General features: G+C 34.6%; 1 protein-coding gene across 1 annotated transcript; it reads right to left on the bottom strand.

Annotated features, from left to right (window-relative positions):
* Positions 1-11,465: 11,465 nt before the first annotated feature.
* On the bottom strand, positions 11,466-12,404 carry LOC149192951 (uncharacterized). Its single transcript, XM_089406508.1, has one exon. It carries the CDS (start codon positions 12,196-12,198, stop codon positions 11,890-11,892), a length of 309 nt encoding a protein of 102 aa, XP_089262634.1. The 5' UTR covers positions 12,199-12,404; the 3' UTR covers positions 11,466-11,889.
* Positions 12,405-144,179: the final 131,775 nt, after the last annotated feature.

A 144,179-nucleotide genomic window follows, 5' to 3' on the forward strand; every position in this document is an offset into this window, starting at 1 on the left:
TGGACTCAAGAACTGAAGAATAACTGAAGTGGGAGAGGACACTAGTGAGCTTCATGCCAGCCTCAAGCTGACTCATCCTTTCCCCAAAACTCCTATATATAGAGCTCTCTCATGAGGTCTAGGGAGGCTGGAATCTTGTGAATGTAAGGAAGTGCTGTTGGTTTGAGTATAGAACTATTGGGTGATTTGCTTTGAAGGAGGTGAAGAGGAGATTTCTTTCTGCTGGGAGGTGATGCTGGATTGGGCCTTTTATGGTTGTATCACTTCCTGAACTTTACTTCTTCCATTAATAAAGCATTTGAGGTTCTTCTATATGCATGTGTCTCAATGGTGTATTGTTATGCTTGTGTATTTGATTTATTCTAATCCTTGAATCAATTATTAATGTATGCTTCTTGTAGTTTCCCTCTCTTGCCATTTTGCAGGATCTTGGTGTAGCTGGGCCAGTGAAAGAGCAAGGAGCTGGGAGCAAGCAGCAAAGAGAGAAGATTGGATCAATCATTAGCGAAAGACATCGGTTAGTGGATCTCTTTCTCCCCTCTTTTACATCTCATAAAGAAGTAATCTCAAATAGCTTTGCTTTGATTGTTGCTGAGGTACTATCACCCTTAGAGTGGGATAGGGTCATTCCGTATTGGATACTTTTCCCAACAACACCATGTATCATTTTCCAATAATGAACGATATTCTTCATTCATAGCTATGTCCCAATCTATATGGACTAAAGTTTTTGCAAAGGTGTCAGGATCATAATTCATTGAAGCTTGAGCCAATAAAGAAGAGGCTATATTGAACTGAGAATGTGTATGATGTTGATCTGTAGGATCACTTGCAAGAGCACCTGTTGCATCCCGAGTAGCATGGACCCATTTTGGAAGCTGAGGAGATGAAGGAGGATCCCGAGAAGGTGGGGGAGGATTGTCATCCTAGCTATCATCATCTAAAGAAGGAATATTTTCAAAAGTAGAAGGGATAGAGAAAGGTGGCACATTCGCCAAACTAGGCTCGTAGGACAATATATTTTCAGCAAACTTTACATCTCTTCTAATGATAACATTTTTGGATTTAGGTTGAAGAAATCTATATCCTTTGACATCTTCATAAGGATTTATGTTTCTCATCTAGAATATGGCCCCATGCTTCACTTCCAAAAACACAAAAGTGACTTACATCTGGTTTAATTGAGCTCCATGCTTCTTCTGGAGTGATATTCTTTCAAACCTTAGTAGGAGTGTGATTTACTATGTAATTTGCACAGTTAATTGCTTCTACCCAAAAATTAAGACTAAGTCCTTTAGATTGAAGCATATAATTAGCCATTTCCTTTAAGGTGTGATTCTTCCTTTCAGCTACATCATTTTCTTGTGGAGTATATGGAATAGTATGTTGTAATTGAATTCCATGCTCGCTGCAAAAGTTGATGAATTTGTTGTTAACATATTCTCCTCCATTATCATATCTTAGCTTAAGAATTTGATGTCCATATTGTTTCTCAACAAAGGCCTTAAAGGCCAATAACATGTTAAAGACTTCACTCTTGAGTTTTAAGAAGTATACCCAAATGTATCTGGAGAAATCATCAATCAAAGTTAAGGAATACTTGTAGCCAAAGAATGAAACAACTCGAAGTGGACCACATAAATCATTATGCACAAGTTGTAAAGGGGTTGAGGCATGCCAAGAGGCACGTTTTTCAAAACTATCCCGATGATATTTTCCGAGTACACATCCGGAACAAACACCATCTCTGCAAGATACCATAGGAAGACCTTTCATCATATTTTCTTTACATAGATTTTGAAGGGAGTGATAGTTTAAGTGACCAAATTGCTCATGCCAAAGTTTTCTCACTTCATCATTATGAGCAACAAATACCGAGGGAAGAGTTGATGACCCAAATTTGTTAAATTTATAAAACTTTGTAGAATCATCAACAATTTCAGTAGCTAAAATTTGTCTAGGGTCTCTTAGGTCCTTAATTACAACATCATGAGGTGAAAATTCAACGGTTTTACCTTCACCTGAATGAGTTATCTGATATATAGATAGAAGGTTGCAGGATAAGGTAGGAACACATAATACATCATTAAATTGACCATTTTCTAGATGAATAGTTCCAATCCCTACAATGCTAAGAGATCTATCATCACCAACATATATATTTTTGGTGTTACAATCATTTAAAGAAGAAAATATGGTTTTGTTTTTTCCATGTGATAAGAAGCTCTAGAATCAATGAGCTACTCATGAGAATGAGAAGAAGAAGATAAATTTAGTGCATAACCAGACCAAGATGTTTGACAACCACGTGCAAAAAGTGTTATTCCTGAAGATGATTTTGAAGTTGAAGAGTGCTCCAAATGGATGTTATGCCTCTTCATTTCTGCTTCCAAGGCTTCCATCTTCTTAAAGCATTTGGATTCTAAGTGGTCATCACGATTACAAAAGTTGCAATGTCTATGAGTCTTATTCCCTTTGTTTTTAGTTTCCTTATCATTTTGTTGAGTTGATTTTTCATTGTGATACTGAAATTGCTTAGGACCCTTGTTTGGTTTAGAACCATTATTTTTAGGATGTTGCTTCTTAGGATTCTTTGAACTTGGTTGTTGTTTGGCTACTAAGGCTTTCTTAGAAGAGTTTCCAGTATTAAGAAGACCAAGATGTAAGATTTTTTCTTTCTCTCTTATTAAAGAATCACAAAAGGCATCAAAAGAGGGGGACTAAGCTTGTCCTTGAAAAATAAAGGCTTCTCTAGTGGAATGGAAGGTAGAAACACACACAGAGTAGGTTGATCCTAACTTAGTAATAATGGAAGAGATAAGGCTACCATCTTATTTCTTAACCTTAACACCTTCCAAGAGAAGTCTAAGGGTCTTCAACTTAGATAAAAAAATCTTTAATTGAAGAAAAATTATTGGAGTCCAACATAAGCAACTCATTTTCGAGTTAATGGGCTCTAATTTCATTTTTAATTACAAAAGAATTTCTAAGTTTTTTCATTGCTTCATCGGGGGTATTAATTTCTGCGATATGGAATCTAAGGTCTAGAGAAATAGACATCCCTATCAACCCATGTGCTCGATCTTGTTTATTTTCCCATTTGGCTTGTTTATCTTCATCTTGAGGTTTAGACTCTTGGCCTAAGGCTATTCTATAAAGACCTTTACTTTTAAATAAATCCACCATGTAGGATAGCCATTGGAAGTAGTTAGTGCTATCGAGAATAACTAGGCATGGACTTTCCATTTTAAAAGAAACGGAAGTTGTATATGGCGAAACTACATGTTCAAATGAAAATATCTCAAAAAATTAGGCTGATTAAAAAAAACGGTTTGCGGATGAAGAAGTTATGGCTTTTTGAAGAAACGTTGTTGAAGATGTCAACGAACCATGTGAATGTTTGAAAGTTGATAATAATGTTATATTTAAAAATAAAATAAAAATCTCCCCCTTTCCAAACTTAATCTAATTAGCTCCCTTTAAAAAAAAAAATTATTTTATGTGACCCACTTTTATAAATAAGTGAAAGTCACTTTTACAATGGTACTTTATGAACTATCCACTAAATTGTAACTTAAATAAAAGATAAATTGACTTTAGAATTATGAGTAAGTCACTTTTTATAATGGGTGAGAACACTTTTACATAAAGTAACTTTAAAACATAAGTTACATGTGCCTTTTGAAAAAGTAACTCAACAAAAAAAGGACCTGAACCTAAGACCTCTATTCTCCTAAAATAACTTTAGACCAAGTGATTTAGTTTAAAAGGTTAGTAATTGTTGGAAAGGAGGAAGGATTTCTTTTTTTTTTTCACTGAAGCTTTGGGGTGCGTGCTTTTTTGAAAAACCCATTTTTGCCTACAAAAATAAAATAAAAAACAACCAAATCAGACTAATAAGAAAAATTATCAAAGTCTTAAGGTTTATAGTTAGATTTGGCTGGAAACTATATATTTTCTTCAATGCTTCTGATTTTTCAAGATCACACTAAGGCACAACTAAAAAGAGCATACACATGAGAAAAATCATTTCTTCCTATTTCTGGTTTGCCCAGATCGTATAGAGTCACGAGGCAAAGAGCATACGCAAAAATGAAAGGTATAGATCCGGTAATAATTTTTTTTATAAAGGACTATAAACCAAAATAAACAGAGAGAGAAATAAATATAATTGCAAATAAAGACCGTATACCTCCAGATCTTAAAAATGATGTAGCTAAGGCTACCGGAAACCTTTTCGCGTGAAACGAAAGAGGTTCCTCACTAGAATAGATGCTCCTAACACAATAGAGCATTCCTCTCAACCCGAAATCTGTCAGAAATAGTAGATCTAAGAAAAACAAGTTGGATGCAATTGTATTGGCTTCGAATTTGGATTACCAACAGATGCGACCCACGAATAGCTCTGATACCGTGTATTCTTGACGTGGTTAAAACTCTCAAAGAGGAAATAGTCCACAGCCTGAGCCAACGCGGCCACTTCAGGCAATTTATTAATGTAAAAGAAAGAAAATTTACATAAGCTTCTCTCATGAATGATCACCTAACAAATGACCCTCCATGCTCTTTAAATAGAGATCATGGACCAATCAGGTGTTAAGCCACGGATCAAGTGTCGGTAATATCGAGGAGAGAATGAATCGTCGGATCACTTCATGTCTAGAACATATCATGATCATCGGATTGTAAGTTACAAAAAGTACATACTAAAGAAACACACTTTACCTAACTATACACTAGACCAAGTTATACTTAATTATTTCCTATGTGTCGGAATATCCTAACATCCCCCCTTAAGAACAACTTGGGATAGGATTGAAGGATGTACAAAGATGACACAATAGGAGAAGGAAGGAGGCATTATAGCCTATATAAGAGGCACATGCAATAGGTCACATAATTATAGAATTGAGGGTTGAAGTGAAATATCTTAGCTAGAAATTTCTAGGTTTTATTGTGTTTTATTTTTCCTCAATGGGGTCTTATTTTCCCTATTGGGAAATCCTTTATATTATGAAGAATTTATTAATGAAACTATAGATTTGGAAGGAAACTTTTATTTGTGTGTTTGTGTATGAAATTGGTTGTTTTTCTTCCACTAAATTAATTTTATTTTCCAATTAAAAATTGCAATGTTGCTTTTCATTTAGTAAGCTAAAAAATTAAATAAATTCAACAAGGAAAATTACATGGAAATAATTTTTCATTTACTGGGATTATAAAATCAACATTATGAAGTGATGGTGGTGAAATTGGAATTATTGAAGGCCTATGATAAGACAATTTGGCTCTACTTGAGATTGATGTTAACATTCCTAGGATTTAGAATTACTTTTTCAAAATGGACATGAACTATGTAACAAATATCTATTTTTTAGTTTTGATTAATGGATAAAAATGCTCCTTTTTTCAAGCCTAATAGGTGATTGAAGTAGGACTAAACTATATCTCCTTTGATTTTTCTAATAATGATTAAGGAGTTGAAGAGGGATTTGTTAGAGCCTAATAGATTAGGCTCCTTGAGGGTAGAAAAGTGCGGATATCATTGTGTTTGTATCAAGTTTTATTTGCAGATGATATTTAAGTAGTACACGATAGTTCAAAAAGGGATCAATGATGTTAAATGATATTTTGGAATTATATTATACTACAATAGTAATTACTAGTAATATTGGAAAGTCAATTTATTCATTCACAAGGATAAATGAGGATGATGTTTGTTTACATATTAGTAGGTTGATATTCAAAAGGGTTGAAATATTTATGTTTCTACAAAAAGCTAAATAACCATCACTTACAAACTGGGAATATTTGATTATTAAAGTGGAGAGGTGGCTTAACGCATTGTACAATATATGGTTATAAAGAAGTGGTATAGTACCCATGCATGAGTCTATGATAGAATCAATTCCTATATATTGGATGCCTCTTGACATCATCTAGAAATACGTCCTTGAAAAGACCATAAAACTCAATTCTCACTTTTTTGTGGTTAGGGGAGAAGGAAATGATACACATTATTATATTCAAATGGAAAAGTGCTACTCTTCTAAAAATATAGGTGGTTGGGGTTTAAACCATAGCCATTTTTTGTGAAGGCCTTAGAAATGTGTGTTGAGGCTCGTATTAGAGAAACGTTTATGGTGTAATGTGGTTTCCAAAACTACATTAAACTTGATATTATTAAGGACTTAATAAGAATGCCCACAAGTAAAATTCACTATGTTTCAGTTATCTATAAAGTTGTGGTATTAAATTTTCCATTATTTAGTAGCTGATTAGGGTGGAAGACTAAAAAGGAAACAAACTTAGATTTGGTGAAGACACTTGGATTGGCTATAGTGTAAATTATAATCTCTGAGAAAATTGAGTACATATTTTGTGTGAGAAGGATTATTTAAACTATGTTAGCTAACTAATATAGACCTTAATTTGTCCCAGATCCAGGTGTCAAACAAGGTCAATCCACTTGTCGACGCCTGGTGTAATTAGCCACTCCACCTATGAGTGCTTGGTGTAATTAGTCACTCCACCTATAATTCCATCTTACCTACGCTACCTCCCATGTTATCACTTGTCCATAAATTCTGTCCTATTCCTTGTCTTCATATGCTCAAAACCATTGGGCTCCTCCTACATGATTTGATGCTCGTCATGGGTGTTAAATGGCACCTCCCTTCCCACTTTTTTGTCTTCCTGCTCCAATTTTCTCCCTGCACTTTCCCCTGTCTGGTTCTCATAAGCTCTATGACCCCTACTAATCTCCATGACCTCCATCTGCCTACAATGCTCCTTGAACGTGACCATGTGCAGTGTGGTGATCATGGTTTTGGGATGGGGACGACCTCCTGTTGCACTAGATGAAAATGGTGAATTGGATTTCTTTCAAATCCACATCCCTTATTCAACGTCAGTTCATTGAGATGGAAACAAAGAAGGTGAGTTGTGAGGACCATGTTACATCCAGTCTTTGGGCTCTTCGTAACCTCCACACCCGTCACATCCTTACCGAGAAACATGACCATGCCTCCATTGCTAGATGGATTACCGATGGCAATGATTACTCTAGTCACCTCTATTCCTCCCTCTGTCGCCTCTCCTACGACCTTGGAGTCACCTTCCCCCCAAACATCCCATCCTCTTCCTCTCCCAACCCCTTTGCCTCTCTTTTAGTCCCTCCCAACTCCTCTTCACCCTCCACCATTTATGTTGTTGGGCACATTTCTCCTACTCGAGACTCGAAGGAAACCTTTGTTCATCTAATGGATGTGTAGTATTCGGGAGAGAAGTCCTCTCTCCCCCACCCTAGTCCTTACAACTGTTATAATCTTAAAGAGAAGTCATATGTCGAGGTTGTAGGTCCCTCCATAGACGAGTACAAGCATCTGTCAAAATTCAACGCTCATTCTCGCAGGCACGTCATCAACACAACGTGACTAGGTTCTATCTACTAATGGTTTTGCAGTTTTGATGTTTTGTGGCCAATTCTATCAACTTTTTTATCAAATTGATACTATCAAAATAACAATAATGACTCATCTTCAATGGCCCTACTTTGTCCAATGGTGTTGGACTTGTCTCGCTACAAGGATTTCATTGGCTCAGTTTTCTAGGCTACTCATCTGGTTTCTCCATCTTGGGGTAGATGCTTAGCCCTCTGCAGCCTTTTCTGGTGCCTCTAGGTAATGTCTCTCTATGCTTATCTGACTATACTCTATATAAGCTTTTTTTGTTAATATAATGTAAAAAAAATTGCCAAAAAAATATAGACCTTACTTTGGTCTTGATGAAAGAATGAAAATCTCCATATTTACTTAGGGTTTATTAGTTAAAATGCTAGGGAGTCGGAGGCTTAAGTTGTAAATACTCAATTAAGCCATGTAAGAATAAAGGATGAACAGGACGAAATAGTTCAATTGAATAATTCATCTTTAAACAGCTAATTGGTGATGGAAAGTGATAAAAAAAAAATTAAATACCCCTTAAATAATAACATATCTGGAACCTAATAAGAAATATTAACTTCATATATACATTAGAAAATAACCTACCAAGCACCAAATAGATGTACTTTACCCAAAAAAAAACAAGAACAAGACCAAACAAAACAAAACAAAAGGGACAAAAATCAACTAATTAATGTTATTGAATGTGTTTATTCTATTGGGAAAAAGTTAATCGTATAATAGGTATTAAGGATGTTTGGAGGGGTCAATCTATTGAGCAAAGGCTCAGATTATGCCGTGGAAATAGAGAGCACTATGTACATCAATCGAAAGAAATACAATTTTGATTGAAGAAAATGATATTTTAACTATATAATAAAAATTAAGAAAAAAAAAAAAAAAAATATCCGTGAAACTATTAACTACTAAAGTTGTAGTTGTTGTAATGACGACATGTGACTTTTTAAATGATGCCTCTTAAAAAACACTTTTCGGTAAGCGTGTTAATCTAGATATTTTGTCTTCACATGCGACTTACACGATCAATTTTGGTAGGTTGGGGTAGGGAATAAATAAATTTATTAAATTAATGGAATTAAACTTGATGCAGAAGAAGGTGAAACAATGTTTCGGATATTTGGTGACTCTCGTTTCGTTATTAATGGAATAATAAGTATAAAAAAAAAACAACAAAACACTTAAAGGTAACAGTTAAGATTTTAAATGTTTATTTAATAATATTAAAATATTTATAAAAAAATGAATATCTCTTTTTTTTATTAAGTTTAAAAGTTTATTTTACAGTTTAAGATGATGTGTAACTCTATTAGTCATCAAAATTGAAATTTTATTAATGCTGATTTAAATAAAAATTTAAAAAGATTTAAAAATAAAAATAAATAAATAAACTATACAAAATATTTAAATAATATAAGTTCATAAAAAAATTTGCATTTGAAAAAATTGTATCCTTTTCGGTTCATGTTAGATTAGTATTTAAGATAAATCTATATTGATTAGTTATCGAATAATAACTTACAATTATCTTTATTCATACAAAATTGGATCTCTCTCAACTCATATTAGATAAATCTCTCTCAACTCATATTAAATCCATATTTAAAAAAATCTAAATTATTTTAAAATAATTTGCAATTAACTTTGTTCATACGACTTTGTTCATACAACCTTATAAAAAAAATAGTGAATCTCCTCCAAATATGACAATCCTTCCTTTTGTTAGGCTTAAATGAATTGTGCTAGACTTATGGTTGTATTGGAACAATTAAAATTAAATACTATAATATGAGGGTTTGAAACAATTTATTCCTTTTGTATATAGTTATGAGATCATTCGATCCTATGCATTATACCTTTTTGAAATGTAATAGGAGAGAGGGAAGTTTGATAGTTTCAGATATGGAATGTATAAGTAAAGACTATATAATGTATCGAAGCACATGGGAATTTATTAGTATGGATATGTAGGTTGATAAGTGTCAAACTTATAAAAAAAAATTCATTGTGTACTCAATGTTGAAAGACATAACCAATTAATTCTGTTCACTCTAAACAAAACTATGATTTTATTTTTTTAACTAACGAGAATATATGTATGTCAAAAGAGTCTTGATAATTGGCCACGTTGTTTCCAAAATGTTACATATAATATAACCTGCTTAATAAATCTCATTCACATTTTTAAGTATTTTCAAATTTAGAGAAATATTGAAAAAAATATATATATTTTTTAATATATTAAAATATAATTTAAAAAATTATTTTATTAATGTAATAAAATTTTATTATATAAACTAAAATATAAATGTAATATAATTTTTATAAAATTAAATAAAAATAAAATTTTAATATTATTTGAAATTTTTTAATTATATACCTAAAGCATTATAATATTTTGAAAAAATTAAAAAATATATATATATATATATTATATATATTTTCATATAATAAATAATTAAATAATATATGAATGAAATGTTTTATAATTAAATAACTTATTTACTAGATTATTAGTAACTATGCTTTCTAAATTATATTTAATTATAAAAATTACAATGATATTTTTATGCTTTTATATAATCAAAATTAACATAAATGCATATTTAATAAACAAAAATTAAATGTGAATTTGATATGAAAATTACTTAAAATTAAAATGTCATTTTGATGTAAAAATTATTTAGAATTAGAATAAAAATTTTTATTTTTATTTTTATTTTTAGTCCATTACAAAAGTTATATTGATTTTTATTCACATTATATAATTGATATAATCACATTAATAAATATGGTTGATATATGTTAATTAGTGTCATTTTCTTCCTTTCAATTAATATTGATAATATCGTTTAGTATTTTCATTCTATGTCATTTGTTATTTGATAATTTAAGTTGTATTAGGTAAATGTGAAAAAATTAAAAATGGATTTAAAGAAAAACACTATAATATATCAAATCTTTCACTTGTAATGATATGACAAAATTGCTTTAAAAGAAAAATAAATTTACCAATCTCAAAAAATAATTATAAAAATAATTAACAAACTTAAAAAATGAAATTATTTTTAAAAATCATGATTTTATTGGTAGGAATTTGTTTTAACATGAAAACCCAAAAAGGCAATGGTTTCAAAAGAAAAGAGGTAATATCAAACACTTACTTATTTCCTGTTAAACAGAAACAGAGTACTAAAATAAGTTGCTTACTCTCTAAACAGATTTACACTATTATTGAAAGATGCATTTATACTTCCTCGGTATCATTTTCCTCCTTTCAATTGCTGATATCATTTAGTATTTTCCATTGGATGTCATCTATTATGTATAATTTACATTGTATTAGATAAATGTGAAAAATTAAATGTAAATTTAAAAAAAATACTAAAACATTTTAAATCTTCTTCCCCTTCTTGTCAGAAGACAAAAATTGATATAAAGAAAAATTAATTTACCCATTAAAAAAAATGTATAAAAATAATTAACAAACCAAAAAAGGAAAATTATTTAGAAAAACCACAAGAAAAATTTGTGGTGGTTTTTAATAGTAGGAATTTGTTTTAACATCAAACCCAAAAAAGTAATGGTTTCAAAAGAAAGGAGATGATATTAGACACTTATTTAGTGTAAAACAAAAAGAGTAAAAGAGTAAGACTATTTTTAGTAGTAGGAATTTGTTTTCAAACCTAAAAAAGTAATGCTTTCAAAAGAAAGGAGATGATATTAGATATTTATTTAGTGTAAAACAAAAGCAGAACGACTACTTGCAAATCGATTAAAATTAATGTAAATTACTCGCTCCTTAAATAAATTTACACTAATAGAGAGATGCATTTATACTTTTCCACATTTATACTCAAAATTGTAGATTTACACTCATATAGAGAGATGCATTTATACTGTCCACATTTATACTCAATATCTCATGAGTTTCTATTAAATATGCAGTCTATAAATGGAATGAATCACAGAAGAAGTGCAATGTTCAGGAAAAGCCCTGCGTTGAAGTGAGTATCTACAGCTTTACTGCATCATTTTACTAATTAAAAACAAATGGTCTGGAAACTATAATGGCATGTACAGTAGTGAGCATACCCATGAAAATGCATTATAGTTGGCCGCCTTACTTTTAAGATCATACATCCATCCATTATATAGCATGAGAAACTGGTAAGCTTCTCCTTATGCACCATGACGATATGGAACTGAGAGCTACTGAAACTCTTTATAGTGACCTAATGCTACCACCTAGAGGAGTCATTAAAATTAAACCTAGAGGCCTATTTCATTTTTCTTCACAAGTAGGCCACCTGCTTAATGATAATGAATCAAATTGAGATTTGCACCTGTAGGGTTTGAAAGATGTTGTGCCAGTGGCAGATCCAAGATTTAATCACTGGGGGCAACCATATTATTGGATTCTAAATTACCATCCATAGCGAATTTCCGTGTATTTGGTCTTGAGCCACTTGAAGCTGTTTCGCACAGAGCTCTTCATCTTTCCTTCAACGGCCAGCACCTTGTAGCTCGCCACGCGCTTCTTTCTTTTCATGTCAGCCTCGGTTTGGCCGCCGAACGCGTTAACCTTTACCTTGGGGCCGTTGAAGTTATACGCGTTGCTGGCCAGATCCCCTCTCGCGCCTTCCTCCTGTTGCTGCGGATTGCTGCAACTCCCATGCGATCCGCCGGACGTCGATGAGTTCTCGGGAAAAGACGCGTCGGAATGTTTTTCCATCAGATCAGTTGAAGGCGCAGCTGATAACCTAACGCCAGAAATCAGATCGAGAACCCGCCGGAATTTCTTCCCTGATGAATTCCACAGGCTAGATCAGATCACGAGATGAATAAAAACCAGGCAAGTGCTGGATTAAAGGCGCTGGATTAAATAAGAAAGCGATGCACTCAGTTCTCGGGCCACCATGGCTGAGAGATTATCCACAGTATTATTGTGAAGTGACCCGTCACCACGAAATATTCCTTCCTCACATGGGTCTCTCCCAATCTGGCCGTTTAATTATTTCCAATCTCGGCTTTGGGAAAGGCTGTAATTTACAGGTGTAATTTTGAAGAGTGGGGTGCATGATTGTCACAACAGAACAAAATATATTTAAAACGTCGGAGTCATAGCCATATGCCAACCACCAGAGCGATGTACTGGATGGGATCTAGAAAAAGAAGAGGTGGCCACCATGTCTGAGATTGTATTCACAAGATCTAAATCCAACTTCATTTCAGCATAGATCGTTGCAGGGATGTGGGGTCCTGTTTAGAGGACAGAGTGGTCAATTTGCTTCAAGAATCATTAAGAGGTATGAGGTGATGTTAGGAAAAGACAAAGTGGTGAGTCTGTTTCACAAACTATTAAGGTAATCTGTAACAAAATCTAACACAAAATACAAAGAGGTAACATGGAATAGAATAGAAACATAAAACAAAATGCATAGTATTTCAAATCCAAAAATCAAACAAACAAAATATAAAGATATTTCAAATCCAAAAATAAAACATAAAATACAAATAAGGGTTGGTAAAATATTTCAAGTACAGTGACATGTAATAGGATTTAATTTAAACATTATTTACAAAATATAATAATGAAATATAAATTTTAAGAATCATTTTTACAATTTTTTTTAAACAGGTCAAAATACAATTTAAAATATTAAACACAAAATACAAAATACATTTCGTAAAATATTCCAAATACAACTTGGTGTAATAAAATTTAATTTAAATATTATTTACAAAATATAAAATTTTAAAAATGATATCAGTTTAAGTATTTGATGATTTTTTATTTTTTTAAGTAATTATTATAGAAATTTATTAATTATATTATGATTTTATATAATTTAAATGGCATTTTTAATGTATAAATAAATTTAATTCCTTCAAAATTTTAACGAAATCTACAATTTCAACTAGTACAATTTCAATTATTGATGTATATTTCATAAAATTTTAGATAAAATTGATAATAAAAAAAACATAATCAAAATAGGTAATATACAACAAAATAAATAAAAATGGTCTAAAAGCATGAGAAAAAAAAGTGATATACAATATAATTTATACACAAAATACAAAAGTAATATGAAACAAGATTAGACATAAAATAAAGTTTGTGTAATAAAATTTAATTTAAAGATTATTTATTAAAATTGATACCAAAATCGCATGACTTTAAGATTCATCTTCCTAATTTCTTCTTAAATAATGTATTAAGATGACTCATGTAAACATTTTATATTTTTTAATCTTTTCCAATAGTTATTTTTGAAATTTGACAATTTATTATTGGTGAAATGATAATTTTATATTTAAGTTATGGTCCATTTTTTCGAACCATCTAATGTGGTTCATGTAAACATTCTATATTTTTTTTTATCTTTTCCAATAGTTAGTCTTGAAATTTGACAACTTATTATTGGTGAGATGATAATTTTATATTTAATTTATGGTCGATGTTTCAAACCATCTAATGTGGTTCATCCTGGGTGAACATAGGAACCACCGATGCATCCCTACAACGTTTCAGAAAAGTAAGATCTGATTTTTTCTTTGAAAAATGTAGACGAGTTTGTTCAAAGAAAAAATCAGATCTTACTTTTCTAAAACGTTGTAGGGATGCATCTGCGGTTCCTGTGTTAGCCCCGGATGAATCAAATTAGATGGTTCAAAACATTGACCACAACTTAATGATGTGATTAATCCAAAAGACAATCTCTTAATCAATATGGATCACAAAAGTCTAAGATCAAGCATTAATTGTTGATAAGGTTTGTCAGTCTGAATGAACTCGTTTACAAGTTTCAAAGAAAAAATCAAATCTTACTTTTCTTAAATATTGTAGGGATGCATTTGTGGTTCCTGTGTTCGCCCGGGATGAACCACATTAGATGGTTTGAAATGTTGACCATAACTTAATGATGTGATTAATCTGAAAGATAGTCTCTTAATCAATATGGATCAAAAAAGTCTAAGATCAAGCATTATAGCCCTACATTGAAGGGAAATGGCTGATAAGGCTCATCAGTTTCAACGAACTCATCTATAGGTATCAAAGAAAAAATCATATCTTAATTTTCTGATACGTTGTAGGGATGCATTGGTGGTTCCTGTGTTCGCCTAGGATGAACCACATTAGATGGTTCGAAACGTTGACCATAACTTATTGATGTGATTAATCTGAAAGACAATCTTTTAATCAATATGGATCACAAAAGTCTAAGATCAAACATTATAGCCCTACACGAAAGGGAAATGGTTGATAAGGTTTGTCAGTTTGAACGAACTCACCTACAGGTTTCAAAGAAAAAATCATATCTTACCTTTCTGAAACATTGTAGGGATGCATCTGTGGTTCTTGTGTTCACCCAGGATGAACCACATTAGATGGTTCAAAATAATTAATGATGTAATTAATGTGAAAGACAATCTCTTAATCATTATGATAACAAAAGTCTAAGATCAAGCAATTTCATATTTGTTTAAATAGAATTTTTAAATACATAAATAAATTCAACACCCTTAAAAACCCAGATATTAAAATTATGCATTGTTGGTAACTAAAATCTCTAATTCAAACTATCTTTCTAATATTCTCTAATATTCTGGATATAATTTAGATAAATTAATTAAAAAATATGAAAAAAATAATAATATGCAACCATATCTAAACACCAAATACACCAATAATATAGAAAAAATTGGTGTAGTAAAATTTATTTCAAAAAATATTTACAAAATATAATACCAAAATTAAATGACTTTAAAATTCATTTTCTATCATTTTTACCTAAATAATGTATTAGATAGAGCTTGAAAATTTTATGTTTTCTTTTTCTTTTTCCAATCAACCTCAATAAAATTTGATAATTTAATTATTAATATAATCACAAATTTATATTATTTAAGTAACATTTTTAAATATATAAATATGTTCAGTATGAAAAAAGCGATATATTCAATTTCAAAAGAGTTTCATTTGCTTCATGGCGAAGCTCCCAATACATCAATAATATCAGTAATAGTAACAGGTGCAGAGCTATAGTCAAACAATCATACATATAGCCATCCATATGACATGTCCATATACATAGTCCAGGATATATACAATTTTGAAGATAACAGAAGAGTCTAAAGATTCAGAACTTCATGCAAGGGCTGGAAATAGGCAAAATATGTATGAAATGCAGAAATAACGTAGATAGTACTAGTAGACACAAATAGACAAAGTAGGTCCATCTAATAATCAAAAAAGAAATAAATCGGGTTTATCGTGGCAATGGCAGCACCCCGACATCCATGCTAGTGTCCCCCATCTTCACTTCAATATGTAAACCATCCAGGTTGTCCAGTAAGCCTTTCTTGGAAAGATCGTCTGCAGCATGATTGAACTCTCTGCCAATATGTTGAATCGAAGAGAGATTTTGTGAATTCCAGAGAGATGAAATTTGTTGTAACTAACCTTGTAGTGTGGACTTGGTTATTGTTGCCTGGCCACGGACAAAATCAATGATGATCTTGGAATCTCCGTATATGTGGATAGTAGGAATATTCAGGAAATTAGTGAACCAGAGTGGGCCCCATAATGCCATGGCTTCTGCCTTTGTATTTGTACCGATAGCCACACCCCAGTGAACTCGAAAAGCCTACCCAGGTGAATATAGGATTAAGAAGCCACATCTGCATCTGCTGCTTTGTGATGCACCGTAAAAAAACCTAGCAGGTTATATAATTCCCCAGCATGTTTGTTTTTATTTTTATTTTTTAGTGCCCATGCCAATCTGTAGTCTAGTAGAGAGTGTGATTCTGATTCTCTCCATCAACAAAGCAATGTTTTCTCTGAAATTATTGAAGATAATGTTATTTCTCCACCTCCAGATCTCCCAAAATAAAATAGGAGAAATGTAGTGCCAGGTGACATTTTGCTGACTCTGCCATTTAAGGTAGTCAGAAATGCAAGTGAAATGTGAGAGTTGGAAACTAAAAATGGAAGCAAGATTATGCCATATTTTAGAAGCAATAGGGTACATTATGAACAGTTGTAAATTATCTTCTTCTGCCCTCCTGCAAAGCACACATATCCCAGGACCCAACCAATTTCTTTTATGGAGGTTTGCCCGCGTCAAACTTTTATTTCTTCAGACTAACCAGAGGAAAATGGTGATTTAGAAGGAATGTTAGAATTCCAGAATTTAAAAAACCAGCATACCTCAGGTTGCATGGTGTCCTGACAGTAGAGAAAGTGATATGTATCTGCCACCATTATGTTAGTGCCCTTTATTTTGCCCCTCCATACAATCGAATCTCTTTCTGCATCTCTACATATTCTGGCTAGTTGTAGTTGTGTGCGAAGCTTTTCCCATTCCTTAGTGTTCAATCCAATAAGTCCCAGCTCTTCAGATCGTTTCCATATGGGGTATCTGTTATGCCAAGTCAAAATGACTTGTTGCTAGAAGTAAATGCCATTATTGTTTTGTCCATGTAAGAGGGAAACCATGATCATGTCGAGATCATCAAGACCCAAGATGTGATCATGTCCAATAGCAATGTGGTGACCAAAACCCAATTTCCAAGAGAGGAGTGGTAGAAAATAGTGGTGAACTTTTGTAAAACTGCGCCAAATAGCAGAGTGAGTGTTATAGCCAATACACCCTCTACACAGCCAAAGCACGAAGTCGATATCCTTCAAATACTTATACTTGATGATTAAACTCTAGGTGCCTTCATCAAATATCCCTCTCCATAAAGATTTGAGCAGAAGAGCATAGCTAAATCTCTTCAAATTCAAAATGCCCCATCCATCCACACGCTTTGGCATGGAGATGTGATCCAATTTGGTAAGATGAAATTTATTCTTCTTTCGCATACTGAACCAGATGAAGCTAATTATGATTCTATTTAGCTTTTTGATGGTGGTGATAGGTAGATGGAATAAGTGCGCCCAATATACACCCATCTGAGTAATCACAACCTGTGTTAAAGTGAAGCAACCTCCCATGGAAAGGCATCTAAATTCCCAGCCCAAAATTTTTTAATAGAATCTGTCAACAAGCCACTACCAGTCTTGGATCTTGTAATTACATGGCTTAATGTGGAAATCGAGGTATTTCATACCTCCAGTTAAGTGTTCAGAAGCAACACCAATCAACCTTCTAATATAGTCAATAATATCCATATCACATTGATCATGTACAATAGAGGATTTACTTTGATTGAATATAAGACCAGATGCATTCCCAAACTTTGTGAAAATATGGAAAAGGTGTAACCAAGCAAACCTGTTGAGGATCCCCATGATGAGCACGTCGTCGACCATAAAACTGTGAGGAGATATGTATATTTCTGCCAATGTGAATTGGGTGAAAATGGCCCTCGACAACAACATTTGTAATGTGTAGGCTCAATCCATCCATAGCCAGAATAGATAAGAGAGGTGATAGAGAGAAACCCTGTCGAAGACCCCTCCCAACCTTGAAGTAGGTCATCGGGTATCCATTTATAATCACAGCAAATTGAACATTGGATACAGAGGCCATAATCCACTCAGCAACACATGATTGTATATCCACTTTGTGGAGAACCAACCACAAATAACCCCAATCCAGACAATCAATAGCTTTTTTAAGGTCCACTTTCATGATAGCAACACTTAATATCTTTGTGTGGATAGAATATAGACATTCCTCTAACAATTTGGTTTTCTAAAATAAAGGCAAATATATAAATATGTATTTAATACAAAATTCAAGAATATTAAAATTATATAATTTTGATAACTAAAATCTATAACTTCAATCGATCTTTTTAAAATTTTGGTTAATTCGAAACAAAACGAATAATAACATGCTAAGGAAAAATTAAAAGCATAAACTAAGAAATTAATAATTAAAATATCAATTTTAATCCAATGAAATTAAATTTAGAATATATTTATATCAATACCAATAAATTTGAATTTATAATTATTAATTATAATAAAAAAATCCATTTTATTAACCAGTTGTCGCATTGTCCATCAAAGCAGCTTCTTGCTAAGTGATGTATTACTGAATTAGGTATTATCTCAATATTATGCTGGGAGTGATAAGCAATTTGGAGACTGTTCACCATTTGGAATTTTCAGTCTGTTTGACACATGAAGATCCAAACTCACCGCCATTTGGATTTTGTCCTGGGCCTCCTCCGCTCTTAAGAATAAATAAATAATGTATATGATTAGATACTTAAAGAATTAGTTAAGAAGTTGTGAGGAATATTATGGCCAAACTTTTAAATTATTGTTTTTGTCTTCCTTAAGGTGAACAATGGTTTGTGCACCTCACATTCTTATGTCGGACCTTCGATAATATTTGAGGGAACACATTGTTATATTTCTTTTGGGAGGGGGCATTGTACAACTTTCCAAACATTAAAGTAGTAATAATTATTTGAAAAATACAAAAATATATTTTGGATGGAAATGTACTATGGAATCGAGTCCGGGGAAGTTATCGTTAACTTAATAATATTAAATAATTCATTTAAATTTATATTAATTTTATATATTAAACAATTAATTTTTAAATATTAATTATAATTAATATATATTTTCAAAGTTTTATCTTTTATTTTACTAAACCAAAATTAAATTGTATCTAAAATGTTCATGCCTGATCAATTTCAAGAGAGAGAGAAATCTTCGATGGATAGCCACATAACTAACATTTAAAATTATTTGAAACCTTCTTCAAAATAAAACGTATAATAAATGATGATTTGTGTTGACCAAACTAGTCGTGTGTATATATATATATATAATTAATTAAATGTAATTTTAAAATGTTATATCTTTTGGTATATAAGATTTAATTAATAAATTATGTGTAATATAGTTGTTGGTATATAAGATTTAATTAGTAAATTTTTGTATAATATATTAAGTTTTTTAATTTTAATTTATAAAAGTTATAATAAATTTATAGAGAAGATATGGAGAGTTAATTATCTTTAATATTGTTAGATATTTTACTGATTTTATGTTGTTAATGGTTTGAATACTTTTGGATAAATTACACTAATTTATATTAACCAAGTTATTAAGTATTATGTCCATAATTTTAGAGAGATATTTTATATTTATATATATATATATATATCTTGTTCAAATGTTTTAACTATGGAGCCTATGTGTTGTCGGGGCAAGGCTATCGCACCTAGAGGTTAAAGTGGTGGCAGTCATAATCTATTTCGTCATGCAAGTACAAGCCCAACCTAGTTTCCCATATAGCTTGAGTGAGCCTAACGGTTAAGAGCATGTGCTTCCTCCTAAGAGCTCATAGATTCAAAACCAAAGGGGTAGAGTATGTATACATTTGTAGACTTAACTGTCAAATCATTTCGTGAAGGTGGGCCCTTTGTCCCACAAACAATGGGGTCTCATACACCAATTTGGTGTCTAGCTTGGCGGTGACTTTAAAGTTGGATATATATATATATATATATATATATATAAGAACGAAAACTTCATATCTTTTATATCAAATTAAAAATTAAGTCTAATACCATTTAAAATGATTATATATATATATATATATATATATATATATATGAATCCATTAGTGGAAGCATTTACGTATGTAGACTTCTTTGAGCATATACAACATTTAAAAACATAAACACATAATAAAATGTAGTAGTTAGATACAACATTAAAATAGTAAACAATCATAATGATTATAACACTTTATCTTTATAAATGATTACACCAGTAGATATGGATGTCAAACATTTCACCCAATCACAAGCATTGTTGCACCAATTCTTTGTACAACATGTCATCCTTGAGTTGGGGCTATGAGTCCACAAGCATGAACAAAGCCTGTGATTGACTATAGTCCCCACAAATAGTCAAATACTCAATCATTTCACAACGATACAATTCTTATAGTAATTTCAACTACCCATATCTCTTTTTGGTCAGTATGCATAAACCAATGGATGATATTTCCTTCTTTGCGTTGTAACACCACTAACAATATCCATCCCCTTTAGGGCTCTAGCTAAAACTAGCTAGGAATTTATCACCAAGGGGCTCTAGTCTTGATAAGAACCTTTACATAGGTGTATGGGGAATTTCTTAACAAAATAACCATAACCAACATAACAGTGGTACTATCAGCCTAAATCCCAACTTTAGAAGCTAGTTCTTATACATAATATGACTACCTACTATTTCCCAGCAAAAGCGATTTTCTTCCTCTTCTCCCTAGCTAGAAAATATACTCTAATCTTCCACTTGAATTCCATTTTTCTTATTCTTTCATACATGTTGGACTCTCTCAATTCTCCAAGTTTTTTATACCAGGCACATACTTCAATAACTAGGTGAGATGACTCATTCACCCACCTCTCACATGCATTCAATGACAAATTCTCATCATAAGTGTATGTGGCCCATGCTTCTATGAGTGGATGAAGTGACTTCTCCACCAACATCTTACATGCATTCAATAGCCTATGTTTCCATAACTAAGTGAAATGACTTCCCCATCAACCTCTTACATGCATTTGATGATTAATTTTAAAAAGTCAAAAAAAGATTATATAGTAAATGATAAAATAATTTAGGAAATATGACATGTGGAATCTCCTTTATCATTTTGGGCCCTTTCTTGATAAATCATAACCCCACTGCTATATTCTTATGCATTTATGGTTGATTATATATTTCATTTTTATTAATTTTAATGAACAGTGTTTACATATTATATCACTTATCTTCTATCAATCATTCTTATATATAAATATTTATTAATAATTTAAATATCAAAATTAAAGTATTATAATTTATTATTTCTCAATAAAATAAATTTATATTATTTTATATAAAAAAATATTTTATTCTTTACATAAATATTATATATCAATAATTTTTTTTATAAGTTTATGATAATTTCAAATAAGTTCACATTATAAATTCCAAAAGAAAAAGGGAGAAAATGAAAACTAATTGGAAAATCCACCTCGGTTGACGAACACTATAAGTTTTGGAAAATCTCAAATAAATTCACGTCGTACATTTTTATAATCTCAAATGAATTCACGTTGTACATTTTTAAAGAAATTCCAAACGAATATTAAAAAAAAAAGCAACTCATTCGAAAATCAACACTCCCAGCGAAAGTCATCACTTGTATATAACCTTTTGGGACATCCATTGCCCGTTTGGATAAGCTATCCATACTTTAGTTGAATCCCCTAAATCTAGTATAATTTTCTAATAAAATGTTTTATTTTCATGATATGGTTTCTTCCTCTTAAGTTTTTCAAAGGATTTTCTCGACTATCTCTACATTGAGGACACTTTTTAAAGCGAAAAATGGATATAAATAACTTTCAAGCATATTTCTTTTGTTATTTCCCAAATACACATCTAAGGATATTCAATTGCCCTCATACAAGTACAGAATTCTTTTTGCACTAATTATGCTTTGAAATTTTATAAAGAAACCTCTAGGCTCTTTTGAAGCTTTATAAAAGAAACCATATAAATATGTTTTGTTAATGACTATAATTTAATGTATATTTTAGATATTATAAAAAGTTTAGAGCGGAGCGGAAATTTTAATTTTGAAATGTTTTGATATTATAAATATTTTTTTTCTTATTTTTTTTTATCATAGTGAATCAGTGATTTGTTGGAGTAATATGGGAAAAGTCTAAGATCAAACTTAAGAGTTGTGATTATAACAACAAAAGTATATCTATAACTTTTAAGCCAAATATATTAAGAAAAAATGTTTTCATATTATTATTATTTTTTTTATTTTTTTTTTTTATCATGGTGAATCAATAATTTGTTGGAGCAATATGGGAAAGGCCTTGCCACTATAACACCAAAAGTATATTCAACAACTTGTAAACCAAATATACCAAGAAAATATGATTTAGCAAGAGCCAAGACTCCATGAAAGTGGGGGAGCCTACTCCTTAAGCCTTATCACAACGGGTCAAAGATGTCCCTTAAGGGAATTGAAACTAGGTGCAGAGGATATCATTCTATTGTGCCAACCACACAACCGTCCCACGAAGAGACATGAATATTAATAGTAATAAATAATCTAATTTTAAAGTCATAACCAAGTTATACACTAAATTGTGTATGATATCCTTTTATTTGTGGGACAAAGGATTAGCATCCACCCATCGAGATCAAATTGGCGTATGAGACTCTCTTGTTTTTGGGACAAAATATCCACCTTCATGGAACAATTTTACAACTAAAATCTACATAGTTGTACATACTATAGGTCGGGCTTTGGATTTGAAACTATGACCTTTTAGGAGGAAACACATTATGGGCAAAGGCTCTAATCCATTGGATTTGCCACAATACAATATTGGACCATACATTGTTGAGCAATAGAAAAAGTGCCATCCATGGAGGTAAATCTAACATAGGTAAATCGACTGTTTTGTGTCCTTCAATCTAGGGTAGTGATTTGCATATTCAATGGTTTTTGGCCCAAATCTGATGCTTTACATTAGTGGGTTTTCACAATCTGGACCGAAAAGTTCGACAAATACCTTTGCTCTAAATGTTTCTTTATTGTTCAGTACGATACCTAGGAAGATGTGGAGAGAGCATTGGAAAGAGGGCCCTAGTTTTGGGGAATTGTAGGGCTCTTCATTACCCCTTGGTTCCAATATTTCAAATTGGTCCCTGATGCCAAAGGTCTTGCTAAAGCTATAGCACCCTCAGTATGTAATGTGGTGTACAAGCATTTAAAATCCTTCAATACAGAAAAATTTATAACAAGCTAGGAAAGGGCCTCTACTCCATCATCTCTTGTCATGTTATTATGGAAATGCAAAATCTTGAGTTTTTCAACAGAAGGAAGAAGCTCACAAATAGCTCTAGCAACATCCCCAAAGATATCATTATTCCTGAAATACAATTCTTCCAAGACTTTTTGAAATTTTAGGAGAGACCCAAAAGCCCGAACACACTTCTCATGTAACGCGTTGTCAGAGAGATTTAGGGATCTCAACTCATGCCCTTGCAAAATATATGAAAATATTGGCATAACCTCAAGAGACTTAGCCTCATACCTTCCCGCAATAAAATCTGCAAGATCTACATCTTTTAGATGTTTCTGAACCCCCATCAAGGTTCTCTCTGCAACACAAGCAACACCAAGACCAAAGTTGTGGTTATTGAATCATATTTTTGTATAAGTATTCGTAGCCTTTAAATTGAAAAACATGGAGATAAATTTTGATCTAATTAAGTATGGGTGATGAGATCATTTATTATAATTTATCTAAGTACCACCACACATTTGATCATTCTTTCAAGATAGATCCATTGCTCTAGTAAAAGCCTCCATGAAAATTGAATCCTACTCAATGTTAGAAAAAATTAATACTCACACATAAATCCAACCCCTTTAAACTCCAAATAAACAAATAAATATAAATTAATTTTGATCTATTTATATGTATATGGTCACAATATAATTAATATAATCATTTTCTATAGGACCACTGTTTCAAAATATCTCATAAAAAAATATAAAAAATAAAAAATAACATTCTTAAATTTCACCATTAAATTAATCTTCGTAAACATTACATATAATTATAAAATTTTGTAACCTAAATTATATGTTACACCCATTGAAGTTCAAAAATATTAAATTATTAAAAAAATGAGTATATAAACAATTTTATACACCAATGTAAAACATATACAAACTATTTCAACGAACTTTTCATAAATATAAAAACAATCTTTCCCAACTTAAAAAAAAAAAAATCCAAGCTACTTACTTTGATAACTAAATGTCTATCAAACGGGCTTCTATTAAACAAAGTTATCATTAATATATACGGCTCCTCCCAATAAATGTGTTGAAAGCTTTAAGTGGCCGTTTTAGAAAGTCGTGTACACGTTTACTGATGTATTTATTGTCACGTGCTGGTGTCATGTAATTAAATAAATAAAATAGGAGTTGTTTATAATGCGACTTTTTGGAGATTCCGGTGACGGAATCCGGCGGAAGAAATTGAGGTTAAATCTTGATTTGTTGCAGTTAAAATGGTTTTTTAACTGCATATTTGGATTCAGCACCCTCGAAAACCCCTAGGACGCTTTCATTGTGCAGAAACTAGCTATCAAACTTGCGATTCCAATAAATCCCTGCCGGATTTCGACCGGAAAAAACCGCCGGAAAGGCTTTCAAAAAGTCGCGTTATAGACTATTTCAATAAAATATTGGGGATTTTTAAGTTTTTTAAGCGGTTATAATAAGTAATTTTATACAAAATAGTCTAACGAGGCGAAAAGAGCTAACCAGCCATATATTGGGTATTTAATGCCGAAATATATGCGCGCAAGTTAACGCGATAACACGAGAGCGGGTAATTTCGGCATTAAATAATATTTGCCCGCTCCCGTGTTATCGGGCTAACTTGCACGCATATATTTCGGCATTAAATACCCAATATATGGTTGGTTAGCTTTTTCCTAACGAGGCCACAATTTTGCTTAGAAAATAGTGGAAATTTTGGCATGATTTTGGTAAAAATCTAGTAGAAATTTTGTGAAATCTGTGTTACAGCTGTCAAGTTTTAGGAATTTGGGTTTCCTAGGGATTTTTAATGGTGTTGAATCCATTTCTACCATCAAAAAAAAGATTCAAACACTCCCATGATTAGAGTTTTTGAAGAAGAGAATAGGTAGATTCTGGTGAAAAATGAATATCTGGGCGAATTCGTGGCTTCGGTAGACAACACTATTCCATACTGTTAAAATCTTAGGCGTAGAAATTCTTCATAACATAATACTCATTCATAACTTCAAGGTTAAATGCTTTTTTTATTGAGTGTCCACTTAACTTTTTGAAAAGTTGATCCAGATTTATGAAGGAACGAAATGAAAAACATGTATGAACAAAAACACAGAGATACAATGAAAACAAAACTTTAATTCATTAATAACAAAACATTGAAAATTGTTTATATGCAGAATGTAAATAAACTAGCTCAGGCGATGATAGTTTATCTCTGAGAAGAGATGTGGCAGCGACATGCATTTTGAATTGTGTTACAATGAGGCTCGAAGGGTTATTTATTATTGAGAAACAATGGAATACCCTAAACATCCAAAAACCTAACCCTAGGAGATGAAGCGCCAAAAGTCTCTGGGCCCCGTTGGGGTAGATTGGTACATCAACTTCTCGGGGTCGTAACTTTAGCATACGATCTTCGTTTGACGTGTACGATATCTCGCTAGAAATATTTATCCGAGGACTACAACTTTAAACTACAAACTCATACCACAAGCAAAAAGATTTCCCATTTTCCAAAAAAACGTCATTTAGGGCCTCATAACGGCTCAAGACCCAAAAAACTGCCAAAAATAGTAAAATACACTACAATTAAGGAAATTGAACAAAACAATGGTGGGGGTCCAAGTGGAATAGGTGGGTAGCCACCAATATCCACTTGGATCAATCCTCCCCCCTTAGGAAGCAATGGTCCCCATTTCATTGAGTGCCTCCATGAGATGGAGAAACTTCTACTAAACTTGGTCCTTGGTGAGCCACTTACCTTGGTGTAGGAGTTGGTCAACTTTGACAACCCAACACAATTGGATCCTCTGTTGGGGAGCATTCTTGATTTGCCTGTCCATGGTCTGATCAAATGTGGCAAGTTTCATGTAGGTTGGGTTTAGCTCTGTTGATGTGAGTTGTTCTGCAATGTATGAAGTGTACAATAATGGTGGAAAGTATTGTCAAAGGTGGTCCACATTGAACACTGGGTGCAAGCCAAGGAATGAGGGAATGTTTTGTTAATTTTTGCAATTGCGGTAAAATTCCACCTTGGATAGCTCAAATGACCAAGATAATGATTGTATTAGATTCCTCTTTTGGAGAGGACCAAAATCGATCTAAAGATCACCCAATTTGGTTATTAGTGGAAGTTGAGTTATGAATTATTTTATTCACACATGTGTTATGGAATGGGTCGGCCCTAACCACATGAGTAACTGCTTGGATCAGTCTTAACCCTAAGTGACCCCTTAGGAAATCCTATAAATAGAAGATACCTCAAGATCATTTGGACATATTTTCTCTTCTCTTTTGTCTTGATTCGCATAGGTTCGACGGAAGGAGTTCGCTCAAGGATCCGAAATCATAGGTGAAAGGTTCACTCTAGGTCAGGGTCTTCTAGATCTCGGTCACTGGCATAGAACAAAGCATTCTAGTCCCTGGTCGCTAGTACACAAGCCTATGAGAGTAACTATAGAATCTTGGATGTTGGCACAGAGACTTATGGGAGCGACTTTGGGTTCGGAGGCAAATTAGAAGGTTTCAGTTCCTGGTCGCTCGCACCAGGTAGCCTTGGGAGCGACCCTGTCATCTCAGTCGCTTGCATAACTCATAAAGGGAGTGACTTTGGGCCTTTGCAGTTCAGTGCCAGTGTCCCATGCATACAAACCTCCTGGGAGCGACTCTGCAGTCAAAGCCGCTCGCATATTGTATTCATGGGAGCGACCATGAAGTTTCAGTCACACACAGACAATTTGGATGAGAGTGACCTGAGCTCAGATCTAGGGTTTGACATCTTGGCTTCAGTCGACTTCAGTGATTAGGTGGATCTGGGTTCCTCTCTACTATTATACAAATTTGTAGATCTATAGATCTAATTTGTTAGTTTCTGCTACAAACATATGTATTGGGCTCATTGACAGTGACAATAGTATAAAGCAGTGTTCAACAGTGTTTCACACAGTGACAAAAATATACAACCGTTGATATCAGTTTGTGACAACACATTACAACCATCGGTATGATAATTCTGATTCCTAACATGATTAGATATGTCTCATATATATCATTATTGTTTTGTTGGATATAAGGTTATGATCATTGTACTCTCTTTTGCTGCATCATTTGATTATGATCTAAGAAGAAGAATATTTGCAAGGGTTTTCCCCAAAGTGGGTTTTGCTCTGGTCTCGGATCAATCCTGGTGTCTCTATGTGTGTGTATGTTTTCTTCTACTATTACTTTTATATTCCACTGCATTGATGATGATGGTGATGTTGTTTCTTTCTATGTAATTGCATATGATGATGTATAATGGTGTAGATCTGAATAATGTAATGATGATATGGGGTGAACTTAATGTATTAATGATGAAATGCAACTATCATAGTAAAGAAAAATGTCACCTTAAAAAAAATTAACATGGTATCAAAGGTGGGATGAAGAAAATCCATGGAGATCACCCTGATGATGACACCATTGATGGAAGCAAGAAGAGGATGGTGGAGACCTAAAATAATTCTAGGGTTTGAAGAAAACCCTAGGCATCTTGATGATTAGGGTTGATGGATTCTATGATGTTAGGGTTGAAGAGAAAACCTTGGTTTATGGAAACTATATGAGGTATAATATGGTCAATGAGAAGATGCTCAAGCACTTGTGGGAGATTAAATGAAGCCCTAGATGGGATAATCCCTAGAAGATCTGGTTGGATACTTGAAGACAACATTGGTATATGGACCATGGACAACGATGGCTCTTGAAGATTGGTTCAAGAGGGAGAGGATCACCTCTCATTGAAGATAAGTATTTCTTGACTTATGATGCTTCTTACTTGTTAGACTTATGGATCTGATGATTATGTTATTGTTTGTGCTTCCCGCATAAGTATATGGATGTTTATAACCTCCTTGATGAGATGTGATGTGTATATCCTTATTGAGGATCATTTTGAGATGCATATTTGGAAAGAGACAAAGAGGTACTTAATGAAAAGATGATAAAGTGCTTCAAGTGGCCTATGTATAATGAGTAGGTGCTTAAATATTTGAATACCACAAAGTATGCATGGTAGGTTGTGTTTCAGCTATTGACTTGGTAAGCCTTAAGGTATGATGAGAATGCCTCTTTCTTTAATGGCGCATACATGCATCTGAAAACAACTTGGATATATGTCTCCTATGATGAAATTATCCACTTAGTGTTGAACATTTTGACCTTCTTGAATTCTATGAGGCTATCTAATGTTGATACATTGACACACTTGATGTTTGGCTAACATCTATGATCTATCACTTGGATATCTTGATCCTATAAAGAAGGCTAGCACCTTGGCTCTAGAAAATAATACTCTTGATACTTGTCATGATGGATTTCATATAGAAGGATATTTCATTAACTCCTATACATGAGTCTACTGGTAATTCTTGCGATAAGCATGATGAAAGCATATGGAAAGAGAGATTGACACTCTTGTTGTTTTGGTAAAGTTTTATTGAATGACCTAATTTTATCTCATTGGTCATGAAGAACATGATAACCTTGATGTGAGAGGTATAAGTGTAATATTGATATTCTAGACCTCTCACAGCCTATGGTCTTGTCTTGATGGCATATGGTTAGACTGGATATAGTAACTTGATGGAGTGTCTTGACAAAAAATGCTATTGTGTTCATAATCTTTGAGATATGATGTTGTATCTATCTATTGCTTTGAGTCTAATCACTTGATGAAATATTGATGTCATGATGTTAATAGCCAGGATAGATATATGCTTATGATCTAAAAAATATATTGTTGCATGACTCTAGTAGAGACAGGCTGATGACATGAATGAAGACGAATGATGTAGATCCCCAAGAAGAGGGAGAATCCCTTCTCAAGATTCTTAACCTTATTGTTATTTTCGTTATGTGCTTCTGAGGTATGATTTATGTGCATATGATAGTATTGATATGCAACAGAGTCTCACATCTAAAGCCTATACAGAAATTAGGGTTTCTGCTCCAGTCCCAGTCACAGATCTAGGAGATTTCGTTGCTCGTCACATGCATGCTAAGGCATGCACAACGTCCAAACATTGAAAATCGCTCCCGTGCTAACCTGAAGAGAGCGACTAGAGGTTTGACTGTTGTTGAGAATCATCTGAAGCTTTTTGAAGTTATCTGAACTTTGAATCATGATGTTCCTAACTTATTCTACCATTGTTAACTGATTTCTGAAGTTATTGAGTTAAATTGTTGATCATATAAAGAAGTATTTTGCATAAAATGAGATTGTCACCTCGAAGATATCAAGACCACAGATGTATACAACAAGATCTGCTAACAGGAAAATGTTGAGTGTTTTCCATAACATGAACATGCAAACTGAACTTGTGTTTGCAGGTGACCGAGACATGCTTATAGATATGTCACCATGTTTGTGCTACAGGAGGTTAGCATGATTTGGCTTACTGATATATATGAATAGTGTTTTGTCATGGTACTTGACAGTAACCTGGAATTGATTATTGAGAAATGCTTCGATTATAAATCTCTCTACAATAGAAAATCTAGACTTGACCTAAGGTCTAGTGATCTGATTCAACAATTGTTGATTTTCCTTGATATCGATGCTATGTGGGCACGATGACTTATGTGGGTATTTGGATGTTGGCCTCCTTATTCTTAGCAGAATGGTTGAAATAATGATAGTTGTGATTCAACATGAAAATGGAACCTGCATGACCGATCCTTGGTGTATGCATTTTCACCTAATGACAGGATGACTTGTATTATGATTATGAGAATGACTTGATAAATTTCAAATTGATATTGCATGATTGATTACAACTAGTGGGCATGATAAAGTCATGATTTGATATGAGTACCAGTTGTCTCCTGATTGAAAGTATGAATACTATGATAATGATGACTTTGATAATGGTCATGATTTGGCTTCTAAATTCTGATAAGTTGACTTTATTGTTGATGGTACAACATTGAGTTATATAAGGATGATTGTGTTGGCATAGAAAGGCACTATGCTTAAAGCATTGCAATCCATATATGTCGAGATTTTACAGTTATATGGTGAAGTCAGGATGATGATTTCCAAGGTATGGCTTTGATATTGATTATGGTTTTGGTTTTATATTATGATGATCTACTTGTGACAGGGGATGAGCCTCTAATGATCTAATCATAGGGAGATGGATTATGAAGCCCGAAATAATTTATCATGGCATGATGAATCGATTTCTGGAATTTGGGAAATAAATTCCATATTGCAGAGCTATTAGAAAAATTTTTGAATAATAAAAATGAAAATCCTTGGATACTCTGATTTGAAGTTCAAGATGTTGTTGAACTTGACATGGCATCTGACAGTTGAAGCATTGATGTTCCATTTTGAACATCCATCTGTATATGTATGATGTACATCGAACCTTAATCAATTCATGAGTGAGTTTCTTCACTCACGTAGATTGCCTCCAAACATGCTTTGAAATATCTGCATGAGGTGTTCTATTTTGAGAATGTGATATTTCTCCTAGGATATGTATCTACATAGATGTATTGATGATTTTTGAGATTATTGTTGATAGGAACATTTGAATGTTGCTTTAGTATGTGATCGTCCATGGTTTCTTGGATGAGAGGTCCATAACATGACCGAGGTTGACCATGATGTTGTTAGCATGGGTAGCTTTGAGGCAGGATATAAAATCTCCTTAGAGAGTTGTTTGAGCATGATTTGGACATGACATGGATACCATGGATATATTGTGATGATCCGATTGGAAATAAGTCCCATATTTATAGTTGGGACCGAGATACTCTCATATATTGAGATAGTGCAGTTGTTTGAAACAAGCTCAGGCTTGTTGTTGGCACCTCCATGAGAGGGAGGATGATTATGGTATCCTTTTTTGATTCATATGATTATATATGATCTAACATGATATTTGATTTGATGTTTTGTATGAACAAGGAACAACTACTATTGAGACAAGTTTATGATGAGAGCAACACGGATCGAGTACACTGATCAAACTCTTCCTACCCTGCTTGAGCTCCCAGGGTGAGGAATTGAGATAGAGGGCTCCTAGGGTTGAGGGAACTCTGGACAATAGGGCGTTACCCTATCTGTTACCCAGGGTAGAAAAATGTTGCTCCCCTATCTTTATAGGGTCGGAGAATGTTGATCCCCTCTTGGTCTTTGCAGAGTATACCTTAGTTGACATCATACCCTCAAGCATGCCAGCTTGATGGGAATACCACTCCTTGTTTTGGCCAACGAGTTGAGAGTGTACTTGGGGTGTACAAACCAAGTTGATTATCATGCAGGTGTTCTACCACATGACTATTCTGGGTCATTGATGGGAATATCAATAGGCAATAGGATGGGTTGAGATAACCTGATATGATTCCAGGTTGAGGGTAAGATCCTTGATGAAATTCCAAGGTCGAGGGTGTACTCCCTTATGTGATGAGTTATCCTATTGCTCAGTATGGGTGGAAGTTATTGCTCCCCGATGTGGTTCCAGGTTGAGATGTGCTCCTTGATGATATGCTCTCTAATCACGATTAATGATGAGATTCCAGGTAGCAGCTCGCTAGTAGATATTCTGGATAGCAGCCTGATGGATAGAGAGTGGTAGCTTGAGCTCCCCTTCGGTAACAAATTATTCTTCTTCTAGATCCGAGAATTTTCAACATACGAGCAGGAATAATCAAGATATAAGCAGAAATACACAAAGGATAGATCGAGATATACAATGGTGATTTGTGATGATGAGACACTTGAGATGGACATGGCATGATGAATACATGACAGAGATGATCTGTTATTATTCGTGATGACACTCGAAGATTCCAGAATGGCATATTGTTCGATTGACAAATATTAGCAGGTGGAATTCTCCCTGGTTGAGAGGGAGTGCTCATTTTTGCAACTGTAGTAAAATTCCACCTTGGACAACTCAAATGACCAAGCTAATTATTTCATTGGATTCCTCTTTTTGAGAGGGCAAAAATTGACCTAAATATTACCTGATTTGGTTAAGCGGAAGTTGAGTTATGAATTATTTTATTCACACCTCCACACTTGGCTACCCAACATCTACCGTGGGCACGATAACTGGTACACTAGAGGTGCGTCCTCTCTGGGTTAGGGTCTTCTGGATCTCGGTCACTAGCACAGAAAAAAGAATTTTAGTCCCTGCTCGCTGGTACACAAGCCTATGAGAGTGACAATAGAATCTTGGATGCTGGCACAAATACTTATGGGAGCGACTCTGGGTTCAGAGGCAGATCAAAAGGTTCTAGTCCCCAGTCGCTCACACCAAGTAGCCTTGGGAGCGACCATATCATCTCGGTCACTCGCATAACTCAGAAAGGGAGTGACTTTGGGTCTTTGCAATTCAGTGCCAGAGCCACACACATACATACCTCTTAGGAGCGACTCTGCAGTCAAATCCACTCGCATATTGTATTCATGAGAGCGACCATGAAGTTTCAGTCGCATACAAATAGTTTGGATAAAAGTGACCCGAGTTTATGTCTAGGGTATGACAACTTGGCTTCGTTCGACTTTGGTGATCAGGTAGATCTAGGTTCCTCTCTACTATTATACATATATGTAGATCTGTAGATCTGATTTGTTAGTTTCCACTGCAAACATATGTATTGGGCTCATTGACAACGATAACAATATACAACATTATTCAATAGTGTTCGACACAGTGACAATAGTATACAGTAGTTGACATCAGCTTGTGAAAACACATTACAACCATCAGTATGAGGATTCTGATTCCTAACATGATTAGATATGTCTCATATATATCATTATTGATAGATAAAGTTATGGGTCATTGTACTCTCTTTTGCTGCACCATTTGATGACAATCTAAGAAGAAGATGATTTCAAGGATTTTCCCCATACGTGGTTTTTCCCTAGTCTCAGACCAATCCTAGTGTCTCTATGTGTGCCCATGTTTTCTTCTACTGTTCCTTTTATATTCTGCTTCATTGATGATGATGGTGATGTTATTTCTTTCTATGTAAGCACACATGCTGATGTATAATGGTGTAGATCTAAATAATGTAATGATGATATGGGGTGAACTTAATGTATTAATGATGAAATGCAACTATTATAGCAAAGAAAAATGTCGCCTTAAGAAAAATCAACTTGCTCAACTCAAAAAATTATCTCCCACACCCTTGGTGATGGTGTAAGGCCCATCACTAGCCTTCGTGACCGTGATGGTGTATGCTGAGCTTAAAAACATTGTCTCCCAGAGCCTTGTTCTGAGCTTTTGATGGGCTTCAGTAAGGTGTTCCTTCTGCAAATATAACCAAACTTTGTCGCCCACATGAAACTTGTGTTGCACCTAGTCTTTATCATGTCGCTGCTTGTAATTGGCATTGGAATTATCCAAGATGTCATGAACCTGCCGACGAATGTGTTGGATGCGTTCAATAAGCCTAGTTGTTTTATCAGCCTCAGACTATACATGTGTGTATTTTGTCTATGTAGTTGCATGAGACATGGTGAAATAAATCACACACAATGGTTGAAATCCCAGACCCACTTGAAAGGAACTATGACCATTCGAGCTATGGAGAGCTTTGTTATAGCTGTGTTGCACATAGGGAAGACTCTCATCCTAGGTTCATGGACGCTTGGAGTTATACATGAAAAGTATGTGCACTATCATCTTGTTGAAGACCTTTGTCTAGCCATCAGTATGGGATGGAATGCAATTGACTTGGTGAGCATGGTGTCTAATAGTGTCCAGAGGCTCCACCAAAATGTGCTCAGGAACCTACTATCCTGATATGACATAATGGTCTGCGGGATCCAAAAATGTATCCACGCTCTTTCAAAGAAGAGTTTGGCAGTGTCCTCTACTATGATACTCTTCTTGCTAACCTCCAATATAGTCATCTTAGAAAATATGTCCATGACCACAAATATATAGTCATTACCATGCTTGGTAAAAGGGAGGCTAGACAAACAGTCCATGGAGATGTATTCTTAGGGCTAGCTAGGAGTAGGCAGAGGAGTGTACAAACCTTGCTTCTTAATGGTTGGCTTGGCAATGGCATAGGCAATGCAGGATTTGATATATTTTCCAACATCTTGTTGGAGTTTTTTCCAATAAAAGTACTTATGTAGTACAACCATAGTTTTCTCCACACCAAAGTGTCTTACAACTCGACTGTATTGCGCCTCCAAAATCAACTTGGCACGCTTGCTTAAAGGAATGCAAAGGTGGCCCAGGTGGCATAATAATGTGTCATGGAGGTGGAAATCAGGAACTTGCTTGATATCCTCTAGAATTTGGTATGTGGTGGCAAACTCTAAATCATTTTTGTATAGTTGCAACCATCTAGAGGTCTCATGGCCACAAGAGTTAAGAACAATAGTTAGTGTTGCAACTAACGGCTGGTTGAGGAAATTTGCAACATGATTGGTGCTGCCCTTTTTATATTTAATGTTCAAGTGGAATTGTTGCAGATATGTGGACCACTTCTGATGGTGATTTTTCTACAACTTCCCTTGTGTTTGTATAAACTCAAGAGGTCGGTAATTGGTGTGGATGACTGCCTTCTCCCCATAATGTAATGTTTCCATTGTCAGCAAGGTTGAATGACAAAATACATTTCTTTATCATAAGTGGGGTACTTCCAAATTGTATCAGAAAGTGTCTCACTATGATAGGCCATTGGATGCCTGTGGTGGGTGAGGACTGCACCAATAACATAGTCAGAGGCGTCTATCACAATTTCAAATGATTGCTGCAAGTTTGGCAATGTGAGTACAGGTGCAGAGCTAAGGCGATGCTTTATCTCAATGAACACCTTCTATTGGGACTCGAACCAGGAAAATTTTTCTTTTTCTCCACCCTTGGTAATCTAACTCAAAGGCTAAGTGATATGGGAGAATCCAACACAAACCTCTGCTAAAAAAATTTGAGGCCTAAAAAGCTATGAAACTCTATTAGAGTGGTCAGGGTTGGCCAATCCCGAATGACTTAGATCTCATCCGGATCCACATGCAGACATTTCTCATCTATGATGTAACTCAGATATTGGACTTGGCTCATGCCAAAGGTGCATTTCTCCAAGTTAGAACACCGTTTGTGTTGCCACAATGTTTGAAGGACCTGTCGAATGTTTTGCAAGTGCTCTTCCCAACTCTTGTTGAAGATGAGGATGTCGTCCAAATAAACAACCACGAACAAATTGGTGAAGGATGCAAGATTTCATCCATTAACCCCATAAAGTAGCAGGGGCATTTTTTAACCTGAAGGGCATGACCAACTATTCAAAAAGGTATTCCTTGGATTTGAAGGTGGTCTTCCCTACATCTATGGGCTCTATTGGAACCTAGTTATAACTAGACTTCAAATCGATCTTGGTGAAATACTTGGACCCCTTGAGCTGGTCCAAAAGGTCATCAATCTATGTGATTGGATACCTGTTCCTAACAATAATTTTTTTTAGTGCCCAATAATCAATGTAGAGCCTCCGGGTCCCATCCTTCTTCTATACAAGTACAATCAGGCTCCCATAGGGTGAGGAACTTCGTTAGATGTACCCTTTTTGTGGAAACTCCTAGATCTTCTGCTTGATCCCTTCATTTTCTAGAATGGAGCAACGATATATTGGCCCATTGAGTAGAGCTGCTCCAAGAGTCAAATCGATAGAATTCTTAACTCGGCAGTGCAAGGGTACCCTTATGGTTGAGGAGAATATGTCCCTATATTCTTCCACAACCTTATCCACTTGCTTCTGCTGCGTGGAGGAACCCTTCTAGGGGTCATGGATGTGGCCGTGATCTTCCCCTTACTTTGAGATCAAATCAAGAAGAAAAAAAAAATTCCTGGTATGGGAGATGATCTTATTGCATCCTTTAGCAGAGATCGAAGAGATGACAGTAGGTGGGGCTACCTCGAGTATCCTGTATAAGGGAGAGTGATTTGGGGGTAGAGATAGAGGGAGGTGAGAGATAAGGGATAGAGAGGAAGGAAGAGAGAGATGAGGAGAGAGAGATGGAATTGGAGGGGGTAGGAGAGGGAGGGAGAGAGGAGAGTAGGAGGGAATAGAGAGAATGATGTAGATAGAGAGGGAGAGAAGGGGAAGAGAGGGAGAGAGAGTTTGTGTATGTTTGGGGGATGAGATAGAGAGAGGGAATAAAAAAGAGACACAAATACAAATATAGATATTATATAGTATTATATAACGAACCTAGATCCATATTAACCCTATAAATATAAAGTGTCGAGAGGGATCCAATCTTTCGAGGTGAAAACATTTCCTCAAGTTTTGCACTAGAAAAAAAGGTTTGCACCTCGAGAGATTTTTAACCCCTTTCAACGCTTGATATATCCAGGGTTAATATGGATGTAGGTCGGTTAATATGAAATTAAAGTAGTTTTTATTTGATATTATAGTATTAAAAATTAAAATTTCCCTTTAAATTAATTTCAAATTAAAACTAGATCCAATTAGATTCAATGAATAGATTTTCAAAAAAATACATAAAATATTTTTTTTTATTAAAAAATATATTTTTTAAATTACAAATGATTAGAGATACATAGTACAAAGTTGTCTCACCTATACACCATGTGAGGATGAAGAAGTGTTTAACGAAGGATAACCTTTCAACCAATCTTTAACAACCTTTCAATCCCCTATCACTTGTAGGTTTAGATTGCTTGACACAATTAAGATGACGAACATAAAAAATGGATTCATATTATTGTAGTACTTGTTAGGTAGTTGTATTTTTGTTCTTAGACTAAATTAGTCATTCATGTTAGTCATTTTTAGTTGTATTACTTATTAGATAGTCACATATTTTAACCCGTGACTAAATTAGTTATTTATGTTAGTCGTTTTTAGTTCGGTCACTTAAGATTGCTCATTTTGTAGTATTTCACTTGGAAAAGATGTGGTGAATTTTTTTAGTCACCTAGTCACTAATTTCTCATTTTCTACTAGTGAATGGTCTCTCAATTTACAGTTAAATATATTATGGAAGATCATATTTTAGCACTTCAGTAATGGAAGTGAGAAATGCTCGCATCAACATTTAGGTAGGATGGAGTTGGTTTTCATCAAAGGTGCCTTATAGAGGAGGACTTGATATATCTATTTATGGTTTGAGAACATTGGTCTTATTTCATGAAAGGAAAAGTGATAGAGGAGTTATAGAAAAAGGAGCAAAGCTATAAGTTTTGAGATAATTTTGGGATTTCATGGGAGCAAGTTATACATGAAAGTGAATTTCCATTGTGTTGCTAAGATTGTACTTTTCGAAGACCACTAGACATGTATGGCTTTTTCCCACAATTTTTTTTGAGCCATCAAGAAGGAGCCACCCTTCAGGTAGCTTCCTAAATGTTCTAACCAGCGTTGGATTCCATTTTCTAGATCCAATTGTAGATTCTGAGATGCGCTTGTATCTATTTCAGCATTTTGTGAGCCTCAAGTTTTAGCTTCCCTTCCCTCCTTTTAGAAGCATCTTGTGCTCGTTAATTCTCACTCTTCCCCTGATAGTTTATACTCCTAACCTCAATTAATCGCAACCGCAGGAGTAGCCCTCCTACCAAATCAATTGAAGCGTGTGTAGTCTATGTCTTCGCTTTCCTAGATCTGGGCCCCGCACAAGAAATAGTCCCTGACCCCCCTCTGGAAGGTTGCTCGGAGGTGCTTAACACAACACTTGTTGTAATGATAACAATTTGTTCATCATCCATTAGACAACTTCCCATGGAAGAACTTGGAAATAACATCATGGACTGTGACAATATCTTACAATGGCCTTTAACTATCAATTTATTTATTTATTTTTGTAGGAACTCAGTGGGCCTTGCAATGTGTGAGAAGAGTGAGCAGATCATAGAGTATTTGGTTTTTGTGAGTAGAGATCCCAACTGCAATGTTCTGGATTGAGATGTTTGTTTGTTTCTTTTCAAAATGTGTTCCATTTTCTAATGGTTGTTAATCTCTCTGGGAAAGCCTTTTAAATATTAATTTGAGAACCATTTTTCTTTCTAGTTTGTAATCGCACTGGGTGCTTTAAAAATTTTGACTGTCTGTTCTATGTTATTAGCTAAGCTAAGTAGCCTTTGTGAATTTAGCCACTAGACAATAAATGTTCTAGAAAATATAGTTAGTTTTCTGAAGAGTCAGAGAAACCATGAGTACTTCCAGATTTATTAAGTGTGTGACTGTGGGGGGTGGTGTTGTGGGAAATACTTGCATGCTTATTTCCTTCACAAGAAACACATTTCCAACGGAATATGTACCAACAATGTTTGATAACTTCAGTGCAAATGTAGTGGTGGATGGAAGTACAGTGAATCTTGGACACTAGGACACAAAGGGGCAAGAGGATTACAATAGGATGAGGTCCCTAAGTTATAGATGTGCATATGTCTTCCTCCTAGCTTTCTCCTTGACCAGCAAGGCCAGTTATGAAAACATTTCCGAAAAGTGGATTCCAAAATTGAGACACGACGCACCATGTGTGCCTATCATTTTGGTGGCGATAAAATTAGATTTACAAAAAGACAAACAATTTTTTGATGATCATCCCAGAGCAGCCCGAGTCTCAACAACGGAAGGTGAAGATTTGAAGAGGCAAATCAGGGTTGCAACATACATTGAATGTAGTTCTAAAACACAACAAAATTTTAAGGTTGTTTTTGGTGTCGTAATAAAAGTGGTTATTCAACCACCAAAGAAAAAGAACATGCTTTATTTTTTAAGGGCTTTGTCTATCTTTGTCATCTTCAGAACTTTACAGTGCATTATTTAATCAAAGACTGGAATAATAATTCCCAAGTACTTATGATTTTTTACTCTATGTTCAGTATGGTGAATTTATTGTAAAGCGAGATGCTCTGGCAAAAGTTCTTGGTTTTTTTCATTTCATATCATTGCGTGTTGTGGAAATGGAGGACTGTTTTGAAATGTAAATGAAAGGTCTCAGTTTTTTTCATTTTATATCATTGCCTGTTGTGGTTATGGAGAACTGTTTTGAAATGTAAATGAAAGTTGGGTGTACATGCATTGGATACTATGATGAGAGTGGTCAAATATTTGTTTTTACCATGTGAGTTCTCAATTGTAGTTGAAGTCATACTGCTAAAAATCATGTTCAAGGCATGAGGGTGCTATACGCTTTGCCCTATCAGGAAAGCCATGTAATTTTTTATTACTCAGTTTGGTTGTATTGTCTCAATGTGCAAGATTTACTTTAGTATATCAAAGATCTTAGAGTATTACTTATTCCACTCCTTGCAAAATATCTACAATTTTTTTATTATGTAATTTCTACTTATAGTTCATAGTTTTTTAAGTAAAGTCTACTTATTTTCATACCTTAATGGGTTTCACTGATCTAAAAATAGAGAACGATTAAATGGAATAGAAACTTACTAAGGGTGACATCACCGTTGGGGCTCTGGAGCATCTTTCGTATTCCCTTGGGGCCGAGTGAGGTGCAGAGGATTCTCGCGATGGCCTTGACAGCCGCAATGTTGGCCTTCTAAGCATCTAAGTATCTCATTCAGATTTTTTGCACTTGCTCCCTTCATACGATAAATGGCCTCTCAAACTCAACAAATTCCAATTCCATTCCTACAAACAATAACAAAATGCAGGACAGAGATTAAGGCCTAAACATACAAGTGATTAAAGCGCAAACATACAAGTGTGGATGCAAAAAGACAGTGGATGTTGAACAAGAGACCTGAGATGTGTGTACCCCTCTCTGCATCAAAGACTCAAAATGGGGGAAATGCAGTGAAGTTAAAAATGAAACATACCTTGGCACCGTTAACGGACTGAATATCAGATGGGGTTCGATACTAGGTTTGCTACCGGAAAAACCCTCATTCACAAATATTTTCAATCTAGTTTTCGCTCCTGTCTGTGATCTCTTCAATCTAGTTTTTACTCCTGCCTATTGAAAAGTGAACAGACACTACCTTTTCTAGAACATTAAATGAATATTGGAGTTGGGAGGGGTTTCGTAAAGCAAAATTAACGCTTAATTTTTTTAAATATGCCAAAAATTTCCTCCATAACTTAGGTAAGAGCATAACGAAGGGGAGGTTTTCCCAACAGGCAACAAGTGGCATCATAGACAGTTCTCCGAGGGATTTTAGTTTTATTCTCCGACGCATTTTAGATCTTGTATGCCTTTACCTTTTGCTCTGCTTTACCTCTTAGACATAAACCAATGGATTTATTATATTCTCTTTTTTTTCTTACTCCACTAAGGAAAGAGGTGAAGTAGCCAAGGAAATAAATATCCCGACTACTTCAATTAGAACTCTAGCTTCCACTTGGTCAATAGGATGCGCTTCAATTGAAACTCTAGTTTCCACTTGGTCAATAGGATGCGCTTCAATTGAAACTCTAGCTTCCACTTGGTCAATAGGTTGCGCTTCCACGCGGTTAGCTGGATCTACATACATTATTTTATGTTCACTTAAATACATTATTTTATTTTCACTTTCATACTAAGTTTTTAGTTTCATTTAATAAACTAGCACCCTCATGTGTGTTTTTGGTTGGGTTTGAAAGATCATCCTAATAATAATATAATTTTAAGATTATCATTTTTATGTAATGATTTTGTTAGTTAAAGTTTATGGATGTAGATATATTATAGTTTTGGAAAATTTGAATGTTATTTTGTTATTAAAGTTTATGGAGGTAGATATATTGTATTTTTGGAATTTGAATGTTATTAGAAGGAAACAAGTTCATTTTATTGAAACATTTAAGTGTAAGAAGGAAACATGTGCTCTTAACTTGTTTGTATTGAAAATATTTAAGTGTTCTTGCATATTAGGTGGGTGCAAACAAAAGAGAGTCTATAGTAAATATTTAATAATTAAAAATATGTGTTAGTTTCTTAGAAGTCATATGACAAATTTGGAAGGAGTAGGGTACCCTTCTTTAGGTTAAATATAGTCAAATTGTTGTGTGAATGGGTTTGTAAGACCCTATGTTTTTATCTTGAGAAAATGGAGTGCTCTCCAAGTCACTCACACAATTTAGGTTGTCATAAGAAAAGTAGATGTTTTTCCTTAAGATGTAAACATTTCATTTTAAGCAGTGTGATAATGTGGTTTCAATGAGGCAATAAAAAATGGAATGAACATGCAAATTTGGGATGCTATTGTTATGTTCTACTTGAGGCATGGGTGCATGTCCAAAAAGACTTTAACAAGTATTGAAGAGGTGGAATATCTAGAGGGATCGGGGGGTTTTGGTCTCACTTAGAGGTGTGGACAAGCACGTTATGTACCATTAGAAGTTGTGCAGCTAACTTAAGACATTTGACAAGTTGTGGGAAGGCAACTTGGTAGTGGTACTAAGTGAACATTCCTTGATTGAAGTTGATACCCTCTCCTTGCACTACCACCTTGCAAGGTGAAGAAGAAATGTGAAATATATGTGCAACCCACTAAAGAAATTGGCAACGTTGTTGCAACATATATAGGTGGTTTTTTTGTGTTGCAAAAGGAGGTGTTGGAATTTGGAAGGTGACCATTCGAGTAGATTTATCATGGAGTGTTCAGGAGGTGAAAGGATTTGATAAGGAGTGAATTACACAAATCTAAAAAATAGGCCATATTGGGTTAGGATATTATTGTTCTTGGACATCCAAAGTTGAAGGTGCATTTCATGAAGATGTAGTCTAAGCGCTTGGGTGTGGGCCACAACTTATGAGTATCTTGGATTTTTGGTGTGTGTTAGTAGTGTTAGTGCATTATGTTTGATGAACACTAGATAGAATGTGTTCCATGAAGGCAAAAGGCCCACAAGTTTGAGATGGCTTGACCATTTTTCACTGTAAGGCGTCTTATGCCCTAGTTTTGAGGAGACAATCAGAACCATCTTAGAGTGTGATGGGTTGTACCATGGACTTAGGTCCACTTGAATGGGTTGAGGTGTAAAGGTACCCCATGAGTTCAGGAAAATTATTCCAATGCTTATCTATATAGAGTGCTTATGATATAAGATTAATGAATTTTTTGTTGGGGAATGGAAGAGGAAGATAAGAAACAAGAGGCATTGAAGTTTGTTGTAAATTAATCAAAAGAAAGGAAAAATGTCTCCTATTAGCAGGATTATTCAAGTTGCCTCTTCAATAGGAATAAATTTTAGTTGGAGCTAGGGAGTTGGCCTCTCAAAAGCATTGATTGGGTACTCTAGAATTCCAAGACCTAACATTTCTAGAATAGTCAATTAGATATATTTGTCTTGGGAAAAGGTTGCAAGGGCTAAGGTGCAAATCTCCCCTTTTTAATGTAGGTTTTAAACCTTTCTTTTGAGAATTCTAAAAGCAAGGTCATGATCTTGAAAGGAGGTCCTTGATTTTACCAAAACCAAATGCCAATGCTTAATCCATGGTTTGATTATTTCTATTTGATTTTGGCCTTGAATGTTGAGATCTATCTTTGGGTCCAGTTATCACTATGTTGTTTCACTTATGCATTGAGAAGGTATTACGAGCTATAAAGGATAAGACGGTTATTTTCCAATTCCCTTCCCTTGAAACCCTGCAAAGAGATGATGTGCCCCATTTTTTTGTTGTAATATTTCAAGCACAAGTTGTTCCTATGAGGATGCCCTGGAAGGGAGGGTTTGTAAAGTAAGTGGAATCGTGTTGAGTCAAAGGAGGGGTATATATTGTAGGTGTCTCTAGAGATCTTGACAAAGGTGAAGGGGAATGGAGTTCACCTCCTATTGCAATGCCTTATATTCCACAATTCAATTGATAAAGGGCACTAACTTTAAGGTTCATAGGTGAAAGATCACAAAGATCTTAAAAATGAGAAGGTAGGTGTGATTTAGCATAGGATTGATTCTTTAATGGTTGATTTTTTGGGTGAGATTTCCCAGTAAATGGAAAAAATTGAAGCCCTACCACTTATAGATTAAGTAGATCATGAGAAAATGTTTCTTAAGATTCAAAGAGTCTCTCCATATTTTTTCCATTAGATCAATGGCAACTATGTTCAAGTGTCGATAACTTTTGTTAAGATATCATCTTTGATTTAGGGCACCTATACTTCTTCAACTAGTGGTAATTAATATGTGCAAACTAATTAGCTAACATATGTGTTAACTAACCAGATCATGGAGACACAGATCAAGAAAAATTTCTAGCAAAAGATCCAATTGTATCGGGTTGTCAAAGCTGGCCAACTCCTGCACCAAGGCAAGTGGCTCACTAGGGACCAAGTTCAACAGAAGTTTCCCCATCTTAAGGAGGCACTTAACACAATGGGCACCATTGCTTCCTAAGGGGGGAGGACTGATCCAGGTGGATATTAGTGGCCACCTACATATTCCACTTGGACTCCCACCATTTTTTCTTTCAATTTTTGAGTTTCCTTAATTCTAGCACAATTTACTATTTTTAGCAGTTTTTTGCGTCATGAGCTTTCGGAGCTGTTTTGAGGCCCTAAACAACGTATTGTTTTGGAAAACGAGAAAACATGAATCTTAAAATAGCGTGGGGGAGTGACATGGCATGATAGACAGTGCTAAGTCATTCTAGATTTCCATGGTGACATGTGGCCAAGATGTGTCGACATGTGCTAGGAAGTTGTGGGGAATGTCATGGAAACACAAGGTCTCAATCGATTGAGAGGCTCGAAGAAACTTGCATCGAGACGTTGAACTTTCCCCATCCAACTATAATGGTCCACAACCAAAATGCAAAACCATCCTTCCTTCCTTACTTCTAGCTATAGAGTTTCAACCCATCAAGTGTTATATGGAGGGAGGTCGGAGGCTTGTCAGAGCCATTAAGGGCGTCTTATTGATTTATGAGGGTTTCACCCAATGTTAAGGTGTGTATCTATGCAAGAGGAGGGTTTCAAACTCATTCAAAGTGTCTAATGTGCCATATGATATTATTCTTTTTCATAGTCTCCACATCAAAGCCAAATTACATCGCTGATAAGTATCTCCTTGGCATAGGCATAAGAAACCAATACCATATATGTTAGGGATGAGTTTACTCCTCCTATGTGTGTGTGGATGATGCTATAACCTTTTGCAATAGGTAGAGATAGAGCTTGTCTGATATCTACATTTTACTCATCTTCCATTAAGGGACAACAATAAGCTGCTATGGCATAAAAGAAGCTAAGCACCAACAAGGGGTGCAAACAAGTTCATCCAACATATAGCATTAGCCAATTGGGATGATGCTACCACTACTAGTTGATTAAATAAAACCAATAATTCCTTCCTGCTAGCTATGTTTCACAATGCAAACCTCTTCTCATCCTTACAACTATGATGAAAAGAATCCATCAATGGGACTAGATCATCTTATCTTAAATCAAAACTCTTATGATTTGGCATTTTGCAATAGCCAAAATCTATTTTCAATGTATCCGATGGCCATTATTTTTCTTCATTAAGGATCAAAAAAGAAGATTCTTCTTATTTAGTTAGAATGGAATTTCCTAAAATTGATCTCTGGGGATATCCCGTAATCAACAACAGAAATTCCAAATATATGTGATATAGACGACCTATTTGAGGTGTCCTTGATGAAATGAGTAAGCTCCATCCCATAGTAGAGCTGCTAGTAGCGTCCCAAGATGAGCCTTACTATATTATAGCAACTTTTCTCCTCATGAGATAAAAATATGTTGTTGTTGGGCATTACACATCCAACATGCATAAGTCCTATGCAATCAAGAGGTAGGTGATCTCCTTAGCACACCCACATCATTCCCAAGACCTACCTCTATTTGTTTGAATGTGCGGAACCACCAGTGGCAGAAGAAGGCTAAACAAATGGCATGCACCCAATAAATTTGTATTTTTGGGTTCTTTTAAATGAGTAAATTTTCGGGCTTTTGTCCAATAATAATATAGAAAATTCTCATTTCAAGCTTAAAAAATATAAGAGTTAGAGAAAATTCTCACATATCAATTTTTTATGTGTTCAATTTGACAAGATTAATGGTGCAAACCGAAAAGAAATACTCTCTATCATAGGTAGGGACTAAAAATAGATCTACTAAATGGGTCTAAAACATTTTATAGATAAGAAACAAAGGAATCTCTCTTCATAACCAAATATCAATTTTGGAGTTCTCAAAACAAAATAGCAAAATCGATATCTTTTATTTCTTAATATTCAACCATATTCCTTCACAATCTAGACGGACATAATCCACGTTCACGTCAACGTTGATATAGACATCATTCATATGTTCTTCACTTACACATTTTGTTTCTTCAAATTCTACAACCTGTGACAAATCTGCAATATAATATGATGTATTATTTCTTAATCCTTTTGGAGGACATGTTAACACTACATACCAGTCAGTCTCAACTGGATCTTGTACATAGAATACTTGTTTAGCTTGCAATGCTAGAGTAAATGGATCATCTTTCCAATGATTTTGACTTAAGCATTTTTTCATATTCACCATTGTAAAACCCAAATCATCAGTTTTGATCCCTCTCTTATTGTATACATCAATCCAATTACATTTGAATAATGTGTACTCCATACAAAAATAGTCCAATGTAATTATTTCTTCTACCACTCCATAAAATGTTGTGTTTTGAAGTACAGGGTTTGCATCTTTGGAACTTGACCTTGTCATTGTTTGAGCTTCCATACACACACCACTATTTTGGGTGGTGCTCCAATTCTCTATGCTTTTTGTATGGAGTCTATAACCATTGATTAGGAATCCCTTTTACTTATTCACAATTTCCTGGGGCCACGTGCTAGCCATTTAAGTGTATCAGATATTGAAGCTTCTGTCTTCAGCAAAGAACATATGATCCTAAATTTAACATGGTATCATGACCAAGTTGAGGACAAGCCAAAGCAATAATGAAAGTAATTATGACAAGTCTCTGCGGTCAAGTAATCATCTTGGAGATAGAGTTTCTGCCCCCCCTGAAAGACTACACTACACGTCAAGCAACTCTATCAAGTATTCAATATCTGCAGCCTTGTTGACATAGATATTCACTTGTTCTGAAATTCAAATGCAATTCTGAAGTGGATAGACCAAAGTCTTAATGATTGTTTTGGGTTTATTTTTTTTCTTTGGTTCGATCCGGTTTACACGATGGGCTATTTCACACTTCTGGACACACACTTCTATGTTCTTTTTGGTATGGCTCGACACCTTATCCAGGGAAGTCTACTGTGCAAAGATAGCTTAATTTCTGGAAGTTGGCCTGTATATAATGCAACACTAATTTACATACATGTATGCTAATACTACTAACTTCGACAATTGTTTGGCATACACACTAATTTGTAGACCTGAGTGCTAACATCTGTATTCAATCTCTGTTCCAGAACTCATATACTTCTAAACGATCTCGTGCACACTAGTTCCGTTCTTGTGAATTCCTCTGTCATGACAATGTTTTGCTCAAGTGTTTTGATGCTTAACTTATGATATAAATTTCTGAGGCCAGCACTATCTGAGGAATTTTTTGGAATTCGCATACTTGACAAAGTGTTGAAAAGTGTTATTTTGAAAATAGACCTTGAGGATCTAGACATAAGATTAGCTCTGTGGCATCAAATGCAAGAAACAGTTTGGTCCAGTCCATGTATTGTGTACAAATCTGTGGTGTATTTCTGAATTAATACAACATGTTGGATCCCTTATATAGAGACCTATAACACAAGTTTGGTTGACCTGAGCGTATAACTAAGTGGGTATGAGTCAGCTAGTTTAGTGATTATCATTCAATCTAAGGATTCGATCTCCGTATATGTTGGTGCAGAGAATCTGAAGATCATGGCTTATTTGATGTACACATTGACTACATTCAAATCAAATTTTGGGACAGATTTCTACAATTACTGATGTCACAAGGATATTGGTTCTCTTGTTCTTTGAGAGGAGGTACTTATATGGTAGAGGGCTTTGAGACAGAATATGCATATTTTTCTTGCTTGCAAGAATGAGTGCGCTTATCATACGAATTGGTCCTTGAAGCACGAAATTATCAGGTAGCCTTTGACTGCGTCGTGATTCGACCCACTGACCTCCAGGTTGCTGGTGATAAGTAAATAATAAGGATGTTGTTGGAGACGGCTCTAGAAGAGTTTCTTTAAAGCGATTATTTTAAAATATCATTTATAAATTTAAAACAAATATATTATCCATTTTATTTTATTTTTTTATCTCATATATCATTTAATTAAAAAATAATTTCAAATGTTTTTAATTGTGTTTTATTTGGTGTGGTTTGAATATTAGATATTTTCAAGTTTTTGGTTGAAATTTTATTAAACAATTTTTGGTTAAGTTGTTTTTATTTTTATTTTTATTTAAAATGGGTTTTTGATTATATATATGGATTCAAGTACCTTGAAAAATTTTAGAGGTACCCAGATTGTGTAGAATTCACAACTCAAATTTATAATTCCAACAAATCCCTATGAGATTTTGATCAATTTTGATAACAAAATATGCCTAAAACACAATAAACTATATAGCTTCTAACACTACAACTTTTTATTTTATTTTAATATTTTACACTATTTTTTATGGTTTAAATTTTCACTAAGGAAATTCAACATGAAGCTTTTTCATTAAATTTTATTTTTATATATTAATGTAAAAGAAAAATAGCCTTTTAAAGGATCCTTATTTATGTTTCATATCACTATAGCAGTGACAAGTTGGACGTTTCCTTGTTTGCAACAAGCCGAATTGCTCACTAACGATATGAGCTTGTCTTCCTTGCTACTCTTTTCGTTGTGCTTTAGGACGGTCAGTTTTGGAATCAAGTTTGAAGATGATAAAATGATGTTTTTGCATGGTTTAAAGGCTCCAGGGTGTAGTTGACATCTCCAATTTTCTTCACAGGTCTTCAACAACACTCAAAACCTCATTCAAGTCATCAAAATTTCAAGTCAACTATTTGATGTGCTTCTTCCAAGATTTGTTGCGTTTCTGTGTGACCAACTTCAAGGTTGGATTATGAACAAATGGGAAAGTTTTTTTGAAAACGGGAAGAGGTTTTTTTTCATAATATATGCAAAAACAAAAGCCTCTCTCATTCTTTACAAAAAATTACTGTCTTGGAGTTACAAGTGGCACTTTGAGACCCATTTTTCACAATTTTGCCAGGCCAGAATTGTTGACAAGGTTCTAGAACTTTTTGAAATTCAACTTGGTGGACCTCCAAATTGGCATGGTTGACCTCAAATATATTTGGATAATGAAGTTTGAGGATTTTTATATCATATCCCATGATTATATATTCATTTATCAAATTTTTAGTTAGTAAAAAACCAAACCCTAAATAGTAGGATATGGGAAAATTTGCAAATATTTTATCCATGCATGCTAGGGAGTGTGAGGGCCAAGTTCCAGGGGAACACAAGGGAGCACTCATTTAAAATGCATGGAAATTAATTGTCAACGAGTTCCAAGTGTGCTAAGGAGGGAGTGAAAAGGTATACTATTTAGTGCCAAGGCATCACAAGGGAGAACTAGGTCAAAATGCTTGGAAATGAACAAATAATACTGCAATGTGCCAAGGAGTGTCAACAAATACCAGGTGTCCCAAGGACGAAGTGTATTAGGATAAGTTTAAAATAGTACTTGAAGGAGGCAAGCCTATGGTTGTGATAAGGTGTGTACAAAGTAGTTTCAGACAAAGGGAGAATTTAGGTTGGGCACAACATTGTTTTGTCAATGACTTGGTTGGGTTCCCAAGTCGCAAAAAAAGTAAGGCTATCTATGAGAGCATGACAACTAGGGAGTGCCAAGGTGTTCCAGGGAATGCCAGGAAGTACTAACACATGCTAGAAAGTTCCAAGGCATTTTAGGCATGCCAAGACATGCCAAGTGCTAAGGCATGCCAAGAAGTTCCAGGCGCCAGGGTGTGGCGCCAACACATGCTAGGGAGTGTTAGGGCCAAGTTCCAGGGAAACACAAGGGAGCAGTAGTTTCAAATGCATAGAAATGAATGAATAAGAGTGTGACATAGAGTGTTAGCTATCGAGTATGAGGTTTGCTAAGTGTCAGGGAGTGCTAGGGAGTTCTAAAGCATGCCAAGAAATGCAGGGGATGCTAACACGTGGTACACAGTGCCAAGGGATTATTAGGCATGCCAGATGTTATGGCATGTCAAGATGTAAATTTTTTTGCTTAGTTGTTTAATTTTACGACCACGGTTGGATGTGAGCCTTGTCTTCGTAACTTGTTAAGTTGGATAAGTTGAAATTATACATGAGTAGCCTAAGATGATTTATAGGAAGTTCTTAGGTGAACAAGGCATATTCTAGTTGTAGTAATTGTAACTTGGTCAAGCTGTTGTTATAATTAAGTTGTTGTTATAATTGAGTCAGGATTTTGTTGGGTTCCCATGTTGCAAAAAATGTAAGGCTAGTTGTGATGACATGATAGCTAAGGCATGCTAGAGCGTGCTAAGGAATGAAAAGGTGTGTTAACACATGCTAGACAATTTTGTGGTTTGATGGTTTGATTTAACTTTATGGTGTTATTTTTATTCTTCGCTTTGCATAGCACTATTTTTCCTAGTTCATGTGTTGACTCATAGGAAAACTATATTCTTATGACTTGAGGGAAATGATACACACTAATTACTTCTTAACAAATTGACTGACTATAACCACTATGACCTTGGACACATAATGAAAAAGACTCCACAACAATAGCCTTAAATCATTATCTTTTGACAAAAAATATAGTAATAGGTACATAGCGTCATCAAAAACTCATTGGAATGATCAATGCTGACGAACATTTTTTGACCATCACCAAAAGTAACCAAAAAGAGCATTAGTGAGGGTCAATAAAATATCGTCACTAGAAGATTCACCACAGAGAGAATTAGTGATGGGCCTTTAATGACCCTCACCAAAAGTGTAACCAAAGAGAGAATTAGTGATGGGCCTTTAACAACCCTCACCAAACGTGTCATTGAAAATGGCTTTGGTGACAAACCTTAAAGGACCATCACTATATACACTTACAACAATGTTTTTTTAAAGACTTACAACAATGTTTTTTTAAGGACCATATGCGACATTGGTGATAGACCTTAAAGGTTTGTCACAGGCATGAAGCGCCATCAAAAACTCATTGGAATGATCAATGATGATGAATATTTTTTGACCATCGCCAAAAGTAACCAAAAAGAGCATTGGTGAGGGTCAATAAAATATCGTCACTAGAAGTGTCACCAAAGAGAGAATTAGTGATGGGCCTTTAACGACCCTCACCAAAAGTGTCACCAAAGAGTGAATTAGTGACGGGCCTTTAACGACCGTCACCAAAAGGGTCATTGAAAATGGAATCAGTGACAAACCTTAAAAGACCCTCCTATATACACTTACAACAATGTTTTTTTAAATACCATCACCATATGCGACATTGGTGACAGACCTTAAAGGTCCGTCACAGGCATGACCCTCACCAATGACCTTTTTCTTGTAGTGCATACTCCCATAACGAGGTGAAATGACTATTTCACCCATTTTTTATATACATTCAATAACACAATTGTTATAATAAGTGTACTTAGTCCATGTTTCCATAACTAGGAGAGTAACTTTTCTATCAACCTCTTGCATGTGTTCAATGATTGATTTTGATAAGTCAAAAGAGAATTATATCGTAAATGACAAAATAATTAAGCCAAGAGGCTCAATCTACAAACCAGTATCAGGGCGATGTGTAATTCCGTCCGTGCTCAATATGGAGTTGCCACGTGTCCCTTCAAAATAGAAAAATATATTATCTAAATAGAAAAGCAATGTAGATTATAATAAAAAACAAAATTGAATATGTTATGCATTTTCAGTTAATTGTCCATATTAAGTACTATAATTTCATGTCAACTTTAAAAGGAGATAAAGTAATTAGAAGTAAAAAAATTGTGTGAGTAAGATGCTTAATCCTTTATAATTTAAAAAAAAAATTCAACATGGAATTTAAATAAACTAAGTTCAGGCATTTTTGGATTACTAACATTGAAGTTTTTATTGTAGACTTTTCCAGCCATCAAGTGTGGCTCATCCTTAGGACATAGATCTAGATGGAGATCTATGTTAACCATGTTGATATCAACTTTATATATATCTATATATAGAAAAACAATGTTAAAAGAAAATATTTTAATGTTCTATATAATAAAATATTCAATGTTCATTGACAAGTGCAGTGTTACTCATCTTAAATGATTTGGGGACTCTATGATTGTGATTACCTAAATTAACAAGACTCAAATGTGAAAAAAATTATTACTTGTTGATATTGTGGAGGACACTCAATGTATCATTTTATATTTTACATCTTTTACATGTTTCCATGTTTATAGGGAGAGAAACGAGACCGTTGGCCACCTTTCAAAAGAAGGCCTCCTCCTAGATCAAGGTCTCTGCCTAGTGACAAAGTTTCGTGGATCAAACTAGCTTCGATATTAGTTACACCCCTTTGGAGAGGGGAAACACTTTTAATTTATACTATATGATGCTTAAACAACCTTTTTGTATGACACTGAGATTATATATTATTTTCTTTCATTATAGTTTATTGGATGCTCGTGATATTATGTTTCAACAATATAAATTTTTCTATCTTGTTTTTATATGATGTACAGGACTGATAGTATTGCATTATACTTTTATGCTTTCTTGCAATGTTAAATCATATATGGTTCGGTTCTGATAGACACTAAAGGCACTTGATTGGTGTATCTGCATAATGTATTTTCATTATATTTTAATAAAGATATGGGTATCTTTTCTTCAGAAAAATATTTAATGTCAAAGAAAAAAAGTAATAATAAATAATAATAATAATAATAAGTATAATTCATTCATTCAATTTTTAATATAAAATTAATGTGACATTTAATTTTTTATAATAATAAAAAAATTTAATGTGGCTCATCAATAAAAAAAATTAATACACAGGATTAACTAATATTGACGTATACTTAAAAATATATTAATAACAAAAAAAATTTATTTTAATGTGCTCAATGTAGTTCATGGATAAACTGTCTCAATGCACATGTTACGTAAAATATTTTAATGACAACTATTTATATATTATATATTGTTAAAACGAATTATGTATATATCATATAAAGTAATTGAGAAAAGGTATCCCAATGGGGGCAGAGGAGCGTGGTTTAATTTGGATGGTAGGGAGTGGATGTGTCCCTCCCATATGACAAAAGGAAGACACATGGGGGGCACTAGAGACAATTGTCAATGGATGCTATGAAGTTTTGTGATCACTATCATTTGGTACATATACTAGATGGTGGTTTGACTTTGACATTTGTGGTTTCAGGTTATGGGCGATTGCGAAGGTGGTGAGAACAATGTCGAGTATGCAAAGACTGCAAACCTGTGCATTATCTTTTGTCTAGTGAGCTCTACATCTACGTTTTCAGCTGGTCGACGGGGTTTGTAGTGTAGCACCATTAGGAAACCAATTCACAAGGTTTTGGACCATGGAGCGCGAGTCTGTTGGAGTCTGCATTGTTGTTGGTTCGTTATGTGTGAGAGGGAATTTCATTGGCCTAGCTCATGGGTAGTCATCGATAGGGAGACTTGGGAACTTTTGGTATCATCTTAGTAAGTCATTTTTCTCTAGTCTTTGGATTTCAAAGATTTTCTCCTGCAAGAAATTTGGGCGTGGGTAGGTTTTGTTTCAAATATATCCCATCTCCCTTGGAAGTTGTGGAATTGTTGAGGACTTGTCTAGTGGATAGTGCTAGTTATGATGTCCTTTTGAACTCTGGGCATTGTGGCGTGGGGGTCTAGAGATTGGAGTGTTGGGGCAGTTCTTCCTATTTATGGAGTCCTTATTTTGCAACCGCTCGAGGTACTGTAGTCCAAATATGTTTCTAGTTTTATAGGAGTGACACATTTGTGAACTTGGGGGGTAATTGAGTAGTGGTTGGAGGAATTCATGTCACATTCTTGGAAACTAGGAAATTTTGATAGTCCTCCGTGTTTGGGTTTTAACGAGACCTAGGTCTTAGTGGTTCGTGGAATATATTACAATTATTAGGCAGTGAGGGCGGGCTCGATGAGGTTTGGGGCCACATGGCCAAGGGGGGGGGCGTGGTGGTTAGGTAGAAGATGGAGATGTTGATGGGGGTGCAGATGTGGCATTCGAAGGTGAATTAGCTCAAGACAGGGTCCCGTCTCCTGGTTGAGTTGACTTGCCACCCTCCATAAATTTCTTTGACCTACAGATGTGTAATATCATTGTAAATTTGGATGACTTGGGGAAACAACGACATGAGGACCACAAAAAAGTGATAACACTTATGTCAAATGATCTACAAGAGAATCAATAGGATATCCTTGACTACTTGGCTTCACTCAGAAGGAACCAAAGGTGCACAAATGATTGCTGGATCAGGTCGAGGGTTGACTAGCTCACCTGGAATTTCATGTACAAGGGGATCCTAGACCCTTAGATGCACTAGGTGCAGGTAATGCACCATTGCTCCCTCATTTTCATTGATGGCGATTAGTTGTATTTCATTTTATATGTGTCCTAGGCTCTGTGGTCATTTTGTGTCTGGCTATTATGTAAATTTTGGCAATTTGCTCTCAGTTTTTGTATCGCTTTCCTGACCAACAAATCCGATAAGAGTGAGGCTATGAGAGCAGGGATATCCATGCCTATCTACTATAAATTTTTGACGAATTAATAGAATATGTTTGATAGAGAAAAATTAATTGAAATAAGGTAATAGTCTCACTTTTTACATATTGGTTTTTATGGTTAAAATGTTTAAAGTAGTCTCACCATTTTACATTTTAGTCCCTTTTTAGGTATATATATATATATATATATATATATATATATATATATATATATATATATATATATATATATATATATATTGTCTATTTTCCTCAATACACAACAAAGTTTTCTTTGAACTTATAAGTTTAAGTTGTGTACTCTATATAGCGTTCAAAAAAAGAGTTTAAACAATGAAAAATTACACTTTGTATGATAGAGAGAACCACTATAGATTCATTTGGATCTATCATGGGATGAAAGGGATGCAATTTTTTTTTCAAATTTTGCACCCTAAAAGAGGTTTACACCTGAAGAAATTTGATCTCTCTCGGCTCATGTTAGATCCATGCTTAAGATGGATCTATACTGGTTTAGAAAAAATTGCATGGGATTCTTAGGGATCTGAAGTCCCCTCAAACCTCCCTTTTCCACCCTGCCTTATCGAATCATAACACGACTCCATCCTTATCGATTTGCAGTAAAAAAAATATTTTTTTTCATTATTTTGATATACAATATTTACATATTATATCACTTCATATTCAACCATTTATTATTGACGTTGCCTACCAAGGTGACAATTTCTCCCGAATGATAACTTTTTCACGAGAATCCTAAGTTTTTTATTTTGCAAAATCTTGATTTAGAATTGTTCCAATCTAGATTGCAAAGGTAGAAATAAATTTAGTGCCCTCAAAAACCCCAGGGCACCTGGAATTCTATAGTTTGACTATTGTAACCTGGTTTTCCAAAAAATTCAACCGAATTTTTCAAAAAATATGCTGAAATTTTTTATATTTCGAATAAAATTGTCACCTACTTAAACTACACTTTTATTATTATATAAATAAATAAATATATTCTACCAATTTACAAAACTAAATATTACAATTTATTATTTCATTAAAAAATACAATTTAGTAATTTTTATAAATACTATCATAACACAAAAATTACAAAATTAATATCATGTTACCCCTCCCACTATATATCCCGTTCGAATCCTAAGTACCATGTTAAAATTTAATATATATATATGTGTATATGTATGGTGTGATCCACAACTTTCAAATCCTAAGTACCATGTTAAAATTTAATATATATATATATATGTATGTATGTATGTATGGGGTGATCCACAACTTTGATAATTGTATTAGGCGTTTCCATTACTCGCCTAGATAAGCTAGTTATACTTTAGTTGAATTTTGTAATTTTCTAATAAGATCCTTTGTTTTCATGATATGACTTCTTAATCCTAAGTTTTTCGGAGGATTTCATCCTTCAAATGATAAAATGGTGGGTTTTAAATATATTTTTGCTTTGGATATATTTTTAAAGCAAACTCATAGCCATTTGGATATACAATTTTGTTTTTTCCCAATGCACATCATCTAAATGATGCTCAACGGTTTTCATAAACGTATAGAATTTCTCCTACGGTGCTAAATCTCAAATTCTGCTTTGAAACTTTATAAAGAAACCCATAGGCTCTCCTGTGAAGCTTTATAAAAGAAGCCCTATGAATATGCTTTGTTAATAAATCATAGCTTGCAAATTTTTTCCCAATGTTATAAAACGAAGTGGGCATCTTAATTTTGAATGTGACATGATTAATTGTTTTTTATGATTTAATATATATGGATATCGAGTATAGGTATAAAAAAGAAATATGATATACGATTTTTTTTAGTATTTAGATTTTTTTTCTGGTCCGAACAAGATATATATGGATATCTATTATAGATATATAAAATAAAATTGCTATAATTTTTTTTTCCTTCTAAAATATTTAAAAAGGAATTAATATCGAGTATAGGTATATAAAAGAAATATGATATGTATTTTTTAAAGTATTTATATTTGTTAGGGTATTAACAAGAAATATATGGATATATATTATAGATATATAAAAGAAAATTGTTATAAGATTTTTGTTTTTTGTTTTTCCTTTAAAATATTTAAATAAAAAGTAATTTAACTATTAATTAAAAAATGAAATGCAATTTTAAATAGTGTTTTTCAGTTCAACTGAGTTAATTATTAAATTTATTTCTTTTATCTTTAAGAAAAGTTGTGAACGCTATTTCTTCTAACTATTAATTAAAAATTAAATGCAATTTTAAATAGTGTTTTTCAGTTCAATTGAGTTAATTATTAAATTTATTTCTTTTATCTTTAAAAAAAGTTGTGAACGCTATTTCTTCTAAAAAAATATTTGAATAAAGAGAAATTAAATCATTGATGATAATTACAATTGATAAACTTAAAGAACTCAATTAAATTTCAATTTATGATCCATGCTCTTTCTATTGAAAATATGATTTGGGTAGATAGTTAAACAAATTAAGATAACATCATGTGGGTATATTTTAAATTGAAAGACATGTAGGTGAGATTTACTCCATTTAAATGTATTTGGGTCATTGATATCATTTATTATAATTTATCTAGGTACCACCACAGATTTGATTGCTGCTTGAAAGTGGCACCACTTCTTTGGGAAGGACCCCATAGAAATTGAATTATACTCAATATTGAAGAAACTTTAACTCCTTACCAATGGATCCAACCCCTTTGGGCTCTACTTAAAGAAAAATATGGGTGTGAACTTTGATCCACTTATGCATCTATAGTCACAAGATGATTAATATAGTCATTTTGGATATAGCCACACATTCAACAAATACCTAAAAGTATCCCATAACTCTAAAAAATACTTTTACAAAAAATGAACCTTTTATAACAATAAAAAAAAACCTTTTCCATGTCATGTAATTTAAATTAGACATTACACCTCTTACCATAATGAAAATTGAAAACTATAACATTAATAATTGTAAAGAAAGGAACACATGTATTTCCACAAACAAGGAGTCTCATACATTAATTTGTTGTTTGGTTTGATCTTATATATATATATATATATATATATATATATATAATTTCTTACAAAAATGTTAAAAATGTCCAATTTATTTCAATTAAGTTTTTATAATTATTGAATTCAATAAATATAACTAGCATACCGCTAAAGCCTCTAGAGCAGAGGAAAGGCGACACCAAAGAAAACATAATAGCATAGTTTTGTATGACCATCATATTTTACGAGTAACATCATAATAACATACTTTATAGTAAGCTAGTATTGAAAATTGTGTCAAGGACTTTGAAAATGACACATAATTTTCGACTTTACACAGGTTTAAGGTTCAAATATGTAATTATTACAAAAACCATTGTCACAATCACATAATCATGTTGTTTTATGTGTGTTGTTTTGTTAAAAAACAATGTGTATCAAACACTATATACAAAATAAACATAATCAAACATCCAAAAATCATACACCATCACACATAAACAGATAGTGTTCGCTATACTTTTTAGTCTAATCTAATTCTAAATCTAAGACACATATACCGACACTTATAAAACAAAACTTGTCATATATTTTGCATAATTACATTACTATTAACTTTTGGACAACAAAATAAACAATTTGACAACCACATTTAAAACTTAGATTTAAATTCATGAATCAAAGTTTTTGAGCCAAAGATATAACATTTTGATGGAATAAAAAATACCATGTTAAATACATAAATTTGAAATTATGGCATCAAGACATCAAAGCCTAAAGGTTACTTTTAATGCTCTATTTGACATTGAGTTTGAAATTAAATCAAGTTAAATATATCAATTTGAAATTATGTCATTAATATATAAAAAACTATGTTAAAATCCCTATTTTACAATCAAGGGTACATTTAAAACTCCTTTTTCAATAATAATAAAATCACCACCATGTTAGGTTAAATATATGATTATGAAATTATGTTATTAACACGTCAAAGGTTATTTTTAAGATCCATATTTTCCATCGAATTTGAAATTACGTTATTAAAAAATTATATTAATTTGAAATTATTTTATTAAGCAATCAAAGTTTAGTTTTAAAATTCTTATTTGGCATGAGATTTTAAGTCATTACAATAAAGTTCATTATGTCACTTGAATTAAATTTAGGTGGGAAAGATAACAATCATTCTTCTCAACCAACCAAGACCAACCCAATTGAAAAAATATACCAACATAAATATACCAATTTGAAATTATGTGAAGGTTATATTTTAGAACCCCTATTTTGACCTCAATTAGAAAATATGTTTGATCTCAATATAATACCATACTAATTGAAAACCACTCTTGCACTATTTTAGTAATCTCTCCATTTAGATGCTTCTTACTATATCTCTTTTTGCTAGTTAAATAACCAAATCAAATTTCAATATAAAAAGTAGATTAATTACATGACCCTGCCCGTGTGGGATATACGAGTTACATTTTTTTTTTAAAGATTGAATAATTTCATTTCATTTAATCTATACATACTAGGTCTCTCTCTACGTGGTGCTTATGGTTCACTACTCTTCAATCTTATTTAGTAATTGTCTCCTCCATAACCATCTTTTCCACTCACAATGAGGGCATACTTGATCCAGGTGGATATTTGTGGCCACTGACCAATTCCACGTGGACCGCCACCATTGTTTCTTTCAATTTTTCAGTTTCCTTATCTGTAGCACAATTTACTATTTTTGGTAGTTTTTCGGGTCGTGAACTTCCGAAGCCATTTTGAGGCCCTAAATGATGTTTTTTGGGAAACTTGAGAGCAACATAAGTCCATGCACTAATGTTGCTCATCCCAAAGTTGTATTCCTTGGATAGATCTTTCTAACGAGGTATTGTGCGCGTCAAACGGAGATCGTATGCCAAAGTTACGACCCCGGGAAGTTGATGTATCAATTTACCCAAAACGAGGCCCATAGTTTGGTGCTTCATCTCCTAAGGTTAGGGTTTTGGATGTTCAAGATTTTCCATTGTTTCTCAATAATAAATAGGCCTTCTATCCTCATTGTAAGACAGTTCAGAGGCATGTAGCTGCCACATCTCTCCGTAGAGATAAGCTACCATCACTCGAGCTAGTTTATTTCCATTTCTGTTTGTAAGCATATTTTAGTATTTTACATTAATGAAATGAAGTATTATTTCTGCTGCATCTATGTATTTATGCTTATCTCTGTAATTTTTTGCGTTCCCATTTAAATCTGGATCAGTGGTATCAGAGCGGTTTGCTCTTTCTCTGTTGTCTTTGCATGTCCCCAACGAGGTCGAGATATAAGGAGTTAGGGCTTGAAATGGTCGAACCTTTACAAGACTAGCCTCGCAAATCCCGATGGCTTCCCATAGCGAATGAAAAGAAAGATGAGGGGGCAGGAGATCCTATCAAAATCTTGCTTGAAGAATCCCTCGAGTGACAAAGGAACGCAATGATGGAAACCTTTGCCTAGATCCTTCAACGACTACCCAAGGGTGACACATCTGCTTCCAACAGCTACGCTGGAAACACCACACCCTTTAAGGTACAAGTTAACTTTGATATTCCCATATTTGAGGGTCAGATAGATGCAGATGCTGTAGATAAATGGTTAAATCTGCTAGAAGGATATTTCTCTGTTCATGATTTTTCTAGCCGAGAAAAGATTACTTTCGCTCTTCTCAAAGTAGCCCCCCACGTCAAGGACTGGTGGGAAACCTACTGCGAGCAGAATGATGAAAGTATGGGCTCACTATTTTCAGCCACACCCACTTGGAATTCATTCCGAGATGCCATCAAGGAGCAGTACTACCCTGTCAAAAGCTATGAGGATAAATACATAAAGTGGACCACACTGCAGCAGGGAAGGGACCAAGATGTATCGGAGTTCACAAATATTTTTCATACCCTTCGCACAAATTTGGGTATCAAGGATTCTGAGCTACATTTGGTACTCAAATACCGCGGCTGCCTACACATGTACATCAGGACGATATGGAGTTCTTGAACATCTCCTCGCTCAGCACAACATACTGATACGTCGTCAAGATTGAGCAGAAGTTTAAACAAAAGAAGCGAGATTTTGGATCTGCGAATCTGAAGAACAAAGGACAAAGCCAAGGCGAGGTGACCTAAGACAACCCATTGAAGCCACAAGAAAATAAAAACACCACGAAGTCAAAGAAGGACACACGAAATTGGTGTGAGTTCCATAAGAGCCCCACTCATAACACAAGTGAGTGTCGGACCAAGCAGTCGCTGGTGGTTGAGTTGAAGGCTTCAGAATCAGATGCATGTTCCGACCCTGAGTCAGAACCCGACAAAGGGAATGACAAAGGGAAGAAAATCATTGATGTGGAGCCTAGTGCCACTGTTGCCATCGCCAAGGTCCAGAAGAATGAGCCTGAAGATCCAGAGGAAGGGGAGCGTCTTTTCCACTCACAGATGTGGGTGAAGGGTTTGCCACTGCAACTCATTGTTGATAGTGGGAGCCAAAATAACCTCATTTCAGTAGAGGTTGTGAAGCGGCTGGGACTACCAACCATACCACACCCACAACCGTACAACATCGGGTGGCTTCACTAAGGACGAGATCTCTGAGTCTGCGAGCAGTGCTGCCTTCCCTACAGCATCAAGCCCTTCACATATGAGGTATTGTGTGATGTTGCACCGCTTGATGTTTGTGATGTATTATTAGGCCAACCATACTTGTGGAGGCGATATGTTGTGTATGAGTCAAGACTTCACACTATTATTATTTATTTGTGTAATACATTATACAGGATACCGGAGGTAGCCCCACCTACCACCACTTCTTTGATTTATGCTAAGAAAGGCAGTAATATCATCTCCCAGACTAGGAAATTTATTTTATCTGGTTCACTCTCAAAGTAAGGGGAAGATCGTAGTCACATCCATGACCCCTGAGAAGGGTTCCTCCACGCAACAGAAGCAGGTGGAAACGTTCATGAAAGAAGACAGGGACATTTTCTCCTCCCCCATAGGGGTACCATTTCACTGTTAGGTCAAGAATTCATCTGATCTGACTTTCAGAGCACCTCTACCCAAGGGGCCGATCTATCGCCACTCCATTCTAAAAAATGGCAAGTATAAGAAACGATAGGATCAACATCAGGTACCACACAAGTTTCAAGTGGGCAGAAAAGTTTGGTTGCATATGTAGAAAGAACGCCTTACAAGAGTCCTTCATAAGCTCAGACCACTCCGATATGGTCCTTACACCATTACCAAGGCTGTGGGAAACAATGCTTTGGAGCACAACATTCCCCCTTTCCTTCACTTGCACCGAGTGTTCAAGGTGGACTTCCCTCGACCATGCTTTCCACCATTACTAGACACATCCGACATTGGAGAACAACTCACACCAACAGAGTTAAATCCAGATTGCAGGGAACAAGCAGCAACTGATCAGATCATGGACACACAGATCAAACACACTCACTAGCAGAAGATCCAACTATATCGAGTTGTCAAACTAGGCCAACTCCTTCACTAGGGCAAGTGGCTCACTAGGGACCAAGTTCAACATAAGTTTCCTCATCTCATGGAGGAACTCAACGCAATGGGGACCATTTCTTCCTAAGGGTGGAGGAATGATCCAGGTGGATATTGGTGGCCACCCACCAATTCCACGTGGACCCCCACCATTGTTTCTTTTAGTTTTTGAGTTTCCTTATTTGTAGCACAATTTACTATTTTTGGCAGTTTTTCGGGTCCTGAACTTCCGGAGCCATTTTCAGGCCCTAAATGACGTTTTTTGGGAAAAATGGGAGCAACATGGGTCTATGGATTGATGTTTCTCATCCCAAAGTTGTATTCTTTGGATAGATCTTTCAAACGAGGTATTGTGCGCATCAAGCATAGATCATATGCCAAAGTTACAACCCCGAGAAGTTGATGTACCAATTTACGCAAAATGAGGCCCATATTTTGGCGCTTCATCTCCTAGGGTTAGGGTTTTGGATGTTTATGGTTTTCCATTGTTTCTCAACAATAAATAGGCCTTTGAGTCTCATTGTAAGACAATTCAGAGGCATGTAGCCACCACATCTCTCCTCAGAGATAAGCTACCATCGCCCGAGCTAGTTTATTTCCATTTCTGTTTGTAAGCATATTTCAGTGTTTTACATTAATGAAATGAAGTATTATTTCTGCTGCATCTCTGTATTTATGGTTATCTTTGTAATTTGTTGCGTTCCTATTTAAATCCGGATCAATGCTTATAGCCTACTCAGGGATTGATCCATGCAACATGTAAGGTGAATTTCTTGAGTAAAATTACTGGGAAAATCATTGATGAGGGAACAAGATAGATTGTTGCTTGTAGATCCCTCTTATGCAAATAATAAGAGAATCTCAAGCCATAACTCTACAAAAGAAACACAAGATTGGGAAAAGGTAGAGAGAGATTTGAGAAGAGGCATGATAACCATGAAATGGTGGTTGAATAAGGTTTGGGAACTTGATTGAGAGGTTAAAGTGATGCAAAGGAGTATTGAACTTAAAATGGGTTCCCTCCACTAGTACTTGAATCCATCCTCTATCATATAATTTAACAGTTCCCTCCACTAGTACTATTCATTAAATCCAAGTGAATCAAGATATGTAATTAGGAGGATCATATTTGATTATATTCAATCTTTTGAGAAAAAATGAGTTTTTTTGTTGGATGTAGACTTGTTGGTGTAGATCATAGAGGATTCATAATTGTTTGATGGTGTGATTAGTGGTATGGATCACTGTGTCTTGATGTAGATTCAAGTGACGACATTGTTGTATACAATCTTTTTCATTTGGCCACAATCTATAGCTAGATCTATAAATCAACAATCATGTTCCAATCTAAATGTTGTACAAAATCATTATACATAGGCTCTTTTGGTTATCCATATTTGGATTAAGTTAAATATAAAACCCCAAATTGTTGCCATTAGCTAATGCCATCTCATCAATTAATAGATAGAAATTGCTACCAAATTCTAGATAATATCTTTAAATAAATCCATGATGAAGTTACAATATATAAATGCAATGTTGTGCTTGAGTTTTATTTTTAATGTGAATCATGTAAAAGATTTAGAAACATTTGTGTAAGCTTCATATTAAATTATAATAAAATTGAACTCCTTAAATGTGAACCATGTAAAAAATTGAAAAATCTTTTAATAGTGGAAACCTACACAAAACACTTTTCAATCTTTTACATAATTCATTTCAAATATGTTAAAATCATTATTAAAACTTGTACACTCAAATGTTATATTTTCAAATTCAAATATGATTTTGTAGTTGAAACCTACACAAAACACTTTTCAATCTTTTACATAATTCATTTCAAATATGTTACAATCATTATTAAAACTTGTACACTCAAATGTTATATTTGCATTTGAAGTATATATAAACATTTAAAAAATATATAAAATATGACATACATACATTGGAGGTGAATAAACAATAAAAATAAATCCAAAATAGTACCTTTAAAGGAACATCTTTGGTGTGATAACTATTTTTCCATGGCCAAAAATTCCGAAGTATATATAAACATTTAAAAAATATATAAAATATGACATACATACATTGGAGGTGAATAAACAATTAAAAAAATTCCAAAATAGTACCTTTAAAAAGAACGTCTTTGGTGTGATAACTATTTTTCCATGGCCAAAAATTCCAAAGTCAATCACCTAGATAAGTAAATTTCTTGCCAATGGAGTTATATTAATGAAGGATATTAATATATGTCTTAGATAAGTAAATTTCTTGCCGATGGAGTTATATTAAGGAAGGATATTAATATATGTCCGAGGTTATAATTTTGTTTGGATTTTGAATTTTTTATTTGATGGGTGATAATTTTTTCAAGATATCTGATTCTGGGATTATTTAAAGGAGTAGTCTTTAAATGTGACTTTTAAGAGTTTTTGATAAATTTCTGGTTGAAATCTCGTGGAAATATTTGTGGTCAAATCTTGATTTGTGTTATTTAAAATAGTTTTTTGGATGCATATATGTATTCAACGTCATAAAAAACCCTCCGAGCACTTCAATTGTGAAGGGTTCACTTGTCAAACTTGTGATTTCAATGAATCCCTACTGGATTCTAGACAAATTAAATTAGAAAATAAATTGTAAAACATTCCAAAAAGTCGAACTTAAAGACTACTCATGGTTTAAATCTTTTTTTGATGGTGGAAATGGATTCAACACCATTAAGAACCCTATAGGCACCCAAAATATTGAAGCTTGACAACTCTAACCCAGATTTTCAAAACAATTTGCCTACAGATTAAGATGAATTGGCAAGTGCCACAAAGACAAGACCCTGACCTCATACTTGGCACGTCAGATTCCACTAGTGACGTAGGATTGCCTAAGTGACAAGTCAGAGCCACGTGGGTCCCATGTGGCAGTGTCTTACTAGTACAATGAGAGTTAAGTGTTGAAACTTCAAATAGTTATAGCTTTCAAGCCATGCGTCAATCTGAGATACCATATATATCACAAAAAAACTCACAACGAGGCGAATACGATGGTGGTAATAGTTTTGAGATTCAATGAAGTTGGAGATGAGGGTTTTTGTAACCCCATCTTCATAACAGACCTTGGAGATTGGGTACATTTTAATGTAAATGAGATATTCTCAAAATCATACCGAAATTTCTATTATTTTCAAGCTGCATATTAATTATAGGCGTAGTCTAACTTATAGACAAAATAGCCTTTTTCATCGCAATTCACCAAAATCTAACAATAGAATTTCAAGATTTTTTGTTGTCTAAAATACAATTTTGAATGCATAAATGTGTTCAGCACCCTGAAAAACCTTGGTACACTCGAAATACGCAGTGCAAACAATATAAACTCAAGCTTTTAAAAATCTTTATCATATTTTAATTAAAATTAACTAGAAAAATAATCGTGAAAAAAACCATTTCATTTATAAATTAAACTACACCTTAATTATATACTTCCTTGAAATCAACATCTTAAAATCAGTACGTGGTAATTTTGAGAATCGTGTACACGTGTATTAATGTATTGGGTACCGTTGAGCTCGACCAGCCTTTGAAAGGAGCACATGGTCATAATGAGCAACTCCGTACTCAAAATCTTAACCCTTTACAATACTCATTCATGTTATTAAGTAAATTATAGAATACAATATTTCATTGCCTTTTATTTGTGTTATCTTTCCTGTGAGGCACTTTATAAAACAATATGGCCCGAGTTAACCAATAGGAATGGATGTGTTTGTGAGCTCACCGCTCGAGTTAAATAGAGAATAAAAATACCACGGGACTCAGTCCACAATGAATAAAAAAAATTGGGTTAGTTTCAATTTATGGATAATTTAGTGGTGAAAAAATTAATAAAAATTTATTATAAGATATTTACATTTATTTTTCTTTTTAGTATTTATCTATTTGTTAGTTTAGTTTTTTATTGATTTTTTATTAGTTTTTTGTACTAAAAAAATTTAAAATCTATCCAAAGTTTAACATTATGAAATTAAATTTATTATTTTTAAATAAAATTTATTTTTATTTATCTTAAATTTGATTGGTTGAAATATCTTCCCTCTTATTGTGTAATGAAAGTAATAATTGACTTTTGTGTACTCTATCATTAATTACTATATACTATATCACTAATTACTATGTACAATAAATATAAATAATTTGAAAAATAACATTATATATTAATTACTATGTACCATAAACACAAATGGTTTGTAATCACTTTATATTCAAACTTTTTGTTTTATAAAATATTTCAAAAGTTTTATAAAGTTGCTAAAAAAAATATCAAATTAAATTGATTTTTCCCAAAATTAAAATTAATTTTTTTTTTTTTTTTAAATTTAAAAATTATATTTTTTCATTGGTGTAAAGTATTGAATAGACAATTTTTATGGGTTTTATTTTTTAATTGTCAAATAAACAATTAATTTAAAAAATATAAATTTGAAAAAAATATGTAAAAATGACATGTATACAATTTGTACAATTCACATTGTATCAATATGTACTCTAATGACATGACATGTGTACTATAATTATTATAATGTCCCTCCATTATTTAAAAAATATTTTTATTTATGTACTTGTGTTTTTATTTAATATTATTTTTATTTAAGGTCTATCATATACCCTCGATCAATTCACACATGACTTAGTGTCAACCAATAAGAATCATAGCTCACATTATCAAACACAGTGGTATTACTTAATATTTTTAATAGTTGTTAAAAAAAATGGATAGATCTTTTTAATAAAACCATAAAATTAAATAAAAATAATGCACAGTTGTATATATACATGGGCCATTGTTATTCCAAAAACAAAAGGGAATCTTGGTAGATTTTCTTTTGAATTGTTTTTAGTAAGAACATAACACTAGGACATAATATTTATCTTTTACTTGATATAATATTTTCATTATTATTATATAAAAAAGTGTCAACTTAATATAACCAATTTCTAATAATGTTTTAAATTCTTTATAATTTCTTCAAGTTAATTTCTTTGGTGTAAGGTGATACTATACTAAGTACGTTCGATGAGATGAATATTGATAATTTAGTAATACAAATTTAAATAATGCAATTTTATATAAAATAAATTTGATTTTAATGATAAGTATAAGTTAAATAATAATATAAATATACAATTGATAGAAATATATAATTTTATATGTGAATTAAGGATGGATTTATATTTTTATATTTGCTTACAGTTTTATTATATACAATTCTATATGTGAATTAAGGATAAATTTATATTTTTATATCTGCTTATAGTTTATCTTATTTAGGCAAAGTAGGCCTAGTATAAATGTCTTTAAATATTTATTATTTTAACATAATTTTGATATAAACATGTGTTATAGTTATAAATAAATAATTTTGAATTAAATAAGTATAAAGTATTTTCCAATTTAGAAACTTTACGACTTTGATAATAAAAATGACATCTTTTGCTAAAGGTAGGAGTTATTATCCTTGCCGCGGCAATGGATATACGCATTCAGAAATGCGTTGACATCCAATTAGTTCTAGCACTGACCATAAATTAAACCGCATGCTATAATGTTAACATTATAGATTTATTTATTTATTTAATTTTTGATTAGTTAATTGGGTTGAAGCATTATTCTGTAATCATAGTTCCGCCATAGATTGGGGTTGACAGGGCTGCAATTCAATGCGATTTGTCACATCTCCTCACCCTTGCTACTCGCATATTGTGCACACAAACCGAAAATCCTTGTTGGTTGCAGATTGCACAAAAAAAACAAAAATCAAAATGTTTTTAAAATATGTTTCAATATAAATGCTCCTGCATATGATGACTTCAGCAACTGGAAGCTGCTGATTGTTTGCGTGTCTCTGTTGGTCTCTTCCCTTCTACGCATTCAGAATCATCAACATGTTGACATTTCAAATTTCTACTTTCAACTAAACGCGGGTTGTATGTTATTATATTCCAACTCCCTTTGTACGCTCTTTGAAACAATGAAATATGTAACGTATGTATCTTCCAAAGTAACGTATGAATTGAGGGGAATATCAGAGGAAAATTCCTCAATGTATTTAGTTGGTCATCGTTTTATATTTAAGAAGTTAAAAAAAATAATGATTTGATTATTATTTTCATTTCTTAATTATGCATTAAATTTATAAAATTCTAAAATTTTAATACATTTACTATAAGTTTTTAAATTTTAATACATTTACATTAACCATTTTGAGTAAATCATGAAATTACGAGAAAGAAAATTTCTGTCTAGTGATATTTGTGATGCTCGAAAAGTATTCTAAATATATTGTGCAGAATATTTCTTATAGGGAAAAGGGGTATTTTAAATATTATGTGCAAGGCATACTTAACAAAAATGCCAATCAAATTAAATCCCGATCATGCAGGAAAACCCGCGTATACCCACAGTATGCATGTAAAATGCACATATTTGTTTTGCCCCAGGAATTTTAACTCTCTGCCGAGTCAAATCTTCAATTCTTAATGGTTTAAGGCCCCCTTTGTTAAATCTATGCGAAATGATTTATTAACTAAACACAGTCTGCCCTTCATTCATCCTTTCATCGGGACTATATTCACCTCATAAACCTTCTATACCTTGAGCTCGCACATATATAACCAACCCAATCTTATTCTTTATTTATTCACGGACTTAAAACATACAAACCTTCTATTGGTGCTTTATTTCTATTATAAACCCTTTATAACAGAAGTTCATATAAAACATACCTTTTTCGCTTTTCCACAGTTTGTACACATTTATCAATGCATGCCTTATCGCTATCGCAATCCTCCGCAGGTCACACTAACACATTCCTCCTTCGCATCTGATATACGATTAACTACAACCAGACTTCAAATCAAATTAACTGCATCCATACCTTATCAGGTTCACTCCTATATCGCATATCGCATGTCGCATTGGTGAAGGGCACGATACTCCTACCTTGGAATGTTGTGATGCGATCTAATCGCTGATCACATCGGACTTCACATATCGCACTTCCTTAAAGCCCAAGGTCCATCCACTCACCATTGAGATATTGCGATGCAGGATTTATTAATGATTCTCTCCCATTGATTAAAACACCCGATCCAACGGTTTACAATGATATCATTTATCGCAAATCGCAATCACTTAAGGCCGCTTCACTCACTCCCGAATTATGTGGCAATGCGATATTAATTATCCCCTTCTTTGCGACTTAATCCTGTTCGTTGATCGTAAAGATCCAACGACTCTGATGCATCGATTCTTTACTCCTTCGTTCTTCACTTGGGTTTTCTCTGCCATTCTTCAATGTTCTCTATGGCTTAGGTTACTTCATGGTTCTTCATCCTTTCATTGTTCCACTGCGCAACTCCCTCCTGAGCTTAGTTCTATGTGTTTCCTTAATCACGATCGTTCCAAACATTACTTTGGGTCTGCAATCAGTTCACGCTCCATTGCGATCCTCTGTCTCATTCTTCTTCACTGTGTATTCTGCCGAACTCTGCCTGCATACATATGTTATACAAAATTACGATTCATTCATAATTCATCATGCCATACTCGAATCACACATCTATACAGTTTTGAATTAATCCTCTCTCTCTCTCTCTCTCTATATATATATATATAAACACACAGTTATACAATTTCTCTATCTTTGGCCTGATCTTCTAATGTCAATGGCCTCTGTTTTACAATCTGCCCATAGGCTCATAGTCACACTCTAACCAGCTAACCTATCCAACCTATCTCCCCTGATTTTTCCTTTTAGGCTTACATTTATACAAAAGGATTCTAAAACCAATTCCTGTTTTAGATCCATAACCTCCTCAACAAAATCCTACAATCTCTTCCTCATCCTTTAGGATCCTCTTCAATCCCCAAAATCATGAACTAACTCCTAATCTGAGTTTTACAATTAATTCTCAAATCCCTCAATTACTCAACTATCCTAAATCTCTCATATTCTCCTACATTCGAGAATATTTACAAATATGTCTCACAATATTCAATTAAATCCTATTCTAGCTTCTCTCATTAAAATCACTCAAAACTCTTAATAATTACATTAATTCAATACTTAGGAAACCAACTTCCTTGAAAACACAAGACCCCTATGTCTTACTAAAATATAATGATATTGTTGAGCTGATTGCTCCTTTATCAGACTCCCAAAGTAGAAAATATTCATGATCTCCAGATCATGTGTGTTCATAAGTTGATAGAAAACCTCCAGGGTCCCAAACTTTAGTTTGTCGCTGTCCAAATGCCTTGCACCTTTACTGCTGCTATATGTATGCTGTCTTCTGTTTCATCTTCCTTTCCTTGTCAGTCAGGTTCAAATTCTAATTGATCATCCTTCCAGCTACTATCAATCTCCTCCATACACACTGTTTCATCATTAACTGCCGTAATTCTTCAATTTCTATTTCTAGCACATCCTTGGACTGGTCCATACTCCGCCACTTACTTTTTCCTTTTTCTCTTTGTTTTAGATCGTTGTTACTGTCCACTAACGTTGGCACCTTCACATGCTGCATCTTGCTGCACATTGTCCATTCGTATTTAAACTGTTGATTACTTTCCTCAGTCTCTTCTACTTCAGCTTCTACCATTACTCTTGATATTACTTTAGGTACTGTTGTAGATTTTGCTTCCACCCAAGCTTCCTGAATATCTTTGAAAATATCTCCCTCTGCAACATCTAATTTCTTCTCATTGTCTGCAACAAAACCTGCACTCATAAAACAATTGTTAAAATAAAAATCATAAGGCTTTTGCACCTTTTCTTCCTTTGGAAACAATTCAGTTTGCTGCTCTAATTCTTCCTCCTCTATCAGCACATCAGTACGCTGTTTTGAATTCTCAACAGAATTCACGAGACTGTCAGCTAGTCTCTCCTCCACGCCATCTCTTTCAATGATATCTTTCTGTCCCTGTCCACTGTAGTGAACTTCTTCATTCTCATCCAGTTCTAACTTTACAACCTGAACACTTACTTTTTGGTTTTCGAGCCTTTTCTCCAAAAGACTTAATTCATGCCACAAATTTGCCATCTCACTTGAAATTTCACCTAAAAGTTCTGTACAATTCTCACTATCTTCTTCTTTATCACAAGTACAACTTCTTGTTGACACTACCTCTTCCTTCTTGATTAGAATAAAATTTTGATCCTCCATCTCTGTGATAGTTTTAGATGTCTGCTCATCACTATCCCTTTGGTCATTTAAGAAAATCAATTCCTCATTGTTCTTTCCAATAGCAAATTTCTTATCATAAGTCATAACTGTCTCATCCTTACTGAAGATATTTCCTCCACTAAACATGGAATTTATGAACTCCTTTTGTTGCAATAACTCAACTTGATCTTCATTTGAAAGACAATCATCATCATACTTTACTTGGCAACTTTCAGCTTCATTCAAGACAGTTCCATAAAATGGTTTATCTTCTGCAATACCTGCATTCACGCACACCTTGTCAGTTGTAAAACCACAAGACCTCATGATCTCATTTGATGATTCAATCACCAATTCCTCCTACTATTCCAAGTCCTTTACATAACTTAGAAATACTTCGATGGTCTTCTCCTCAATCTCATTAAGTCCTTTACTTGATTGCTTGATATCCTTATCTACTTCTTCTTTTAGAACATAATTTAGATTCTGCCTATCTTCTTCCTTATTTATGTCAATATCAGTAAATTTTCATCCTTCACATGTTTCATCTACAAACATACATAAATTGTCAAATTTAAAATCATGTGACTATTTGGTCTCACTCGAAGTTTCAGTCTCCAAGTCTTCACCTTCACCCTGAACTTCACCCTGCTCTGGTTCACAAATAGACACTTCCATTTCCAACTCAGCTTCTCTGAGTTTTTCCATCAGTCACTTGACTTGCCTCTGTTGTAGCCTTCTCTGTAACTTATGCCACTTTACTGGCTTCTTCTTTAAGATCCAACCTTGTCTTTGAATTTCCTCTAGTATCATCATCAATACATTTAGTTGTTCTTTTAGCTTAGCAATCTCTTTGTCAATTTCCTCTTGACTCATCCTCTTGCTATTTGCCTTGGCATCTTCCTTCTTCACTTTCTTTTGCTGTGGTCTGCCTCAAAACCTCCACTATGACTATCAGTAGCCATCTTCTTTTCCATCTCTATCTCATGACTTCCTCACTCACTCACTATGAGCTGCACTAAAGCCTCTACAACAACAAGTCCTTCTTGCTGCCACTTACCTCACCAAGCTTTCCTCTGTACTCAGTCTTTTGGCAAGCACTTGGTTCTCTATCTCCGGAACCTCCTTTGAGCACTCTTTGTTGGGTGTGGAGCTTGATTATCTTCTATATTCAAATGTATCGCCACATTGGACCCTAGTTCAAAATGGGGGCGGCAACGCTATCCGTAAAATATTCGCTGTAGGGGGGGTCCAGGGGGGGGCGGCTGCGACCTTTGGGAGCCCCCCCCTGGCGGGGGGTTTTGGGGGCAGCGCCCCCGAAGCTAAAAACAACTGTAAAATTGCCTTGTAAAAGTATAGTAATTTCTAGTCAATCTGGGTCGTTCATTAGGCGAATGATATGACGTTAGAACTTATGTTTAGTTTAGGGTTTTTTGCCCTAGAAGGAAACCCCTCTCTTTGTATGAGGGCATTGTATTTGAGGCTGTGTAATAGATGTGTATTCTACGAGCGAGAAACAGAGAGGTGAGACTGTGAGAGAAAACATAGGATATTACAGCGGATTTGCTGTAGGTTGTGTCTCTTCATTTTGCTGTATAATAGAAAGGAAGGACTGGCTGTTCGGGGTGGACGTAGCCCAAACTAGGTGAACCACTTATATCTGTGTCTCTCTTGTTTTGTGTATTTTCTGTATTTATATTTCTGCAATATGTTATGTGTTCCATTGCTCCGTAATATATAATTTTCTAACACTCTTCTCTTCTCCTTCTAGGCTTCAATTCATTTGCACCTCTCAAGAACACAACTGTCCTCTTGTATTTCAATCACCATGAAATACATGGTCCTGACCACCTCTTCTTTCAATTAGAAAGTCTTAATAGCTTCCTTCATTACTCAGTAATTATACCCACATCCTTTGTGGAATTGCCTTTGTGATCTGCAACAATATCTCTGCAATAACAAGTCTCCTTCTTGCTACATATGCCTCACTAAGCTTCTCTCCTCTGAGCTCAATCTGTTAACATTTCTCTGGTTCTTTCCTCTGGAACCAATTTGAGCACTCCTCGCTCTATATTGCTGCAACCTTCTCACCTCCTTATGTTGTCACCTGTGTATCAATATAAACACTACAACAAAAAAGGCAATTTACTCCAGATTTAGCACCATATTTTAGTGTATTTTTCTCTCCATTGGGATGAGCAGCCTGGCGCTAAATCTGGCTCTATTGTACAATTTTTAAAGCGTCCTTTTTTGCGCCAAATTTTGCATCATTATTTTACGCCAAATTTTGCATCATATTTTGCACCAAGATTTGTATTTGGTTTTACAACAAGTTTTGCTTCTAGTTTTGTGCCATTTTTTGCATCATTTTTTGCTTCCTGTTTTGTGCCATTATTTGCTTCTATTTTTGTGTCATAATTTGCATCGAGTTTTACACCATATTTTGCATCTAATTTAGTGCCTTTTTTTGCATCGAGTTTGTGCCAGTTTTTGCATCTAGTCTTATCCCATTTTTTCTTCTAATTTTGTACTTATTTTTACATCTATTTTTGCACCAAGTTTTCTACCTTTTTTTACACCATTTTTTACACCATATGTTGAATCTGATTTAGTGCCAAATTTTTCATCAATTTTTGCACCATTTTTTTCATCACTTTTTCGTTTCATTTGTCTCCCCTTTTTGCATCGTATTTTGCAGCTAATTTTGCATCATTTGTTGCATCCAATTTAACATCATTTTTAACAACATTTATTGCATCCAATTTTGCATCCTTTTGAGCATCTAAATTTTCACCCTATGTTGGATCATGTGTTGCGTCCACCTTTGAATCCCATTTTGTATCTAATGTTACATTCAATTTTTAGCCATTTTTTCGTCTACTTTTGCATTTGTTTTTGCACCAAGTTTTGAATCATTTGTTGCACCTCATTTTGCATCCAATATTGTATCCAAATTTGATCCATTTTTCTGGCCATTTTCGCACCATTTTTTCTACATTTCTGTCCAATTTTTCACCATTTTTTATGTCCAATTTTGCATCCTTTTTGGTGTCTAGTTTTGCATCCTTTTTGGCATCCAAATTTGCATCCTTTTTTTTGCTACATTTTGTGTCCACATTTGCATCTCATTTTGCACCTAGATTTTAGTTTGAATTTTCATCTAGTTATGCATCATTTTTGGCATCCTTAATTTCACCATTTTTTAGTCTCATTTTGCTTCTTGTTTTGTGTCTTTTCTTACATCCTTTGTGCACCCAATTTTGCATCCTAATTTTACACCATTCTTTGCATCCTCATTTTGGTGTCCATTTTTGCATCCTTGTTTGCACCCAATTTGGTATCTTTTTGTATGCCCTATTTTGTTCCCTTCTTTGTGTTTAGTTTTGCACCATTTTTTAATTCTACTTTAAAACCTTTTTGTCTCATTGTTTGCATCTTGTTTTGATGGCTAGTTTAACATCCAATTCTACTCCCAATGTTGCATCGATGGTTACATCCACTTTTGGCTTCTTGTTTAGAGTTTTACTTTTACTTCCATTTTACTAATTTTATTACATAGTGAAATATATTACAGTTTCTAAATATCATTTTGTTGTAGGATTTAATGCACAGTTAGATGAACATAAAACCCTCTCAGTTTATCCCAGAAACCTAAGATAGACTGATTAAGAGAAAGGTTGTTCTAAGGCTCAGGATTCTTAGTAGATCAAGATGTAGAGTATAGATTAAGAAAAGAAGAATGAATTCATGTGAGTCCTCGCATGCAGGTCTTGTTGGAGTTTTTAGTGTAGCTGGGAAGCGCTCCTAGATAGCTCCAAATCTTGGTCCTACACACAATATAGAGAACAAAGAAAACTTCACAACATAATATCTTGATAATTGAAACTATCATAAACATATAAATATTACTGAATAAATAAATATAAACCAAAATCCCATACATTCATTAGTTAAATAGGATAAGTAAAGAATGAATAGTAGCATATGGATGGAAGAACAACTAATCTATATTAATAAAGGAGTTGGAGGAAAATTACAACTATCAGATGCAGTTGCAACAACACCTCCCCCAACTCCTAGCTCCAAAATCATCCCTCTCAAGATAGATCTCAGCAATGTGACAATACACGAATTCCCATCATTTCCTCAATGGCCAAACCTCCAATATATAGAAAAGTGAAGGCTATGAAGATTTCCCAAATTCCTCATTAGTTCAATTTTGGCAAAAGCTTTTGGGTGAATAATGTTTCCTCATATAAAAATGGCATTTTCCACTTTTTAGATGCTTTTGTGCTTAGGAAAAAGCTTCCCCATGCTTTATGGCTCTTTCCCACTTTTGTATGCTTTTATTTTTTAGGAAAAATCTAAGATGAGGATAAAGCGATCACATCCACCATATGAGTTGCCGAAAATGAACAAGAGTGTCAAATTCTAGTTAACTCGAGCTTTTTTCCTAGGAATTTTCATTTTAAAATGTTAACATTGAATTTCCATGTCATAATGTGTAAGCCAATCAAAATCCTTCAAAATTTAAAAGACATACAGGTGTGACTGGGCAGTGGATTTTTTTTTAATAATATAACTTACCTAATTTAACTGTGGATGGTGCCCAAGTGACTCAAAACTATATTAAATATTAAAAATATCTTAATCTATAAAAGTTAAAATATTGAGAATATTTTCTGTGAAGGGTAAATCATGGCGTGTTAAATGAATAAATTTAAATATAAAATCCTAAATCCTAAATTTAATTTAAATTTTGTTAAATCTTGTACTAATAAATTAATTTAAATGTAAAATATAAATATATGGTTATTTTGATAAAAGTGCATTTATTTGAGTAACTTAAATTTAAATTTAACTTAAATTTATATTTTAAATTTTCCTTTTAAATTTAAATTTTCTTAAATCTTGTGTTAATAAATTAATTTTAATATAAAATACATGTAGACGGTTATTTTTGGTAAAAGTGACATTTATTTGGGTAATTTAAATTTAAATTTAAATTTCCTTTAAATTTAAATTTAAATTTCCTTTAAATTTTGAATTTGTTTGTTTTGTTTTGTTTTGTTTTTTTGTTTTTTTAAGTTTACTTTTTAAATTTAAATTTTATTAAATCTTGTGCTAATATATTAATTTAAATATAAAATACATATACAATTATTTTGATAAATGTGACATTTATTTGGGTAATTTTAGTAAAAGAATAATAAAAATGATATATTAAAAAATTGTCTACATGGTATTATTTTATTAGTTTCTTAATTTTTTCTTAGGTGGTTATTTTTTGAGTTGAAAATTCCTCTAATGTGAGAATTTTGGTAACAAAAGTTAGATGAAGGGGACAACTTGTTATAGACTAGGATACAATGGTCCTCATGGTGCATAACTTGTATTATAGGCTTATATAGTTTAGGAGAAAGGGGTATTTCAACCAACAACATAATATTCTCCTCCAAGATGATCAAGTGGTATTTTCATGTATAACACATTTAAGAACATATCACAATTCAAATTCATAACTTAGTATTTGTAAACAAATTTAGGGGTAATTGACAACATTCATAAAAAATATAGCAATATCCTCATATATAACAATTCTCCATCAAAAAATCATTGACAATTTTCAATATACATATATTACTACTAAATCAACATTTATCACAGATATCATTATTCCAAGATAAATTCACAACATTACATCCAAAAATAGTAATATCATCATACATAATCATTCTCCATAAAAAAGCATTGACAAGTTTCAACACATATATAAAGTAACAAGATAATACTAATAATATCCTCATCATCTTTAATCAAATGAACTAAGATTCAAATGTGTGATTATCATATCAAAATATTTCATGAACACCATTATTCTAAGGTAAATTCACAACATCCATCAAAAGATAGTAATATCATCATACATAATAATTCTCCATCAAAATAATGTTGATAATTTTCAATATATACATAAAATAACAAGATAAAAATGATAATATCATCATCATATTTAATCAAATCAACTAAAAGTCAATGTAAGATTACCAAATAAAAATGTTTCATAGATATCATTATGCTAAGGTAAATTCACAACATCCATAAAAAAATAGGAATCTCATCATACACGATAATTCTTCATAAAAAAATTGTAAACAATTTTCAACATATTCATAAGGTAACAAGATAGTACCGATAGTATCATCATCATTATTCAAATAAACTAAAATTCAAATGTATGATTACCATATTAAGACATCCAACTAAATATAAAAAATAATGCATGGCTAGCTAGCACCACGAAAATCATAGTCAATCTCATCCTCATGATCATTTCCATGATCATCATCCTGACCATCCTGATAATATCATCCACATAATCATCACCAATGCCATCACCATCCTCATCATCATCATCTCTGATATATGATGTAATCTAAACATAGTCTATATCATCATCTTCATGGTCATTACCTATAGCGTTCTGGAAAAAAAATCAATATTACATGTTAGTACTAATTCTATAGCAAAATGCATATTTTTATTACAATGCTAACAATAAAATGAGGTAGGACATAATAACATTTAATAGTACTAAAAATAAAATGAAAATATGGCTTAAGATATATTGGAGATCCAACTAATATTACACTTGTAATTCCATTAAGTAGTAGAAGCATTTTTTAATCCATATGAAGTAGGTATCCATTTGTTCTTCATATTATATTGTGAATGTTTCTTATGATTTCCATGCAGAATTGGTAAATTAATATTTACTCGAAGCTTTATTTCAAATTACAATTGTAATTCAGATTAGAAATAGAAGAAATTTTAACAAAAAAGGAATTCACATGAAAAAGTAAATTGTTTTTAATGAAAAATAAGTCGCATACAATATGGATGTCACATGAAATATTGAATTCTTTTTAATGCATGTACTTTTCTCTATAATAAGATGTATCCTAATGTTCGTTCGAGAACAAATGATCACAAATAATTACTGCATTTTATCCATTATCACACTTAATCCATTATACCTAGTCACGACAATGATTCCATTCAAATTGCTTTGAACTCCGTAAATATAATGTAAAAGAGAAAACTCCATGACCACGACCATGACCGCAACCCCCTCCCTTGCCTCGTCCACCATCAAAGACAATGAACTTGGAGTTATGACCACGATAGCAACCCCTCCCTTGCATTGTGTCCACCATTAGATGCATTGAACTTGGAATTAAGAGTACTCATGTTTTCTTTGCTCTCATTAATCTCCAAGGAATAAAAACTTGATCAATATATCAAGGACTCCATCAAGGAATAGATATATCATAAGAGAAGCTCAATAGGCTTTTCCAAAAGAGTGTGAAATAACACTTATCTTTGTTTTATGAAATAACTCGAGTGATTGGAATGAATGGTGGGAAACACTTACCAAGGAAAGTATTATTTTTGGTCCGTCCTTATTTCTATTGTTATTTTTGCTTCTTAGAATGGAGGGAAGTGTTTAAAAAAATTCTAAAAATTATTTTATATATATATATATATATATATATATATATATATATATATATATATATATATAGTTTAGTTTTTTTTTTTAAAATATATATTCAGTTTAGTATTTTTTTATTTTCTAAAAAATATATATTTAGTTTTTGGTTTTTTTTTTTTATAACAAAAATTATATTTTCTTTTTATAAAAATGGATTTTAAACATCCATTCATGCTAAATTTGTGATTTTATGATATAAGTTTAAATTATATATAAAAAGTAACTTAATGCTATGCGCTGTGTCGCTGAGATGGGTATTATACATCTCTTCCTTGTTAAGTTATAGAATGTGCTTGGGTTTTCTTAATGCAATAAAATTAATTCTTCTCTTCATTATATCTTGAGATGTTCAACTTGCACCTAATAAAACAATAAAGTTAAAATAGGTTTTCCTTTGTCCTTTGTAGATTTCTTTCCCCATTAATCCTTGCCTTAATAGATTAATTGTCTTATGGTGGCCTTGAGTGGTCACTCCCATTAGTTGCATGATTTTTAGTTTTATGTTAGTGACATTTCTTAGGATTGATAACATGTTATTTAATTTATGAAAATGTATTATTTTCCATATTATTGTTAAATATGTTGGTTTTGAACATGGTTTAGCAAAAAGTTCCCAAAAGGTTTATAGATTGTAATTTATAATGTAATGCTTCATTGCTTGATGAAATTGTTTTGAATATTTTTTTTAAAGATTCATTGATTGATGAAATTTTTATGGATATTTTTTTTAGTATATTAACTTGTATGTGATAAAGTCAAAAGTCACCTCTTTTTGAGATTTTCATTGGTTAATTTCCCTTAAGGCTATCAAGTTCACCATTCAGTCCTAGGTTAAGGAAATATAGGAGTCATGAAGTGGCATTGTCCAATAACTTAAATCTTGGAACATGTTTTTTTAGTCACATTATACTTCCTTTCTGTGTAAATTATCCATGAAAATAGTCTCATGGAACATGAGGGACCTCAATAGAAAAGGAAAACAAATACTCCTAAAATAGAAATGGTACGCAAAGCACCCATCAATAATGTTGATATAAGAAATAAAAATATTAAGTGAGGTTCTACCTCATATAATTATAAAATGGGTGAGGAATTTCCAAGTAGTAGTGATTGATGATTAGATATACTTGGGTGGAATGGCTATTATTTGGAATGATTAGGGCATCAAGGTTACCAATATGTTTACCTCTTTTCACATTATGACAATATAATTTTAGTTAATTGACATCTAGGACTACTACCATGTATCCAATGTCCATGACTCTAATATCACAAATGGAAAACCTCTATTTCTCAATTCTATTTCGAGCATAAGTAATTTATACTCCCCATCTGCATGGATTATCGAGAGTGACTTCAATATTATCAGGTGTCTCGAGGAAAAGAAATGATGAATCACAATGTTTACCAAGAGATTTTGTAAGATATACCATCAAGGCCCTAAAGCAGTATCGATTAAAGTTCTCAAGCAATGAGTCTCCAACCCACACATGTGGATCAATGACATGTAATACATGTGTGTGTGGTGATTAACTTAATACACTGTTCTAATAACTCCACAAACTTAAGTATTTCATTCTGTCACATGATTGACCGTAGTGTGACATAAGTAAGCCAAGAGTAGACATGAAACCCTTAGGCAAGAAAAATTCCATAGATCCTCAATTAGGTTCTTAAATGATGAAGTGAAAATGAAATGGGAAAAGAGGACTTCATGATTTAACCATCACAAACATATGATCAACTGACTAGGAGTGTATATATTCATATGCTTTCCAAAGAGGGTGTGAATACATGAGTTACCATTCATTGGGCCTTATTTTTATTTCTTTTGATTTTTCTTATATATAGGACTTAGGGAATAAGGTTTTCATAAGTTTTGAACAACTCATAGATATAATATTTACATAAATTTTCACTTTAACCTTAGAGTTTAGACTTAGATAAATCATTATAGTGTATCTTTAATGATTTTGACTTTCACTTTTTGATTTTCTTTCATCACAAATTACAAAAGGGGAAATATTTTTCCACAAATCTATGAATGCTCAATCATAAAGGCATCATGAGATGAAAACAAATTAATGATGTTATTCACTATGAAAATGATGGGTATTCTTGAGAAACACTTATGCTTGTCGATGTCTCCTCCTTGGTTGAGAGGGAGTGAGAATTGACACCATATTATCCATTTGTCATGTAATATGGCTGAGACTAACAGTCGTAAGCCTACTAAAGACACCAATAGGGAGAATGGTGGATTAGATAAACATATGGGACCAATATTCTTTGAGAATTTGTGCTTTGAATAGGACTAATCGCCATAAGTCAAGTACATTAATCCAAGATAAGAATAGTCATGAGGATAGACATTTCTTGGTGTCAAATATTATGACAGTGGATTAGGAAATGATCATGCGAGGACATGCCTGATGAACATCCTAGTGCAGTAAGTGCCTAAATAGGTAGTGGTGTCCAAATTTATGCCTCCCAACATTGTGCTATGATCTAATGGAGAGATATAACTTGTTAGAAAAGGCCTTTCTATTTTGAAAATGTTGGCTATGATGATGTAAATCATCGTTGATGCTTATCAATCCAGATCCCTTCTTATATGAATATTTCAACTTGAGAGTAATTTTTTGTCTCATTATGAATATCTCCCTAGTTTAGAGGGAGTGTCATCATCTTCATTATAATCATCATCGCCACCATCAATCTCATCATTGAATTATCGTCATAATCACCATTCATGTCATCGTCGTCATCATCATCATGATTATGGACATTTTCGTCAATTTTTCATAATTATAGGTGTCGTAAGAAATATCATCAACCCAAAAAATATTACGAGTGCTCAAAAAGGGTTGTTAGGACACATGATATATGCAAGAGAAATGACAACTTTATTTTTTAGAGATGATTGATGATCATTATCATCACTACCATTATCATCATCATTATAATTTTCATCATCCCCATCATCATCATTAATGTAATTTCTATCATCATTGTTGTCAACTTCGTCATGAACATCATAATCATCATTCATTCCATTATTGTTGTTGATTATGACCAAGATGAAAATAATGATAATGATGATGACTTGGAAAATGACTCTAAAGATAATGATTATGATTATGACCATCAAAACATTTAAAAATTAGGAAGATTGTCCAGGGTCATTAGCATTGCCATCATCATTGTCATCATCATTGTCATCATCATCATTGTCATTATAACCCCCATCATCTTTATCATCATTTTAATTATCATAATAATCACAATTCATGTCATCATCATGATCTTCATTATCATCATCATCATAATTATTGACATTGTCATCAGTTGTTCATAATTGTTAATGTCATAAGAAATATCTTCAATGCAAAAAAAAATGTGTTGGAAAATGGATGCAAAAGTAAAAAAAAATGGGGGCAACAATAGAAGTAAAATTGGATGAAGAGTGGACACAACATAAGTATATGCAAAACAAGATAAAAAAATTGACAAAAAAGTGGATAAAAAAGTAGATGCAATAGTTGATGCAAAATTGGACACAAAATAGGATGCAAACATGGATGAAAAAGTGGAAGAAAACATGGATGTAATAGTAGGCATAAAATTAGCATGAATTGTTGTGAAATAAATGGGGATACAACAATGAACAAAAAAAAAGACACAAACTTGAATGCAAAAAGGAGGAAAAATTGGATTAAAAAAATGGATGTAAACATGGACCAAACATGGGTGCAATATTGGACACAAAATTAGATTCAAAATTGGATGCATTAGAAGTGGATGTAAAAGTAGATGCAAAAAACATAAAATTTATTTGATGCAAACTTGGACACAAAAGAAGATGCAAATGTGGATGCAAAATTGGAAGAAAAAGTGGGTTTCAATGATAGGCACAAGATATGGCACCACAATAGTGGATGCAAAAATAGATGCAACATTTTGATGCAAAAGTGGATGGAAAATTGGAAGCAAACGTGGGTACAGCAATAAGTACAAAACATGGTACAAATAGTGTCACAACAAAAATGGATGTAATGATAGATGCAAAAAAAGAAGTAAATGAAGATGAAAAATAAGATGCAAAAAGGGATGCAAAAGTGGACGTAAACATGGGTGCAACAATGGATGAAAAATATGATGCAAAAGTTGAAGCAACAAAATTCGATGAAAAAGTAGATGCAATATGAGACACAAAACCTGATGCAAATCTTGACGCAAAGGGGATGCAAAAAATGATGTAAAAATGGATGCAAAAAATGATTTAAAAAATGATGCAAAAGAGGATGCAAGAGATGATGAAAAAGTTGATGCAAGTGTAGGTGCAAAAAGTGGATGCAATAAATGATACAAAAGTTGGCGAAACAAAATTAGGTGCCAAACTTGATGCAAAACATGGTGCAAAGGATGGCACAAAACTTGGCATAAAACTTGGTGTAAAACCTGGTGTAAAACCTGATGCAAAACCTATTACAATACCTGGTGCTAAACTTGGTGTAAGACTTGGTGAAAAACTCGGTGCAAACTTTGCATCAATTTTTGCACCATATTTGATAAATGGACACAAATAGCACCAAAAATGGGCTCTAGATGCAAAAAAGGAAGAAAAAAGGGACGCTAATCACAGGGTTTTGTTGTAGTGAAAAACCACACATTCTCCAATCTTCAAATCAACTTAAAACAAAACATGTCGTCTCACCTTCAAGATCTCTGCATGATCTTGTTCCACCATTTTCTATACTTTGAATGGATTGTCCTCTGTCTCTTGCATCTGCAAGTCTCAATATTTTTCTATACCTTACCTCTGTGTGATTACTGTGTCTCAGATTAAAATTTGATCTCCCTTGCCTGCTTTCATCATCATTCACCTGTATACACACCTTCAGAATATAACTTTGTTCTAAACTCTTTTAAAGAAATGTTCACACATAATTTCTTTGCGTTGCCTTAATACCAAATGTTTCAATTATAATTTTGCTCTTATACTACTTTGACGCAGGAAAACCCGCGTATACCCACAACGTGCATGTAAAATGCACATATCTGTTTTGCCCCAGGAATTTTAATTCTCTGTCGAGTCAAATCTTCAATTCTTAATGGTTTAAGGCCCCCTTTGTTAAATCTCCGCGGAATGATTTATTAACTAAACACAGTCTGCCCTTCATTCATCCTTTCATCGGGACTCTATTCACCTCATAAACCTTCTATACCTTAAGGCCGCACATATATAACCAACCCACTCGTATTCTTTGTTTATTCACGGACTTAAAACATACAAACCTTCTATCGGTGCTTTATTTCTATTATAAACCCTTTATAACAGAAGTTCATATAAAACATACCTTTTTCGCTTTTCCACAGTATTTACACATTTATCAATGCATGCCTTATTGCTATCGCAATCCTCCGTGGGTCACACTAACACATTCCTCCTTCGCATCCGATATACGATTAACTACAACCGGACTTCAAATCAAATTAACTGCATCCATACCTTATCGGGTCCGCTCCTATATCGCATATCGCATGTCGCATTGGTTAAGGGCACGATACTCCTACCTTGGAATGTTGCGATGTGATCTAATCACTGATCGCATCGGACTTCGGATATCGCACTTTCTTAAAGCCCAAGGTCCATCCACTCACCTTTGAGATATTGCGATGCGGGATTTATTAATGATTCTCTCCCGTTGATCAAAACACCTGATCCAATGGTTTACGATGATATAATTTATCTCAAATCGCAATCACTTAAGGCCACTTCACTCACTCCCAAATTATGTGGCGATGCGATATTAGTTATCCCCTTCTCTGCGACCTAATCCTGTCCGTTGATCGTAAAGATCCAACGGCTCCTGTGCATCGATTCTTTACTCCTTCGTTCTTCACTTGGGTTTTCTCCGCCATTCTTCAATGTTCTCTGTGGCTCGGGTTACTTCATGGTTCTTCATCCTTCCACTGTTCTGCTACGCAACTCCCTCCTGAGCTTAGTTCTATGTGTTTCCTTAATCACGATCGTTCCAAATATTACTTTGGGTCTGCAATCGGTTCACGCTCCATTGCGATCCTTTGTCTCATTCTTCTTCACTGTGTATTCTGTCGAACTTTGCCTGCATACATATGTTATACAGAATTCTGATTCATTCATAATTCATCATGCCATACTCGAATCACACATCTATACAGTTTTGAATTAATCCTCTGTACATATATAAACACACAGTTATACAATTTCTCTATCTTTGGCCTGATCTTCTAATGTCAATGGCCTCTGTTTTACAATCTGCCCATAGGCTCACAGTCACACTCTAACTAGCTAACCTATCCAACCTATCTCCCCTGATTTTTCCTTTTAGGCTTACATTTATACAAAGGTATTCTAAAACCAATTCCTGTTTTAAATCCATAACCTCCTCAACAAAATCCTACAATCTCTTCCTCATCCCTAAGGATCCTCTTCAATCCCAAAAATCATGAACTAACTCCTAATCTGAGTTTTACAATTAATTCTCAAATCCCTCAATCTCTCAACTATCCTAAATCTCTCATATTCTCCTACATTCGAGAATATTTACAAATATGTCTCACAATATTCAATTAAATCCTATTCTATCTTCTCTCATTAAAATCACTCAAAACTCTTAATAATTACATTAATTAAATACTTAGGAAACCAACTTCCTTGAAAACACAAGACCCCTATGTCTTACTAAAATATAATGATATTGTTGAGCTGATTGCTCCTGCATCAGACTCCCAAAGTAGAAAATATTCATGATCTCCATATCATGTGTGTTCATAAGTTGATAGAAAACCTCCAAGGTCCCAAACTTTAGTTTGTAGTTGTCCAAATGCCTTGCACCTTTGCTATTGTTGTATGTATGTTGTATTCTATTTCATCTTCCTTTCCTTGTCAATCAAGTTCAAAGTCTGATCGATCATCCTTCCAGCGACTATCAATCTCCTCCATATGACCTGTTTCATCATTAACTGCCGTAACTCTTCAATTTCTATTTCCAGCACATCCTTGGACTTGTCCATACTCTGCCACTTACTTTTTCCTTTTTCTCTTTGTTTCAGGTCGTTGTTGCTGTCCACTAACGTTGGCACTTTCACATGCTACATCTCGCTGCACATTGTCCATTCGTATTTAAACTGCTGATTACTTTCCTCAGTCTCTTCTACTTCAGCTTCTACCATTACTCTTGATATTACTTCAGGTACTGCTGTAGATATTGCTTCCACCCAAGCTTCCTGAATATCTTTGAAGATATCTCCCTCTGCAACGTCTAATTTTTGCTCATTGTCTGCAACAAAACCTACACTCATAAAATAATTGTTAAAATAAAAATCATAAGGCTTATGCGCCTTTTATTCCATTGAAAACAATTCATTTGGCTACTCTAATTCTTCCTCCTCTGTCAGCACATCAGTATGCTGTTTTGAATTCTCAATAGAATTCACGAGACTGTCAACCAGTCTCTCCTCCACGCCATCTCTTTCAATGATATCGTTTTGTCCCTATCCACTGTAGTGGACTTCTTCATTCTCATCCAGTTCTGACTTTACAACCTGAACACTTACTTTTTGGTTTTCGAGCCTTTTCTCCAAAAGACTTAATTCATGCCACAAATTTTCCATCTCACTTGAAATTTCGCCTAAAAGTTTTGTACAATCCTCACTATCTTCTTCTTTATCACAAGTACAAATTCTTGTTGACACTACCTCTTCCTTCTTGATTAGAATAAAATTATGATCCTCCATCTCTGTGATAGTTTTAGATGTCTGCTCATCACTATCCCTTTGGTCATTTAAGAAAATCAATTCCTCGTTGTTCTTTCCAATAGCAAATTTCTTGTCATAAGTCATAACTGTATCATCCTTACTGAAGATATTTCCTCCACTAAACATGGAATTTATGAACTCCTTCTGTTGCAATAACTCAACTTGATCTTCATTTGAAAGACAGTCATCATCATACTTTACTTGGCAACTTTCAGCTTCATTCAAGACAGTTCCATAAAATGGTTTATCTTTTGCAATACCTTCATTCATGCACACCTTGTGAGTTGTAAAACCACAAGACCTCATGATCTCATTTGATGATTCAATCACCAATTCCTCCTACTATTCCAAGTCCTTTACATAACTTAGAAATACTTCGATGGTCTTCTCCTCAATCTCATCAAGTCCTTTACTTGATTGCTTGATATCCTTCTCTACTTCTTCTTTTAGAACAGAATTTAGATTCTGCCTATCTTCTTCCTTCTTTATGTCAATATTAGTAAATTTTCATCCTTCACATGGTTCATCTGCAAACATACATAAATTATCAGATTTAAAATCATGTGACTCTTTGGTCTCACTCGAAGTTTTAGTCTTCAAGTCTTCATCTTCACCCAGAACTTCACCCTGCTCTGGTTCACAAATAGACACTTCCATTTCCAACTCAGCTTCTCTGAGTTTTTCCATCAGCCACTTGACTTGCCTCTGCTGTAGCCTTCTCTGTAACTTATGCCACTTTACTGGCTTCTTCTTTAAGATCCAACCTTGTCTCTGACTTTCCTCTAGTATCATCATCAATACATTGAGGTGTTCTTTTAACTCGACAATCTCTTTGTCAATTTCCTCTTGACTCATCCTCTTGCCATTTGCCTTGGCATCTTCCTTCTTCACTTTTCTTCTGCTATGGTCTTCCTCAGAACCTCCACTATGACTATCAGTAGCCATCTTCTTCTCCATCTCTATCTCATGAGCTCCTCACTCACTCACTATGAACTGCACTAAAGCCTCTACAACAGCAAGTCCTTCCTGCTGTCACTTACCTCACCAAGCTTTCCTCTATACTCAGTCTTTTGGCAAGCACTTGGTTCTCTATCTCTGGAACCTCCTTTGAGCACTCTTCTCTTCTCCTTCTAGGCTTCAACTCATCTACACCTCTCAAGAACACAACTTTCCTCTTGTATTTCAATCACCATGAAATACTTGGTTCTGACCACCTCTTCTTTCAATTAGAAAGTCTTAATAGCTTCCTTCATTACTCAACAATTCTACCCACATCCTTTGTGGAATTTCCTTTGTGATCTGCAACAATATCTCTATAGTAACAAGTCTCCTTCTTGCTACATATGCCTCACTAAGCTTCTCTCCTCTGAGCTCAGTCTGTTAACATTTCTCTGGTTCTTTCCTCTGGAACCAATTCGAGCACTCCTCGCTCTAGATTGCTGCAACCTTCTCACCTCCTTATGTTGTCACCTGTGTATCAATATAAAAACCACACATTCTCCAAGCTTCAAATCAACTTAAAACAAAACATGTCATCTCACCTTCAAGATCTCCGCATGATCTTGTTCCACCATTTTCTATACTTCGAATGGATTGTCCTCTGTCTCTTGCATCTGCAAGTCCCAATATTTTTCTATACCTTACCTCTATGTGATTACTATGTCTAAGATTAAAATCTGATAGCCCTTGCCTGCTTTCATCATCATTCGCCTGTATACGCACCTTCAGAATATAACTCTATTCTAAAATCTTTTAAGGAAATGTTCACACGGAATTTCTTTGCGCTGCCTTAATACCAAATGTTTCAATTATAATTCTGCTCTGATACCACTTTGACGCAGGAAAACCCACGTATACCCACAGTATGCATGTAAAATGCACATATCTGTTTTGCCCCAGGAATTTTAACTCTCTGTCAAGTCAAATCTTCAATTCTTAATGTTTTAAGGCCCCCCTTTGTTAAATCTCTGCGGAATGATTTATTAACTAAACATAGTCTGCCCTTCATTCATCCTTTCATCAGGACTCTATTCACCTCATAATCCTTCTATACCTTAAGCTCACACAAAAATAACCAACCCACTCTTATTCTTTGTTTATTCACAGACTTAAAACATACAAACCTTCTATCGGTGCTTTATTTCTATTATAAACCCTTTATAACAGAAGTTCATATAAAACACACCTTTTCCCCTTTTCCATAGTCTTTACACATTTATCAATGCATGCCTTATCGCTATCGAAATCCTCCGCGGGTCACACTAACACATTCCTCCTTCGCATCCGATATATGATTAACTACAACTGAACTTCAAATCAAATTAACTGCATCCATACCTTATCGGGTTCACTCCTATATCGCATATCGCATTGGTTAAGGGCACGATACTCCTACCTTGGAATTTTTCGATGCGATCTAATTTCCGATCGCATTGGACTTCGCATAACACACTTCCTTAAAGCCCAAGGTCCATCCACTCACCATTGAGATATTGCGATGCAGGATTTATTAATGATTCTCTCTCGTTGATCAAAACACCCGATCCAATGGTTTATGATGATATCATTTATCGCAAATCGCAATCACTTAAGGCTACTTCACTCACTCCCGAATTATGTGGTGATGTGATATTAATTATCCCCTTCTCTGTGACTTAATCCTATCCGTTGATCGTAAAGATCCAACGGCTCCTGTGCATCGATTCTTTACTCCTTCGTTCTTCACTTGGGTTTTCTCCGCCCTTCTTCAATGTTCTCTATGGCTCGGATTACTTCATGGTTCTTCATCCTTCCACTGTTCTGCTGCGTGACTCCCTCCTGAGCTTAGTTCTATGTGTTTCCTTAATTACGATCGTTCCAAACATTACTTTGGGTCTGCAATCGGTTCACGCTCCATTGCGATCCTCTGTCTCATTCTTCTTCACTGTGTATTCTGTCGAACTCTGCCTGCATACATATGTTATACAAAATTCTGATTCATTCATAATTCATCATGCCATACTCGAATCACACATCTATACAATTTTGAATTAATCCTCTATATATATATATATATATAAACACACAGTTATACAATTTCTCTATCTTTGGCCTGATCGTCTAATGTCAGTGGCCTCTGTTTTACAATTTGCCCGTAGGCTCACAGTGACACTCTAACCAACTAACCTATCCAACCTATCTCCCCTGATTTTGCCTTTTAGGCTTACATTTATACAAAGGGATTCTAAAACCAATTCCTGTTTTAGATCCATAACCTCCTCAACAAAATCCTACAATCTCTTCCTCATCCCTAAGGGTCCTCTTTAATCTCCAAAATCATGAACTAACTCCTAATCTGAGTTTTACAATTAATTCTCAAATCCCTCAATCTCTCAACTATCCTAAATCTCTCATGTTCTCCTACATTCGAGAATATTTACAAATATGTCTCACAATATTCAATTAAATTCTATTCTAGCTTCTCTCATTAAAATCACTCAAAACTCTTACTAATTACATTAATTCAATACTTAGGAAACCAACTTCCTTGAAAACACAAGACCCATATGTCTTACTAAAATATAATGATATTGTTGAGCTGATTACTCCTGCATCACCTAATGTTATAATGTATTAAGTCGACTTTTTTCCTCCATTCATATATGTTGTCGACTTTGTTCCTCCATTCATATATGTCTTCATTATTTTTTACTCTAACTTAATTATAATTAAAGCAAGCAAGAGAATGTAGAATGAAACATTTTTTTAAATGTGGCAATTAGTTCATGCTTTTCAAAATTCAATAATTAAAATAAGCGACAGGGAACGCTAGCTATGCTGCCTCGTTATAATCACCTATACTAATTCTTCCACCGACCTTAATTCATTGTTTTTGTGGTAACAAATTTCTTAAATTAAACTTGGTCAATTTTAAATTATTTAAATCAAACTTTATGATTGTAAATGATAATTCAACTTTCTTTATTTTTACATATTTTCCATTTTAATATATTACATTCCCAAAATATTAATATCATTTAACATTTACTTTCACTAAAACATTTATTTAAAAAAATAAAAATCCTTACATTCTTTATAATTATTGAAAAGTGTAAACCGATTATACCAATACACCCTCATCCTCTTTTCATCTTTGTAATATCCCTATGACCACTGCAAATCACAAGATCTAATAACAAATCTAAAATCTAGGTTTGCAAATTTGATATTCAAAGTTGAATTTATTTACCATTTATTTGAGAGGAGAGTTAACAAAATAAAATGAAATAAACTAAGGGATATCAAGAAACGGTTATGGAACCATTTGTAGTTAGATCACTCATTTGTTCAAGAGGAAGGGATATCTTAAAATAAAGACAATGAATATCAGAAGATAATAGTTCCAGTTTTATTTTCTCTTTCCATCCTTTGCCTATTATGTGCTTTTGTTCTTGATTGTGGAAGCTTGGATAACGAATTTAAGCAATTAGCAATCACCTTCCTTTATCACCATCTACTCGTGCAGTATTCCCTTACAATTTAGATCTCTTTCGTGAGACAACTTTGGATGCCTCGACATTGATGTCTTTAGAACGCATTTGAGTGATGGCGACTCAACATCTGTGAGATCAACATCTCCCACTGCAATAGTGATAGTCGCAGTTGAAGAGCTATTGGATTTTATCTCGTTTACAATGATTACTCCTTGGTTGAAGACATGGATGTTGCAGAGACACCATCAATGACTTCCAGAGGCGACAGTGGAAAGAAGCCGCCGTGTTGAAGCCCGTGTCTATAGAAGAAGCGGCACTTAAAGAATATGCCCACTAAAGGTGTTTTTAATTAGCATTGTTAGTGGATTCCATACATTGAAAAGATAAGTAACTATGTTAATTCCTGGAAAATGACATGTGTATATTTTTTCTAGTTCTATTGCTTGAAAAAGAAGACATATTCATATGCATAGAAACAATAGCTATTGCATTAGTTTTCTTGGAAAAAAGAACATGTTTACATATACAAAAAGAAATAGCTATTGAGTTAGATTTTCTTAAAAGAGAAATATGTATTGCATGCACAAAAGAATAGCTATTTTTCTAGATTTCTTGAAAAATAAATATGTATTTATATGCATGCATATGAATATCGTTTGCCATGTTATTTTCTTGGAAAACGCTGCATGGTATAAGATAAATTAATTGCGCTAATCCTTTGGAAAGGAAATCATATGAATTCTTGTGCATGAAATGATAAGAGTCAAGGTTATTTTCTTGAAATATTGCATACAAATTTTGTGCATGAAGTGGTAAGAATCAAGGTTATTTTCTTAAAATTTGCATATGAATCTTGTGCATACAAGGATAAGAACCCATGGTAATTTTCTTGAAAAGATTATGCGTTGGTATACACAAAAGTAATGACTATTGTGTTAGATTTCATAAGAAATAATACATGTTTACATGCGTTAAGATAATAGTTGTTATACACTACAAGAAAAAAGGTCATTGGTGAGGGTCATGCCTGTGATGGACCTTTAAGGTCCGTCACCAATGTCACATATGGTGACGGTCTTTAAAAAAGTGTTGTTTTAAGTGTATATAGTGATGGTCCTTTAAGGTTTATCACTAAAGCCATTTTCACTAACACTTTTGGTGAGGGTTGTTAAAGGCCCGTCACTAATTCTCTCTTTGGTGACACTTTTGGTGAGGGTCATTAAACACCCATCACTAATTCTCTCTTTGGTGACACTTCTAGTGACGATCTTTTATTGACCGCCACCAATGATCTTTTTGGTTACTTTTGGTGACGGTCAATAAATGTTCGTCATCATTGATCATTCCAATGAGTTTTTGATGACGCTTCATGCCTGTGACAAACCTTTAAGGTCTATCACCAATGTCGCATATGGTGACGGTCTTTAAAAAATCATTGTTGTAAGTGTATATAGTGATGGTCCTTTAAGGTTTGTCACCAAAGCCATTTTCAATGACACTTCTGGTGAGGGTCGTTAAAGGACCGTCACTAATTATCTCTTTGGTGACACTTTTGGGGAGGGTCGTTAAACGGTCATCACTGATTCTCTCTTTGGTGACACTTCTAGTGATGATCTTTTATTGACCCTCACCAATGCTCTTTTTGGTTACTTTTGGTGACGGTCAAAAAATGTTCATCATCATTGATCACTCCAATCAGTTTTTGATGACGCTATGTACCTATTACTATATTTTTTGTCAAAAGATAACGATTTAAGACCATTGTTGTGGAGTCTTTTTCATTATGTGTCCAAGGTCATAGTGGTTATAATAGTCAGTCAATTTGTTAAGAAGTAATTAGTGTGTATCATTTCCCTCATGTCATAAGAATATAGTTTTCCTATGAGTCAACACATGATTCATCTCTATTAAGTTTATTATCTAGCAAATTTCCTTTAAATAAAGTTCCACTAGTGTGTGTAGGGACTATATTATTTAATACATAATCAAGCTCTATCAATTCTATTAATGAGAGAGAGTCGAGACCTAGCACTCCTCAACACTCATAGCACATCTTAACATGCTTTGAAACAATACACTAACATTCCTTGGCACCTCACATGTCTTGGAACATCTTGCCATGAGTAGGATGCCCAAGCACATGTTGGCATACCCTAGCATAGCATAGCACTCCCCTATCATGTGTTCGCATGCCCTGGAACACCTTGGCATAATATTGCATTGAAAAACATTAGCACTTGGCACACATTGGCACTTGGCATGTATTGGAACATATTATTAGTGTGCCTAGCATGCCCCTTTTAAAAAAGATAAAGTCCTGACTTATTAACCCTCTTATGTGTTCATTTCCTTGCATTTTAGCTTGGTTATTCCTTTTGTTTCCTTGAAACTCCTTGACGCATATTGGCATACTCTGGCACCCTACACATCCTAGCATGTCTTAGCACCTGGAATGCCTTGGCACTATTTGGCACATGTTAGCACACCCCAGAACTACCTAGCACACTATAACACTTCTTGACATTCCCTGATATTCCCTGGCATGCCTTACCCGTGCTTAGCATACCTTGTCACTCCCTCAGCATGACAGCTAGCACTCATTGACACTCCCCGACACACCCTCATATTCATTCAATTACATGCATTTTTACCTAGTGCTCCCTTGTGTTGTCCTAGTACTCCCTAACACTCCTCAACATGCATTAGCACTCTCTAGCACACCTTAATACTCTTCGATATACTTTTCCACTTCATAGCATGCATCAAACTCCCTAACGCACATTGGCACTTGGCACGTGTTGGCACTTGGCAAGTCTTAGCATGCATTGAGATGAATTGGTATGCTTTGGCATGGTTTAATATTAAAGTTATTTGAGATCAATTATTGGAAACTAGATGAGAAGAAACATATGAAGATTTGGCACTTTGAATGCATTGACACTTAGCACTTGGCACCTAGTGTTGGTGCCAATACCCATTTTTCACACCCTGGCACCTGGCACATCTTGGACGCATGCCGCCCTTACACTCTAGCATGAGTTATCGTTTCCTATAATACCATGTCACTCCCTCCTTAACACACCTAGAACTCATTGACACTCCCTTTCACACACTCTTATTCATTCATTTCCATGCATTTTTATCTAGTGCTCCCTTGTGTTTCCCTAGTACTCCCTAACACTCCTTAGCACGCATTGGCACACCTTGGCACTTGACACATCTTAGTATGCTTACCTAGCATTATAGCATGCCTTGGAACTACCTATCATACGTTGTCACTCCTTCTTTAGCACACCTGGAACTCACTGACACTTCATTTCCATGCATTTGAAACTGGTTCTCCCTTGTGTTTCCCTGGCACTTCGTCCTCACACTCCCTAGCACACATTCACGCCACACCCTGGCACCTGACACATCTTGGCATGTCTATAATACCTTGGAACTATCTAGCATGTGCTAGTACTTCCTGACATTCCCCGACACACCTTTGTACTCCCTAAATTTCATTCCCTCGTAGATAGCCTTACTTTTTTTGTGACTTGGGAACCCAACCAAGTCATTGGAAAAACAAATGTTGTGCCCAACCCAAAGTCTCCCTTTGTCTGAAACTGCTTTTTCCAACCCTTTATTATAACCATAGGATTTCCTCCTACAAGTATTATTTTGACCTTCTCCTAACACACTTTATCCTTGAGACAATTGGAATCAATTGACACTCCTTGGTACACGCTCTTATTCATCCATTTCCATGCATTTTGACCTAGTTCTCCCTTCTAATGTTTTGGCACTCCTTAACACTCCTCAACATGCATTGAAACTGTCTGGCATGTGTTAGCATGCCTTTTCATTCCTTGGCACGCCCCAACACTCCTTAATTATCATGCCCTCACAACTACCCTTACTTGTTTTGGGACTTGGGAACCCAACCAAGTCTTTCCTCGACTACAAGACCCTGACCAAGTTACGGTTACTACAACTAGATTGTTCCTTGTTCACCTAAGAACTGAATATAACTCATCTTAGGCTACTCATGTCTAATTTCAACTTATCCCACTTAACAAGTTACAAGTTACCAAGTCATGGCTCACATCTAACCATGGCCATAAAACAACTAAGAAACATACTTTACATCTTGACATGCCATAACACCTGCCACGTCTAACAATCCCTTGGAAACATAGTTTACATCTTCTTGACTTGGGAGTTCTTTTGTGAATGTGACCCTTAATTATGCCATGAAAACCCTCCAAAACATTCTTAAATTATGGGAACTCCTCTTCATGTGTGAAGCCAGTGAAATATTTGATTTGTGCCTTAGGGAATGTACAAGATACCCTTAATAGAAAACATGCATACAAATTTGTAGCCAAGTGCCCTAAATGTGAGATGTTTCCACTTGTGCAATTGTGCTTCCAAATATGTGAACTCAACAACAAAACATGCCTTAATATACATAATGTTTCCCAACATGTGAAAGAAGAAGTAACTGTTACCCTAGCCTTCCTCCATTGGTAATTGATGAGCACCAATATTACAGCAAGAATGCTGCAACTCCTGGGGCTACCAACTTTACTTTATCAACCTGGGGTTCGTACAAACTTGAAGGTGACAATGTTGTATACGCAAGTAAATGTGACGTGTCTGCTCATTGTCACTGCTAAGCTGGCAATAGACCACTAAGATTTTTCAAACTAGAATTCTATGGATTTAGAAGAAGCTTGATTACCAATGAGGGAAAGAGAAATCTACTCTAAGAGAAATATTGTCTACTGCAGTAAGGAAAAACACTGAAATAAAATGCAAAAACACACCATTTTCTAACTAAATTCTAAGAGGCTATGCTTCAAAATAATGCTAAGTTAACATGTATGCAATTCTACTATCCTAAGCATGCAAATTCAAAGCATCAAACATTCTACTGTTGTGCATGTAAATGAATAAAATAATTTTTTTTTCCTTTTTGTCTTTTTTATGTGACAGTGTGAAAGCTAATCCATTTTGGTGATTTTGTAGGTGGCTTAGGGATGATGGTGAATGGCTAGAAGGTTGTGGAGACCAGTAGGGGACCTTTTCTATCTTCCTAGAGGCTTTTTCCTCAATTCGGTCTTAAAACAAGCCACTACAGGTAAACCTATAGGATGTCCTAATGCGTTCTATAGGATGTCCTGAAAACCTATAGGATCCCATGTATTTCTACAGGATATAGTCGAGAGAAAAAGGATGGGTGTTGAAGTTGATGGAAGGCTTAGGGAAGGTGGTTGGTGGATGGAATGAGGCAAGGGAGTGCTTAGGACCACTTCAGAACTCAAAACCAAGGTTGGGAGATGGTTGGATTTGCTCCACAAGTTTGGAACAACGTAAACTTTGAACAGGAACTGATATTGTTACCCGTTTTGTAGAGATAACAAAAAAGTGACCCGATTTTGAAAAGGGGTGATGCAAAACTCACATGTTTTTTTTAAAGCATAGTTTTTGGCATTATAAATTTTTTTATGTACATTGTGTTTTAGAATGGTAGTGATTTTGATGTTGATTTAAAAAAGTGGTAATTCTACACCATGCCCTTTCGTTAAAAGGCTTTTTTTTTTTACTTTTAATTTTATAATGTATGAAATGTAAATAATTATTTTGTAAATTTAATAATTTTGGAAGTGGTCTTCTTCTTCATATTTTCTTGTTTTTATTTTTTTAAATTTTTTTTTTTTTTGTAGTGAGGTTTTTATTGTTTTGCATATTTAAAGAAGAAGGTCGATATTTTGCATTTTCGATATTCTACATATTTATACATCGTTAATTAAATTTTCAATCCACATGACATAATTGTCTCTAAAAAACATATATAAAAAAGACAAAAATAAAAAATAAAAAATGTTAAAAAAAATTATCTTATAAACCATAAAAGAATTTGGAAAAAACAAACAAAATATATATATATATATATATATATATATATATATATATATATATATATATATATATATATATATATATAAAAGTAAAAATAAAGAAATAAAAAAAAAAACATTAGCAAAAACTAGGAAAAAAGAATAAAATTAAAAACAAACTAGTTTAAAAAAAGAAAGAAAATTAGTGGAAAAAAAATTAAAAAATTAAAAAATTAATATTAAAAAAAACAAAAATAAACTCAAATTATAAAAAAAAACTAAAAAAAAAAATTATTTAAAAAAAAAAAACCAAAAAATATGAAAATATTAAAAAAACAAAAAAAAAAATTAAAATTAACTTTTTTTTTTAAACAATTTTTTTTATTAAAAAAAATTATTATTACTATTTTTTTAAAACAATTTTTTTTTTATTAAAAAAAATCATTAAAAATCATTTATTTTTTTTAAAAAGAATTTCATATATTAATTTAAAATTTTAAAATTTAATTAATTAATTAATTAATTTATTTTTTTATAAATTTTTAAAATGTTTTTTTATTGTAATTTAAAATTTAAAGATTTTAAAAAATCATTTAAAAAAATAAAATAAAATTTTAAATGTTTTTTATTTTTTTTTCTAATTTAAAAAAAAAAAATTGCATGGCTGCCGCTCCCCCGCCGCACGTGGTGGCCCAGCCATGGCCATAGCCGCGCCACCACGGGCGGCAGGGGAGTGGCGGTCATACAATTTTTTATTTTTTTATTTTAAAAAAAATAATAAAGACATTTAATTTTTTTTTTTTTTAATGATTTTTTAAAATTTTAAAATTTTAAATTACAGTAAAAAACAATTAAAAATTTTTAATTTTTTTTTAAATGATTTTTTAAAATTTTAAAATTTTAAATTAAAAGATGAAATTCTTTTAAAAAAAAATTAAAATTTTTTTAATGATTTTTTTTTTTTTAATAAAAAAAATATTGTTTTTAAAAAAATAGTAATAATAATTTTTTTTAATAAAAAAAATCGTTTAAAGAACAAATTTAAATTTTAAAATTTGTTTGGTTTTTAAAATATTTTCATATATTTTTGTTTTTTTTAATAATTTTCATATTTTTTTGGTTTTTTTTTTTTTATAATTTGTGTTTATTTTTGTTTTTTTAATATTAATTTTATTAGTTTTTTAATTTTTTTCGTTATCTATATATATATATATATATAGAAACTAGTTTGTTTTTAATTTTTAATTAATTAATTTAATTTTTTCCTAGTTTTAGCTAATGTTTTTTTAAATTTCTCTCTCTCTCTATATATATATATTCTAAATTCTTTTATGGTTTATGAGATAATTTTTTCTTAACATTTTTTATTTTTTATTTTTGTCTTTTTTATATATATTTTTATATTTGTTTTTTTAAGTAATCAACATTTTAATCTTAATTTTAGTAGTTTTAAATTTTTTTTTTTTGTTAATTTTCTATTTTTTTTTAAATTAATTTTTTTTTTTTGCATGCAACACTTTTTGTTTTGAGGGTGTTTTCTGGACAATTTTTGCGCAAAAAATTGGTTTTTACCGCCATTTTTAAAACATGTTGAAAATTTACCCAAGAAAAAAAAAAGTTGTTATTCCAGTATCAACACTTTTTGTTTTTAGCATTGCTTTTGTTGTTTTTTCGAGGTTTTTTGGCCAGAGTTCCCGTTTCAAAGTTTACATTGTTTTGGAGAAGTTTCCTTGTGAAATGATGAAATTGGTGAGGGTTTTAGTGAAAGCAAATAATTATCATGGATGGATGAAGTTGGAATGCGGTTGCTGACTATGAAATCTCTCTGTGCTTCTGAAACACTTGCACTGCATCAAATATTGACATTTACCCAAAAATCATGTAACAAGAAGAATTTCAATTATCTAGGGAAAACATAATTTCATGAGCTAGCTGCCTACTTTATGCATGAGGAGAACTTGTAGAATAAGATGGAACATTGATGAGATCTTATGTAAGACTGAAGGTAGAAGAAATTATAACTAAATCCTACTCTTGCAAACTGATCAAATGCTAGCCTAAGTACAGAAAACCCTAAATTCCATGAGAAACTAGAATTTTGTCTTTTTGGGGCTGCATAGGAGTTCTTTCCTCAAACCATGATCCCTAAAGGAAGGAGTGAGGCCAAAACCACCTATTGAAAACTTTTTGATGTTCCTTATCTCTTCTAAACTACTGCTGAAGTAAAGCACAAATGGAAGCAAAATAATAAGCAAACTAATCAAATCTACACTACTTGTAGTGAAATAATTCTAAAGGCAATTCAACCATTAATCTATGAATTCAATCTAAGCATACAAATACAAGAAGAGGAGCCTCTACTGCTAGGGTTGGGTCCTAACCCAAGAGCTTTAGCCCTCTGAGTTAACTCAGTGTTGGATCAAGGAATTGCTCATTCTCATTATCAAAACAGAAAATTACATAACAATGTCTTCCACAAGTCTTGAACTCGAAATTGACTAATGTTTTTATAGCAAAAATTCAAATCCTAATGAGGCTCTAAGCCTTTTTATTTATACAACTGAAGTCTCCAACGAATTCCTTAAATCTAGGGAGGCTCGGCTCCCAAATTCGAGATAAACTAGCTCTTTAACTGTCACTTGCTCGGCTGCCTTTTGATCTCCATGACTTGGCTGCTTGTACTCCGAGCTAGTGTGATTGATGGAGGAATATTCGATGAGGGAGGAGTAAATGAGGAGGATCTACCTCCTACAACCTCTCCTCCTTGTATCATTCGAGTTTCAGCCCTTAATTAGCCAAAATTCCATGATTTTCTCTCACAAACTTGCAATCAATGCACATTAGTCCACTAGGAATAATATCTCACTTTGACTCATCTCATTAAACAAAATATAATCAAAATATGTAATAAATTGTGAGAAGAGTTGATTTGACTAAGATAGGAGGTGGATTAAGGTCCATATAGTTACCCAATGATGAGGCTCACCATCACCCCCCTACTGAAAGCTTTTCTCATCCTCTGAGAAACTCAATCAATATCCATGTCTTTCATTGCTCTAGTGGCCTCCCTGACATCCCATGCTTTTGTTGTAGTTTATTTTCCCATGCATAGAATCCTGCCTTCCTTTCTATTTCCTCCCATTGCTTTCTATCTTCCTCTTCCTTCCTTCCTTCTAACATCCCTAGGAGTAGTGTTGGACTGAGTCTCAAGCCAATCCGATTGATTTTGAGTCTTTGGAGAGCTTACTTGTACATGGGTGTCCTATTCAGTGCTTCTCTCATTCTTTGAGGAGAATGGTACTCTCTGATTTTCAAACTGTAGGGAAAAGTATTCCATCTCCTTTGGCAAGCTTGCATGTTGTCATCTCCTAACAACCTGAACATATCCTCAAAGTTTGTAATTGCTTTCTCTTGGGAAACAAGGTATCTGGGTGCAAGTTGAGGATCATTTCCAATCAAGTTATGTGTGTTGATGACATCCATTGGATTAGACTGCTCAACTCTTATCATGAGAGGCTTTGCTTCTTCCCTTGCCATTATTTTCTTCATTTTAGCAGCCCTTGCTTCCTCATGGTTCATCGATGATGCCAAAGCCATAAACTGTAAGTCCCCTAGTTTTGAATTAGGGTCCCACACATTCAGATCTATCAAGGCTAAGTTATGTAGGAGGAACTCAGACATCTAAGCCCTATTCTCCAATGTGCTTTGATCACAAAGATCAATGAACTGTCTATAATCTTGGAATGGCATAGTGCCTCTCTGTGCTACAATCTTGATTTGGAACTACAGCCATTGTTCCTTAAGGTATAATGCATAGGACTTAGCTGTCATCCTGCACTAGATTGCCTCTAAGGATAGACTGGCCATGGATGCCAATTGATTCTCTCTTTCTTATAGTTGTCCTTTTAACCATGCATTTTCTGACTCCAACTAAGCTTTCATTATTGCTTCTTTGTCCCTCAATTTTCTCAGTTCTCTACCCATCTATTTAACTTTTTCCTCCATGTGACCTATGTTCTCCACCCCTTTGGATTTGGAAATCTGCATCCATCTATGTGTTCTTGCCCCTTCTTTCTCAAGCTCAAAGAATAATGGGATGGAAAATTTTTGTGGAATGACCCTACCCCCTTCAATAAACCTGTAGTAGGAGTCAAGGTTAGCTTAAGGACTACATTCCCTTAGCTCTGGATCCTCCTTCTTTGTTTCTTGCTGCATACTCCCTTCTTTATCCAATTTCTGAGTTTCTTGTAGGTTTAGCAGAGTTTCCTATAGGATTGCCTCTGCTTCCTGTAGGTCCTTCTATGTATCCTATAGGATGCCTTTTCCTTTGGATGAGGCAGATCTAGTGACAGGCCTTCTAACATAAGTGATAGGAGACTTGGGGGAGGCTTGTCCTGATGATCCTTCTCCTTGAGTTTTCATAAGAGGAGCCATCTTCTCCTGTTGTTTGGGTGAGTCTTCAATAACAATAGGAACCTTGGTGGGAGTTTGAGGTTTTCCCTACCTTATTCTTGTACTTTTTCTTGTCCTAAAGTACAATGGAGTTTGTCTCTGTCTTTTCCCTTTTTGTTTGATAGGGGTACTAAGGGTAGTGAGGGCAGCTGCTACCTCTTTCTCAGTGGGTTCTGGAGATACCCTAGGTGATTCCTCCTTGTCTTCTACCTCCTCTTTTCCATTCCCCCTCTCATCTTTGTCTTTCTCCTCTTCTTCTCCCTCTAGTTCCTCACTCTGTTCATTAGTTTCCTCCTTTGCATCTTCATCTATCTCTTCACTATTTTCCTTCTCTTTTTCTTCCTCTTCTTCGTCATCTATTTCCTCTTCATCCCTATCTGTTTCTTCTTCCTCTTTTTCAGTTTCTTCTTCATCCTCCTTTGTTTCTTCTTCATCCCTTTCACTGGCAGTGGGGCTCTTGTCATATTCAAGGGCTTTTATATCTCCCTCTGTCTGCATGTCTCTGAAAGTTTCCCATGTGATAGGGATTTTGAGGTTTTGGAGGGAATCTTCTATGATAAGTCTAATTAACCCATGATGGGCTAGCTGTTGATGGTTTCCTTCTTGCACCTTCATGCTCATATCTATCACTGATTGAAGAAGGAAGTAGGGGATGCTGAGTATGTTTTGAGGAGGTGTGTCTGCTCCAAACCTCAATTCTTGAAGAAGCCTAAAGTGGTATCCATATACCACACTGTACCTACCTTCACATGAGATATACTTTATAAGGTGGTAGCTAATTTCATTCCAAGGATAGGGTAGGCTTTCTCTTCTCACTCCATTTTTGTCTTCCATGGCCTCCTCTCCTTCTAAAAAGAATTTCTTCTTTGCAGTTTGGCTATTTCCCTTATCCTCCTTTCTCCAAGGCACTCCTAAGGGAAGTGTGGTAATTCTGCCTATGATTTCAGGGGTGAGCTCTATGGAGAGGCCTCTCACCACAACAATGGCATGGGTCCTAGTTAGTGGAATGAGGGAGAGAGAAAAATATCTGGCTACTTCATCATCATACCCCCTCAATTTCTCAAAGAAACCCATCCAATTGTGCCTTGTGAATATCTCTAGCACAGGAGGGTGTTGATGAATCCTCACTGTGTTGATGGGCTCCCTTTTATTAAATCCCCCTGTCATTTTCTCTGATGGATGGAGGGTTGTATAGGTCTGCTACCAAATTTAATGAATGAGGAAATTTAAACGAAAATTCTGTGTATGCAATTCCCTTATGCTGCAATTACTTTCAACAAACTAGAATATTTTTTATGTTCCTTTCACTTGGAAAAATGTGGGGAAATGTAGAGCCTACCTCCTTATCACTGCTTGATGAAGCCAACCCCTGTTTTTGTCCCTTTGAAACTGCTCACTTCCAATCCTATAGGTGTTGGACTGTATCTTGTAGGATCCTGTAGGTGGTCCTGTGCAGGAAAAAATGAAATTTGCCTTTCTTGTAGACTGCTTGAGGGCCGAGAGCGACTTTTCTAGTGTGGAGCCTCGAGAATGTGAATGCTTCTATGCATGGGGATCAACGTTTATTTCCTCATATGGGTGATTTGAGTGAGGTGGTGTGCTGGCAGCCGAGGTACGAATATCTATTTTTGGACCATTGGTCCCACTACCACATCATCATTCTCCTCACCTTGTAATCAACTCCCACTTCGGGCATCCATAGCTTAACTAATTTCGACCTCATCCTTCTTTTCCTTGACTTGACTACTGCCACGTGTGTAAGGACTAACTACTTTCTCCTCATTGACTGAACGAAGGTGGCCAAGTTAACTGGCCACCTTTCACTTATAAACCAACTCTTTCACAACTTTTACATCTTTTGATCACATTATGCTAATGAGAGAGTGGAAGCGAGATAATTACCTATGGTAATGATTCCTTGATGTTGTTTGTTGAAGAATGAAGTCTTTGCTGTGTGTTGGCTGCATGTGCTTTTCTCCTTTTTTTATTTTTATTTTCATTTGATGATATTCTTTGATGTGCGGGTACTTGGTGTTGATGATGATGATCATGATGCTGCTGCTAGACTCTAGATCTTCCATGCTTGAAGCTGACTGCAACCTATGATTTTTTTTTGTGGGTTAGGTTGCTACAGGATGTCCTGTAGCTGCTTCTCCCTCAAAATTATTAATCATTTTCTACTGCTGGAGCCTGAGGATGGTTGGCATGGGTAGAGAAGGGGTCTAGGGATTTTTGAATGAGGAAAATATATGTCAGGTGTTGTCCCCTTGTTCTCTCTCTTCATCCTCTTTTCTCTGTGTTTTTTTTCTTTGATTTTTTTTTTCTTTTTTGAAGCTGACTTTTTTGATGAATGCAGGGGTGATAATGATGGAGAGAGGTATGGTGATGAGATGGTGAAGTAGGAATTTATTTTTTTGACATGGGCAGGTCATCCCCTTGCTCTAGGGTTACTTAGGATTCCCAAGCCACTGTAATTCCTACAGGATCATCCTGTAGGTTTTCAGGGAATCCCGTAGGTTTACAGGGAATCTTATAGAAAACACAAAACCCTTGCAAACTAAGGTAAATGGGTGGAAAAATGGAGGGAATGAAGGAATGATGAAGGATAATAAATGGAGAAATAAAAGCATGAGTCGGATAGGTCCCTTTTGATTCTCTTTTGTTGCTCTGATCATCCTCCCGCTGACATGCAAATAACATTTTCATAATTTTCCTTTTCTCTTTATTTATTTATTGAAAGAAACTAGTTTTCCGCCAAGAGGTTTTCATCCTAGCTGCTTGCCCTGGGCGCCTCAAGAGAGGTTTTCACCTAGAGATATTTTTATTTCTCTTTTTTTTTTTGACACCATTGGGCTGCCTCAAGAGGTTTTTAGCCCAACAGTGGGACTCAGGTGCCTCATGGAGGTTTTCACTCGAGTCTCCTTATTTTTCTCTTTTCTCTTTTTTTTTTTCTTTTTTCCTTTTTTTCTTCCTCCCCCTCCCCCCCCCCCCCCTTTTTTTTTCTCAGTGACTTGATGAGGTAGGAGCTGAGACTTTCTCCACCACCATCACTATTTTGCTGATACCATCAATGAACTCTTTCTTTGATAATGGACTCTTGTAAACCTTCAATATGTGCCCATTAACAAGTAAAGGAATGGCCTCTACATCTATGGTTCTAATATGAAATGAACCATTATCATGACATTTCTCTATGACATAAGGCCCTAACCATCTAGTCCTTAACTTGCCCTTAAAGTATTTATATCTGGAATCATATAACAAATCCCAATCACCTTCTTGAAATTTATTGTCCTTGATGTTCTTGTCATGCCAGATCTTCCTCTGAATTTGAGTCACCTCTATGTGTAGGAGGGTCTACATTCTAAACTCATCCAACCCATTCAGCTGGAGCAATCTCTCTTTTTGTGCACTGCTAAGATATAGATCTATTTGGGCTTCCATGCTCAATGTATCGTACTCAAATTCAATGGAAAATAGGGCCTTCTTCTCATAGACCAACTCATAGGGTGTGAATCCAGTGGTGGTCTTCCAGGTGGTATTGTAGACCCAGGTGGCCTCAACTAATCTATTTTCCCAATCTTTTCTGATGTTTCTAACCACTTTGGTCAGATGCCCTCCAGCGCTCTGTTGGTCACCTCCACTTGCCCATTAGCTTGTGGGTGATAGGGAGTGGAGGTTCTATGCTTGATCTTGTGCTGGCTTAACAAGTCTTCAATCATGTTGGATGTAAACTGGCTACCTTGATTAGTGACCAATTCTCTAGGGTACCCAAACTTGTAAAATACATTTTCCCTTAAGAACTCAGCCACCTTCTCCTCTGTTGCTGCCTTGATTGCCTTGGTTTCAGCCCACTTGGTCAAATAGTCAGTGCACACAATGATGTACTACTTTTGCTTAGAAGGAGGGTCAATAGGTCCAATGAAATCCATGCCCCACTTGTCAAATGGCTCAAAAGTCACTTGAGGTTGTAGAGGCATTTCATCCATTGGAGTAGGATTTCCCATCCTTTTGCACCAATCACAGTGACTAGTATATCTTCTCACATCCTGATGAAGAGTGGGCCAATAATAACCAGCTTGTAACACCTTGAATGTTATCCTCTTGGCTGCAAAGTGACCTCCACAAGGCCCATCATGACAGGTCAGAAGGATGTCAAAGACTTCCTCCTCCTCGACACATCTTCTTAGAATTTGATCCAGGCCTATTTTGAAGAGGTTGCCCCTAATCCAAGTGAATGGGGTGCTCTTCCTCACAATCTTGATATTCTCTTTGGAGGACAAACTCGGTGGGAACTGCGTAGACACCAAATAGTTTGCTATGTTAGAAAACCATGGAGAGAGAATTGAAATGGTGAATAAGTGTTCATCTGGTAACTGATCATCAACCATTCCTTCCTCCCCTACAGGCAAAGTTAATCTAGACAAAAAATATGCAACAACATTTTCCTTCCCAGGCTTATCAACAATAGTGAGATCAAACTGATGTAATAAAAGTAATCAACTAATAATCTGGGAATTCACATTAGGTTTATTCATTAAATCTTTAAATTGCAGCATGGTCAGTATGTACAAATGTTTGATAACCTGTAATGTAATGCTTAAATTTGTTCAATGAATGCACAATAACCAGGAGCTCCTTTTCGGTCACTGTGTAGTTCAATTCGGCCTTTGACAAATTCTTACTAATAAAGTAAATGGCATAAGGCAATTTGTCATCTATTTGGCCTAGAGCTTCTCCTATGGCTTTGTGTGAGGCATCAACATGTATATGAAAAGGAAGGGCCCAATTTGGGCCTTAGAGAATAGGTGTAGTGATCAAATTGTCCTTCAGGGTGTCCAGGGCCTCTTGACGGCTTTTTGACCATATAAACTCAAAGTCTTTGGCGAACAACCCAAATAAAGGACAAGCTAACTTGTTGAAGTATTTTATAAACCTCTGATAGTATCCATCTAAACCTATAAAAATTATGACATCTCTCTGCTTTGGGGGAGGTGGGACCCTTTGGATGATGGCTATTTTGTTTGGGTCCACATGCAGTCCTTGTTGGGATATTGAATGACCTAGCACAGTACCTTCAGTCATTAAGAACTCACATTTTTCAGGACTAAGGGACAGGTTCATTTCAATGCATTTGTTCAGCACCTTACCTAAGTTGGACAAAGCCTCTTGGAAATGACACCCATACGGTGTAAAATCATCCATATATATCTTTATTGCATCATGGACTAGCTCAAAAAAGATACTCAGGACTTCTCTCTAGAAAGTGGCAGGGGCATTGCATAGGCCAAAAGGAAGGACCCTATAGGTGAAAGTACCCCAAGGAAAAGTGAAGGTGGTTTATCCCTGGTCTTCTGGGCTAATCTGGATTTGATTGTACTCGCTGAACCCATCTAGGAAAGAGGAAAAAAAATTCCCTGCCAGGTCATCTAGCACTTGGTCAATGAAAGGTAGAGGGAAATGGTCCTTCTTTGTGGCTTTGTTTAACTCTCTATAATTGACACAAATCCTCCACTTCTCATTTTTCTTTGGAACCAACACCAAAGGAGAGACCCACTCACTGTCTGAGATAGGGTAAATGAATCCTGCATCGAGCAGCTTTTGCAGTTCTTCTTTAACTATATCCTTGAGAGTTGGATTCATTCTCCTTTGGGGTTGTCGGACTGGTTTGCAACCTTCTTTGATATAAATGTGGTGAGTACACACCAAGGGGTGCACTCCCTTCATTTATTTGTAACTCCAAGCAAAGGCATCCAGATGTTCCTTTAGCATGTTGCACAACTTTTATTCTTGGCGTACAGAAAGAGATGGGTTGATTTTAAAAGTTCTCTGACGGTCGAATTCTATGGTTTTGACATAGGTAGGGTTTGAGTCAGCTAAGCATAGATCAATCTGATGGTTGTTCTAGGGTTACTTTACTACTTCCTCTAAGGACAATGTGCTAGGAGTTGGACTTTGGAGTATGTGTTCAGTCAAATCATCTTCATCCAGTTGTCCTCCTCCCATGGTTGATTCTAAGGTATAGAGTTGGGATGAATAAAATTAATCTTATTCCTCCTCCTCCAGCCAAAAAGGTAAGTCCTGTTCTAGAGATGGCTTGGGAGGAGGGTACAGGACCAACTGCTTGGACATATGCCCATTTTTGATAGTCATATTTCCATCCCTGCAGTTAATGTAGGCACCGACAGTGGCTAACCAAGGCCTACCAAGGATGAGAGGGTAACCAGTAAGCTTGGCCTTAGGCTAGAGAACTAGGAAATCTGTAGGGTACTCCCAAGAGTCAATGGAGGCCATCACATCCTCCATAATCCCCTTAGGGATCACTGTGGAACGGTCTGCAAGTTGCAGGACTGTTGTGGTCTTTCTCAATGAACCCTGGAGGTTGAGCTTGAGCATTGTGTCCTTGGTCATCACATTAATGGAAGCTCCAAGATCAATCAAAGTGTGTGGGACAATGGTGCCATTGATGTGCACATCTACTACAGGGCTTCCAGGGTCCAAATACTTTGGACAAATTACTTGCCCCAACATTAAGTCAGACAGCTGTCCAATGGAATTAATGATAGGGGAATCTCTTTTTCGCCTCCCTCTATGTTTGAAGAACTTCTCCTTAATCAATTTTTTTTAAATAGGTACATATTTTATAGCTTGGAGAAGTGGAATTTTGACACATAGATTTTTCAATTCTCCCATAAGTTCAGTCTCTTCCAGGGTAGGCTGAATTGGTTGAGTTAATCTCTTAAGAAAGGGTGGTGGGTTTACTTTAGGCATGCTTTCCTCTGTTTCTTCCTCACTCTCCCTAGGTGGAGGTAGAGGTTGGTTGTCTGAGAGTACTCTCCCAGATATTAGGTTGATTTCATGAATATCCACAACATAAGCAGGATAGGACGTCTCTCCATTGTATACTTACTGTGCTTGTCTGTTGTTCGGGTTCGGATTTGGCTGGGTAGGCATCTGGGGTTGTTTAGGTGGAGCAGGGTGTAAAAGCTGTGGTTGAGCAGGTGGTGAAGGAAATAAAGCTGGAGCATTTTTGTATGGGGGCCTCCACCCTTGGGGCAGTGCATTCCATTGAGGCTGTGGCAGAGCATATGGTTGAAATGACTGGCTGGTCGGATGGGAATGATACTGAGGTGCAAAGGACCAAGGAGGAGGTGTAGACCAGGAAGGATGAGTAGGGGGCCCCCAAGAGGGAATGGATGTGGTCTGGTTGGGGTTGTAATATGCATGGGATGACCCTTGCATGCCCTACTGGTATGGCCGAGGCCCATGAGGTATCCTTTGATTTATGTAGAAGAGTTGTTCAGTCACCCCTTCAGCTCCCTGATATACAACTTTTAGTCCAGGTAGCAAAGGGAACTTGTCTGTGGAGTGGTTTTCTTCACAGACTAAGCAGACTTCAATCAGGTTTAATGGACATTCATTCCTAGGGTGCCTCCTTGTGCATCTAGGGTAAAAAATGGCTAAGTCTCTCTCTTCTTCCTCCTTCTTTCTCTTAATGTGCATAGTGTCAATCTGTAGGGCAAGGGTTTGCAACATCTCACTCTTGAAATCTTCCAGAATGTTTCCAATTTAACCCTTGATGGATGTATTGGAAGAGGATGGAGTGACCATAGGTTGACTACCCCTACCCTTTTTCCTTGCTGCCCTAGAATGGTTTCTAAAGACAGTCTTGATATCTTCATAGGGTAACTGGTAGATGTCCCCTCCTGCTAACAGGTTTAGGGTATCTAGAAGATATTCCTTTACACCTCTAAGTAGGACTAGCTTTAGTGACTCAGGGTCAAGTGTGCACTTGACCCTTTTGTAGCTAAGCTAGAATCTTTCTTCATAATTCTCTAGGGATTCATCATGCCCTAAGGTCATCCTAAAAATTCCCTCTTTAGTGTCTTTATACCTGCAGTAGTCTCGATACTTGTTGTTGAAGGCTTTTTGCATCTGAGCCGAAGTTGTGATGCCATCCTTATGTAAACCCATGAACCAGCGCAAAGCTGCATCCTTGAGAGTGGATGGGAATAGTTTCAACTTCTGCTCATCATTGGTGTAATCATAGGTTTTTCATATGACAATAAAGTCAAACAAGAAAGTGTCTGGATCTTCTGAGTTCAGGCCATGGAAATGAGGAAGGGCCGAGGGGCTTATATTCTTCATCTTGGTATCCCCATTGGTTTCTCTAATGGGGAAGCAACCCTCAACTCTTTCTCTATTTCCTCTATCATTTCTATTTTCAGCCATTGGGTAAGTTGGAATGGGTTCTTCTTCTTCTTCACCCCCTGTAGGCTTTTCAAATATCTCTGGTTTTTCACCTAAGGGTTACTCTAATTCACATCCACCGAAGAAGAGGGAAGGTTGGTTGTTTGAAGCAATGGGGGTATATGGCAAAATTTTCCCTAAGTTATCCCTATTCCTACGAGGCCTGAAAGAAGTGTTTTTGTTTTGTTTTGTGTTTTCTTTTCAAGCTTTGAAAATAATTGTAGAATTGGAATTGTAGACTAAATTAAAACTATTTGCTTGAATGAAATCTTACTTGCAGAATGGAAAGGAAAGCAAATAATGTAGAATGGAAAAGAAAGAAAACTAAATTATTTTTGCAGAAATGAAACTAATAGCAGAATATCAGAGACAAGAAATAGAAGAAAGAAAGCTGTAATCACACATTACTCAGACACCTCCTCGGAAACGGCACCAAAAAGTGATGAGCACCAGTATTGCAACATGAATGCTGCAACTCCTGGGGCTACCAACTTTACTTTATCAACCTGGGGTTCGTACAAACTTGGAGGTGACAGTGCTGTATACACAAGTAAACGTGATGGGTATGCTCATTGTCACTACTAAGCTCGCTAAGACCACTAAGTTTTTTCAAAACAGACTTCTATGAATTCAGAAGAAGCTTGATTACCAATGAGGGAAAGAGAAATCTACTCTAAGAGAAAGCTTGTCTACTGCAATAAGGAAAAAGGCTGAAATTAAATGCTAAAACACACCATTTTCTAACTAAGTTCTAAGAAGCTATGCTTCAAAATGATGCTAAGTTAACATGTATGCAATTCTACTATCCTAAGCATCAAACATTCTACTGCTGTGCATGTAAATGAATAAAATAATTCTATTTTTCTCTTTTGTCTTTTTTATGTGACCGTGTGAAAGCTAATCTCTTTTGGTGATGTGGCAAGTGGCTTAGGGATGATGGTGAATGGCTAGAAGGTTGGGGAGACCAGTAGGGGACCTTTTCTAGCTTCCTAGAGGCTCTTTCCTCAATTCGGCCTCAAAACAGGCCACTACAGGTAAACCTACAGGATGTCCTAATGCGTTCTACAAGATGTCCTGAAAACCTACATGATCCCCTTTATTTCTACAGGATACATCCGAGAGAAAAAGGATGGTTGTTGAAGTTGATGGAAGGCTTAGGGAAGGTGGTTGGTGGATGGAATGAGGCAATGGAGTGCCTAGGAACACTTCAAAACTCAAAACCAAGGTTGGGAGATGGTTGGATTTGTTCCACAAGCTTGGAGAAGTTTCCTTGTGAAATGATGAAATTGGTGAGGGTTTTAGTGAAAGAAAAGAATGATCATGGATGCATGAAGATGGAATGAGGTTGCGGATTATGAAATCTCTTTGTACTTCTGAAACACTTGCACTACATCAAATATTGACATTTACCCAAAAATCATGTAAACAAGAAGAATTTCAATTATCTAATGAAAACATAATTTCATGAGCTAGATGCCTACTTTATGCATGAGGAGAACTTGTAGAATAATATGGAACATTGATAAGATCTAATGTAATACTAAAGGTAGAAGAAACGATAACTAAATCCTACTCTTGAAAACTGATCAAATGTTGGCCTAAGTACAAAAAACCCTAAATTCCATGAGAAACTTGAATTCTGTCGTTTTGGGGCTGCATAGGAGTTCTTTCCTCAAACCATGATCCATGAAGGAAGGAGTGAGGCCAAAACCACCTATTTACAAATTTTTGATGTTCCTTTATCTATTCTAAACTAATGTTGAAGTAAAGCACAAATGGAAGAAAACTAATAAGAAAACTAATCAAGTCTACACTACTTGCAGTGAAATAATTCTAAAGACAATTCAACCATTAATCTATGAATACAATGTAAGCATACAAATACAAAAAGAGAATCCTCTACTTCTAGTGTTGGGTCCTAACCCAAGAGCTTCAGCCCTCTGAGTTAACTTAGTGTTGGGTCAAGGAATTGCTCATTCTCATTATCAAAATAGAAAATTACATAACAATGTCTTCCACAAGTCTTGAACTCGAAATTGACTTGTGTTTTTACAGCAAAACATTGAATCCTAATGAGGCTCTAGGCCTTTTTAGTTATACAACTAAAGTCCCCAATGAATTCCTTAAATCTATGGAGGTTTAGCTCCCAAACTCGAGATAAACTAGCTCTTTAATTGTCACTTGATCGGCTGCCTTTTGATCTCCATGACTTGGCTGCTTGTACTCCGAGTTAGTGTGATTGATGGAGGAATATTTGAATGAGGGAGGATTAAATGAGGAGGATCTACCTCCTACAATCTCTCCTCCTTGTCTCATTCAAGTTTCAAACCTTAATTAGCCAAAATTCCATGATTTTCTCTCACAAACTTGCAATCAATGCAAATTAGTCCACTAGGCATAATATCTCACTTTGACTCATCTCATTAAACGAAATATAATAAAAATATGTAATAAATTGTGAGAAGAGTTGATTTGACTAAGTTAGGAGGTGGATTAAGGTCCATATATTTACCCAATGATGAGGCTCATCAACAATTTAGGCCTTTTGTCACAAGGTATATTCTCTTCTTTGGAAAGAGGACATAAACAAGATTTTAGATGTTTCTAAATGGAGTACTCTTCACCTATGTCCTTCTCCTTTACACCACATGATACAAATGCCAATTTTCATATTCTTGACTATGGCGTTCTTCTTTTATACATGTGACCCTTGACTATGCCATGAAATTCTCCAAAATATTCTTAAAGGATGGGAGCACCTCTTCATGCATGAAGCTAGTGGAATGCGACAAGTCATCCAAAATTCCTCCAAATATGTGATTTGTGCCTTAGGAAATGTTAAAGGTACCCTCAATGGAAAAACACATAAAGATTTGTGGCCAAGTGCCCTAAATGTGAGATGTTGCCACTTGTGCAATTGTGCCTCCTTTTGATGCTCAAATTGGCACCCTAATTGTGCAAGACTCACAAGGTGTCACTTTGGGTCAACTCAGGGTTGTTGGCATTATCACCTTATCAACGAATCCTCTCACTTTGGATTACTTATTGAATCTTGGGGGTATCCTAAAGAAAAAATTTACGAGGTCTTTTCTGTGACTAGATCACTAGCATTGAAAACCATCTTTACATTGGATGGCTCAACATCTTGATGATCCCTATCCTATTGACCACAACTTTTATATTCATTATTGCTTTAATTGCAACCCCTCCAGTAGATATTGATGGTGTTCATGAGCCTATTTTTGGTTCTCTTCTTTATGGAAACAATATTATCTACAAATCCATTATTCGATGAATGGCTACATAACAGGGACCCTATGAGCCAATCATTCATGTTGTCGATGTAGTGCCCACACGACACAAACATTCAATGGTCTATCATAGACAAACACTCTATGATGGGTTTCAAAGATTCCCAACCTACGAAAACAAGCTACATTCTATTGCCAAACCCTGTAAGCAGTGGAAGAATTATATTATACCAAAGGAAATGACCATCCACACCAATTGTAGGCCTTTTCCTACTCCAGATAATCCTTGGGAGTTAGTGCCCCTAGATTTTATGTCATGTTTTCCCTCAACTAAGCATGGTAACATATGTGTTTTTGTTGTTGTTGATTGCTTCCTTAGGATGGGATTTTTGGCACCTTGTAAGAATATTTTCGCAACAAAATCCACTCATAAGTTCTTCTTCAAGCATATTTTGGTTCACTTTGGGTTTCCAAATACCATATTTCTTGATAGGTATAATAGGTTCCTTAGTATTTTTTGGTTTAACCTTTGGTCCATGATGGACATCAAGCTTGACCAAATCCACTACCTTCCATCCCTAGATTGATAAATAGAAAGTATTAGTCAATAGGATCATATCACAATGAGACTTACTCACTCTTCCTTGTCCACCGGAAATATAAGACCTACTGCTCGCATCTTGTCTATTTTTTTTCACTTTCTCCTTAACCCTCGGGTTCAGCGGGTATGGTCGATGCTTTACTGGATTTGCATCTAGTTTTAGCATGATTTTCATCTGTGATATATTTCCTTTGATCCCCTTCATTTTGGGGACCGATGAAGGGAACAAGTCTTCATATTCTCTCAGGAGGTTGAAAATTTCCTTTGTAGTCTGCTTATCCTAAAAATCTCCAATTAAGGCTAACTTGGGTTTGTCATCGGTCTCGATGTTATGTTTCCAAAACTTCAATGGGAGTAAATGTGGATCATCATTGACAAGTCCATCCTTGATATCCCTTTCCCCTTCGGTTTCATGGAATGACAGATGTCGTAATTCCTCTAGATCATCTTTATCCAGGTCTTTGTCCACCTTCCCATAGGCTATTGCTTCATGATATCTGGACTCGTAGATATGTTGTAAAGTCTTATGATCTATGCACCCCTCCATTAGTTGACTCGAGGTGAGAAGAATCCACTTGACAACCTACAACACCTTAGTCAACCTCTTTTTGCGGTCTAAAAATCAAAATCTATTGACAAACTAATCAACCAAACTGTCCCAATCTCTAGTATGTTTCCTTATTTCTTCTTTTACATACCAAGATTTTGGAAAGGTTCTCAAGGTGTGTATAAAACCATGCACCGATAACTCCTTTGTAAATCCTTCTCAATTCCATCTCTCCTTACAATTTTTCAAATGTTGTCAAGGATTAGAATCCCCCCTGTATTTGATGAAATCTTGAGCGTACTCCCCCACTTGTCTGAATCTTACTTCCATGGATATTTTGATCTTCTCCCATTCTCGGAGGTAGTTGCGGTGAACTCCCCACCATATTGGTGGTGTCGCTTGTAATGCGACATTTATTAGAGGTACTTTATGTTCTTCAATAATCATTGCATCAATCTTGTTGATAAATGAATTTACTGAATCTATACCATTAAAGATAGGGAAATCTCGTACCTCAGTGCATTTCCAATTGATCTGACATATTGTGGTGCAACGTCTAGTGTTGATTTCATATCCACCCCACTGCCAATTATCCCCATTTCCATTGGCAAGGGTTGGTCCCTATCACCTTCTGGACCCACTTTGGTTGTGACTGTCTTTGCCCTTCCCATTGAACTTCCTTCCATAATTTCTCCCTCTTTCGAATCTCTTAACACCACTCCTGCTTGGTGCAATTCCTTATGTCACCTTTTAATCGCCTGCATGGCCCTTAGCCATTTCTACACTATTCGTGCTCTCCTTTGTGCTCTTAGATCCCTGGCCTTTCAAAAGTCATCTACATCCATCCTCGTGACATTCTCATAGTTCCCCTCTTAGTAGAATCCTTCCCTTTAGGTCCTTCCCATAGTACTAGGTGTTTACACTGTCATGCTTGGGTTTTGGAACACCAACAAGCCCTCTTCCACCATTAAAACCTTAATCCATAGGGTAACCTCTTTTTGTAGCTTCCCTTGCAACCCCGATCAGAACACGACTTCATCTTTCAAAAAATACTGATGACTTTCTGCTACAAATTCAATAATATACCCTTCCACCGTGGTCTGTACCCAGAAATCTACCACTCTCATTAGATTTGTATCAAGGCGATGTAGCGTAGGGAGATCTTCTTGGATGCAGGTGCGATGAGATGGGTTTTGTCAATTGGACTTTCCTTTCACTTGCAATGTCTGCAACCAGTTGTAAAGTTCTTCTAGGAACTTGCACCAGAATATCTTGTACTGATCACTAGCCAGCTTCGAATATAGGATTTCTTCTCCAATAGTTCGTCGGCGAAGTTGAGCTTGCTGAGAAACAAACTGGTCCACTTGCTCATTCCACCAGTTTGGTAGTTATTTCTTAAAGATCCTCTATACCATATTACAAACCCCCTTTTCAAATTTTAGGTCCTGGCAACGAAACCATTTTTTGGCACATAAATAACAACAAGTTCGAGACCTTGAGTTTCGGCGTAAGGGCCAATAAAGCTCCGTTGTATTCTAGCACAATGCCATCATTTTCACCTTACCCAGAATGGGTAAGGAGTCTCACCCGAAGCATGTTGCGACCTTAGTTAGATGGGGGTTGAGATCTAGTATCAAGGAGAATCATATTAGAGAATCAAGAATAGAGAACATTGAATCATTCTACAAGGAAGTCTGATCGCAACAGGCCATATATACTATAATAGAGAGACTACTTAAAATATGAGCATACATAAAAATATTAAAGAACCAGAATAACATGCAACTAACACACAATGGTCCCAATAGCAATCTTCATCATTTAACTGAGTGGTGAATACCTTACATTAGGCTCAGGGCTTCTTTCTCAACATAAAAATACACAAGTTTATGGACTGATAGATACAAAGTAGTCTCATAGCTCCACAACAACAATGGTAACAACATGAATAACAAAAACAACCATTTGTGGTTCTCCTGTATGACTTTGACTCATCTCCACGTGACAACCTGAATTGCCAGTTCCTTCTCACGATCTTCACCTCCTCCCTTGCTCAGATTTCCTTGCTCTTTTCTTGCTTGGTTGTATCTGATCCTTCCCGCCATCTCTCTGTAACTAATACTCTTTTGCGATTTCCTTCCTTTTTCTGGGTTGTTATTCCCGCAACTCTCCAATTTGTTTCTAATAATGTCAACATTTCAACAAATTCATGTAATAAATATCATTAACATTTTAAAAAAATTAAATAGATACAAGAATAGTTCATGCATTGTGGATGGTTCCATATTTAGATGACAATATTTTTTTCTCTATAACATTAATTATGATGTAACCAAAATCATGGAAGGTGTGTGCACCAACAAAATAAGCTAATGAGGTGATTATCTATTCACCCTAATCTTCATGGTAATGTTGAGGCCATATAGAGTAGTTTGATAGGTTATGTATTTTATAAAGGGCATGTCCAAAGTATGATTTGGAAGGAACAATGAGGCTTAGTAACTCCATATGCATGTATATAGCTTCCATTCTTAGCTATATATCTATTACCAATCAACACCAAGGAAACCACGATTGTGGAGGAGAACTAGAGGCACTCCTTCTCAAAGATAATTATAGAGTTGCGGGAATAACAACCCAGAAAAAGGAAGGAAATCGCAAAAGAGTATTAGTTACAGAGAGATGGCGGGAAGGATCAGATACAACCAAGCAAGAAAAGAGCAAGGAAATCTGAGCAAGGAAATAAAGTGATTGCAAGATACATTCTACATCCAACCTAAAGGACATGTTATGGAATGGGTTGAAACAACATACTTAACAATCCAATAGGTAGGAGAACATAAATAATTTGAAACATTAACCAAATAAATGATTCTTGAACTTACCTATTGCATGGACCAAGTTGTTGGAGATGATCTCCACCTCATTGAATATGGTTTTGTCTTCATAGATCCCTAGAGCACAAGGATCCAATTCTTGTAGAAATGGGTTATGTATTCCTCTCCATATGATATGCTTATTAGGACCATGGAATCTTAAACTACCAACTTGAAACTCTAAGTGGAGTACCACCCCTAGCTAAATTTCTTGAATGATTTTGATGTTATCCCATCACTTCATTAGTGTTTTAGTGGTCATTGGTTTCTCTATAATCTTAGGCTTTCAATGGTAGCTCACAGTGTCAATCCATTCAGATATCTGAAATCTACTTACTAAGTGTCATCTATTTTTGGTGTCAACAATAGCATTCCTCCATGAATGTCAATAAAGAGGGATAATATTGGCATTGATTGTTCTAGGTATTTGTTTAGAATACTTTGAAAGGCCTTGTTCATGAGAAAGTTAGTGAAAGATAAACATTGTAAACTTTTACAATATTGAACAATTTCTCCAAAACCTTCAAGTAGAGGTTGCTTATCACATGATCTAATTTGTTGGGATCAATAATATACATTATAAACAAGTGAGAAGAGAGAAATTTAGTTTCTTGCAACAATAACCAAAGTTTCATTTGTCATTTGACAAAAGAAGTTAGTACATAGGTGAGGCTAGGCCAACCCCTTAAAAATAACGATAAGGCCTTACTCTTTTGCAGTTCCTTGACCACAAGGGTCTAATTGAAAAACACATAGTTCCTTTAAAGATTTGTAGGTTGAGGCAATCACTTCAAGCACTCGAACTTCAAGATAATCCAATATTTGTAATTTTTTACAATAATAAATCCATTATGCACACTCCTCATCATAGATTTGGGAAGAGAGGGAGAATTCTTTATTTATTCAAACCTTGTGAATGAACAACCTTGCCTACTCATTAGTTAGACTCTCCACCACTAGTTGAATAGGTATATGTGCCCTGAATCAAGGATGATATCTTAACACGAGTTATCGACACTTGAACATAGTTGCCATGGATCTCATGGACAAAATATGGAGAGACTCTTTGAATCTTAGGAAACATTTTCTCATAATCTACTTAATCTATAGGTAGTAGGGCTTCAATTTTTTCCAATCTCACCCAAAAAGTCAACAATTGAAGAATCAATCCTATGCTAAATCGCACCTACCTTCTCATTTTTAAGATCTTTGTGAGCTTTCACCTATGACCCTTAAAGTTAGTTCCCTTTAGCACCTTGAATGGTGGAATATAAGGCGTTGCAATAGGAGGAAAACTCCATTCCCCTTTACCTTTGTCAAGACCTTTAGAGACACCTGTAATCTATACCCCTCATCTGGCTCAACATGAGTTTTTTTTTCCACTTGTTTTACAAACCCTCCCTTCAAGGGCATCCTCGTAGGAAGAGCTTGTGGTTGAAATATTATGAAAAAAATGGGGCACACTATCTCTTTACAGGGTTTCAAGGGATGGGTATTGGAAAATAATTGTCTTATCCTCTATAACCCTTAAGACCTTCTCAACACATAAGTGAAACAACAAATTGATAACTGGACTGAAATATAGATCTCAACATTCAAGGCCAAACTCAAATAGAAAGAATCACACCATGGATTAAGCATTGGAATTAGGTTTTGGTAGAATCAAGGACTTCCTTTCAAGACAATGACCTTGTTTTTAGCATTCTCAAATGGAAGGTTTAAAACCCACATTAAAAAGGGGATATTTTAACCTTAGCCTTTGCAACCTTTTCCCAAGATGAATCTATTTAATGGACTATCTTGGATATGTTAGGTCTTGGATTTATAGAGTACCCAATCATTGCTTTTGAGGCCAACTCCCTAGATCCAACTAAAATTTAGTCCTATTGAATAGGAAACTTGAAAAATCCTGCTAATAGGAGACATTTTTCCTTCCTTTTGATTTATTTACAACAAAATTTAATGCCTCTCCTTTCTTATCTTCCTTTTCCATTCCCCAACAAAAAATCATTAATCTTATACCATAAACACTCTATATAGGTAAGCATTGGAATCATTTTCCTCAACTCATGGGGTACCTTTACACCTAAACCCATGCAAGTGGACCTCAATCCATGGTACAACCCATCACACTCTAAGATGGTTCTAATTTCCTCTTCAAAACTAGGGCATAACACACCTTACAATGTGAAATGGTTAAGCCATCTGAAACTTGTGCGCTTTTTTCCTTCATGGAACATATTCTAGCTAGTGTTAATCAAACACAATGCACTAACACCACTAACACACACCAAAAGTCCAAGATAACCATAATATGTGGCCCACACCCAAGCACTTAGACTACACCTCCATAAAATGCACCTTCAACTTTGGATGTCCAAAAAAATACTATTCTAATCCAATATGGCCTATTTGTTAGATTTGTGTAATTCAATCTTTATCAAATCCTTGCACCTCCTTAACACCCCATGAGAAATATACTCCAATGGTCACCTTCCAAGTTCCAATACCTCCTTCTACAACATGAAAAAACCACCTATATATGTTGCAACAACCTTTCCAACCTCTTTAGTGGGTTTCACATATATTTCACATTTCTTCTTCATCTTGCAAAGTGGTAGCGCAAGGAGAGGCTATCAACTTTGATCAAAGAATGTTCACTTAGTATCACTGCCAAGTTTCCTTTCTACAACTTCATGTCAAATGTCTTAAGTTAGCTTCACAACTTCTCATGGTGCATAACTTTCTTTTCTACACCTCTAAGTGAGACCACAACCCCCCAACCCCTCTAACTATTCCATCTCTTCAACCCTTGTTAGAGTCTTCTTGGACATGCACCCATGCCTCGAGTAGAACATAACACTAGCATCCCAAATGTGCATGCTCGTTCCATCTTTTAATGCCTCGCGAAACCACATCATCACACTATTTAAAATGAAATGTTTACATCTTAAGGCAAAGCACCTACTTTGCTTATGAAAACCTAAACTATGTGAGTGACTCGGAGAGGACTCCATTTTATCAAGATAAAAACATAGGGTCTTACAAACCCATTCACACAATAATTTGAATATATTTAACCTAGGGTACATACCCTACTCCTTCCAAATTTGTCATATGAATTTTAAGAAACTAACACTTGTTTTTAATTATTAAATCGGCTTACTATATACTCTCTTTTGTTTGCACCCACTTAATATGCAAGAACACTTAAATATTTTCAATACAAGCAAGTTAAGAGTACATGTTTCCTTCTAAGAGGTCTCACATTCAAATTCCAAAAATAGAGTATGTCCACCTCCATAAACTTGCATAAAAACAATAATCTTAAAATTAAATTATTATTATTATTATGATAAATACGCCAAATATGCAAAAAAATGTTTTCAAACACAACAAAAAAACTTCCCAAGGGCATTAGTTTCTGAAATACAACTAAAAACATACTATCCAAGAGAAAATAAAATAATGTATAATGTATTTAAGTGAAAATAATATAATGTATTTATACAATAAAATAAAATAATATATTTATAAAATAAAATAATGTGTTTCCATGGCACTCCCTAACATTCCCTGACACTTGGCACAAATGCCAATTTTCTTATTCTTGGCAATGTTGTTCTTCTTTTATACATGTGACCCTTGACTATGCCATGAAATCCTCTAAAATATTCTTAAAGGATGGGAGTTCCTCTTCATGCATGAAGCTAGTGGAATGTGACAAGTTATCCAAAATTCATCCAAATATGTAATTTGTACCTTGGGAAATGTGAAAGGTACCCTCAGTGAAAAACATGCATAAATATTTGTGACCAAGTGCTCTAAATGTGATATGTTTTCACTTGTCAATTGTGCCTCTTGTTGATGATGAAACCGACACCCTAGTTGTGTAAGGCTCACAAAGTTTCACTTTGTGTCAACTCAAGGTTGTTGCCATTGCCACCTTAGAAACGAATCCTCTCAGTTTAGATTAATTATTGAATCCTAGGGGTGTCCCAAAGCTCAAATTTATGGGGTCTTTTATGTGACTAAATCACTAGCATTCAAAACCATCTTTACATTGGATGGTTTAACATCTTGATGATCCCTGTCCTATTGACCACAACTTTTATATTCATTATTGCTTTCATCGCAACACCTCCAGTAGATATTGATGGTGTTCATGAGCCTATTTCTAGTTGTGATAAGGGGATTAGGGACTCCTTTATCACAACCCATAACCCCTAATGTGTTTAATCCCTTAGCCAAGGGGGCCCAAGAACTTCCTATAACTCATCCCACTTAACAAGTTACCAAGTCAAGTCTCACATCCAACCGTGGCCATAAAACAACTAAGAAACATAGTTTACATCTTGACATGCCATAGCACCTGACACGTCTAACAATCCCTTGGCACTATGTGGCACATGTTAGCATCCCCTACATTCCTTGGCATGCTTTGGCTCTCCCTGGCACACCTTAGTACTCCCTGACACGCCCTAGCACTTTAACATGCCTTGGCACTACCTAACATATAACCTTGTCACTCCCTCCTTAACACACCTGGGACTCATTTTCACTCCCTATCACACACTCTTGTTCATTCATTTCCATGCATTTTGAACTAGTTCACCCTTGTGTTTTCGTGGCACTCCCTAATACTCCCTGACATGATACTGGTAAGAGTTTGGCTCATTTTATTTTTCAATAAGTCTGAAGAGGTTCATTGTTTAGATAATCTTCGGCAAAATCACATAACCACTTTTTTGTCGACGCGTTTCGAACCAACCAGTGTGGTTCATCGTCAGGACAAGTTGAAGAACCAATCCGGCTTAGCTTGATTAAATAGAGTGTGCAGAGACTCCAACAACTATAATGATAACGGCTAATTTTGACCTAATGATCCTGGTCAAACCCTTAAAATAGTTAATTAATATTTCTCGAAATAGGTAAATAAAGGCATTCATTTGTTAATTAAAAATAGATATATTATTATTATTCTCTCAAATATTAAGAGAATTCATATTATAATATTAATATTTTACTCTAATGGTCATTAATAAAATATCTATATTAAATAATCTATATTTATTATTATTCCAATATAATACAAGTAAAAGGTAATCAATTATTTTTAGAATATAGTTACCTAGATAATTGAGTAATAATTATTCAATTGTCCTTGGTAAGTTAGAATTTCATTATTTTGTTTTTTAGATTATATCATATTTATTATTTAAATATAATGGTCCATTAAGATAATAATAATATATGTTTAATAATAATCTATATCTAATTTATAATCCCAAACAAATTGTTAAATCAATATTATTCCTAGAATTTAGTCACATTAGGTAAATACCATAGTATAGGGGTTAACGCCAAGTCTATTAATAATAGAATAACTAATGTTATTGGTATATCCTAATTTATTCTATAAACCTAAAGGTCAAATAATCAATATTAGTTCAATATTTATTAATCCCAATAAATTATTAAAGGTAACTAAGACCTTAGGTAAATATATTATTACTTACACGATAAATATCAAAATTTAGGGTTGATACAGTCAATGTTTATTACTATAACTAATATTAATGGTATATCATAATTTATCAATATTAATCCAATATCAAAGTTAACTATGTCATTAAGGTTTAAAAAGGGTTCTTAGACAATAGTTAAAGGGAGATTCAATTCTAAGGATATAATAGAAATAATTATGAAATTATGGAAAAAATCTAATTATAACATGCCCAATAGAATAAACCTTATTTATTCTATAAACCTTATTCATTGTGTCTGAATAAGGTTTGGAGTATCGACTCCACCCCTTTCATGCTTAAGCATTGAACCCTTCTTTTTTATCCCACTTAGGAGAGACTAGATAAGGCCCCTATCTAGGTTCAACTTCTGGGACTAAAATTACATTATGGTCAAAACAAACTCTCAGGGAAATTGGAAACAAGCTAGGGGAATGCTTGGAGGTCGACCTCACTTTCAAATACTATGTGGAGATGAAGGTGGTGAGGGTATTGGTAAATTCGGATATCAGAGATGAGTTGTGCGGTGAAATGAAACTCCAACATCAATGCATCACTTCTCTTAAGACTTTAGACTACAAGGGCATCCCATTCAAATGTCATAGATGACATAAGCACGACCAAAATGCTACGAAATGTCCACTAGGGTTCCATGGAAACAAAGGCTAGGAAATATCACCTAAAATGTCAACTACTTAAGAATAAATCCTATGCTAAATCACACCTACCTTCTAATTTTTAAGATCTTTGTGAACTTTCACCTATGACCCTTAAATTCAATGCCCTCTAGCACCTCGAATGGTGGAATAGAAGGCGTTGCAATAGGATGTAAACTCTATTCCCCTTCACCTTTGTTAAGACCTCTAGAGACACCTATAATACATACTCCTCCTTTGACTCAACATGAAGTTTTGATTTTTTTCACTTCCTTTGCATACCCCTCCCTTGAAACCCTGTAAGAATATGGTGTGCCCCATTTTGTTGTCATAATATTCAACCATGAGCTCTCTTGTGAGGATGAGATAGATCTCATCATTCAAGGCCAAACCCAAATAGAAATAATCACACCATGGATTAAGCATTGGCATTGGGTTTTGGTAAAATAAAGGACCTTCTTTCAAGATTGTGACCGTGTTTTTAGCATTCTCAAATGGAAGGTTTAAAACCCACATTAAAGAGGAGTGATTTGCACCTTAGCCTTTGCAACCTTTGCCCAAGATGAATATACCTAATGGAGTATCTTATATATGTTAGGTCTAGGATTTGTAGAGTACCCAATCAATGATTTTGAGGCCAACTCCCTAGCCACAACTAAAATTTAGTCCTATTTGAAGAGACAACTTGAACAATCCTCCTTAAAAGAGACACTTTCACTTCCTTTTGATTAATTTACAAAAAACATCAACACCTCTCCTTTATTATTTTCATCTTCCATTCTCCAACAAAAAATCATTAATCTTAAATCATAAACACTTTATATAGGTAAGAATTCTAATCATTTTCCTCAACTCACGGGGTACCTTTACACCTCAACCCATGTAAGTGGACCTCTGTTGATGGCACAACCCATGACACTCTAATATGGTTCCAGTTGTCTCCTCTAAACTAGGGCATAACACACCTTACAATGCCAAATGGTTAAGCAATCTCTAACTTGCGGGCTTTTTTCCTTCACTAAACACATTCTAGCTAGTGCTCATTAAACACAATGCACTAACTCCACTAACATGCACCAAAAGTCCAAGTTACCATTAAGATATGGCATACACCCAAGTTCTTAGACTACACTGCCATAAAATGCACCTTTAACTTTGGATATCCCAAAATAGTAATATCCTAACCCAATATGGCCTATTTGTTGGATTTGTATAATTTGCTCCTTATCCGATCCTTGCACCTGCTTGGAACTCCATGAAAAATCTACTCCAATGATCACAGTCCAAGTTCCAACACCTCCTTTTGAAACACGTCATAACCATATATATATGTTGCAACAACCTTGCCAACTTCTTTAGTGGGCCAGACATGTATTTCACATTTCTTCTTCATCTTGTAAAATGGTTGTGCCAAGGAGAGGGTATCAACATTGACAAAGGAATGTTCACTTAGTATCAGTGCCAATTTGCCTTCATACGACTCATCAAATGTTTTAAGTTTTCTTCACAACTATTCCACGTCTTCATCCCTTGTTAGAGTCTTCCTAGATGTGCACCCTTGCCTCAATTTTAACATAACACTAGCATCCCAAATGTGCATGTTCATTTCATTTGTTAATGCCTTGTTGAAATTGTATTATCACACTGCTTAAAATGAAATGTTCACATCTTAAGGCACATAACCTATTTTTCTTATGACAACTTAAAATATGCAAGTGATTAGGATAGGACTACATTTTCGCAAGATGAAAACAAAGGGTTTTACAACCCCATTCACACAACAATTTGAATTTATTTAACATAGAGAAGGATACATAACCTACCCATTCCAAATTTGTCTTATGACTTTTAAGAAACTAACACTTGTTTTTAACTATTAAATCCACTTACTATATACTCTCTTTTGTTTGCACATACCTAATATGCAAGAACACATACCTAATATGCAAGAACACATAAATGTTTTTAGTACAACCAAATTAAAAGCACTTGTTTCCTTTGAGAAATTTCAAATTCTTACTAGTAAACTTTAACAAAATCATTGCATATAAATCTCAATCTTAAAATTAGATAATTATTGTTATTATGATAAATACCACTATATGATAAATGTTTTCCAACCTAAACCAAAAAAATGCGTAAGAGTAAGAGTAGTTAGTTGCTCAAATACAACTAAAATTGTATCTATTATTGTTTGGTGAGGGAAATTCTCAACATTTTTGAAGAATCTAAGCACCAATTTATTTACGTTCGAGGACTAAGGAGGATTTGTTCATTTTTCAAAAGGAAAGAGCCAAACTAGATTGTTTTGTAGATATCATAGATCTATATGAGTTCTACATGGTAGTAATGCGCTATGGAGTTGTAGCTTGACCAGTTATCACATGTAGGGAAGTAGTTACTATGTACAGAGTTTTGGAGAATATTGATAATTGTTGAGGCCTTTGAGGGATGTGGGTTTTCCCAATTAAGGAAAAATTATTGGAAATATGAGGAAAAAGTTTCTTTTAAACAAGGTTTTGAAACCCTTAATTCGTATATTTAATGCACGTGACAATGATTTGAATAGGGTTTTCAAGAAAATAGCCAAATGGGATTGTAGAGAGTTAAGAATGAGGGTTTTACCAGCAGTAGACCCGGTATCGAACCCCACCATCGGATCTTCAATCTATTGATAGGTGAGCAAGATAATTGTATGGATCACCATCACCCTCTTGTTCATTAGAAAATGAGGATATAATTTTTATATATTATTACTAATATTCTTTTTGTATTTCTTACCAAATATTAAACTCACTTCATTTCCTAGAAACCGACTGTGAATGGATGAGATTGTAGAGTGGTTCAACCCAAGGAGAGGCTGGATCTTGTATAAAGTGAAAGTAATGCTTATGAGGTGGGAAATTGCTGCTACAGTTGCCCATGCTGCAAGCGCTCCTCCCTCTTAGTTGGACTTCATTGTCATTTAAATATATAGAGTTACATGTTGCTCGACTTGTCTTTCATATCTAAATACTCGGCTTGCCTTTCATAAAGTTTTTGTTACATGTGGCTGGATGTGCTTAGTATTTACAAATATTCTCCTGCTCGACGTCCTTGCTATTTAAATACACATATGATACTGCAACATGTAATAATGACAGGGAACGCTAAAATCACATGTAGTAATCTGCATCTGTAATGTTTTCAATAAATATTGTTGTATGTTTTTCCATGTGTTTACTATTCATAAATATTCTTTTGGTTGATGCATAAGGTAGAGGTGGATCCTAGTCCATTCTTGAATCTTGGCTGCAAGGGAGGAGACCAGATCCGTAGCTCACACTTGCAAACATAATAACCCCCTGAGAGGGGTCTCAAATCGAAAGAATTGAATCTCTAATTACAACTTGGGGAAGGGTGGATTCGACTTCATACAGCTCCCCAAAACTGTTTGCCACTCATGATGACTGGAGAGAGGGCAGGCCTGCACCAAGCCTTTTAAAAGAGGGCCCTTGACCGCTATGGTGCCATCAGGACCAAGGTCAGTCCAACTTATATTGTAGATGATTTTAGAATTCTTAGCGAAGTGTTTTTCTTTGTTTGAGTCGTCGTGGATGAAACAAATCATGTGCAAAATCATGTTTGAATCGGGGTTTTTAGGAAACTTGGTGCATTATATGTTGCAGCTCGTCTCATTTTTTCTAAGATTCTATGAATGCCTATGTATGTTATTTTTAGCATCTGCAGGATTAAGCACAATTTTGGTTTGCCCATTCGAAATTAAAGTTTGATTGGATGCATATTTTTTTCTTTATTCGAGCTAGCAGGTTTTCTAGGTGTCAACAAATCTTAAAGTTATGGAACTTCGAAGATACAGATATCAGAAAATGTTGCACACACTTGCTTGTTTATGTTCTTAAAGTTAACAGACCATCCTAAATCTTAGTGCACAAGTGTTTTTATTTATGATTCTTCAAGCAAAATTCCTCTTCTCTCGCTTGAATCAGGATTTTCAATAAAACCTAGTAAAAAATGCCTCTCGTCATTTTTCCAAGATTTGATGAGTGTGTATGCTATTTTTGGAATATGTTGCTTGAGTCGAATTTTTGGTTTTACTATTCGAAATCGCTGAATATGTCTGAAGTGTTTGTCAAAGAAGTGCAGTTAACAACCACTGAAGTGGGGGGTGGCATCCCAACCTGGTCACATGTAAAGTCAACTTTTGAAATCAAGTCATAAACAACTCAGTTTATTTCATCCCAGACAGATAATATTTCCCACTAATGAAACATATATCATCACCTTTGTAACGTAGAACAAAGGTTCTAGATATAGAAAGTTATCTATCAGATGACACGAACAAGTCCACTATATGCCTCAGTGGAATCTTCTAAACCAGAAAATAGAAATCTAATTAGATAAAAAATATACCAAAGGACTATTGACTTACCTCTTTAGCCCATTCAATAGACAAAAAATTGACTTTCTCCAAAAGAAAAGACTTCCCAGTTCTAGGACATCCACATACATACATGCTTCCAACTTTCTTTTTTTCTATGCACATCTTACAAAATCAAGGATTTTTTTGAGCTCTTCTTCATGGCATATTACAGTTTTCAGTACTACAGACAAATGCAAGGTTGCCTTAACTGCAAGAATTTGAGAGGAATCTATAGAGAAAAATTGCAAATCCCTTCATGAGCGTAGTTTGAGCAACTAAAAGCAATATGCAAACTTCAACATGAAGAGAAGTAAATCAAAACCACAAAACTAGTTAAGATTCCTACATCTACAAGGAAGTGAGTCTACCCTTTGGATTCCACTTCTGTATCTGGTTTGACAAATTGTTTGCCTTCTTCCTTGAGGACTTTGGTGTTCGAAGAGCATCAGGTTCCCTACATTCTCCCTGTCAGTCAAGAGTCCACAAATATTATTTCAAATTAGGTGCAAAAAGCTGTTATTGTATATTTTTCCTTTCTCTTACAAACCTTTATTGGATAAGGTACCCTAAAAATTGAAGCTGCTGCATGTGGAAATGGAGATATGCTAGCAAGTTTATTTGATTATAAGTAATAGATTGAAATATGAGCATAGGATATCAAAGCCAACACTTTCAACTTCCCCAAAGCAACTCTTAAGGTAAAAGTAAAATGGGCATTCATGTCAGTGAGAAAATTTGGTGTTTTTCATCAGGTTCCTCGAATGAATCTTGCTAGTCAAACATCCATCTATTAAACACCAAAAATATTATTTGAAATCGGGGTGCAGAAACCAACTTTTGTATATTCCATTCTAATTTAGGATTTAATTAGACAATCTAATGTAAAAACTAAAGCTGCAACATGGACAAACAGAGCTCAGTCCATTCAAATTCTCTGGCAATGTGTAATTGATCAAATATATGCACAGGATATAGGGTGGTGTTGTGGCCAGCAACAACCACCCTTCTTATTTAAGTTTTGACATCAATACTAAATAAGTGGGGACCCTTCATCTAGAAAATAACAATAAATTAGAGCTTATATTCCCTTTTTGAATAAATCTTACTATCATAAACTTAGGAGAATATACGCAAAAAATCCAAAAAAGACTTAAGTTTATGATGAGTTCGAACAAAATCTTTCTCTCAATGATAAAAGCATCGCATCGCAAAAAGGAAATAACGACATCATATAAGAAAACTCCTACAAATGCGAAATCACGATGCGAGATTGCACACCGAAGGAACTCATCGCATCACAGTTTTCATATGCTTCAAATATCACTTAAGGTGAAATACTTCAAAGCCGACGATATGCGATAACATGTCTCTCAAATCGCATTTCGCAGAAACACATGGTAATGAATGAGTGTCGAAACATAATGGATTAGCGATATTGTGATTTGCGATATTGCGAAGCAAATCGTAAAATCGCTTTATCGCAGATCTGCAGGGCACATTGTTCCAAAAAAGTTTTCGTAATCCGAGGTCAAGTCATGCGCATTAATGTTAATGGGAAGACTCTTCAAGGATGAGGATGTGGAAGGATTGCTTTGTGCTATTTCTATTATCCAACCAGATTGGATAAACGAAGCAAGGGATGAATGGAAGAAGGACGAAGAAGTATGGCCACTTATTCAAAAGTTGCAAAAGATCCCAATTCAAACAATATTGCCAGAAATTGAAGAGGAAGGAAAAATCATATTGGAACCTGGAGCAGTCACAAAAACAAGAACCCGACAGCTACGAAATCGATCAATTTCAGAGTATCTCATCAAGTGGAAGAACTTACCCGCTGAATATTCCACATGGGAGGACAAGAATTTTATACAGAAGCATAAAAAACTACTCAAGCGTTGAGGACAACGCTTTTTGAAAGAGAAGCGCATGTTAGGCCCCTATACTACTAGTGTAACCCCTTATTGTTATTAGTACAACCCACTTATTATATTGATGTACCCATGTAGTGCCCATATTGTTACTATTGTGCCCCATAGAAGCCCACTATTGTTATTATTGTGCCCTTACATTATTATTGTTATGTCAGCTCTGATTATGTTATGACCCCTTAGACTCCTGTATATAGAAAGGAGGTCTTTTCATTTGTATCATCGAAGAATTGTTCATTTGTGTGGTGTAAAGGAGGTTTCCCCTTGAAGAGGCTGAATTCTAAGGCGTTGATCTATCTTTTCTATCTTTTTCTTGAGCTGGTTTCATAACAGTAACCTACAATAAACAGCTCATGGAGAAGTTTGCTAAAGAAAACGAGAATTTGGTGGAATGCACCAAGGACTGGTCGGCAAAGGAAGAACCACTAAAAAAGGATAAACACGGTATGTACAGTACTGGTTCTCTCTCTTCCCCATATTGCTTTGCTGCCGCTATGCTCTGTAGACTTTTTGGAAAGCTTGATGTCAACAAGTTTTCTTCTGAATGGCTACCCTTGGTAGATGCCGCCACTAATGCTACTATTGTGGATTGGGCTAAGATATTGTCTGATAATTTAGCTACAGCTATTTGGAACTACCGGTCCAAAAGAACTACTACTCAGAGGATTTATCCTCCTTTCTATTTAGCCACTTATGTTATGGATACAATCTGTTATGTTTCCAAGTTTCCTTTAATGGGTTGGAAGTGGACTACTCAGAATCCGTTGCCCATTCACATTTATCATAAGGAATTATGGGATTCAAAGTTCATTCCACATTTTTACAAGATTTGTCATGGAGTCATGTTACCTCTGCACAAAATGTTATATAATAGGGATGCTCCAAGGTTTTCCCCTGAAGCAGAAGTTGACATTCTCCCTGTTGCAAGATGGTTTGGAGAAGAACTTTTCACCTATGTCAGAGTATTTGGAAGCATTGCTTCCCCTCATGTCCTACCCTTATATGTCCCTGATAAATTATTGGCGCGAGAGATTGCCTACCAGACCTGCGGGGTGGGAGGTATGAGCAAAGAGCTGAAAGACAAAAAGAAGGCCATTTGGCCGCAATTTCCTGTGGCCTGTGGGGCCTTTTCACTGTTTGATCTAGGACATGCATTCAAAGAAGTAGACAATATGATATGTCTACGATTGTTCAAATTTCCAGGAAGACAATTCGATCCTTATGATATCATCAAGAATTTCACTACTGCCGTCAAAATAAAAGTATTTTCCAGAGAAGACGATCTTTTTGATGATACCTTTCAACAGAAAAGTACATTAAAAGAAGTTCTGCACTCGGCCCAAGTTCAATTTTCCCTAGTAGAATTTCAAGAATTCAAATTGTATAGAGAAAGGAGACTAGCTAACATCCCTTTGGATAAGTTACGCTTGGAACCAATAAGGGAGCCAACTCCCAGTATCAGTCTAAGTGGAAGTTCAGGCACAGACAAGTCCAGATCTAAATCTGGGAGAGAATCACCAGAATGCTCTAAAAGGTCCGAGAGTGACCATAATAAAAGTGAAGGGTCAGTAAGAGATACTACCCAATCTAAGGAGTGCCCAGAACAACAAGTCTTGACTACTCCACAGGTAAATCTTCCCCCTCCCATCATCCAAACACCACCAGTAAGAACTGAGCTGGAGAAATTTAATGAGTTAATTAATATTGAGGAGTAGAGCACAAAGACACCTGAGAATAATGTACAGACAGTGAATGATATGGTCATTGGAATAGTCAGCAATGTTCCAGAAATGGAACATATTCCCATTACCCCATCTTCTGAAATCATGCTCAAAATAGAGGAGATTCCTCCTCTAGATGTATTTTATAGTCTGCAGCATAAGGCGGTGGTAAGAAGGCAAAGAAAGAAAAGGAAATTGGATAGCGTGCTCTCACCTGAGGCAGAGCAGTTGGATGTCCTTTGGCGAGATCCTACCACTGACCCTACTGAAAATCTCACTAAATTATCACAGATCGCAAGAGCTTATGCTTCTGCGACCATTGATAAAGTGTCCGAGGTACAACAATTACTGAAAGATAAAGAGGAACAAATACAGATTTTGTAGCAATAACTACAGCAAGCCAGTGCCAACCAGGAAGCAGAGGAGAAGTTAGAAAAATTGCAGCAGGAGTTTCAACAAATGCAGCTAGGATATCAGAACAGTTTGATCGAAAAAGAGAATCAGTTACAGGTTATGCAAGAGATGCATAAAGATGATCCCAAGCTTACAGAGTTTGTCACAGAAGCCATTGCCTTAAATGACCAACTCTTGCAACAGCAAGAAACATTATGCCAAAGAATATCACAATGGAGCTCCTATTGCGAGATAAGCGACAAAATCACTAATCAAGTCATGGATTTGCGACATGATTATGATTTAATTGATAGAAGAATTTCTGATTATTTGGCTTGGCAAGAATTAGAGGAAGGAAGAAAGGCAAGTGCACCCAGAATCAATGAAGCCCACAAAGAAATGCTTTTTAATAAATGGGATGCACAGATCCAGGGAAAATTTTAAGAACCACCCTAAATTTATATGTATAATAAATGGGATAATCCCCATGATACATAGGAAAAATGGGAGGCGATCAGGGAAAATTTTAAGAACCACCCTAAATTTATATGTATAATTAATGGGCTAATCCCCATATACATAGGAAAAATGGGAGGCAATTTTATCAATAATATAATATGTATATATAATTTTTTTGGCGAATCTCTCACCAGATTATATTATCTTGTACAGTGATGGAGAATCTTTCACTGAATTATAACATCTTGTAAGACCTTGGCAAATCTTTTACTGAATAATAAAAAATCGTGAAGACTTGGCGAATGTTTTGTTAAAGTATGAAACCATATATGATAATAAGAAAGCATATTCATTAAACTGTAATATACTAACATACATGTTTGGAAAAAGAAACATAATTTTCTCTTCCTACAAACAATGTTCCAAGTTTCAATTGCCATGTTTGTCAAGGTTATTACAATACACTCTTTCATATCCTTCTATTAGTTTTGATAATATTCCACAACAAAGTTCTTGTAGGTTTTGATATTGAAAATGAGTTCTATCAAGGTAGGAGAGATTAATCTTTTCTCTACAACTTTTTTCAAGCTACCACTTTTTTCAAGTTATCAAATTTCTTTCTTATTCCATAGACTCTAACTACGAGATAAAAAAAAAACACATCAAGTTTGTTTACCCCAACACGCCAACAAGTAGCAAGCACCAACTATATTATATAAGAAAGTATTAGGTATCCCAAGGGCTTGAAGGGGATCTAATTGAAAGAAGTGACCATTGTGAGAATCCTTCCAATCAATATATGAATATATAAATGTAGATTTATTATTATTTTAATTGGAAATATTCAATTAAATAATAAAATTTAATTACGTCTCTCCCAAGCTAAATTGCTTATTAACATAATTCACTACCCTCATAAGTCTCACATTTTTTAATAGCACTGTAACATGTAGATTAATTTCCTTTTTGGTGAACAATCTCCACCTTTTAGGAAAATATGGTGCAGTGGTTCCAACCCCTACAGACCATTAGGACAAACTAAGAATAGTACAAAAGATGAAAGGTTGTACAAACCAACTAATTTTTCAAACAACTAATCCAACATCAGTACCTAAACTTTTTCATGAAGATATCATATTGAGAATGTTTGAAAAATGGTGAGAAATCTTCTGCGAGGGTGATGCGGAAAGAGTGATAAGGTTTCATTGTTTTGATTTTTTTTGTTAAATCAAAAAAAGTTAAAAACCAATATTAATGGTGATATTGGTATGTTTTACTAAATTTTGTGAAGTGACTAAATGTAGCTTTAACCATTCACCTTAAGATTTTTTTACAATATAATTTCCTAAGTCTATTTTATATCTTCATTATCATAAAAACCAACCTATATCCATCTTAACTCCACATCTACCACTCTTAGGGGGATGAAATCTATTTATCCCTCTGAGCACTTGGTAGACCCAGAATTAAGATGGATCTAAGATGATAGAATTTCCCCTTTAAATAGTCTATGCTCACATGAATACCATGGTATTACCATGGGTCAATACCATGGGTTATCATAAACCTGAAGCTTAAAAATTACTATTAGTAATGTATAAAAATTAATAAAATTAATAATTGATTTTTATTTTATTTTTTATTTTAACCAAGTTAAAATGTTTAACATACATTAAATTACAACATCCATTTTTACTCTTGATCCACCAAGCCCCGAGAGGTATCAAATATTTTTTTACTCTATGCTAGTTTGCATATCACGATATTTGATACCTCTCGGGGCTTAGTAGATCCAGAGTAAAGATGGATCTATGCTGGTTTAATTCCCCCATTTAAATAGGCTACATTCCACGTGAATACTATGGGTCAATACCATGTGCCATTTTTATTTTTATTAATACTAATATTATGGTTAATAATGTTTTTTTGCATGGTATTAATAATAATCTAGCCCATGGTATTTGGCCCATAGTATTTTGCCCATAGGTTTCACCTAAATATAACACATTTTTTGAGTGTTCGTAAATATAAGGTGACTTATGGAGTAAATATAAAAAAATGTTTTATTTGTTTACCATACCTCTCGTTTATTTATATTTTTATTAATTTACCATACCTCTTTTACAAATATGGTATTTGGCCCATAGGATTCACTTAAATAAAACCTCTTTTTTGAGCCTTCATAAATAGAAAGAGGGTTATGGACTAAATATAAAAAGAGGTTTTATTTATTTACCATACGTCTAGTTTATTTATATTTTTATTTATTTACCATACCTTTTGAGTAAGTATAAAAAGAGGTTTTATTTATTTACCATACCTCTACTTTATTTATATTTTTATTTGTTTACACCCTTGCATGTATATAAGGTGACTTATGGAGTAAATATATATATATATATATATATATATATATATATATATATATATATATATATATATATTTTATTTATTTACCATACCTCTCATTTATTTATATTTTTATTAATTTACCACACCTCTTTTATAAATATGGTATTTGGCCCATAGGATTCACTTAAATAAAACCTATTCTTGAAAATTAGGGCGAATGGAAGGTTCTAACTCCTAATTTCAAGGGCTAAATTTACCTTTTTTACCCTCTCCATTAAAATAAGGTGGGCTATTTGACGTGATTTGTAAAAATGTACTATGATACAAAATATTCGCCCACTAAAAATTTAAAACCCCTTAGTTTCGCCAAAGGGCGAACATTCGCCCCTAAAATTTTCCATGGAGGCAATTTTATCAATAATATAATATGTTATTGAATTGAGGCTTCTGTGATCCATATCAATTATAAGAAGAGTTTTGGTGAATCTCTCACCAGATTATATTATCTTGTACAGTGATGGAGAATCTTTCAATGAATTATTAAATCTTGTAAGATCTTGGCAAATCTTTTACTGAATAATAAAACATTGTGAAGCCTTGGCGAATGTTTTGTTAAAGTATGAAACCATATATGATAATAAGAAAACATATTCATTAAACTGTAATATACTAACATACATGTTTGGAAAAAAGAAACATAATTTTCTCTTCCTACAAACAATGTTCCAAGTTTCAGTGGCTGTGTTTGTCAAGGTTCTTACAATACACTCTTTCATATCCTTCTATTAGTTTTAGTAATATTCCACAACAAAGTTCTTGTAGGTGTTGATATTGACAATGAGTTCTGTCAAGGTAGGAGAGATTAATATTTTCTCTACAACTTTTGTCAAGCTACCACTTTTTTCAAGTTATCAATTTTCTTTCTTATTCCATAGACTCTAACTGCGAGATAAAAAAAACACATCAAGTTTGTTTACCCCAACATGCCAACAAGTAGCAAGCCCCAACTATATTATATAAGAAAGTATTAGGTATCCCAAAGGCTTGAAGGGGATCTAATTGAAATAAGTGACCATTGTGAGAATCCTTCCAATCAATATATGAATATATAAATGTAGATTTATTATTATTTTAATTGGAAATCTTCAATTAAATAATAAAATTTAATTACGTCTCTCCCAATCTAAATTGCTTATTAGCATAATTCACTACCCTCATAGGTCTCACATTTTTTAACAGTGTTGTAACATGTAGATTAATTTCCTTTTTGGTGAACAATCTCCACCTTTTAGGAAAATATGGTGCAATGGCTCCAACCCCTATAGATCATTAGTACAAACTAAGAATAGCACAAAAAATGAAAGGTTGTAGAAACCAGCTTATTTTTCAAACAACTAATCCAACATCAGTACCTAAACTTTTTTATGAAGATATCATATTTGAGAATGTTTGAAAAATGGTGAGAAATCTTCTGCGAGGGTGATGCAGAAAGAGTGATAAGATTTCATTGTTTTGAATTTTTTTTTTAAATCAGAAAAAGTTAAAAACCAATATTAATGGAGATATTGGTAATTTTTACTAAATTTTGTGAAGTGACTAAATGTAGCTTTAACCATTCACCTTAAGATGTTTTTACAATATAATTGCCTAAGTCTATTTTATATCTTCATTATCATAAAAACCAACCTATATCCATCCTAACTCCACATCTACCACTCTTAGGGGGATGAAATCTATTTATCCCTCTGAGCATTTGGTAGACCCAGAATTAAGATGGATCTAAGATGAGAGAATTTCTCCTTTAAATAGTCTATGCTCACATAAATACCATGGTATTACGATGGGTCAATACCATGGGTTATCATAAACCTGGAGCTTAAAAATTACTATTAGTAATTTATAAAAATTAATAAAATAAAAATTAATAATTGATTTTTATTTTATTTTTTATTTTATCCAAGTTAAAATGTTTAACATACATTAAACTACAACATCCATTTTTACTCTTGATCCACCAAGCCCCAAGAGGGATCAAATATTTTTTCACTCTATGCTAGTTTGCATATCACAATATTTGATCCCTCTCGGGGCTTAGTAGATCCAGAGTAAAGATGGATCTATGCTAGTTTAATTCCTCCATTTAAATAGGCTACATTCCATGTGAATACCATGGTTCAATACCATGCGCCATTTTTATTTTTATTAATACTAATATTAGGGTTAATAATGTTTTTTTGCATGGTATTAATAATAATCTAGCCCATGGTATTTGGCCTATAGTATTTTTCCCATAGGTTTCACCTACATATAACGCATTTTTCGAGTGTTCGTAAATATAAGGTGACTTATGGAGTAAATATAAAAAAATGTTTTATTATTTTACCATACCTCTCGTTTATTTATATTTTTATTAATTTACCATACCTCTTTTACAAATATGGTATTTGGCCCATAGGATTCACTTAAATAAAACCTCTTTTTTGAGCCTTCATAAATAGAAAGAGGGTTATGGACTAAATATAAAAAGATGTTTTATTTATTTACCATACGTCTAGTTTATTTATATTTTTATTTATTTACCATACCTTTTGAGTAAGTATAAAAAGAAGTTTTATTTATTTACCATACCTCCACTTTATTTATATTTTTATTTGTTTACACCCTTGCATGTATATAATGTGACTTATGGAGTAAATATAAAAAATGTTTTATTTATTTACCATACCTCTCATTTATTTATATTTTTATTAATTTACCATACCTCTTTTATAAATATGGCATTTGGCCCATAGGATTCACTTAAATAAAACCTATTCTTGAAAATTAGGGTGAATGGAAGGTTGTAACTCCTAATTTCAAGGGCTAAATTTACCTTTTTTACCCTCTCCCTTAAAATAAGGTGGGCTATTTGAGGCGATTTGTAAAAATGTACTATGATACAAAATATTCGCCCACTAAAAATTTAAAACCCCTTAATTTTGCCAAAGGGCGAACATTCGCCCCTAAAATTTTCCATGCACAGATCAGGAAGGCGGAACAAGCAACAGAAGAAACAACCATGACAACAAACAATATCATTTACTGTGTCAATGAAAACCTGCGCAGAGAAAATCTCATATCAGAGACTACTCCAGGATTTCTCCCAAATGCACAACATCTACAGACCAGCTAGAGGCAAAAGGTTGAAGAAAGAGCAAAATCCATCAATAGGTTAACCAAGTTGAATTGGGATTCTTACTGGCAGTACTTGGTTAAACCACACAGTCAATGCATGACTCTCAAATGCCTCACTAACTCTACCAAGAAGATAGTGCCAGCACTTGCCGATTCTATTTTTGTAGGACAACTAAAGTCGGAGATCGGCCAACCAACTATCCTCAAGCCGATGCTGAATGCTTGCAACCACAGAGAACAGATACATAGATAATAATTTCCAGATTTAGTTTTAGTTCTATTTTTTCCTTAGATGAGGACAGTCATTTAAACCGCCTCCTATATTTTTGTAATAGACTATTTTTAGGATTTAGCTAGTAGTATTTCAACCCTTCCCATGCATTTAGAGAAGAGTCCAGAAATTTGTCAAAAGCGTTTCCTCAGAACATGCACTTCTGCACCCTCGGAGGAGGTTTTGATGAATGAATGGAACAAGGTTTATTGGTATCTGCGTTTAATATCTGCTACTGAAGTTGCACTTTTGTACTCTTAGTAGATGTTGAACTAAGAAGAGATAAATCATTATTGCTGAAGCTCATGAGTAGAACTTGTTATCAATGGTACTTTTATCTCTTAACGATTTCTGCCTATGTGTTTAAGTGATACTTATGTTCAGTTATTTATATATGAATGTTTGAGTTATCATTTGGCACTTTTATATGGTGATGACTATTCTATTTATGCTTAATATATGAATGACTTATCATGCGATATGCTTTTCACAACTGTTTCGGATAACTTTTTATATGAAACGGTTCATCTTTATTGAATTCTTTTCTCATAGCAATTGAATGATATTTATTATCAATGGTTGTTAGAAAATATTTTAGATCACATAATTGAAAGATTAAATCCCGGGTTAGTTTTAGAATTATATATTTCTGTTTATTAGAATAAAATTGCATGTTGTTAGATTAGATTTAGAATAAAAACATTTTACTTAGGAATTATTAGAAAGGAAATATCAATTCTCAACAGACACACACATAAATTGGGAAACTAGTCCCATATCCCCAGTGGGACCCACCATCCCAAACGGAAAAGAAGCTGCTAACCAAGGTCCAAACCGGGTGGGTATCCCCCTTGTTGTAGACCCGATTTTCGGGGCTTCAACAGGTGGACACTTGTAAGGGCCCAAAGGAAACTCCTTTTAATTTTTAATTTTTTAATTTTTATTTTTGGGGGGGAAAATCCATTTGAAGATAAGACATAGGTGCTTGAGGAACAACAGATCCCCAGATGCACCTTGCCAGTCTAGAGTTCATATTTATAAAGAACAAAGACGTCATTTAACAATGGGGCACAAAAAATCAACTTGTGTGTATTTTCATTCTCTTTCAAGCCTTCATTGGAAGAGATAATTTAAAATTTCAAGCTGCAGTATGTGAACATGGAGATCAGTCGGTTCAAATTTTCATGTGACATCGAAATCTAGGAACAAAATATCAGAGAAAACATTTGTAAGGGCCCAAAAGAAACTCTCTAGGTAAAAGGAGGAAAACATTCATGACAATAAGCCAACTTTGGTGTTGACAGAGAATCAGGTTCTCATGTGCTTCGTTCTATTGTTGGAAAAATGTTGGCTTCCAGTTGAGGATTCTATCTATTAAACACCAAGAATACCATTTGAAAATTATGTGCAAATATCCCACTTGTTTATGTTTCAAATTCATTCAGGCAATCATTAAAAAAGCACAAGGGTGTCAAAGATGTTAATTAATATGAGCCCAAATACAACTCTTTGACTAAAAGAGGAAAGGGCATTCAAATCAATGAGCAATACCTCTTCAAGGAATGAAGGGGTAGATTAATAGGCTTTGACTTCTTACCACTCTATTTTGGAACGTTATCTCAAGGAATTTGACAGTGCCATGGGTCACCAAGACCGTTATGGGAAAAATCATAAACAAATAGACCATGCTAATCCAAAATTCACAAGCTGTAGATGCAAACTTCTTGATGAGAAAGGCATTGCTTGATAAGCATGGAGTTACTTTTGAACCTTGAGTTTGAGCAGCTCAAAATCAAAATCACAGAAATGAAATAATGACAAATACGATCACTACTGTGGTGTAGCTTGAATGGTTGGTATTTGGGGCTTCTCAAGGCAAATATAAAGTTCAGAATATCTAACTCAAGACTCATTTAGATATTCCTGCCTAGACATTTTTTTCATGTAGAAATATCTTTATATTTCATTTAGAAATATCTTTATATTTCATATAGGAATCTATATATTTAGATTCTTTCGTATGAATTTAGATTCTTTATATTTCATATCATCATGAGGTTCATTACAGAGGTGCTGGTTTAAGAGAACCACATGCATGTTTATAGCATTTCGGTAGCCATTCTGATATGTTTTCAATGGTGTTTACAGGCGGCTATGACCACTGAATGGAAATTGTTCGTTTCGCCAGCACTTAGGATGCACAAGCAAGCTATCAATCAGTGAAGAGGAAATAAGTATTGAGGGAAGAAAATAGTACACTTAATAGGTTCAAATGAGTTTTTCCCTTAGCGTAATTACATATATAATAAATCATTTTCAAAAGTCAAGTTCTCACTTACTTGAGTTAGCTACGTGAAGGGTTATTACTTACTTACCTGATTTATTTCATTATGCATAATTACGCTTTATTATAAATGGAGTTGATTCAGTTGGCTTAGCGACAACACTTGATTCGGTTGGGTCAGTTGAAGAACCACCTGTATAAGCATCTGCATAAGTACTTGTAGAAGCACCCTCACTATCTTTGGTAGCACCCCCACTAGTTTCAACAATAATTGTCATACTAGTTCCACTAGAGTGAGATCCAACCCTTTCTATAGATCCAACAACATCATCGGCATATAGAGTAGACCGAGTAGGAGCTCAACCAACTTCTCCCAGTGGCTGTGTTTGAATATTAAGATATAAAAGATTCAGTTGGCTCAGCAGCAATAGTTGATTCGGTTGGGTCAGTTGAAGCACCACCTGTATAAGCATTTGTATAAGTACCTGTAGAAGCACCCTCACTAGCTTTGGTAGCACCCCCACTAGTTTCATCAGTAGTAGGCGTACTAGTTCCACTAGAGTGAGATCTAACCCTTCCTATAGATCCAACAGCATCATCGGAATATAGAGTAGAACGAGTAAAAGCAAGAGGAGCACAACCAACTTCTCCCAGTGGATTTGGTTGAATTTTAAGAAATAAAAGATAGGAATATGGTTGAATATTAAGAAATAAAAGATACTGATTTTGCTATTTTGTTTCGAGAACTCCAAAATTGATATTTGGTTATGAAGAGAGATTCCTTTGTTTCTTATCTATAAAATGTTTTAGACCCATTCAATAGATCTGTTTTTAGTCCCTGCCTATGACAGAGACTATTGTTTTCGGCTTGCACCATTAATCTTGTCAAATTGAACACATAAAAATTTGATATGTGCGAAGTTTCTGTAACTTTTATATTTTTATATTTTTTAAGATTGAAATGAGAATTTTCTATATTATTATTGGACCAAAGCCCTAAAATTTACTCATTTAAAAGAACCCAGAAAATACAAATTTCTTGGGCACATGCCATTTGTTTAGCCTTCTTCTGTGACTGTTGGTTGCAAAACAAACTATGCAGTTGTGGGTTGCAAAACAAACTATGGAGATAGAGGAGTGAAATTACTGGGAGGGAAAAAAAGGATCATAAAGAATCCAAGCATATTACTATTAGACGAGGCTGCAACAAGTGCACTGGACGGACAATTGGAGGATTCCTTAGCTTAAGCACAATTAAGCTAATCATTCTTCATTTTCCTCCATGCAGGTCGACAAAAACAAGGATGAAAATTTACAAAAATGTAAGTGTCATTCTCATTTCTCAGTTTCTCTGCCAATAGTGTTGTAGGATAATATCTTCCTTCAATCTTAATATTTCTTGTTTTATTTCCTAAAGGTTCTATCTTTAAGAGATTGCATAATCTAATAATTCTACGTTTTCCTACTAGTCCTTGAGATAATACTGATTGGTATTTCACCTCCATTCTTGGTGTTTACTGGCGCTTTAAAATATTAAATTGCCATTCTGATACACTGGGGATTTACATTTGCAATTCCTATATTCTTGTGCTTTTTTATGTATTGTCCATCCATGCAGTGATTATTTTGCTCCAACTGATAAATTGCGTCTTCCAACAATTAAAAAAATACAAATATCACTGTAAACTGCCAGCCAAGTATAATTGTTTATTACCTTGGAAACTATGTAGGTGCTTGATAAGGATGGTGGATTTCTTTCAAAAGGTAGCCTGGAAAGTGGTGCAAGTTGGACAGTGGAATTGGGGCTTCAAACTATGGGGTGCCCTATCATAGTGGAGAATATGAGTCAACCCCGAGAATTGCTTATAGAGGTCAGTTGATTTCTTAGATTAACAAGGTTTTTATATTTCATTCAATAACTCATTTTTGTTATTTTGAGACATGGTTTAATACTGTCATGTTATCTTATGTTAGTTTTCACCAATATTTTAGATGATTTGTGAGGAGTGGGGGTTCCTCCTTGAAATAGCTTACATCATTTGAGGCTTGGGGCTTATGATTTTAAAGGGAGTCAAGGAAGCTCACAGTGACAAGATCTGGGCTCGCTTTTTTGTTGAGGAAATGCCATGATTGCAAACAAGATAATTAACTCTCAAACCTCTGATTCCATGTAAATCTTCCTCTTTTATTTGTGTTTGGTTGCTTTCATATCATATAATTCTCCATGCTTTCAAAAATCCTAGATAGGGAAAACCAAGAGAAACCCTAGCTCCACCAAAGATACTCCAACAATCAATCTTTTTGAATATCTTTTTGAAATATCTTTGGTGGAGCTAAGGTTTCTATTGGTTTTCTCTATCTAGGGTTTTGGAGAACTTAGAGCATTATATGATGAGTTGTGACTGTGTTCATGGATTTCAGTTCTTACACACACATATGAAGTTCTCAACTATCCAAAATTATGTTATTTCAGATTTGACTTCCAGCTTACCACTGCCATAAATTGTGTTATTTCAAATATTTGACTTCCAGATTTTCATAAATACAATGTCCTCAAAAATATAGTTGAACACTTCCATATTCATAGTTAGATCATATTCCAAGAATATATACATTTGTTGTACGGATCAACAATTGTCTCACGAACAAAAATCACATCATAAGCGGAAATTGAACTTGGTTTGGGAGGATATTAATTTATCCTCTCAAGTTCTTGAGTTCTTTCTACTGTCAAATTGAATAAGAACTAGATAAAAACTGGATAAAAAAGCCGGTTGACCAAAATATACATAAATTATTCAAATTTAGGAAATATATATATATATATATATATTAATGTGCATCCATATGAATCATAGCCATTATACAAAAAAAATTCCATTTAACTTGAGTTTTCCTGGAAATAGATTTGGAGGTTTCCCAACATGAAATTCCTAAAAGGATATGTTGTCTTGAAGCCAAGTGTGCACCATATCATAGTTAAAATATAAAGTATTTGGCACCCTTAAACTTGGCACTAGTATGAGAATCCTATACCATACTAAGAGCATATTTGTTCCAAGAGAGTTCAGCATGCATTTACAACCACATTTTTTCTTAAGGGTGAAAGTGGTTTTGTGCCACATAACTCTGTTTGAAGGACAAATATCCATATAATAGAACAGAGGCAAGCTTGAAATTCTTGTTCTATAGCTAGAAGTATTGTTATGACATTGTTCACAACTTTTAAATACTTTGTTGGACTTCAAAATGATGTAAAAGTGATTTAGTGGGTCATAATGTTCAATGGTGGGTATTATTGTGAGATTATTTTCCCAACATGCTCCTACTATATTGAAAATGGTTTTTTTTGTTTATCATTTGGGCCAAATATTGTAACAGTAGCACTAGTGCATTAACTATGCTAAAAGGTCACCAAAAAATACACAAGTTATTCAAATTTTGGAAAAAAACATATATATTAATGTTCATCCATATGAATCACAACCATTATACAAAAAAATTTCCATTTAACTTGAGTTTTCCTGGAAATGGATTTGGACGTTTCCCAACATGAAATTACTAAAGAATATGTTGTCTTGAAGCTAAGTGTGCACCATATCATAGTTAAAATATAAAGTCTTGGGCACCCTTAAACCTGGCACTAGTATGTGAATCCTATACCATACTAAGAGCATATTTGTGCTAAGAGAGTTCAACATGCATTTACAACAACATTTTTTCTTAAGGAGTGGTTTTGTGCCACATAACTCTGTTTGAAGGACAAATATCCATATCATATAACAGAGGCAAGCTTGAAATGCTTGTTCTATAGCTAGAAGTATTGCTATGACATTGTTCACAACTTTTAAGTACTTTCTTGAAGGACTTCAAAAGGATGTAAAAGTGATTTAGTGGGTCAGAATGTTCAATGATGGGTATTATTGTGAGATTATTTGCCGAGCATGCCCAAATCACAAAAGATTGTAATGCCCTGAAAACTTTTACAGATTTATCTACAATCCAAGGATAAAAACATTCAATAAGAGTCCACTAATCCATTTATTTCTCCCACAAAAGCACCTCCAGAATCATGCTTTGATCAATGAACCAATCCGAAAAGGCAACAATGGTATGGTTTCTTAATGGGAGAATTGAAAGTCAATGGAAGATCCAGCCTAAGACCTTAGATGGCTACTTCATGCATCCTTTCATAATCTAATATATGATTAATTTCTCCTGGAAATACTACTGAATGAAGGTGAAAACCCCCCACCCCTATTATATATTGGCACCAAGCTACCATGCTGATTTGGTTTGGGACAAATCAGTCACTTGTTAGCCTTCTTATCATTGCCAGCATCTCTGTGCCCATCTGGACTGGCACTATACTCTATTCATGCTTCTCAATAAATAATATATTACAAGCTATCCATAGGTGAGCTTAAAAATAGGAAACAAACAAGTCATCCATGGATTCCTCACTTGTCTTACACAAAAGACATCTTCTAGGACCCCCTTATCCCAAGTTAAAATTTTGTTGTCTAAAGCTAACCAGTGAAAG

This window comes from Pinus tabuliformis, chromosome 2_2 (assembly GCF_031772625.1).
Source record: "Pinus tabuliformis cultivar Carrire ecotype Pingquan chromosome 2_2, CPIR1, whole genome shotgun sequence".
In the NCBI taxonomy this organism is placed as follows: Eukaryota; Viridiplantae; Streptophyta; class Pinopsida; order Pinales; family Pinaceae; genus Pinus; species Pinus tabuliformis.

Bases quoted from the DNA above. Each gene is read 5' to 3' on its own strand.
- LOC149192951 (XM_089406508.1), bottom strand. From the start codon at position 12,198: ATGGAAAAACATTCCGACGCGTCTTTTCCCGAGAACTCATCGACGTCC.